This window comes from Peromyscus californicus, unplaced genomic scaffold (genome assembly GCF_007827085.1).
Source record: "Peromyscus californicus insignis strain IS unplaced genomic scaffold, ASM782708v3 Scaffold_12__1_contigs__length_115047231, whole genome shotgun sequence".
NCBI classification, from domain to species: Eukaryota; Metazoa; Chordata; class Mammalia; order Rodentia; family Cricetidae; genus Peromyscus; species Peromyscus californicus.
In genome coordinates this window covers 42,867,336-43,011,514 of record NW_026294413.1, presented here as the reverse complement: position 1 = coordinate 43,011,514, position 144,179 = coordinate 42,867,336, and positions in this window count along the sequence as shown.

Genomic DNA, 144,179 nt, shown 5'->3' with positions numbered 1-144,179 from the left:
TTTTGCATGCATGGATGTTAAAATATAGGTGTTTATCCACTATTATTTGCTAGGATTTTTATATCACCTACTATCTTTATTTCTTCCCATCTGTATAATAATTTTTCAAAGCTACTCAATATGAGATTAAGGGAAAAAGTTACAAAGTATGATTTTTGGCTCATGCCAAAAACTTTTAAGTTAGAGATAGAACACTGTTTAGATATTTCAGGTACATGAAGCCCAAGAGTTTTGAAATTTGGGCACATAAGCCCAAGCCAAAATTTCAGGATTGAAAGGAAGCAGGGTAAAAACCAGCTTGTAGGAATTATTTAAATCCACACTAGACAGTATGGTAAATTTTGTCTTAGATCTAAATACATCAGGATGCTTTTGTAAGACAGATCATTGTTCTACTAAGATAAACAAAAGTTCTGGACTTGACACATCTGGTCAGAAATGAGTAACATGTTCATCATGTATGAATATAAACAGCTGGAGAAATTGCTTTGTCTCACTGAAAGATGAATATGGGGCTCAGTGTTGTCCAAACACTATTGTATGAAAGTCATTGATGCTTAGCAGTGACAAGAAACAAAAAACATGAACTTGGGAACAGAAGAAATAATTCATCATTTTCCTATTTGTCATAAAATTCAAAAGGAAATGTAAGAGACTTTCAATTTGTTACATGCTTATTGCTATCTCTTTTTATGAAAACCTTTATCATTAACCTTAAAAAGATGTCTCTGCAATAATAAATATAATTATAAATTTATTTGGGTTTCTCTTTTCTTAGTATGACAATTTTCAGAAAAACTAGAAATTTCTGGCAAGGCTTAGCTATAGGACATGAAGGAAGAGGGATTTTATATTTTTGCTTTTTACTCTTCTGTTCTCTGAATTTTGTTAATACTCTTAATAGCTTCATAATGGAGCATCAGGAAACAGAGGATAAAAAGGAAAGGGGGTGAATTGAGTCTCATGGTTCACTGACTTGATTGAGAAAATGAGCAAGACTTGTAAAATACATTTTAAAATTGTAATTTGTGAAATATTTCTGTTTATCATCAAGCATTGAAGATTATAGCAGCATTGATAAGGACATCATCAAACATGTGCAAAGAGCTCGTTCAATATGTTCCCTTGTTATGTCACAGCTAAAGACTTTGTCAAAAGGAATCTTTTGGTTTTTATTGTGGGGGTGGCGTGTGCCTAGCATGTATTTGGAGACTGAGGTATAAATGTGTGCAGTCCATTCTCTCTTTACATCCTTAGGTAGGTTCTAGGGATCGAACTCAGGTCACCAGGCTTCTGTAACAAGCACTTCCACACATTCAGTCATCTTACCAGACCTGGAACTCTTTGGGGATATTTTGTGATGGGGTTACATACTGTGAGTTTTGTAGTTTTTTTTTTGTTTTTGTTTTTGTTTTTCTTATGTTATAATAACCTGGCATTACAGGCTATACCAATGAGAGTAACCAACTCTGTATGTGATAATTACAAGCAAATCCATGTTTGTTAAGAGTAAAATCCCAGATCTATTGCTTAAGATGCCTAACTCACAATATTCCAGTCTTCTTTTTTTCATAGGCTTCCGTACAAATTTACAATAGCTTTTAACTCAGGATGTAAAGATTGAAGGAGGAGCAGGGATGATTGTTGTTGTTTTGGTGAAGCTGAAAAGCAATCACAGTAATATTAAACAAAACATTAGAAGAATAAATTGAATTTTATGAATAGCCATGATCTCTTCACTGAATTTCAGGATTGTAATTAGGATTTCACTCTGTGGATCAACTCTCTTTCAGAGAATCTTCTCTGACTCACTTTCTCCTTATTTCCTATTGTTTTGCCATAATGTCACAAAATGAAAGTTGCTCTTTATGTTATTTTGTTCTAGCATGTGCATGAGTGTTTGCCTGCATGGGTGTCTTTTTGCCATATGTACACTTGGTGTCTGTGGAGACAGAAGATGGCACTGAATCTCCTGGAACAAATGGAGTTACAGACATTTGTGAGCTGCCATATAACTCCCTGACGTCATTGCTCTAGCCCGCCATATATCTTTTCATTATTAATGGTCGCTGGTTTATAGAAAATTTCCAAAGCCCATTTCCTAAGACCAGAGAGTCATTAATTCATTTGTCTTCTTTATCAAGTGAACGCTTTTCAAATAAACGCTTAGAACACAGCTGGATTTATCAGATTGCCATTAGACTTTAAATAAGTAATTCAAGACATCATACAACAACAGAATAAATAAACAGAGAGCTTGGAAGCTTGGAAATATTTCAGGGATTTGTAGAAACTGGTTTCTTTCTTTGATTTGTATGCAATGAAATGCTAACTTATATGGGGGCTGATCTGTAAAATTGAGAATAGTATGCATTTATGTGTAACTTTTCAATTTCAATAACCATTGTATTCCAAAGTATTATATTGTAGAAACTTTTAAAGGGTAAATATTTAGTTTACTAATTTTCTTACTATTTCAAAGTTATCTTTAATAAATTCATTACTTTTTACCTGACTCCTGAGTACTGATGATATGAGTATCATCAGCTAATTTACAGCTTTCTGAATGCACTGGTGTTGTGCTACACAGGAAGGAACTTCGTGTCTGGTACTGTAATTCCAGGCAAAAGCCCATGCTAAGGATACCAAAGGCCCTGGGTTAGAACCCTGATGGTTAATCTGCTAAAGGGTTATGATGTCACAGTATCTACTAAACATCTATCTTTACATATCCTAGGTCAGAGGGGATTCTTTTGCAGTGAACAGAAATCAATAGAGAGATGCACAATTGGTCAAGGTGCTAAGCATAAGAGACTGACTTCTCAGTCCTAAATAGAACACCTTTAGCAACCCCCCTCCACCAAGGTTCAGGGAACATTGTGGAAGACGACTTGCAGAGAATACAAAAGCAGGTGATGGAAAATGGTGTGTGACATGCTGTCTTCTTCACATGGCTACTGAAATCATGAACTCATAGCCACGGTGGGACCTTGTATAAGGCCGATACAAGATAGAGTCAGCTAAAGTTCTGGCATAAATGGGACAGAGAACCTTCAAGTCCCATCCCTCACTAGTGTCACTTAGTTGACAGTTGCCTAGGGATGGAGAATCATTCTCTTTTGTGGATGCGGCTACTGTTATATATCCCCTTGATCTAGGGGATGGCCCCTTATCCATTCATACGTGGGCAACACTAAGTGGTGTCAGTGGATTATCAAAAGAAATAAAATGGCATAAGTTGAGGGAGAGACATGTTTGGGGAAGCATAGGAAGAGTTGAAGAGGAGAAATTAGGGTAGATATGATCATATTTCATTATATATATATGTATGTATGGAACTTTTAAAAGTAATTAAAAATTAAAAAATAATTTCAATATTTCTTCAGTTTGGTTATGCACCTCTATCCCTGGAACCCAACCATGTGATTTCTCATATTACAAATTTAAGAATCAGAATGAAAACAGATTTCTCTTAAGGGGCCAGTGTTTGAACAGTTGTGTTTCATATAAAGAAAAAACTCACTGGAAATAAGTTTTACTTTTGATTTTCAGGATCTTGAAACATTCACCAACCAATGGCCTTTATTATGGTGAAATAGATCAGCAACTGTGTGCTTAAGAATAAATAAATTTAAATAATTCATAATATATAGCATACTACATATTAATTTTAACATTTTCTCATAGTCTGTGAATAAATTTGCTTTATTAGACTTCATTTCTTCTCTGACAATTACAACTTGTTAATTGACACACTTAGAATTAATTCAAGATTATGAGTAGCAGTTTTCTGGCATGAAATTATTCCATTGCTATCATATTTTAATTTGATACTTCATGAAGCACTTTGGGATATAAATTTTAGAAAACACTAGTCACAAAGCAGTATTTAATGAATAGATATACACCTGAATGACTTGTATAGTTTGTTTTAATATTGGCTTATTGTCATGTTCAAAACTGCTTAAAATGTGTTGCATGCATGCAACAAACTATTGCATCATAGTTTATATGCATTGTGTTTTATAAATTTTTATGGACTTATTAATCACCAAGTCACATTGTCTCTGGTAATGCTTTTATTTTAAAATATCTTTGGTTTCATGTCATTGTATAGATAGTATATGCGTTTTTTTTGTCCTTTAATGTTAAGCATAGGTTCATAAAAATAGCCCATTTCAGATTTTCCTCTTGATATATCTAACATGATTTTAATGTGTATATTAGGAAAGGAAAACACTACAATACCTCATATCCAGAATTTTCTAGTCACTTCGAATGACATGATTCTTAACATAGATTGACTTTCTGCACTCACCACATGTATGACACCAGTATGTATGTGCTCCAGTGCACCACATTGCAATTTATGTACATTGTGCTGTTAGTTGTATTCCAATCATGATCAGTAAAGAGAACTGTCATAACTTAACTATTAATGTGCTCTGGGGTAAAGAAGGCATGAAGGTGTTGTTAATGATTTGACTATAAGAGGAATATAATCTGATGCTCTTTTAGTTGCTCCCAGTGATAATGACTCTTCTTTTTTAAAGAAGTATATATAGTGATATGCTGAGTACCAAAGTTGGAATGTTTTATATTGGATAGACATAATTTTGGTATACTTTATGGGTCATTCTGAATTACTCATAGCCTTTCTGGAACTAGGGCAATGATTCAGAAAGTGATGTTTTGCTTTTAGCACCTGTAGTACAAGAAAAACACCCAGTGAGGAAAACTGAGCATTACATATTCTGACAAATATCTTGTTGAGGACATGTGTTTATGAGATATATCTACAAAGTAGCATTCTATGTTATTGATTGTAGCTGGTAGAAACCAAACACATAAGCTCATTGCCATATAAGGACAGATACATAAGGCTCACAGAACTAATTTCCATTATGCTATAAGACATTTATATATTTTCAAGTTTTATGTCAAATAAAAAAAAATATGTCAAGCTGGAGATTCTAACTCAGATCCATATGCTTGCCGGACAACAGCTCTTACCCCCTAAGTCACCTCTCCACCCTCCAGGAGACATCTAATTTCTTCTGATTTCTTCCTTATTCTCAACTGGCTTGTAATGGATGTGATTGTTTTATTTAGAAGAATTGAAGTTGCTTTTCTTGATTACCATCCAGTAGTATCAATTGAGTGATCCTGTTGTTGCTTGGTTATTAAGTGCCCATTTGAGAGATGGTGTTTATGGAGAACTTCTCACAGTCTGTACAGCATTTTCTTCTTGGGACCTGACTATTTTGGGTCATGTTTCATCATCAGATTTCTATGTAGTGTGTGGACCTGTATTATTTTGATCCCACTTATGCTTACTTTTACCCAACTCTGTTTTAGTGATAGGTCATAGACTCACATTGAAAGACTTTATTTGAAGCAGTGATGTGAATGTGTTATAGGCAATGCAAGGAGGTACAGGAAAACATTGAACTCTCTATCACCCAGAGCTCTTCTTATGAGAAACCAAGGAAGAAATTTCCCCCAGGTTTTCCAATCAAGAACAGCTCTGCTTCTACTGAAAAACTGATTTGATTTCCTATTATGGTCCCTGTGAATCTGGCCATGGATCATGCATTGGTCACTGGGAATCATATTTGAGGACTCTCATTCTCTACTCCCCTGTAATACAATGCAGCATGTGTTTTTATTGTGCTTATCACCCCCCAAGTTGATTATTTCCTCTTTGAAATGACTCCCTTAACTTCCCATTTTATCTCCTTTTATTGAAACAATTTTGTAAGTTTGCTTCAAAACTTTTGGAAGTGAGAATGTTGATTTTATAGAAAGCTAGCATTTCAACCTTATACACTTTTTGATATTCTGTTACATTTGGATTTGATAATCACTTATTTGTGGTGCATATATTGGATTTTTAAAATCCATCATACATCCATTAACACATATATCTTCATGTGGTTCCTAGTCAGGATTTATGCTAGAAAACTTATGTAAAAAACACATTGGCTTGAAAGGAACTTAATACTTTTTTAACATAAAACACTCTTATTTTTATTGTAGCAGTTATCATCAGCCAATTAATGAAAAGCATTCTACATATAACAATATATATGGAATTTATCATGTTACCTCACACAATATATTCAAGTATATTGTCCTCTGGTCTGAATATTCTAATATTTTGCAGGATAATACTTTCTTTTTTTTTCATCTTATTGAAAGTAGACTTTTTCTCATGTAACATATATTGATTAAGGTTTCTCCTACCTCTACTCCTTACAGTCCCTTCATGCCTCCCATCCAATACAGCGCCACTCCCCTCACGTCTCTCATTGGAAAATAAACGGGCTTCTAAGGGAGAATAGTAAAATATAATATAATAATATAAAGTATAATATGATAAAAAGAAACTAACACATTGGAATTGGACAAACAAACAGAAGGAAATGAGCCCAAGAGAAGGCACAAGAAACAGAGACCCCCTCAGTTGCACTCTCAGGAATTCCATAAGAACACTAAACTGGAGAGCATAATGTATATGCAGAGGACCTGCTACAGACCTGTCCAGGCTCTTGCATGCTGCTTCAGTCTCTGTGAGTTTATATTAGCTTTGCTCATGTTGATTTAGAGGAACTTGTTTTCTTGGTGTTCTCTATCCATTTTTACTGTTACACTCTTTCTAATTCATCTTCTGCTGGGTTCCCTGGGCCCTGAGGGGCGGGATTTGATGGAGACATCCCATTTAGGGATGAATGTTCCACGGTCTTTCTTTCTCTGCAAATGGACTGGCTGTGGGTCTGTGTATTTGTTCTCATTTGCTGTAGGAATAAGCTTCTCTGATGATGGCTGAACAAGGCAGTAATATATGAATAGAGCAGAATGTCATTAGGAGTCATTTCATCACTATGCTGATTTTATTTGTTTGTTTGTTTGTTTGTTTTTTTTAACACAGCTGTATTCGATTTCACCCTCAGTCCCTGGGATTTCTAAGGTTCTTGGTCACTAAGCAGTTTTGGATAAGGGTTCTATCTCCTGGAGGGGGCCTTAAATCAAATCAGTTATTGGATGATTACTCCTACAAGCTGTTTCTGCCACCATTACACTAGCATATCTTGCAGTCAGGACACCACTGTTGATCCAAGGCCTTGGGGCTAGGTTGGTGTTTACATATAGAAACTTTTTTTATAGTAGAAATAAAACTGTAAAGGACATGAGAGTGTGTTAGAAGGAGAGTATTTTAGACTTTCTTTTGTCAGACAAGATTTAAAATTCTATCTTTAAATTAAATTTTAAATTGTTCCTTTAATACAAGTCATGTATAGGGAGAAATTGTTCATAGGCAAGATTTGGTAACATATTTGGTAACATGTTGGGAATATACCAGGTCAGGAGAAGGAATCCGAACTTGGTTCTAAGAAGTTGAGAACACGAATAGTGTTAAAGCCAAGCAAGGTCAAACTAAATTTATCTGTCTGTCTATCTATCTATCTATCTATCTATCTATCTATCTATCTATCTATCTATTTATCTATTTCCTAGAAACATGGAAAGACAGTCAGAAGATTTCTCTAATAGGTGGGCAAGTTATCTTAGGGATATCAGACATTTGAAGAATATTGATTCATAAACTAGGTGTCCCTAAAAACATAATAACTATACATCTCATTCACAATATGTTCAATGTTGTTTTCTTCATAAGGTTTTCCACTCGTGGAATTTATCAAAAAAAGGAAGACTTCTCTGATCTCTGTTCTCTCATTCATTTGCTTCTTTACGTATTTTTATGGTGAACACTGTAGGGAGCCAGAGTTGACTGTTGGGTCTATCGAAGATGAGAGTAACAAGATGTGACAACCAGCCTACCTCTGAGTTTGCCACCAGACAGATGACTGGTGGAGGAGTAACTCAGAGAAGCTGGAGGAGAAGGCCTGTCTTACAATGAGCTTTTGAACAATTCACAGTGCTGTAGTATGGCTAACTCTAGATTTCTTATGAGTTTTTTACACATTGAGCTTAATTCTTCTTAATTTCTACTTTGACAAACGATAGCAGATTCTTCTCTACATAATTTCAAGGATCAACATGTCATTATTTCTCTCAAAAGTATGTAAAGAATATCAGAAATTGTCTTGAATATAGTTTTCATCTTAATATTTTTATATTCTATTGATTCTTTAATTTTTAACTTTCTGTTGTCATATTAGTACTAATGATCAAAATCATTGTAAATTATCCAACACGCTTTGTGTTTATTGAGTGTTTTTACCATACAAATTCACATAAAATAAGATTCATATGGAGGGAATTTTAAGCCTTAAATCCCAGACTCAAGACACTGTTGGTTTTATGAGTTACTTAACCATCATCTTCCTGCCTTAGTTTATATTTCATTGTATATAAATATATTTACATATATCTTGATATATAGATTGGATTTGTAAATACATAATTACTATGTATATATACTCTCATGCCTAATTTCTCATCTTGAAAGTTTTAAAGTATACCAATATCGTATAGCTTTTTTAAACATATATTATCTCACATCTGATCAATCCTCCAACAAAAAGGAGTTGACATTATTCACAATCTTACAAAATGATCATAATAAAATTTTCTTACAGTCATTAAGATCCCAGTAATGAAAAAGAAGAGGAGTGCTATAATCTATAGGAAAACACTCTAAACATTCAAAGAAGCCAGAGGGATCTGCGTGGTGCTCTTGGGAGTATCTTTCTATCACTGTCATCTTGATTTACATTATCCCTGAAAAAGGAGTTTGGAAATTAACTTTCCCAAGACTAGAGTATTATCCATTGTCTCAGTTCTACCCTGACTCTTTCACCACCATGTTCATTGTCCTCGAAGTTGGCTACTGTCCATTACTTACTGTCATGGTCAAGAGAACAAAGAAGGCTCTTTGGGAGCTTGCATCTATTTTCCTGGATGGACCATTTCATTACAACTGCTCCTTCATTGCATTATTACTATTATTTTTTTAAATAGGAGATTAGATTTGAGGGGAAAATTGGGAGGGGCTGTTTAGCAGTTTCTTCCATGTGGCTTTTTCAATATTATTCCTATTGAACTGTTTGTAGATATTAGTCTTTCCTCCTAGCTTCAAGTCAGGGCCAAATTGTGATTTAATAGAAAGAAAAAAGAAAGAAAAAAAGAAAAAAAAGCAAACATATGTCATATGTAAATGTTGGCAATGTATATAAATGGTTAGAAATGCTTCGCCATTGTCTCTAACATGGTAATAGGCACACAGAATGCTTCTTCAGAGCCCAGTGCCAAGACTGGACTTCATTTCCCTGCATGCAGTATATCACTGGTAATGACTTTGTCTGACCTGTAGTTTTCACACTGTTCACTGCTCACTGATCTTCTAGCACAAACAAACAACCTTCTGAAAATACCTCTCTCAGTTTGAAGGACAATTAATGAGACACTACCAGAACAGTTATTATGCCTATTTTCTGGCCAAAATCCCTTGAATCACCCAAAGCGAAGCTAAGTATTATTTTGACATTCATTACTCTCTGAGCCCTGACTATGTGTTTCTGAAGATAAGACTGGCACACTGCTTCCACAGCCGGATCTTCCCAGCATGACAAGAGTCTGTGAAAGGGACTCATCTGGTCGAACTTCTCTTGCCCTTACAACATGCAGAGTTCAGCTGGAATTTGAAGCCTGAGTAGTATTTCTTTCCAAAAGCAATTAACTGTCCATGAGATTCTAAAGTTATTAGGAGTTATAATATTCCATTTTGAGCCATTGGCTAATCATATGTCTAATGGTGTGGTAGCACAGTAGGACAAAACGTTGTTAATTCACTTGATAAATTGGAATTTACATTTGTTTAAGGTGATACACATCAAATCACCAGGTCATTGTGATACATTTTTAAAACAAAAACATAGCTTTGAGAGCAAGGTAAGGATGAAAAGTTTGCACTTTATTTTTTCATAGTACTTGGGTTCTTTTGTGTATACAGTGCTTATTTTTCTATGTTGGTATTTTTTGAAATGTGGGATCTTTGGATTGTAAACTTGTTCAGTGCATTTCCTATTTCCTTATTTTTTTCTGTTTTCGCTCCCCTGGTAAGTTCTGTGCTCCCTGGTGCTGCCTTTGAACTATTTAGACTTAGTTCTAGCAGTCAGCAGTTTGCCATGCTTCCTTACCTTGTGCGTCCGTTTTGTAGACCCTGATAGCTCACACCAAACAGTGCATAAACCAGGTGCCTCAATTGCAGCTCCTCTCCCATTCCACTGACTGTCTCCATCATTATCTCTCCATTTCCTCCTTAAGTCCAGCTCCATAATGCTGTTTTTACAGCTACTGTTCAAACTTTAATGAGGACAATCAGTGCTTGCTCTCCCTTTTCAAACAATGTATTAGGACTCAGAAATTACAATTTCCAACAATGCTGATAGAGTAAACACAATTATATTAAAACTGTGAATTAAAAACAGTTATCCTACAAAATTAACACCTGAATTTACAGACAACCAAATGTCTCTGTTTGACCATTATATATTCAAAACTGTTAGTCAGCTCTGAGGACTTTGCTTTAGCAAACAGAATTCAAACTCATTCATTTATTTTTCACCAAGAAGGGACCAAGGATAGTTTACCTTCTACAACATTGAACAAAATTAAGGTAACTTGCCATGGGTGTATAATTGTAAGCTCTTTGAAATGTTATTATCCATATTTGAAAAACATATAAATACAAACATTTATGGTACAGATCTCATTTTACATGCTATATTTGTTGAACAAAAGGCAAAAGATGAAAGTTTGATGCAGTGATTTTGAACACAACCAGGAACCCAAATTAGTTCATGAGTGTGCCTCAATGATAGTTTCTATTCCTTTATTTGATGATTTGGTAACAAAACCAGCTCAAATATGGAATTTAAAATTAATTTAAAATTGTGTACACAGATGTGCCTTTTCTGGAGTTTAATTCAGCGTAATTATGCAAAAAATCATTATATTGAAGGTAAGGATAGTCCCTTTTCTATACTTTGGCTTAGTGAGCTCTCATTCACATATAATGATCTCTACCTTTTTTTTGTAAATTGATGAAATTACTGGATCATGAATAAGCAACTTTGTTTTCAGTGTCAGTGATGCTACATTCTGATTCTAGTGTGGTCATCACTGGGCACCCATTTCTTGTACATTGTAAGGATTAATATAAAACAAGACCCAAAAGAGGTCAGAAAATCATTCCATCCTTTGACATAAATCTGACTATTGACATGGTACAGATATTTTCACAAAGCATGACTTTGCAGGCATTGCACTTTGCAGGCCAAAGTGCTACCAATTACTGCATCGTTGAAAGCTAGGGAGTGAGCCAGGCTGGAAGTGAGGAGAACATTCCTTGCATGGACATTCTTCTACTCCTTCTGCCTTAGACTGGCTTTTTTGCTGCCCCATGATTTTTCTTTCCGCTTAAACAAGGCTGTTGCTTCCCTGTAAACCTTCACATATGTTAGTAGGAATGGAAGGCCTTTAAGCCTGAGGAGCCTGTAAAGAGATTATGGAATATTCCTTCTTGGTCTCCAATTTGTGAAGTAAGGTAGCTTTCTTCTCCTTCCAAGGACAAGAGTCTTTTCCAGGTTTCAGTTTCCTTGTCTTTTACAAACAGTAGCCGACTTCTACTTTTGATGATTACTTTCCTCGTATCTGAAAGGCATGTGCTTTCTTCCAGACAGTTCCAATCCCTCATATGTAGTCCTATCTGTGCCTGCATCCCCAAGTCTTCACAGCTCTTGCCACTATCTCCTTCCTGTGCTCTGTTTGGCTCTCTGGCCTTCAGATATTCTAGGCAGATTTCTTAGAGTCGTGTCAGAGCCTCAGGTCCCTTCGGTAGCTCACCCTACAGGTGACAGAGATGTTGCAACTTTCTTCTATTCACTTCCTTCCACTCCCCATGTTTGCAGTCCAGAGACTCATACCTGGCTTCATTTTACTCCTGCTATAATTTCATTTTCAAAAATAGGAATACAACACAGTGTGTAACTTTGTTATCAATATTCCTGTATTTATAGCAACTGACAATGTTAAAATAGTCTTGGACTGTGTGGGATAGACTCATGGTGGGCAGATTACTGGGCTCACAAGTCTGCACAGGAAATGGTGATAGACTGACTATGTAGGTTACCACAGTTGTTTATTGTTTGTTTGTTTGTTTTTTCTTGTGGTTGTCACAGAAGAACTAAAATAAAGAATTTGAAAGGAGTCAAACATTTGTTTTGGATCCTAGAGTCAAGAATTTAGATCACAGTTGCTCAATCTTAGTTTTGTCTGTGGCAGCACAGTTCATTATGGCAGGGAGCAGGAGGCTATGATGTGAGGAGGAGACAAATGAGGAAGCAGGATCCAGGGACAGAATATTCTCTTCGAGGGCATACCCATAGTGACTTAGCTTCCTTCTACTCTCACTGTTGAAGGTTCCACTATCTCTCAATAGCACAATGGGCTGAGAACCAAGTTTTTAGCATATCCTAAATTACAGCTACAGACAGAGCAAAGGTCAAACTCAAAGAATATTCAACCCTAGATATGCATCTCATGCGCTCTCCCTCTTTGAGTCCATGACTAGTTTTCTTTGTACAAGTTTCCTATAAGTTCTATCCTGAATAGAGTTAGCAAAACAATATCTTAATTGTTTATTTTTCTTCTTTATTTTATTTGTATCCACAACATAATATCCCTATTAATTGTTTGGGAATTATCATGCCTTTCCCTTTGCATGATCATTCTGTTAGAAGTCCTAATATGACACTGGCTTAAACAATTCTTCCTCCATATGCATCATGCAATAATCACTTTTCTGCTTCCTTGTTCTCTGGCTGATATGCAGTACCCCTCTTAAGATATGCTCTAATAACCTACCCTATTCTGTTCTGAGCCATGACTGTGTGTTGCCCTGTCACATAGTCTTACAGTGAAATCTCCCATTCCACTGTACCTCCAAAACTGATCTGCCTGGTTCCAGTTTACAATGGAGAAAATTAAGACATATAGATGTAACTTGCGCATATGATGTTTACTGACAACAGGAAACAAGACCTAGTTCACTTGATAACTGCTTTTCCTCTCTATCATTAAATTATAAAAGCTAGCTAAAAAAAATCACATCTAACAAGCAATGCAAAAAAGAACCATTCCCTCAAAAAATTGTGATGTATTTTATGTGTTCCCCTCCTCCGTGGATTGTGGTAACAACATTTATTCTAATATCAATCTATCATATGATAAGATTTTGAAGGGAATCTTTTATCTTAGTATGTGGTGTTTTGAATGAGATATGTTCCCATTGTTTCTGGCATTTGAATGCTTGGTCAACAGTGAGTGGTTGTGTTTGGGGAAAGTTAGGAGGTATGACCTAATTGGAGGAAGTATGTCATGGGGAAACCTTTTGACATACTAAAAATTTTCACCATCTTGTACTGGTTCTCTTTGTTTCCTGCATGTCCTTCCAGCGATGGGAACTCAGCTGTTCTTGCCACTGGTGCCTGCTACTGCACTTTCCCGCTGGGTTTGGTAATGAACTTTTAGCATTCTGGAACTATAATCCTCAAATAAACCTTTCCTTCTATAAGTTGGCATGGGCATAGCCTTTTATCAGAGGAATAGAAAAGTAACTACCACATTTTCATGAACATAGTTCTGTTCTTCATTTTGTAATCTTACTTTTTATATATTTTTATAAAAATTCTTTGCCCAACAATTTCTTCTGTCACCATTAAGATGACCTGATTTTCATATTTGGCCTTTGGGCTGAAGTATATTTTTCTGGTCTTGTTTGACCCAGTACCATGAAAGACATAAGTTATGCTATGTGATGTTGAAATTGATGCAATGGTTGTCTAAAATCCATATTACAAACACTCACCATGATTTGAAGATTTTGTGTCATTAAAAATTTGCGTAGGTTTTTACTCATAAAATGAGCTAATATAATAAATTGCAATTTTTTTTCAGGACAGGGGTACTTTCTTATTCTTAAGAGACTAAAAACATTAAAGAGTGGAAATTGCAAATAGTAGTACCCAATACATGGTGATGTAATTAGGGAATAAATGCAGTACTTAAGTAATCATAAAATAGTTTGTTCATAAATGTGAAGGAATACCCAAACAACTTACTTTAAAAAAATAATTTAGCCGGGCGGTGGTGGCGCACGCCTTTAATCCCAGCACTCGGGAGGCAGAGCCAGGCGGATCTCTGTGAGTTCGAGGCCAGCCTGGGCTACAGAGTGAGATCCAGGACAGGCACAAAGCTACACAGAGAAACCCTGTTTCAAAAAACCAAAAAAGAAAAAAAAATAATAATTAAAAAAAGCCGGCTCATGTACTAGGTCCCGATCCCACTGTCTGGGGGCCCCCTAAACAGTTCAATCTAAACAATTGTATCGCCTGTCCAGAGGGCCTAGCCAAGGACCATGGGGGCTCCTCAGCTATTGGTCCACAGTTCATGGGTTTCTACTAGTTTGGCTAGCTGTCTCTGTAATATCATGGTCTTGATGTTCCTTGCTCATAGATTCCCTCCTCTCTCTCATTGATTGGACTCCTGGAGCTCGGCTGGCACCCGGCTGTGGATCTCTGCATCTGCTTCCATCAGTCACTGGATAAGGGCTCTCTGATGACAGTTAGGGTATTCAGCCATCTGATCACTAGAGTAGTCCAGTTCAGGCACTCTCTCCAGTATTGCCAGTAGTACATGAGCCAGCTTTTTGGAGCCTAGTGCCTATGGTGAAACACTTTGCCCATCCTTGGTGCAGGGAGGAGGGGCTTGGACCTGCCCTGCCTCAACTGAGTGTACCAGGCTCCGCTGACTCCCCATGGGAGACCTTGCCTTGGAGGAAGTGGCAATGAAGGGTGGGTTGGTGGGGCAGGCTGTGGGGTGGGAGGAGGGAGGACAGGGGAATCTGTGGCTGGTATGTAAAATGAATAGAAAATCTCTTAACAATAATAAAAAAAAAAGAATGAAACTAAGAAATGTAAAATTCCTCTCTGAAAAAAATTAAAATACTTATCTTTAAGCATCATATAAAAATATAAGAATATGAGTGAGGAGTTATTTACAGGGATGTGGACAAAATATAAGTGAATATACCACTGTGGGGAAAATCATTCCCCTTCTCCATTCCCTAACACCCATTAACTGTCCATAGTTCCTCAGTGAGAGATGGAGCCTCATGACTCCCTTCCCTATGCATGATGGAATGGTGACAGGGGTCAAAACTTATGGAGGTCTTACACGGGTAACCACAGCTACAATCAGTTCATAGGTGCAATGCCTATGTCCTTTCTGAAAGACAGTGTTTTTCAATACTCTTGTTCAGCTTCTTGCTCTTAAAGTCTTTCTACCCTTCTGTCTTAGTTAGGGTTTATTTTTATATTGCTCTGAAGAGACACTATGAACATGGTAACTCTTATACAGAAAACTTTTAATTGGGCTGCCTTACAGGTTTAAGAGGATTAGTCCATTATTTTCGTGGTGGGAAACATGGTGGCACATAGTCAGACATGGTGCTGGAGAAGGAGCTGAAAGTTCTCCATCTGGATCTGCAGGCAGCAGGAAGAGATGGTGAGCTACTGGGCCTGAATTGAGCGTCTAAAACTTCAAAGCCTACCCTCTGTGACACACTTCTTCCAACAAGGCCACACCTCCTAATAGTGCCACTCCCTATGAGCCTAAGAAGGGCATTTCCATTCAAGCCTCCACATTCTACTTCTGGGTCCTCAGAGGCTTGTAGTCATGTCATAATGCAGTAATGTATTCAGCCCAACTTCTTAAGTCCCCATAGTCTATCATAGTTTCAATTGTTGTGGGATAATCTTTTTGTACACAGTGAAGATATGTCTTTGCCAAGGCACCTTCTGATTGATTTAATAAAGAGATAAATAGCCAATATCTAGACAGGAAGGATAGACAAGATATCTGGGGAAAGAGAGGAAGAGGAGATGAATCTAGGCATGCAGAGACACCAGTGAGATATGGACCAAGTTGGACATACAGAATGGAGGAGTGGTAAAAAAAAATAGCCATGTATCAGAACATAGATTGATAAAAGCAGGTTAATTTAAGTTATAAGAGCTAGTAGGGGGACAAGCCTAAGCTAAAGGCTAAGCTTTCATAATTAATAAGTAGTCTCCATGTTGTTATTTGTGAGCTGACAGTCCTAAAAGAAAGTCAAGCAACACAGAACATGGTTTAAAAGTCATAGTTCAAAGTCTCTGATACACAGCAACCCTTTAACTATAATCACCTATAAAATCAAAATAAAAAAGCAGATGAGATAGTTCCAACATACAGTGGCACAGAATATATATTACCATTCCAAAAGGGAGGAAAAAGAGCATAGTGAGAAAATACTGGGCCAAAGAAGAGTCAAAAATCAGCTGTGTAAACTCTAAACTCTGTCATTCGATGTATGACGCCAAAGTGCTCTTCAGATCTTCAAATCCTATTACCTTTGTTGACTGCAACACATTTCTTTCTCCTGGGCTGGTTTTAGAAGTTTAGTCCATTACCATGGTGGTCGGCATGGTGCAGAAGAAAGAGTTAAGAGTTCTACAGCTAGATTGCAGGCAGCAGGAAGAGACAGTGAGTCACTGGGACTGGCTTGAGCTTTGAAACCTCAAAGTCCACTCCCAGTGGCACACTTCCTCTAACAAGGCCACACCTATTCTAACAAGGCCACACCTCCTAATAGCAGCACTCCCTATGAGGCCAAGGGGGCCATTTTCATTCAAACCACTATAATGGTTCTTCCATGATGTGTTCTGAGCCTTAGAACTTGTGGTATGAATGTTCCATTTGTGGATGAAAAACCCACAGTAACTTACTGTCTAAACTTCGATTAGTTGTATGTCTCAGCATTAGCCAGAGCTCACTGTCACAGGAAACTTTTTTGGTAGAGGCTGAGAGCAGCACTAATCAATGTGTATAGACGCGAGTATTACAAAAGCTATTTGACATGTTCCAGTAAATAACTCCCTGTTTATGTTCATGAAAGTGACTACAATTAAACTCAGTAGGTTAAAAAAACAAATGAAACATAAAAGGATATCAAAATAGGATTGAAACTTGATAGGGAGAAGAGTTTCAGCAGAACAGAAGCAGATAAGCCTGGATAAACAGGCTATGTGTCAAATGCCTAAAATTCAATATGCACCTTTATGAAATATCAAAGAATAGAACAAAGAAATGCAAAACAGACAGGTAAAACTCTAAAACACTACTGAATAAAGTAAAGCCTTAAAGTAATAGAAAAAAATAAGAATGTGATAATGAATTTATTCTTATTTCAACTTTTAATTTAACCTATAGATTTTATATATTTTGTGTGGATAACATTGGGATCATGGGTTTTTCAAATACTTTCTGGTGTTCTAATGTTTTGAAAAGTGTATGTTGATACTCTCATTTGAAAGTGACAAGGTATTATTACAATTTAATAAATAAGTTCCCTGTGAAGAGAAACCTCTGGCAGTAGAATTTACTTGACCACATTGCATCCACACATTATGCTTAATGATTAACCAGGTCTCTAAATCTATGCACTAATGAATTCAGTATGTGCGAAGGGGGAATAGGTAAACCCATAAAACCTCAAAGCTGCAGCTCCTTCAAGTCTCTGTGGTGCAAATAATCATAAGTTCTTGCTTCCCTGGAGGAAACAAGACATCTTATCTACTCGTCTTCAGCACTGCTAGCAAACGAACCTTTGACTTCCTAAAATTTAAATTATAGCAAAATAGTAAGTGAACAAATCAGTATAGGTGGTGTTTATGCAGAGTAGAATCCTGAAAGGAGTATTGAACCTCAGAGTAATTTTCTGCCACTTGAAAGGAAGAATGGCCTAGTATGCAAAGTTAAATCTTGGCAGGTCCAATGTTAGTTCTCAAAGAACCATATTATAAATTACGTTAATGTAATTCTGTCTAATGCTACCTTGGGCTGGGACTTAGAGGGTTTTTAATGTGGACATAGGAATCTTGGCCTTGCTATTGGTTGTTCAAATCAAGGTTTCTCAGTTCTGTACAAACTGAGAGGTGTGAAAGTTACTAACTAAACACTAAGCTTAAAATATTGGAACAAATAAATGACACTTGCATTTTTAATGCCAATACTGTGATCACACTGTAACTAATAGTTTGATGCAAATGATTGCTGAAAAGTTCCTAAAGTTCTGAGATTCTTACTTTTTTTTGAAAAGATGATATTGCTGAGACTATCACATGCAATAACTTGTATAAACCAAATTTAATTATTTATGTGCACCCTTTTCTACTACCCCTAGCCTGAAGTGACTATCAAATATATTGAGTACATTCCAACTGCATGAAAGGTCATAGCACACATCCTACCCTCTCCCACATGTCCCTCCTCTGTGTTCTAGACTAGATGAACCACTGTGAAACTCAATTATAGCCACTTTCCACTTTAATTCTACAATTGTTTTATGAGTGAAGAACCTGAAATTTCCTTGGGAAGGCAGACATTTGGTGTGCTTTGTATCTGAATTGCCACTCCTGGACTCATGCTTTGAGTGCTCATCTCTTGTCTGGTGGTATTGGTTGTTGGAAGGGGCGTTTGTTGGAGCAGCGGCTTGACTGGCTGAAAGGATAGATCAGTAGGGGCAAGGCTTGCAAGTTATGAGCCCAGTCCCTGGTTTTAGCTGCTCTCTGCTCCCTGGTCTATTGCCTGGTGAAAAGTTGTGGTCTCAAATCCCAGCCACCACCAACTGAGTTTGTCCACCAGCCATCTCTGCTATTTGCCCTTTGTTTCTTGCAGGTGCTTTGGTCATATTCAGTTAAAAGTACTTACCAGGCGGTGGTGGCGCACGCCTTTAATCCCAGCACTCGGGAGGCAGAGTCAGGCAGATCTCTGTGAGTTCGAGGCCAGCCTGGGCTACCAAGTGAGTTCCAGGAAAGGCGCAAAGCTACACAGAGAAACCCTGTCTCGAAAAACCAAAAAAAAAAAAAAAAAAGAGAGTACTCATTTTGTTGATATTTATGATTATTCTGAGCCTTTGATAATAGAAATACATTATTCACTATTCACTGTTATTCAGGATCCTCCTAGCCACAGGTAAACATGCTTGCACCAAGCCTGATAACCTGAGTATATTCCCCTGATTACATGGTGGAAAATGAGAACAGACTTCCTTCAGCAAGTTGTCCTTTGAGAGCCACTCATCCTAAGTTACACATGCACGTATGCATGAGTGGTCCATAAATAGATGAATGCAATTTAAAGAAAAATTAAGTGTATAATTTGTCGTTGTGAAACCTGATGTGGAAAACATCAAATCCAAGTGAAACAAACAAACAAACAAATAACAAAAATCCAAAATAGATTATTAAGAAACATCTAAGTACCCACTCTAATTTTCTTTAACTATATTTATTGAATCTGAAGGTCTTTGGTGGAAATGTGAACTTGAAAACTTGTAGAAATCATTAAAGACCAGGATATATTCAATGGAAATAAGGCAACCTCAATATTTCAGTGGCTTACATTATTGAGCAATAAAAAAGGACCCACATGCTAAACCCAGATCAACACCTATTAGGATAAATAAGATTTTATCAGATAATAGACACACATTTTGTGCATGGTTGCTTCTTACTTCAATGGCAGAGGTGATCAGTTGGAACACAGACCATATGGTTTGTAAATCTTCAAGTATTAATTGCAGTTTTATAGGAAACCTTGCTGGTTTAACAATTGAAGCATGAGTTAATTTCCTGTTCACAGGTACATTCTGTGTGGAAAACACCTCTACTACTAGCTTATTTCCAGGTATTGACCTAGATGTCGGTTCCACCTCAGGACCATGTTGTGTCAAAATAAAGCCCTGACTTTTCCAGTGTGTCAGATGGAGAGCCAATTGTCTCACCCCAATTCTTAAACTTTCTGCCTAGGAGAGCTAGATGACACCTGATAGTGGTGTAGAGGCCCATGGGCCCCTTTAAGTGCAAGGGACCTGCATTATGTGAGGAAAAATATGGATATTTTACAAGAGTAAATTCCTGGCTATGTTATATCTATGTATGTGATGTTTCAAGGAATGAGGCTGTATTCATTCACCAAGGTATAGAGTTGTTTTTCTTTTCTTTTCTTTCTTTCTTCCTTTCTTTTTAAGAAATCATTCAAATACTTTTAAGCAATTCCAAGAGAATTAAAATCTGAGAAGACAAAGAGATAGCCCAAAGAATGAAAAGGAACAACTAGAAAGGCAGGTGGAACACCACTTATTCTTGGATGTCTTGGATGCCAACTGAAGGAAATGTATTTAGAAAGAGTAATATAACAAATGCTGACGTTAACCCAATGAAGAGGACTACTGGGATTGTACAGTGGATGTGAGAACACCATTGGAAACCTTGACAATAGCCAAGTGACTTGAAAACCTGATTGAAGTGAATTTGGAAGTGATCAAGAGACACAAAGATGAACAAATGTCTCAAGAAATTTTGTTACATACATATATAGATATAAATATAGACATACATATAGATGTAAATACACACATACATACAAACACACATATATGCATATTTTTTTAAACTAGATGAAAAAAACTTCATTTACATATGTTAATAGAAATCATTGATGGGAGAAAAAATAATGTATAAGCAAAAGCCAATTCAAAATCACTAAATGGAGCCAATAGGGTAATTATGTAGACAAGCAAAGCCCTTCTCTTAGTATGTGCATGAATAATGATTTTTAAAGTGTTTTTTTAATTTAAAATATAATTACATCATTTCCCCCTTCCTTTTCCTTCTTCCTTTCAACTTTTCCCCCATACACCCTAGCTCTCTCTAAAACTAATGGACTTTATTCCTTTAATTTTTGCTACACACACACACACCCACACACCCACACACACACCTGCATTCACACTCACACACACCTATCTATCATCTATCTATCTATCTACCTATCCATATATATATATATATATATATATATATATATATATATATATATATAAATACAACCTGCTCATCCCATATGTTACTTGTACTTATATGATTTCAGGGCTAACCATTCATATTGGATAACCCATTTGGTGTCCCTCACCTGGGGAAGATTCTTTTCCCACTCTCACCATTCCCAGTTTGCTGTGGTTCTTTGTCTGTAATTGAAGCCCCATTTTCATCCTATTGCTGTTATCCTTGTTCGGGTCTTCTTTAGATATCCATGTTTTGGAGACTTCATAAATGTAGTTTTCTGACATTCCTGGGAGACAAAAATCTCAGCACACTTCTACTTCCTTTTCCTCTGTTTGTTATACTCCTGTGCCCCTCCACCCTTCACTATGATCCCTGAGCCCTAGGTGTCCGAGTTTTGTTGTAGATGTATTAGTTAGTCTGGACAGAACGTAGTCCACTGTTCTCTGCAGTTTAATCAGCTGTTTACTTTTATTTTTTTATTTTTATTTTTATCATGGTCTCCTTGTGCTGTAAGGAGACATTTCTTCAATGAGGAGTAAGAGTTATACATTCCTGTGGGTATAAAGATACATATTTAGAATGTAGTCAGGAATATACTGGTTTAGTAAAGGGCAGTTGTAAATTCTCCTCCAAGATCCATGACTTCATTACCTCCAGGTAGTTGGGTAAGTTTCCAAAGTCTGTACATATACACAATATAGTTTAAATGAGAAATTTCCATCTGTGTTGATAATGGTCTCCTAAAGATCCTATGTAACACAAAGCCTAACATCAGGCAAGAAAAGCTCCATTTTGAGTTATTGGTCATAGTTTTCCTAGAAGTTCCAAAAATATAGGCTATTGCTGTTGCTCTTGATTGCCTACCAGAAATTGAAGAGACCATGTAATTTGGATGCAGGATTCAGAGGATCCAAGCTTGTTCGGATCTGAAAACTTCCTTTCTGCAGACTGTCTTTCATGGAACCAGAAGGAACAATGCATTTTTTCAAAGGAGAGAAGAAACCAACAGTTCTAATTAGCTATGAATTCTATGAACCACAGCAATGACCATCATGGCACAATAAAACTAGGAGTGCTGTAATAGCACCCATACTTTGGCAGGAGTCAGTGGTTCTCTAATTTGACTTAGGTTTGCTCAACAGGAGAGAAATTATGCCTGATAATGAACAATACATTGTAAGAAAAAAAATTAACTCTCTGCATTACTAATCTTTTTCTTCAAAAAAAGAACAACTTCTCAACACATCACTTAGCGATATTCTTCCTTTTTTTAACTTTTGAGAAAAGGTAATTCAAGCATATTCTCTAATTCTGAAACATTTTGAGAATAAGCACCTCCAATTAGGTCAACAGCTTTTTGACTTTTAAACATTAACATTTTAACCCTAGTAACACTTTATAATTAGTAAAACACTGGATGAATTTCTTTTAATTACTATAATACTAATACAAGCCCCATGGTGCTTAGATGGCCAGATGTTCAACTTATATTTTTCAGTGACTGTGTAACTGAACCTCCACAGAAGCTTCATGTTATGTTTTTTTGGAAAGGCAATTTTTACATGGGGATCTATAAAAACCTTAAATGGAAACTACATATTCCTTCCTTGAATGTGGTCCACTTTTCTACAGTTATGTTTAGCTGTTGTATTCATTTCAAACCATATATATATATGATATATGTATATATATATATATATATATATATATATATATATATATATCAAAACTACACAGAGAAACCCTGTCTCAAACTCACCCCCAAAAAAATTAAAAGTCAAGGCAATATAGGTACCTAATGTTTATTACTTGCTAATGTGTATTTCTAATTGTGAATAAAATAAAAGAGAATTTAGCATCATTTTTCTCTTCGTATGTTTATTTCCCCTTTAAAGGATAAATTTTTCCCTGAGATACAATAGTTGACATGGATCCCCTCAGTGTCATTACTTTTTATCTGAGATACCATTTTACACCTGTCAGAATGGCTAAGATCAAAAACACTGAAGACAGCTTATGTTGGAGAGGATGTAGAGCAAGGGGAACACTCCTACACTGTTGGTGGGAATGCAAACTGGTACAGCCACTTTGGATATCAGTTTGGTGGTTCCTCAGAAAATTGAGAATCAATCTCCCTCAAGACCCAGCTATACCACTCTTGGACATATACTCAAGGAATGCTCAATCATACAAGGACACATGCTCAACTATGTTCATAGCAGCATTATTTGTAATAGCCAGAACCTGGAAACAACCTAGATGCCCTTCAACTGGAAGAATGGAAAAAGAAAATGTGGTACATATACACAATGGAGTACTACTCAGCAGAGAAAAACAATGACATCATGGGGCTTGCAGGCAAATGGATGGAAATAGAAAAATAACGCAGACTCAGAAATACAAACACGGTATGTAGTCATTCATAAGTGGATACTAGATCTAAAGCAAAGGATAACCAGACTGAAACTCACAACTCCAGGGAGGCTACCTAGTAAAGATGATCCTAGGAAAGACACAGGGATCACCCAGCAATGGAGAAATGGATGAGATCTACATGAGCAAACTGGGGGTGAGGGGGGGCAAGGGTCGGGGGAAGTTGAGCTTAGGGGAGTGGGAGGTCCCCGCTGGATCAGGAACAGAGTGGGAGAACAAGGAAAGAGATACCATGATAAATGAAGACACCATGAGAATAGGAAGAATCAGAGTGCTAGAGAGGTCCCCAGGAATCCACAAAGATGGCTCCACTGTAGACTACTGGCAATGGTCGAGAGGGAGCCTGAGTTGACCTACTCTGGTGACGGGATGGCTAAACATCCTAACTGTCATGATAGAGCCCTCATTTGGTAATTGAATGAAGCAGATGCAGAGATCCATGGCCAAGCCCCAGGTGGAGCTCCAGGAGCCCAAATGATGAGAGAGAGGAGGGATCATATGAGCAAGAGATATCAAGACCATGATTGGGAAAAGTACAGAGACAACTAGCCAAACTAGTGGAAACATATGAACTGTGAACCAATAGCTGAGGAACCCCCATGGAACTGGACCAGGCCCTCTGGATAAGTGAGACAGTTGTTTAGCTTGAACTGTTTAGGAGGTCCCCAGGCAGTGAAACTGGGACCTGTCATTAGTGCATGAATAGGTTTTTTGGAACCTAGTGCCTATGTTGAGACACTTTGCTCAGCCTTGATGCAGGGAGGAGGGGATTGGACCTGCCTCAAATGAATGTGTCAGGCTCTGCTGACTCCCCAGGGGAGACCTTGCCTTGGAGGAGGTGGGGATCAGGGGTGGGTTGGGGAAGAATGCTGGGGTGTGGGAGGAGGGAGGACTGGGGGAATCCGTGCTTGATATGTAAAATAAATAGAAAAACCTCTTAATAAAAAGAAAAGAAAAGAAATTAAAAGTCAAGGCAATATGGGTTCTGATTGTACCTAATGCTTATTATTTGCTAATGTGTATGTTCTAATTGTGAATAAAACAAAAGAGAATTTAGCATCATTTTGCTCTAGCGTGTTAATTTCCCCTTTAAAGGATAACTTTTTCCCTGAGATACAATAGTTGACATGGATCCCCTAAGTTTCATTACTTTTTTTCTTGTCCTTTTATAAAAACAGCTTGCACATCTCCAGCATTGCATAAAATACCCATTTGTAATTATGCTTAACCTTTCCAAAGCCTCTGGGTATGCTCTGCTCATTAATCTTTAACTTGACAAGCCTTGGGGGTTGTGAAACTGGTACCTTTATGTATTAGAGACACAGAGACCATAGACTAGAGGTACAAAAGGGGTAATTAAGAGGAGGTAAGAAGAGAAATAGAACAAAACTAGAGGGACATGATTATATTAGGGTAAGTGTCAGCTAACTGCAGGAACAATAGAATGCAAATCATTATAGACAGAGTTCAAGAAATAAATGAAGCTGTGCATTTCTAGAACAAGACAAATTTAATCATGCCTACCCCATACAAAGGAAAATAATTCACACCAAACTGTTCTAAAATAAAGATGAAAAATCATATAAAATATAGATTTTCTGTGTTCTCATAAAACATACCCATATGCAGTTTCCTATGCTGTTGAAAGTGTAACAAAGACAGTATTTTAAGTAAAATTATCTTTTCTACCTTAAAGTGACCCATTTGTGATGAAGGAAGCACCATGTGCAAATGTCTTTGTATTGGTTGTTGGTGAGAAACAACGTAAGTACATGGACTTTATATAAATTCCATTCTGTTACCTTGTACATGAGCTTAGTGATATTTCAGCTAAGAGTTCAACTGCTACAATAAAGAGACTATAAAATGAATTAAGATATTTATTTTCTTATATCACCCTCCAAAGGGCATGTGAGCTATGAAATATATCAAGGCCCTGTGGTATACTTCCATCGTTTCTCATCCAGTGGCACAAAGGAGGCAAGAAATCATGGGTGAGCTTTGTTAAAAGTGATCTAAACTCCTTACTGCTTCTGTTCATACTCCTTCATCACAAATGTAAGAACAGCATTGTTGAAACAATATGCCAGATCTAAGAAGATAGTTTGCAGATGTCCAATTAGAACCAGTAGAACCACCTTACTAAAAAGGAGATAATACCTATAGACTCTAAAGTCTAGATATCTTTAGAATATGACAAGGTTAAAGAAGAAAATACACAAATGACTGCCTGCTTGTAAGACTCAGTTAAGTAGATATACTTACTAGATATACAGATAAATACATTCTGGTTAATATAAATTATATTTGTATGCTTTTTCTCTCTATGCTTGCAAGTGTTATAATGTAGTATTTACACCGAGTTTTGAAGAAATGATAGGCATGAGTTTTATTTTTTTATTTATTTTAGAATAAGTTCATATATTGTGAATATACTCACCCATTACCCCACCTTATCTTATTTCTTCCATTCTTTCTTCTTTCCAAATAGTTCCTTTCTGACGTTCATGGTGTGTGTGTGTGTGTGTGTGTGTGTGTGTGTGTGTGTGTGTGTGTGCGCGCTAGCAGCGGTCTTCTGCAGAGAGCCATAGCTGCTGGCTTCTCTGTTGTGCGTTCATGATTACATCACGTTGGGATATCCAGACAACAGTGTTTCACAGAGCTCCTTTCTTCCATCAAGTCCTTATAATCTTTCTGTTCCCTTTCTATGCTAGCCCACGGGTCTTGAAGCAAGTGATACACATGTCACACTGAAGGCTGAGCACTCAACAGTCATTTACTCACAACAGTTTGGCCAGCTTTAAGTCTCTGTATTAGCCCTTGCCCGCTGCAGAAAGTATCTTCTGTGGCCAAGGGAGTCAGAAGTGCTCATCTAAGATATACATATAAATAGTTGGAAGGCAGTTTTCCTACATACTTGTTCAGTTTAATAGCACTAAGAACTTCTGCTCTAGGGCCTGGGACTCCCAGTCACAGATTCTTGCCCAAGTTTACGGTACCGGGGATATATTTCCTCCTGTGACATGGCCCTCAGTTCCAACCAGAAAGTGGTTTGCTACCACCACAATCGCCATCCCAAAACTGTTCAGTTATTGTGTCAGCAGAACTGGCTTTCATGCCAGATTGGTTACACTAGTCTGAATCCACAACTGGGTAAGCCTGGCAATACCTTTTGAACCCCACTAGCCTGAGTAGTGCTTCCCTACACCATGAATACTAGCCAGCTACAGCTTGATTTAGGTATGTGCTGTCTCCCAAGTGTGTGGAATAGTGATGTGAGAAGAACAAATTAAAGGAAATATATATTTGGCCATGATCATTTTTAAATAAAAATCAGACTTTAAGACAGAGTGAACAAGCTAGTGCAAATACCATAAGGCTAGTTTTGCCAATCCTATGTGAGGTCATTTAAGCAGTCTTTGTGGCCAGAGCAGATTAAGTGAGACAGTTGGAGATGAGGACAATGATGTAGTGAGGCAGCAGGCCATGGTAAAGACTTTGTCTTTGCGCCAAATAAAATGGGACATTATTGTGGAGTTTGCAGCAACAGTGTGAAGCTCACTTATCTTTAAAGGAAATTGTCTGCTGTTGTTTTGAGAATGCAATTAATTACAGGCCTGGGAAGGAAAAAGAGACATTTCAGCTGTCTGCTGAATGTTATTGTTTTCCAAAAGCTTCTTCTTTGTTTTTGAATTCCTAGCTTGAATACATTCTTCATGATTCCTTATTGTTAAGGTGGACATTCTATGGGACGGAGAATAACATATATCCTTAGTACTGATCTGTAAAATACTGCCAATTGACCATCTTCTTCCTGTCTATTGAAAGAAAGTGACTGTCAAGTTGAGACTCTCTGGGGATGAAGTACTTAGGTTTCTTCCTTTCCCTCTTAATATTTTTATCTGAATTAAAATAATTGCATCATCCATCTTTCCATTTTTCTCCCTCTAACATCTTTACCCTCAACCCCTCCCAGGTCCACATGTCCAACCCCTCATTCCCTCTGAAATTCAAGGCCTTTTCCCTTTATTATTGTTACATACAAACCCCTGTTCTTCTGTTCCCTAGTTCATTGCTCTCAGTGTGACTATAAAAACACCAACATTCTGAGATATATATGTTGTGATTATGTATCTCTCATAAATGTTATCTGAAAGATAAGGTTAGGAAGGAATGGAGTAGTTTCAGACAGACATCAGAGTAGGGGCTCCAGGTAATTTTGATGTGAAGGGTTTGACGTCTATGCTTAGCTGTTGCCCATGACTTGTTTTAGAAATCAGGTAGAGAAAGAGAAGGGAGTAATGGGGCTGGAGATTTGGGAACAGAGAATTGAAGTAGGTATGAGAACCATTTCTGAGACTGAAATTTGCATGGTTGACAACACAGAACTGAAAAGGAATTAAGCTGATGCCTCCTTTTGTTTTTATTTTTGTTAGTTTGTTCAGAGACCAAACAGCTAAAGAAACCAGGACTCTAGACTGGTGGAGGATGGGTCATCCAAACGTTCACAGTAAGAGAATGCTAAGCTATTCAAATCTTTCTGCCTCTAAAATCTGTGAAACAAATTAAGCTTGACTATGAATATATTGATAACCTCTGCCATCTCAAAGCTTCTTAGGTAAGATAGTCACCTGTCACATAGTAGCATAAGGATCCTGTGGGGAGTGGATTTTTTTGAAATGAAGAATGATTGACACCATTACACTTACTCATTCACTTTTATCTCATTGTATTGCTACCCATTACAATTCAGATATAATCATTTGAGTGGATTTACGGATTATACAGTTTTATTCAGTGAAGTCACCTAACAAAATAAGCAAGTGACTTCAGATAGAAATGATACTGAGGAACTGACAATGAAGTGGTAGTACTCTCAAATCCTGTATTCCTAGTATGAATTAATTGTTACATTCCAAAATATAACAAATTTTTATTTTCAGAGCTTTCTCTTGACCAAAAATTTCCAAATTCAAATTTATAAAGTGTGTTTTTGAAGAATATGAGTGTATGAGCCCTGCCATTGCATGTTAGCTCCTAAGATATTAGCTAAATTAATCAGAGTCAGTGTATGGATATAATGGTTAGTAAATCTGCATATCATTCCTTTATAAAATCAGTGGAAACAGACAAAACCACTTGGAGATTATGGCTCTAGATTTCATGTAGGGTGTTTATGTATATTTTCCATAGGTTTTTGCTCAGTTTGTGGAACTATCAGTTACATATTTATTAGTGACAATTTCATAAAAAAGAGGTAGCTAAAATCATTTACTTTGTGGCCATTAAATAGACATTTTTATGTAGTTTCAAAAGTTCCTACAAATGCTGCTTAAATGAATCTAATGAAAACAACCCCCAAAGTAAATATTGGCTCAAATAGTTCATAAAGACAACAATGAAATACATGAAATAGTTCATTTCTTGTTTATTTTAGTCATATATTCTTTGGGAACTGCAGACTGGTGGAAGCTGTGGCTTGTTGAACAATGCTTTCTATGCCTGTTTCTAAAATTCTTTCCATGGACACTGGGAAGGGGATATCATGGTTAGTGTTCACAGGAGAATTATGTGACCCAGACCTTCAGGCAGCAGTATATTCCACTGATGAGAACTCAATTCTGTGGCCATATAATTATTAGAATTCAACTCAAATCATCAGGACACACCCATTTGCAAAGGAACTGCAGAAGACAGTCTAAGTGGGAGCCAAGGAAAAATAGGAAATTGATTTTAGTTACTAGTTTATTTCCTTAGCCATAAAAACCTACCCAGATTTATGTGTAGATGATTATTATGGAATTATTCAGTCTTATAGTCTAGCATGCTGAGCTTTGTTTTAAAGAATCTAGTGTGCACATAAGCAACAGTCGGCATCCCTTCACCAAAAGAGAAGTGGTGTGAGGCTCAAATCACAAAGATGTAATTTTCTCATTACAAGTCCTTCGAGAGACTCCAGAAGAGGGGAGGTGTTGAGATAAATAATCCGTAGCTTTTTGCCTTTATTTATCTTTAGAGGTAAGTTTCCCCCACCCAGTGGGGTGTTAATGGAAAGCATTTGTCCTCCTTATTTATAGCTATATCACTCAGCCTGAATTACCATGTGTAGGTGTAGAGAAATTAGTGTGTCTTTCTATTTCGTATATAGGACCCAAGTTGTAAACAACCTCTGATAGCTAGCTATTGGGACCAACCAAGAGAGATATTTTATATACATTGCAAATGCCTTAAGCAATGTACTTAATTTTATTTAAAGTAATAGACAATCCAAATTACTTTTGTCAAGGCTGACCATTATAGGTATAATCAGACTAAAATGTTTTAAAATGGTTGCATTATTCACTCTCATAGTAATAAAGATTCATCTATGTCAGAAGAAATGGAAAGTGTCAAGTGGAATGTTAGTTAAAGCATTTATGTTGACGTCTGTTTTTCCTACCACTTGGAACATCTAGCTCCCACGATCTGAATAAGTTCACATGGATTGAAAACATCAAGGTTAAGCTTTTTGTCAACATTCTAGTATTACTTACAATAATAACAAATCCATGCATTTTGAGATAAAAGTAATTGCTAAAAGAAAAGGACTCAGAAAATAAATAAGACATGCATTTAGATAGCCTTGGTGTTTAATTGCTGCAATGATATCTGCAATCAGTATACATTATAATTTCATGGAGCTAGAGAGATGGCTCAGTGTGTAAGAGCACTTTCAGAGGGCATGGTTCAGCTCCCAGCAACCACATCAGTTCCAGGGGATCAAATACCCTCTTCACACAGACCTAGGCAGGCACTGCCTGTATGTGGTGCATAGTACATATAGATAAGCTGACAAACAACTACACACAATTTTTAAAATTAATGAATTAATAAAAATTTGATTTATTTGAGATTATAATTTAATTACATTTTCCCTTCCCTTTCCTCACTCCAAACCTGCCTATATACCCCTCCCTGCTCTCTTTAAATATATAGACTGAAAAGGTTATATTCATCAATATTTATGTATATATGCATGCAATAAAAATCTTTTAAAAAGAATGACAGTGTCTTCTTCATTCTCTTACAACAGTAAGAACAACCTCCTAATAGCTTATGTAAGTTTTGGTTTATAAAGAAGTGTACATGAACATATACAACCATATCTAGGTGAAGGGCCTCCTAAATCTTTACTGCTTCAGATTTTAAAAATCCCTTGAAAATATAACTTATGTATATTTATTATAGAGCTAAGAAATTTAAAAAGATATTAATAAACACAAGAAACAGATACAAGTCTATCCCTATAAAGTACTCTATAAAATAAGATACTATCTAGAAATCCTTGATTTTCTAGTCTTGTCTTTATTTATTTGTATTTCTCATCTTATTTTAAAGAACATCGTATAAAATTAGGCTTGTTTTACAAGAATTAGCATTCTTTAGTTATTGAATTATAAAATTATTTTTAACTTATGGATAAATTAGTTATAGGGTGCTTTGTGATAGAACTGATATGTTTTGTGTTTATTTGGTTCATTTCTGATTTGTTTTTGTTTTGTTTTGTTTGTTTGTTTTTGTTTCTTTTCTAGACAAGGTTTCTCTGTGTAGCCTTGGCTTTCCTTGAACTCACTTTGTAGACCAGGCTGGCCTGCAACTCACAGGGATCTGCTTGCCTCTGCCTCTTTGAGTGCTGGGATTAAAGGCATGCACCACCACTGCATGGCTTTGGTTCATTTCTTGAAAAGCAGACATGCTCACTGCCATACCTCCACATACACTATTTTCTTTATCGTTTTTTGTTTCTACCTGGATTTTGCTTTGTATCACAGGCAGGCTTTGAACTCATAATGTGGTCCAGACTATGTTGAAATTTGCAGCAACCATCTGCCACAGCTTCCTGGATGCTGGGATTCCAGATAAGCATCACATTTGATCCAAACTGCGATGAATACTACTGTAGGCATTAACTGACTCTGTGACTTGGAATATGTAGCTCACCGTCATTTTTTTTTTTCATGTGTCAATTGGAATAATGACACTAAACACAGCACATAGTAATGTTTATCATTTGGAGAGTTATTTCATTTATTAGGGGACTATAACTAAATACACAATCAGTCACTAGAACAGCAGAAATGTGCATTTTCACAGTTCTGGAGAACTAGAAATCCAAGGCCAAGGTGCTGACATGGTTTGTTTTTGCTTATCCCACTTGTCCTGCTTTGACAATAGACACCCTATGTTTTGTCCTGACCAGATTTTCCTCAGTGCACACACCTCTTGTGATCCTTAAACCTTCACCTTTGCGATGCTCATCTCAATTGCCTTTATAAATCATGGTCTCTATTTACACAACAGGGACTGAGGCATAAACATATGAATACTGTGTAAATAAAACTCAACCCAAAATAAAAGAATATGTGGGACATACATGGGCTGCAAAGAGGGCGCTGAAAGAAATTTAGATACATAGAGCTTACGCTTGTTTAAGCTGTTAGTGCAGAGAATAGATACAAAGGATGGCTAAAAGAAAGTTAGCTTGGGTTGTTTGTATGGAGATTAAAGACAAATCGTGAGAAAGGAAGTTAGCTCAAGTTATTTATGCTAAAAACAGGAGACGATGTCAGGGCATAAACAACTTGTAAATAGGGTGACCTTTAAAATGATTGGTTGGTTCCTTCATCCCCTCCTAGGGTTCGGAGGTTTTCTGATATAAAAGAGGCTTACTGCCTATCAATAAATGAGTTCTTGCTTGACTTGACTCCCTGCTGTGTCTGATCTCAGTGGTAAGAGGGAGGCTGGGGAACAGGAGAGTGCCTTTCCTAGGTTCCAGGCCACCTCTTCACAGGTGACCTAAGTTCCCCGTGGGGTAGGTTCCCACAAGAATACAATAGATTGTTATCACTTTTTTGCAAATTATAAGCTAAGTATTTGGGTAGTTTTGTTTTAATATAACTAAAGTTTTTTTTTTCATAATGTCAATCAAATTTAAGTATTTCTAAAACACTTTAATTTACATTACAAATGTCTGAAGCCTAGTATTGGTTAAAGTAGGTGGTAACACCAAAATCCACATTCATTGTTTGGTGATATCTGACTTTGGCAGCAGGCTTATATTGGAGAAATCCTTAATAGGTCTTTGTTAGCCATCAGTAAACAGACATTTACTTGAACACATCCCAGGAGCCAAAAGGTAATGTTCTAAACAAAATGGTTGCTTGTTGTTCAGCATTTACAAATGGAAATACCTTGAGCCCTGAAGCCAAACACATGTTTGCTTAGTAAGAAAAATTCTGATAAGTAAGTCCCAAGACCAGCTGTTATGTATAATGTAGTTTTAAGCTTTTGTTTCACATTATGGCCTCTTCAGAGACTTTTGGATGGCCTTACAGGAATGGTTAAAAGGGAGGTGCATGGTTATTAGTCCTGTGGATCAAAGATGTAATGTCTTAGGTCTTAAAGACAAATTCTACATGCCGATTCATAGGATATGGTGAACACACTAACAATAACTGCACATTATAGTACATGTTAGATGGAACAGGTGCAGCAATTTTAATTTTGCTTTACACTGCATTCAGCCAGGCATTTCATGCAGTTACACATTTGAGAAATGGCTGGAAGATGATCATGATGATTATCTGTTAAAAAATTGCCACTAATTTATGAGACCCCTGTAAAGCTCTTTGTGAATACCTACTTATTCCAGAAAGTCAGAAAATTGTGTCACCACTCAATTGATTATGTAATTTCCATTAAAAATCCAAAATGATTGTTCTCTTTTTATAGGTTTTTAACACCATCTTTAATTTCATTGCTATTAACACACACATACCCGCTTGATGAGCATGTCTTATTTCATTTAAGACAGCTGTTGACATTTAGGCCTACTGGGCTAACTTTATCAACTCCTACAACCAGAATTAGTGTGGATCATTTAAAACAAAGTATCCAAATGTTATCTTGTAAAATCTTAAAACTTCTAAAAGTCAAATTTCAGCTAACTATGGAATTTAAACATTAGCTGGATATTTACATGAAAGGAAATTTGTTATGTATGGACAGATATTATTTGTCCTATGTAGCACGAGTTATTAGAAGGTCTTATTAATAAAAAAAAAAACCACAGGAGCCAGATATTGGGGTGAATGCTGAAAAATCAGAGAAACAGAATAGGCCACAGCTAACCTCACCTTGCCAACTTCTCAGCTGATCATGTTTCCTCAAACTGGAAGCTTCTGTGTCCTCATCCAAATGGATCTCAGCTGAACTGCTGCTCAAAAGTCTAAAAGCTTAACAGGTTCTAGTTCCTGGTCCTCATGCCTTATATACCTTTCTGCTTCTTGCCATCACTTCCTGGAATTAAAGGCGTGAGTCACCATGCCTGGCTGTTTCCAATGTAGTTTTGAACTCACAGAGATCGAGACAGATCTCTGCCTCCTGAATGCTAGGATTAAAGATATGTGTGCCACCATTTTCTGGCCTCAATGTCTGTCTAGCAGCTGTTCTGTTCTCTGACCCCAGATAAGTTCATTAAGGTGTATAATATATTGGGGAACATAATATCACCACAGTCCTAATCTACCTTCTTTTCAACTGTAGCTATACAAATTAAAATACGTATCATCATCTCAGAGTATTTCTCATAGATGTAACCAGATAACTGTTTATCCTTAGTTTGAAGTCCTTCTTCTCTCCTAGATTACATGGTGCATGAAGGGAGAAATTTCACCTTTAGATTTTGAGCCATAACACATCTACTATTTCTCAAGTATAGCTTTCTCAGTAAGTATGTAACATAGAAGAACGGGTTGTTAAATGGAAGACACTCACTGCAGTGTATTCGCTGACTTGTATTGAGAATTCAACACCTCTTCGTCTCAGTCCAGTGCCCCTCTGGTAATCACTCAAATTTTCCAATTCTCTTTACTGTGACAACCAAAGCTTTTGTCTTAAATTCTCACATTTATCTTTTGTTTTATATTAAACACATGTGGATTTAGGTCATTTTGTTCTTATTAGACTTTATTAAGAAAGGTACTTTGCTTCATCCTAATGACAGCCAACTAATTTTATATATTTATTTTACCCCTCTATTTAGGTGTTATATTCAGCAAATATTTACCTAGATATTATTCCTGGGTATTATATAAATTTTGATATATGCATAGGTTTATATAAGAATCAGAAGCTGTAGTTTAATTTCTGATCCCTAGGAGAATTAGTTTGGTAATTCTTATGAAATACTATTTGTAAGCCTCCCCAGAAGGTGTGTATGTTTGTTTGTGATTGTGTGAATGTGTGCGTGTGCGTGTGTGTGTGATTAGAGTAGGTCAGATTTGCTGTTTTAATTCTATGGAGAGAAACAGAAAACAAACATGGTTGATACTGAAAACAGATTAGATTCAGATAGTGTTGGTTCCAACATCTCTACTCTAGAGTATCACCTCAGCATATTTATATTATACTCTCTAGTGTGGCTCTTGCCAAGGGCTGATTTGTTTCTTTGAAATTCATGTAGAATCCCTGCAGCCAATCTTCCCTCTATCCCCTCTCCAGGTGTTTTTGTGCTTCGATGTGACATTTCCCTATCCAAATAGATCAGTTGTTTATAGAGGGGAAATTACCTGTGTCTGAGATTTCTGGTTCAGTTAATAAGCATTTCAATGCCACCTATTCCTCTGTATCTTTAAAATCCAGACATCACATTAATTTCTGAGCAGAAAGGGAGGTTGTTTTGGTCTCTTTTTATCTTACTAGCATATGTGTATCTGACTGATTTCTATAAGGAAATATGTTTGCAATCTCCTAAAAGTCACTGCATCACAATTTTGAAGTAAAACTCTATAACATTTCCCTAAATAGAATTTACAAATGTGTCATAAATATTTATACTTATCAGTTAGCATTGTGAATGTATATGTGTAAAAGACCGTCCTAGGCACATATTCATAAGCAAGCCCATATATATATATATCACATATAGACAGGTCATTGATCAGCAGTAATATGTTGTTTAAAACTAAATTATGTAGGTCTCAACAAGTCATGCAAGAAAGATTGGCTCTAAATCAATTTTTTTCTTTGAGTATTGTTATCTGAGGGTTTCATGGCAAAACTCCTGGGTTTACACTGCTCTGCTTTGCCTTCTACTTCCTTTTCCTTCTCTTTTTGTTAATTAATAGGGAAAGTTACCAAGTCTGCAGGGCTTGGAGCTAATCAGGGAATTTCATTTATTGGTTTAGGTAAAAGCTTTCAGCATGTCAATGCCTCTCCCGAGGTGAGCCTGGGAGCATATTTTTTGGCAGAAAATACTTCCAAAGAGAATAGTCTGGAAAGAACACTTAGCTGAAGCTTGGAATTTACCTCTCCAGGCAGCTTCTATCCTCTCTTGTCTCTCTCTATTAAATTATTCATTCATGTTATATATTTATATTTCGTAAAGTGGGTACTATGGAGTAAGCCCAGATTTTTAAATTTTTACTTACATTAGGATGCTAGGGCATGCATTTTCTTCTCTCTTAGTCCTTCCTGCATCCTCTGAGAAGTAATCGTAAACCTTTTGCTATGTTTTACAGAACCCTTCCCTTTGGATACTGTCATTTGGCAAGGCACTGCATTCTGGACAGAAATTTTGGTGCCCTTTTCAGTGCAAGACCTTTACCTTGGCAGATCTCTCCCCAGCCTAAATATTTGCTCATCATCTCTCTAAATGTTCCAACAATTTTCTGGGCAAATTAAAATACTTTTCTCAGCAGCGATATTAGTATTGCTTTCTTTGAACCATTTTGTAAAGAATTATCACAGCACTCATTAGCTAAGGCACCAAAGATATGGTAGATTATAATCTCAGTCTGTGGCACATTTCATTCCAAGTTTATGTCATGTGGTTTCTACAAAGAAAGAGAGGGCTTAGTTTGATTCATAAATGCTGCAACTCATTAAGTTGAACGGCAGATATTTGGTTTGGGGTGTGTGTGTGTGTGTGTGTGTGTGTGTGTGTGTGTGTGTGTGTGCAAGTTATGCTACAGGCAGGAAAGCTTGTGGGCTGCTCTGGTTAACTTTTTGTTTTTGCATTTATGTAATGAAAACACTGAGCCTTATGGTTTACTTCATGTCATGTCTTTTGGGATGTCCCTCACTACCTACAACCCATCTAGTTTCCTTATTCCTGGGATTACTGTTCAGAATTGCAGCTGAAATACTTTAATTTGAAGTCCTTTGCAAATAACTGAAAGCACAAAGCACGACTCACCCACTCCTACCTTAGCCTTTGAAATAGAGCTATCTTGGAAACTTCAGTAAATTAAATGTTTTTAAAGACTTCTCTACTCCACAACTGATAATCATTTTGTCACCAAAGTATGTGACTAAGCTTGCACACCAAGGTCATACAGACAACATAGTATTTGTAGATTTTGGTAGCAGCTGATATTTTAGTCGGGACAATGTGCTATGGATGATGGATTGCTAAATAAAACACTGATTGGCCAGTAGCCAGGCAGGAAGTGTAGGTGGGACTAGCAGGGAGGAAAAAGGAAAGAACAGGAAGGAGGAGAGGGGGAGACACCACCTGCTGTCCAGGGAGCATCATGTAGAGGCAACAGGTAAAGCCACGGAAGATGTGGCAACATATAGATTAACAGAAATGGGCTTAGTATAAGAGTAAGAGCTAGATAATGGTAAGCATGAACTAATGGCCAAGCAGTTTAATTAATATAAGCATCTGTATATTTATTTTATAAGTAGGCTAAGGGACGGCCAGGGCTTGTCGGGACCCAGAGAGAAAAACTCAAGCTACAACAATGCTTTTAGAATTTTGAGGAAAAGAAAGATTCAGTTCTTGAATTTACAGAAGACATCAGTTTTAGTAAGATATTATGAATGAGAAATAGCAAAGACCTAGGATTTTTAGAATTGTTTCCTGAGCAGAGCTAGACAAAGCTAACAGAAAAGGCATAGGAGCTTGAGGCTATGTGGGAAGACTGCAGGGAAATGTTTTAGTTGTCTCTAAGGCCTCCCTGGTGTAATAGCATAGGCATTGCCTTAAGGGCATTGGTCCACTGTGTACTCCAACATGGCATATCTTACATGGAAGAAAACAAATTCAAATTATAAGACAGTAATATTCATTGTTTTCAATGTCTGTGAGACCCACCAAGGAAATTATAGGCAGATACCACAGTTCAGTATGGGTGTGGTGGGCACTTGATCCAAAGTCTTTCAACCCATCTTCTACTGTTTTTGTTAGTAAATGTAAGACCAACTAAGCTGTGTTACAGATTTGTCCAAATTAAGTTGCTTCATTCAGTGCTCAGGAAAATGCCAGTCATGACACTATTTAGAATATTAATATTTGACTAATAGTACAGTCATCCTAGTTTTTACACCTCAAACTTCAAGAGTATTCCATGTATCCTTATTTGTGGAGTCGTCTGAGAATTGCAGTTTTACCAGACATCTTTATTGCTGTGAGGTGACTGACAACCCAAGGTTGACTGCATAGTCATGTATTTTTTTATAATGTACTGTATATCTGTTTTGTATAGCAAGGGGATTATTTAAATATTCAGCTACAGACCAACTGTAAATATTTACCACTATGTGTGGTTCTGACTGCTAGTTTGTGTGTACATGGAATGTTCACCTCACCACAGAAGTATCTTTCAGACAGCAGAGGTTCAGTTAACTGGTCTGACACATAATTCAAGCAAGTTCATCAATAAAATACATATGCCAATCTCTCTCTCTCTCTCTCTCTCTCTCTCTCTCTCTCTCTCTCTCTCTCTCTCTCTCTCTCTCTGTGTGTGTGTGTGTGTGTGTGTGTGTGTGTGTGTGTGTGAGAGAGAGAGAGAGAGAGAGAGAGTAGTAGTAGTAGTAGTAGTAGTAGTAGTAGTAGTAGTAGTAGTAGTGGTCAAACTAAGCTAGATGGCCTCAGAATTGGTTTAATTTACCACATGATCAAAAATTTGCTTGCCTTTCAATTTTGACTCATTTCAGCTTTAGACAAAGATCTGTCTCTTAAAATGGCCACACATATTTGGGACAAAATAATAAAATAATTGTCTATTCTAAGAAGATAAAGTATCCCTTCTCTAAATGTACACATAAGCTTTTCCTAAAATTAATCAGCCTTCATCTCCTCACTTTGTACATTTTCAAAATAGAAGACAAAGGAAAAAAAAAACAAACAAGGAAATGATTCTTACTGTGTGACTGACTTTAGATACCACAGCAGTATATGCATCAATGAACATCAGGATCATTGACATGGTTGGTAGAAGGATGTCCACGTTAGTGGGCCTCCGAGGGTGCTACTTGACATGGGTTCGTCTGTTCTACACATAACTCTTGGCAATGTTTTGAAATTCTTTAAAATTTTTTGACAGTTTCATAAATGCATATAACAAAGTTTGTGTTGTTTTAAATTCCCCTTCCAACCTCTCTCAATGCTCCCATGTACCCCTTTGAAGTTTTTTTATCTTCCCAATGTGAATCCCTTTGTGTGTGTGTGTGTGTGTGTGTGTGTGTGTGTGTGTGTGTGTGTGTGTGTGTGTTTGTGTGCTCAATTATTGAATTTAATTAGGCTTTCATTCATGAACATGGGAGATAGTTAATTACTGACCTTGGCTTTTTATCAGGGCCTACACCAATGAAGAAAGTCACACCCCCTCCCTAGCCAACATTAATAGTTAATTGTCCCTTAGGGAGTGTAAGGTCTCATGAGGCCCTTTGTTTTCTATGATGAACTGTTTACAGGCTTAAATATGTGTGGATCTTTTAAGGATAACCACAGTTTCAGTGAGTTCATGAGTACCAGGCCCAGTTCCAAAGACATTTTCCTGCAGCATTTGATAGTTAATTTTACTTATCAAGTTGGCTGTGTCTGCTATCAACTGAAAAGCAAGCCATTGAGTACTTTTGTAAGTTGTTTTCTTGGTCAAAATATGGGAAATGGGAGGACCTGCCCTTAATGTGGGTAGCACCTTGTGGTGGTAGCCCAAATTAAAGGGAGATGGAGGGAGGAAACTATTTGTTTGCTTGCCTTCACTCTGCCTGGCAAGTTCATTTGCCCTGTTACTGCTACTGCCACATTCCTTTATTGACATTAGATCCAACTGCTTCAGCCTCCCAGTGTTGACTAAGGACCAGTGGCACTCCAGGAAACCTCCAGGTCTTCAGCATCAGGTTGGGACTGTGAGGTATTCAGCTTCACAGACTGCATAATTAGAGGGTTCCCAGCTTTTCCTGTCAAACAGAAATAATACTGGACCAGTCACTTTTGGAGAAAGGGAGCATCTTTATAAGGACTTACCAGAAAATAGGTTATTCTAATTACTTAGATTCTTACCATACGTATATCCCTCATCCAGTCTATAACTAAAGAACCGCTTTTCATCTAACTACTACAGAGCCAAGAACAGTAGTTGTGTAATTTTACAAAGAGATACACGAACACGCTGATTAGAGACAGTGGTTTGGTTCTAAGTAGACAAGTGACAGATGTCATCTTCAGTGTTGGTGAATTGCATTAAAAGTAACTGTAGCCAGTATGGAACGGTCTACAATTCTGTCTGACTTCAGTCATTCTGAGGAGTATACCTGTAGAACTAAGAAAGTGTTCAGCTAAGATCAAATGGGAACATACACTTGAGTAGAAAGCTGATTCTCTACATAATATGCCATGTCATCAAACAGAGAAAAATGTATGGGATGTTTTCACTTATCAACTTGAAAATTTCATATTCGTTTGTATCTAGATTGTCCACTAGCTATACAACTTTGGACATTTCAATATGTGTTTGAGCAATGTAGTTTGTTCCTTTAGGAAATAAGATAACAACAGTGCCCAGTTTCTAGACTAACTCTCAAAATTGAGTAATTATGAAATAAGTCTTGATTTTAGAAATCAGTTCTCCATTTGTAAGAGTTTTGTAAAAATTATAATCAATTATATATCTAATATTTCAATTTCTAATGGCATATTCATTTGTTTATAATCATAACAATTCATGAGAAATGCTTGTTTTTACTTCTGTTTTAATTCCGCCTATTGATCTCTATAAAGCCACATTCACATTGGATATTCTATCTCAAAATCTTGTTTCTCATTCCTCTTATTTAATTAAGTCCCCCTTTCCTAAAATGAACGTTTGATTTATTTCCCCATAGATAGAAAGATAGGATTATGCAGGATGTTTTCTATTGTTTTCCAAAGTCATACATATTTCTTAAAGAAGGAAAACATCACTCATACTCTTATTAAATCTGAAGATAAAAATGCATACCAGATAGAAGCTATTGTTTTTAGTTTCCTTTTACACATGAACAAGCAGAAAAAAACTGTTAGAATGTGATTTGAAAAGTTAGATACATTTTTCTATTTAATTTCTTCAGGATTAAAAACTGTTTACATTGCCATTAGAGTAATTCATGTTTGGAGGTGGTTTCTGCTCCTTAAAAGAAAGGAAAGGGAATTAACGTTCTATTAGGCATCTATCCATCTCAGGTACATATTAATTCTAAATTAATTTAATAAGTAAGAATTAATATAATTAAAGTCTAATAAAATTAATAATACTAATTTAAAAAGTATTGACTTTATTTGGAGGTAGTAATTAATATTGAGTTGCATGAAGGTTTTAAAGTTTGATCAGAGTCTTGCATATGATAATTAGACAAACTAAGTTTGAATGTATATCACTTTGACTTCATTTTTATAATTTTTCTTTTCATTATCTACTCTCTGACTATCTGAGATTCTCATCCATGTGCAGAACTATAACTTTACTCTGTCATGCACTCAGAATGATTGTTTGTATTTTTGTGCCTAGGTTCAGCTCGTTTTTTTTAACATGGAAAAACAGGTTGTCCCTGCTTTATTTAGAATTCATACCTCTTCTTTTAGAGAGCTATTTTTCCATAGTTATAGCATGAGTGGCGTTATTTTCTTTGCTTATGTTATCTATCTATCTATCTATCTATCTATCTATCTATCTATCTATCTATCTATCCATCTATCCATCTATCCATCTATCTATCTATCTATTGTATTTTCTCAGTTCCTTTGATTCTAGTTTGGCTTCACTTAAACATCTCAATTTTCTTTTTACTATGGTGTGTTAAAAAATTCTCCTTCTGTCTAAGAACACCTTAATCCTCTAAGTCATTGAGTTAGCAAATGCATATGCAAAATTGTGTGTTCCGCATTGCTCCAGTAACAAAGGCACTTCCACATCTACCATCATCTAAAATTCACAAGTTTTACATTTTGTTCTTGTTTGATTTTCATTTTATATTTTCAAACAATTGTCTACCTTGATTTTTATTGTAAACTATAACATACTTTGATATTTTATAAGCATGTGTTATCACAAAGGACAGAGCTCATCAGTATACTATAATGTTTACTACTGCAAATCTCTAATTAAACAAAATTAAACCTTAAAAACATAAGTGCAACCAGCACCACCTGGATCAGGCCCTCTGAATGCGTGAGACAGTTGATTGGCTTGATCTGTTTGGGAGGCATCCAGGCAGTGAGACCGGGTCCTGTGCTCATTGCATGAGTTGGCTGTTTGAAACCTGGGGCCTATGCAGGATCGCTTGGCTCGGCCTGGGAGGAGGGAATTGGACCTACCTGGACTGAGTCTACCAGGTTGATCTCAGTCCTCAGGGGAGGCTTTGCCCTGGAGGAGGTGGGAATGGGGGTGGGCTGGGGGGAAGGTAAGGGGAGTCGGAGGGGGAGAACAAGGGAATCGTGGCTGATATGTAGAACTGAATTGTATTGCAAAATAAAAATTAAAAAAAAATAAGTGCATTTTTTGTATTTTTTTATTTTCCCCATTTTATTGAAAATATATTCTTTCATACACCACATCCTAATTCGAGTTTCCTCTCCCTGTACTCATCTCAATTCCTCCCAAATTCCATTCCCTGCTGAGTCAACTCCTTTTGCCTCTCGTTAGAAAAGAACAGGCTTCTGTGAGATAAAAACAAAATATAACAAAATAAAATATAATAATATAAAACAAAGATCATTATATCAGAGTTGGTCAAGGCAAACCAAAAGACAAAAAGATCCCTAAGAGAAAGCACAAGAATCAAGAGACCCGTTCATAAAGAGTTCTGTAAAAGCATACTACTGAAAGTGGCAAGACATATGCAGAAGACCTGGTGTAGACCTGTGTTGGCCCTGTGCCTGCTGCTTCAGCCTCCTGAGTTCACATGAGCCTTGCTCAGTGGATTCAGAGGGCCTTGTTCTCCTAGTGTCCTCCATCCCCTCTGGTTTTCTTGAGCTCAGGGTTTCTTGAGCTCTGAGGGGAGGAATTTGATGGAAACATCTCATTTAGAACTATGTTTTCTAAAGTCTCTCTCTGTGTCTTTTATATGACATTGCAAGATGTATTAGGAGATCTTTATGTGTTTTCTAAACCCTTTCATTTGTGTAGTAAAAGAAGGTTTCTAACTTTTTCTGGTTATGACTTTAGAGTGCAGGAGAAAAGAAATTAAACAAACTGTTAATCAGTAGTACAGGCTGGAAAGGAAGTGCAGTGCACATCTATTAAATCTATAAAGCTTAATAGCAAAGGACAACAGGTGAAGTTAGTTTGTCAAGAGACATAGGTGGAAGGCACAATATTATTTATGTTCAAGTTTCATAAATTTTACAGCTTCACATATGTTCTATCTGCCATTCTTTAAGCAAGTCACAAATTCAAGCCCAGTTCCAAGGAGAGAGGAACTGAATTTCACTTCTCCCAATGGGTGTAACTATCCATCTGCAGGCAACTATTAGTCATCACATATTTTTGTACTGTATACAAGGCACTGAAAACTATAGAAGGAATTGTTTCAGTAACATTTTTTTCTACTCTTGAAAACAATCATTATATTTGTTGAAACAGGTATAATAACAAAGGTAAATATGTAAAATGCCTTAGTGCTTATAGTTCACACCTCTGAAAATTACCTGTGTTGTGGCCATGAACCAATGACTAATATTCATTTATTAAATCAGCTGGAAGTATGTTGTCCTGAAGTGTATGGAGTGAAATTATTGGAGTTTACACTTCAGAGAAGGAAGTTGCTTCTAGAATCTATTTTTCCAATAGTTTGCAATCTCAGCTCTGTTAGTGATCTAATTTGCACATCCAATACTTCTGTGCCAAGTAACAAGTCAGTGGGCAGAATAGCCATTTTCAGGAATATGAGTTGTTTTGAGAAGAGAGGCATAACAGTATATAATGAAGCGTTCTTACCAGCTGATAAACTTTGACCTTAAGGCAAATTTTCCCAGGTTGCCCAAATTGAATTATTTTATTCTCGTCACTTTAATGAGTTTACTGAAGGGTGAACATCTTGAGTTCTTCCTCCAGATGCCATGGTTCCTGCTCATAAATTCTTTGCATTTCTACTATCTACTGTTTTCACTAAAATGGTACCTACTGCAAAAATTAAACCCAACTGACAGGAACCAAAATGAGATGAGTTCTCTCAGCTCTTTTCTAGTAAAACATTTGTTGGATTTTTCCAGAAGGTTAAAAAGCATTTGAAAATGAAATGGAGATAGCCCAACCTGTTTTGATAATGACTGTCGAATGCATATGATTGTATTTAAATTTACATAGCATACATTCAAATCCATTAAGGTAGCAGACACAAATTTTACAGCTGAAGAAAATTGAAATAAAGCTAGAATACATTTAATTATCTAAATTACCATCCATATCTGTCATTTCAATGTACCTACAGCAGTAGTGATATGAAAAGCCTCTAAATAGCCAGATACTGCAGCTTCATACATTACTACAACTCTCAATGGAGGTATTGAATTTATACATGCTTTTCTCAATTTAAAGAGGAATTTTCAGACTGGGATGTAGCAAATTGAGAACATTTAAATAAAAAGCAAATTTCTTTGCCTGTAATTGAATTTCCCTTGCTATTATTGCTAATTATTGACAATATTTGTGATTGACTAAGCAGCTTTTGCATTCGGAGACAAATTATTTTTCTTCTTGTCTTAGAAGACAGTGACTGTCTCTTAGCTATCACAGTCTGTTACCATGGAAATGATTGTGGTTTGAGAAATGTATCAGCAGTAGGAAAAAAAATGCTCTGCATGGAGAATTCCCTTCTCTTCAGGGCTCTGGGCATTGTACAGTCTTGCATAGTAAGTACATGGTAATGACTTCTCACATTTTTTTATAATATTCCTTTGTTTTACAAATGCTCACATAATAGATAGAGAATACGATATGTAAGCATAAAGAAAAAATCAGGCAAGTAAACTGAAGGCAATAAAATAACACTACTCTACATTTTGGGAAACATTTACAATTAAATTGGAGTGTAAATCACGCTCTCTAACTTAAAAATAACTGAGAATGTATTTGTAAACAGTAGTGATCTCAATGAGAAAATACCTAACCAATGTTTTAAGACACAGTTTTTATCTCTAAATCTGTTATCCAATTAGCAGATACTTGCTCACTTGTATGCTATAGTTTTCGTTAAAAGCAGACAGACAGTTAGTTCATTTCTGTGGTCAGACACAGGGCTTCTGCCTGCAGAGCATTAGAATAAACTTCTATACCTCCTATGTGATTAATTTCAAGGATAATTCCAAAATATATGCCACATAGGATATGGCCTAAGATGTTCTCATTAGCATCTTAATGATTATGTATCTGAGCAGTAAAGAAGGAAATGGAGGAAATTCACAAAATGTCATAGAACATCTGAGAGAGGCAGAGATTGAACAGGCACAAGGGCTTTGGTTCCTGAGTTCAGCTGCACCCATTCATAAATTTCCCTTTCCTCAAATCAAAGTCTATGTGGCTTGAGATGACCTGGTACTGGAAGTACTTGTGCTTCAGCCTTCTGCATGCTGAGATTAGGATTGTGGTCACCTGATCTGGTTGCCCACTGCTACCTTCCCACTGAGTACTGTCAGTGAGTTTTTCTTTACTCCTTTCCCTTTTTACTGTAAACATAAAATCTTTAACTTAAATGACTAAATGTTAGTAAAGGAATAACCAACAGATGAGGAAAACATAGGAGTAACTGTGAAATGGTAGTGGAGACTGATAAGAATTGTCTTTGATCTGGAAAGTAAGTGATGATATTTGTGATGTGCCAAAGCACATACACCTCCTGAAATTCATACTGCCTTACCTGGGTGGGCCATTCCATATTCTTCATCATCATGATACCAGGCTAGGAACAAATATAGATAATAACACTCATAGGTACATTCTTTTGGGATGTCCTTGGTCAACTTCTGGCTCTGAATTTTTGATACATCCCAAGTCTTAATTGTAAAATGTTTACTTTTTTGTTGGAAAAATTAAGTATTCTTACGGGGATGTCAGTATTTGAAAAAAAGACAATATCAAAAGCTTCTCATGAAATCTCAGATATGCTTTCTATCCCAAAGAGCAGTCCTCATTCTAAAAAAAAATAGTAAAAGATCACTTCAGTGGAAGGGTAGGCCAGGCTAAGTTGGTTTTTCAGTTCAGGTCCATTTTCCAAAGTGACGTTGGGAGTAAAGTGCTTTCTTATGTATCTACGTTATTTCCAAATTATAAGAGTAGCATTAAACACTGTATGATACTTTACAGATTCAAGACACCAAGGCTTTGGCTGCTGTAGCATTATGGAAAACATATAATGGACAAAGATCTAACTAGGGAGGGGTTTACCTTAGCAGGACAGGGTAATCATTACTAGAAATCAGTGAGGGCAGATTAAAAGTTGGATTGAGAATACAGGTATTTGAAAATTGGAAACTGTCCCAAAACATACAAAGACAAAGGAGAGTTTAACTTCAAACATCTTCAATGGAAGGGTAAGACCATGAACACAGTGTGGAAATAATGACTCAAGTTCCAGGGCTCAACCTAATGAAAGCAGGTTTCATAAAAGCTGCAGACTGTAGTGACATTGTTGTCCCCAATATATTATGTATCTTTTTTTTTTTTTTTTTTTCGAGACAGGGTTTCTCTGTGTAGCTTTGCGCCTTTCCTGGAACTCACTTGGTAGTCCAGGCTGGCCTCGAACTCACAGAGATCCGCCTGGCTCTGCCTCCCGAGTGCTGGGATTAAAGGCGTGCGCCACCACCGCCCGGCATATTATGTATCTTAATAAACTTATCTGGGGTCAGAGAACAGAAGAGCCACTAGATAAACATAGAGGTCAGAAAATGGTGGCACACACGCCTTTAATCCTAGCATTCTGGAGGTAAGGATCCATCCGGATCTTTGTGAGTTCAAAGCCACACTGCAAACAGCCAGGCATGGTGACACATGCCTTTAATTCCAGGAAGTGATGGCAGGAAGCAGAAAGGTATATAAGGTGTGGAAACCAGGAACTAGAGCCTGGTTAAGATTTTAGGCTTTTGAGCAGCAGTTCAGCTGAGATCCATTTGGATGAGGACTCAGAGGCTTCCAGTCTGAGGAAACAGGATCGGCTGAGGAATTGGTGAGGCGAGGTGGTTGTGGCTTGTTCTGCTTCTCTGATTTTCCAGCTTTAACCCCAATATCTGGCTCCAGGTTTGATTTGTTAATAAGACCTTTTAAGATTCATGCTAGAGTAGACTTACCATTATCATCATAGAAAATAACTCTTACCTTCAGGGGAATAAGGGATGGATCATTGTGGAGCCCAATATGAGTTCCACAGCCTGTGAACATAGTCTTAGATTATCCCAAGTTCCATATTACAGGCTGGTGACTATTTGATGAAATTTTCATAGTAGCATAACAAGGAAAATCATAACTTAAGTCACTTTTCAAATATTTTGGTGGAAACATTAGATAGGAGCTACATTTTAAAAAAGGAAAGCAGGGAGGAAAGAGAAACACTTGATTTTTCAAAGGTCAAGTTGCCCAGAAACACATATGGTTTCTTGCTTTTCTTATATTTGCTATAGCATACAACTAAGGAGGATGAAGAAGGAGTCTGATAGCTGAAAATGTCAAAGTAGAAATTTGGAGATGGGGAAGTAATTGTTAGATATTATCAGGTTGGAATAGGGGTCATATTTCTGCCCCTTTCTATAGTTGATTGCCAAATACTTTAAGCATATGAGAACCAAACTGGAGCTTATATTAAGACAGATGAAATGGAACTCAAAGGATGTTAGATGTTAGATGTTTCCACAGTTATACACAGAGGCAGAGTGAACAATTTTTGTTTTAATAACTATTGACTTTATTTTTTATTTTAAACGGTGTGCATATGTATATGTGACTGTGTGCTGCTATTTGTAAGGGAGTGCAGGCATATGCAGAGGCCAAAAGAAGGAATTCAATGTCCAGAGCTGTAGTTACAGACAGCTGTGGAGCACCCAAGAGAGTCCTAGAAATCTTAAGCAGGGACTCTTATGGCCTGAACCATCTCTACAGTACTGCAATTTTTTTTTTATATTCTCAAGATACAATGGAATTTAATTAATATATCATGCTATTTTACATTGTCAATTGCCAATCAATCAAAAGGTATAAGGCAGGGGAGGAGAAAAGGTTAAGCAATAAAAAAACACTTGCTGCTCTTGTCAAAGATCCAAATTAAGTTCCCTGCACTCACATCTGGCAAATCACAAGTGCATAGAATGTCAACTCCATGAGATTTGCCAGTCTTCAGGCTCAGTGGGCTTCAGAGCAGACATGTGCATTCCAACACACAGATACATGCTAGTAAATATTTTTTTTTAAGTTAGAAAGCACAAAAATTTGTATCTAGGAAATGTTTAAATATAAACTCACAGAAATGTATTTTTGTCAAGATTTCAAGTAACTTTTATGCAGCCATCAATAAACTCTATATTTCTAATAAATGAATATGTAGACTCAACAAAAATAGAAAATAACTGTATATTCTTTAAAATGGTGATTAAAAGTAGCAAATGGTAGGTATAAAAATAACCATAACAATAAATACATAATTTGCAGCATGGACATTTTAATAAAAATAGATGTTTTCCAAAATTTTATAAAAATCAAGATGGGACAGTAATGAGGGGATTGGAAGTACATGCATGAAATTAAATAAATAGGCTGCTGCAAAGATAGAAAAACAGTAGTGAAGACAGAGGTATCAAAACTGATATGTTTTACATATCCTCATTTCTAAGAGTACTTCAAACAGATGAGGCAAAACTGATGAGTCTCAGAGAAAGAGACAAACGGAAAATCATCTTTTGAGATTTCACTGTATCTCGCTCAGTATTTGACAGACCAATTTAAAAACATCTTAGCAGACATTTAGAAAGAATGACATCCAGCCACTGTACTCAGTGCTCCAATGGCTTTGTCCTGCACAGTAGCTTCAAATCATACGAAACACTCGACAAGATATGCAATAACGTTGTTCTGTCAGGCAAATCTCAGTGAGTACAAAAACCAGGAAATTCTTGTTTACTTTTCTCATTGCTGACAAAAATCTCACAAAGAAAGAACATAAGGCACAATCATTTATTTATTAAGGAGACATGCAGTCTGTACTGGCAAGGAAGGCATGAAGTAGAAGGGTTTGGTACTTGTTTAATGACCAGGAAGCAAGGAAAGGCCTGTGCTCACCTGGCTGTCTCATTTTCTTTTTTTCTTCAGTCTGGCACCCCAGCATAAAGGATAGGCCCCATCACAATCAGGATGGGTCTTTTCTCCCCAGGTAAACATCTCTGAAGAGACAAACTCAATCCATTTAAGCTGAATACTGAAAATGACCACCACACTTACACAACATGTTCTCTGCCCACAGAGCAATAACCATGTACAAGTATGCATCAACACACGCATGCTCTCTCTCTCTCTCTCTCTCTCTCTCTCAGCTGAAAACACATGTCGTAAATAGTGTATCGAATAAGAACGTAAAAAAAATGAGATTTTTTAAAAATTGATAGCTAATGAAACAGTATAACAAAATTTCTAGGCGAATTGAAAGCTTAAAGGGGAAGTTGTGGGATGATATATATATATATTATATATATGAGGAAACAGCAAATATTTAATCTTGTATCTAAAACTAGAAATTAAAGAACCAAATAAACATCATATTAAGCATCAGAAAATAATTAAATGGAAAAAGAAATTGTTTAGTTCATTAAAAAGATGAAGAGATTTATAAGACCTGTATATTTACTGAGTGAGTAAAATTTTACAGATGAATGTCATGAGTGATAGTATGAGAATGAATGCCCAAATAACAACATCAGACAGGAAAGAGGTAAAGCAACTTAGAATCTATATAAAATTAAGATGTAATATTAGAAAGCTTAGAATCTACATGAAATTAGGATGTAATATTAGAAAGATGTTATCAGTGATTCAAACAGTTTGAATAAATTAGGCAGTTCTTTGAGACTCCAAAGTGAACTTTGCTCACTGAAGACTACCTGCCTGGGTATTATTACCTACTGGGAAGGGAAGTGACAATTCTCAAACAGAAGGTCACAAATCCAAGAATATTTGGGTGGCATAAATTGGCCTTGATGAGGGAAACACACAGGCATGTACACACATATGTACACACATAGCATTGGTAGCAAAAGAAAGAGGAAGTGGGTCTGAGAAGATGGAAAGAGTTGAGGGAGGAACCATGTGGTGCTTTGAATGTAATTGGCACTCAAGCTCCTAGGGAGTGGTACTATTAGGAAGAAGGACTTTGTCAGAATGGGTATGGCCATGTTAAAGAAAGTGTGGTACTGCTGGGGTAGGCTCTGAGGTTTCCTATGTTCACTATACTTCCTCAGTGTCTCAGTCAACTTCCTGTTGCCTGTAAGCTACCATACTCCTCGCCATGATGATAATGGACCGAACCTCTGAACTATAAACCGCCATCCCAATTAATGTTTTCCTTATAAGACTTACCGTAATCATGGTGTCTCTTCACAGCAATAGAAATCCCAACTCTGACAGAACTTGGTACAAGAAGTAAGGTATTGCTGTGATAGGCCTGACCAAGTTTTTGTTTGGAGAAAAATGTACTTTCAGACTTTGGGTTAGGAAAGCAGTGGGATGCTTTAAGCACTGCTTAATTGGTCATACTAGTAGGTATATGGATGATAGTGATGCTAAGAGTTATTTGAACTTTGGGAGGCTCAATCAAGAGTTTTCTGAGGAGAAGGATTTTAATATGTTGCCTAGAGATTGTTCTTGTTATATTTTGGTGAAGAAAGTGGATTACTTTTGCCCTTGTACAAAGAGTCTTTCTGAGACTAAAGTGATGGGTTTTGAATTAATTCCATTGGCAGAGGATATCTCAAGACAGCCTAGTATAGACTCTGTCATGTGGTTATTAGTGGTAACTCTAATGATTATTTATGAAAAGGAGCAAGCTGAGCAGGCTAAATTGCAAAATGTAAATTTTGAGGAGAAAAAGAATACCAGGAAGTGGAATGGAGCTAAATCTTGTATTCAAGGAGATAAATTATTTAGAAATCTAGTAAAGTGGGGAGTGACCTCAGGACAAGATGCCACCAAGCTGTTTCCAACCTGTAAAAAGGAAATAAAGAAAAACTTAGAGCCAGATATGGTCGTGCATGCTTTGAATCCAAGCACTTGGAAGGCAGAGGCTGGTGGATCTCTGAGTTTGAGACCAGCCTGGTCTACAGAGAAAATTCCAGGATGGCCAAACTTAGGGAGTAAAGGTAACAAACAAAGTCAGAAAGCTGGTGAAGACATAATTGATGACCATGTTCCAGTCCCAGCAAGCAGCAGAACTTGGCAGCTTCAGCAGTGTGGTTATGGCTTTAGAGTTTAGGATAGAAGACATGGATTATGGCATTTGCCTCTGTGCCTAAGAAAAGCCACTGAGGCCAGGCATGTGTCAGGGATATCCCATAATGGAGGCCTAGAGAAGCCATTTCATGAATCTGTGAAGTTGAAGCCTGGATTGGCTTGGACATCCCAAGATGTTAGAGATGCCAGAATCATGGGATACCTGCCAAGGAGAGCTGCTTATCAGGAGTGGAACCAGTTCAAGAAAAAGAAGTGTGGTGTAGTCAACAATCAGTATGGAGTTGGAGATGTGAAGAGTGTTTTGGTATCAGAGATGGAGATGCAGACTTTGGAATTTGCCCAGCTGGTTTGGTCATGCTTTGGTTCAGTATTTCCTCACCGTGCTTCCTCCCCTATGTTTTGAAATGGTAATGTTTTGTGGGATATTTGTTCACACTGCATGAAGATATGTTTATGTTTTGCCTCACCTGTCTAAGGTACTTGATTGGTGTAATAAAAAGCTGAAGGGCCAATAGCTTGGCCAGAGAGAATAAGCAGGACTTCTGGGAAGAGGGAGGGACTTGCATTGAATCTACACATACAAGAGACACCAGGGAGAAACAGCAATTCAGAAATACAAAATGAATGAGAGGTAAAAAGCCATGTGGCAGAACATAGATTAATAGAAGCAGGTTAATATAAGTTAACAGAACTAGTTGGGAACAAGCCTAAGCTAAAGGCTAAGATTTCATAATTAATAAGTCACTGTGTCATTATTTGGGGACCAAAGGCCCAAAAGGAGCATCCAACAACATTTGGCACTTAATGTGTAGTATGACCACAATGTTGGAAAAATCACACCATCTGGTGCCACAGTAGTCATCTCCTGGGCCTCTCTGCAAGCACTCACATCAGTCAGCTGTCACTTGTGGGGACTCTGGGAAGCTGGCTCAGCAACTTCCCAGATTTGGGGCAGGTAGGCTTGCCGAGCATGAAGCTTGGCTTTCATGTAAAGGCCCAGTGACTGCAGCCCAGAATCAGTAGTGTAGCCTGTTGAAGCTTCCTGAGGAGGGTGGAGCTAGCCATGAGTGCCATGTGCTAAGCATAGTTACTGGTGGCTGTAGGCCTGCAAAAAGTCAGGTCTAGACTTAAAATACTTGAAAATGTGCTTAGATAGTGAAGTCAGGAAAGAAAATGGGTGTAGACAGTCATAGAAAAAAAAGCAGTTCAACAATACTGAAGACTTTAAAGAAAGTCAAAATAATATAAAGAGAATAAGCCACATAAGGATGGGGAATGTACAGGGCATCTATATCCTTTATGTTGCTTTGTTGACTTAATTTTCTGGATGCTGATGAGCAAAGGGCAAATGCTGCTGAGAGTCATTGGATTGTAGAAAAAAATGATAAATTAAACTAGCCTACATATTTTAAGGATGTCTTAACTTCAAATTGGAAGTCAGGAAATGTGTTGCATTGTGGGAGAGGTTATGCTTATATTTCCACTGGAAGCAAAAAGCTATGCATTACTTCAAAATTGATAAACATCAAACTTGACCAGGAGAAAACTCTTGAAAATCTTGGCTACAGACATAAAGGATAAAAACAAGAAAAATTACATGACATGCGATGTATATGCTGATCCTTTGATATGAGATCAGCTCTGAGACCGGACGAGACATGATAAATCTTGTTGGCTACAGAATCCTCATGACTTATTATTACATGCCATCCTTTCATATGGCATGGATGGAGATTTATATTACAGTTTGGTTATGTAGTCCAAATGGACTTATAAGTTTAAAGATCCCTTTTACCTCCTTAAACATAGAACTGAAAATCATCTTTAGCTGACTTGTGTACATTGCACATTCCATATTTGTGTTAATGCAGATATGTATGCTTCCTTTAAAAGTCTGTAGTCTGGTTATCCTTTGCTTTACCTCTAGTATCCACTTATGAGTGAGTACATACCATGTTTGTCTTTCTGAGCCTGGGTTACCTCACTTATGATGATATTATCTATTTCTAACAATTTGCCTGTAAATTTCATAATGTCATTATTTTTTACTGCTAAGTAGTACTCCATTGTGTATATATGCCACATTTTCTTTATCTGTTCTTTGGTTGAGGGGCATCTAGGTAGTTTCCAAATTCTAGCTATTATGAATAATGCCTGGGGAAGGGGAAATAGATGAGATCTTCTGAGTAAACAGGGGTGAGGGGGAGCGATAGGGGATGAGATCCTAAGGGAATGGGATGATTGAGCTGGAACAAGATGGAGTGGGAGAGCAATGAAAGAGATATCTTGATAGAGGGAGGCATCATGGAGATAGGGAGAAACCTGGTGCTAGGGAAGTCCCCAGGAACCCACAAGGATGACCCCAACTGAAACTACTAGCAATAGTAGAGAGGTGGCCTATGCCAGTAATCAGACTGGTGAATACCCTGTCATCATAGAGTCTTCATGCAGTAACTGATGGAAGCAGATGCAGAGATCCACAGCCAAGCACCAGGCTGAGCTCCAGGAGCCCAGTCAAAGAGAGGGAAGAGGGATTCTATGACCTAGGGGCATGAAGGTCACGATGGGGAAATATACAGATAACTGAACTGAGCTAGTGGGAACCCATGAACTTTAGACCAACAGCTGTGGAATCTCCATGAGACAGGACTAGGTCCTCTGCATAAGTGAGACAGTTGTATAACTTGGTCTGTTTAAGGGACCCCTGGCAGTGGGATCAGGATCTATCCCTGGTGCATGAGTGGGCTTTTTGGAGCCCATTACCTATTATGGGGCACCTTACACAGCCTTGATGCAGCGGGGAGAGGAGCTTGGATTTGCCTCGACTGAATATATCACATGGGAAGTCTTACCTTTTTGGAGAAGGGGATGGGGCATGGATTGGGGTGAGGCTGAGGAGGCCATAGGAGAAAGGATGAGAGGGGTATCTGTGGTTGGTATGTAAAATGAATAAAAAATTTCTTAATAAAGAAAAAAATGGTTTGTGTGTTTTCAGACAAAAAGGACCAGACTCCAATGAAGGCAAGTAGCCCAGATGATCCAGTCTCTGAAAATGCCTCTGTTGCAGTTTCTTAGAAAATCTGCCTCCAGAACAACTTCAAAGTGGATAGCTAAGGTGATCTAGCCTCACAGACTACTCCAGCCAGGACTTCAGATATGCTCTACACTTTCCTATCATACAGAGACTGCTCTACCAGGATTTGACCATTATCCTAATTTTCTCAAGGTCCCCTAGAGAAATCATCATCCCCAGACAACAAGAAGCAGTCTAGAGAACATGATGCCCAGATTCTCAAAAGGTGAGATGGGCGGTTTGGGTCATTCAGTGGATTATGGATGTTTGTTATCATTTAGGTGGGTTGTTTCCAAGTTGTTACTGATCATGGTCAGGGGAGAAACTAAGCAAGGGAGAGTGGATTAAGGGATTTCTTTCTGAAAAGATTAAAAGGAAAAGAAAAAGAGGGGACATATGAACAATAAGATAAAGGGTAGATTATTAAATCAACTTTAATCTGAAAAGCAAATACTAGACTCATTTTACATTGGTATGGATTTTTGTATAATTATTCAAACTTAAGATTATTTTTGTTATACTGTATACATATTTCTACTCTTGTTTAAAGTATTTTTGTATATTAATACAAATTAAGGTTATTTGTTATATTGTATATATGTTTCTACTTTTGTTTAAGGTATTGTACATATGCAGCTCATTTAAAAATGTAATATAAAGCTCTAGTCCTTGAAAAATATTATTACAACTATTTAGAATAATAAAGAAATGCAGGTTGGTAGTTAGTTATCTAGAACAATCAAGCTTAGTCATGTTAGGTATGTTTTTAAGGTCAAACAGAGGTATATTAGATAGATTTCAAAATCTTCACAGATCTACAGAATATGACATTTATGATGTTTTAATAACACAAGGTTTTTCATAAGCGTGAGACACAACTCCTCCTGGCAGCATCTACTTCAGAGAAGATGATGGGCATCGAAGTACCTCCAGATGGAGTTGGCTTTCATTGTGGCAAATTTAGCCACTGGGCAAGAAACTGCCCTTTCCTCAACTGCTGATAGTATGCTGTCCAAATTGAACAAGCAGGAAATAAAAGAAGGTGACTGCCAAACCTTGCCAAGACAAGGTTGAACAGTCTTTCAGAATTCCTGCCTCACAGAAAAGTCTGTGAGATATTCTAGGCCTGTAGATCAAAGATGGGTGCCCCAATGTTAGAGAATAATGTTGGGTGATTGTCTAGGTAGCCAGATGTCTCTGTTGTCTCTATAGTTTTGGAAGTTGTTTGCTCTCCACTTCCTGTTTACCTTGGTAATAGTATACCCTTTTCAAGTCTCTGATGGGTTTGAAGACCAGGTAGCTATAATTACAGCTTTTCTTGTAACCAAACTCAGAAAAGAAACTCACAAAAAAGATGTAATGTGTATAAGGTTGAAAAACTATAAAGCTTAAGTTGTTTAATCTAAGAAAATATTTTAAGGTCTAAAAAAATATTTCTAGGTTGAACATACCAGTTATGATAGAAAGCAAATTAGGTACAAAACTTTGGACCTACTGAGATGGGACAGATAATAAAGTGTGTTTTCTGAATTTGTCAAATACAAATGGACTGAACACCGTGAATGTAATTTTTGCCTGATAATTTTTCTTGTTATATATACTTTTACTGCGTTAGAGTTAAGACCTTTCCTTTTTTTTTTTTTTTTTTTTTTTTTTTTTTGGTTTTTCGAGACAGGGTTTCTCTGTGTAGCTTTGCGCCTCTCCTGGAACTCACTTGGTAAGACCTTTCCTTTTTAATTATACAAAAGGGAGAAAAGTTGGAGGATATTTGTTTGTATTACATGAAGTTGTGTCTATGATTTGCCTCACCTGCCTAAGGCACCTGCTTTTTTTTTTTTTTCTTAATAAAGAACTGAATTGCCATTAGTTAGGAAGGAGAGAATAGGCAGGACTTCCAGGTAGGGGAACTTGGGATGTATCTAGGTGCATAGGAGATACCATTGAGAAATGGTGCAAGTAAGACATACAAAATGGAGGAGAGGGAAAAGTCAAGTGGCAGAACATATATTAATAGAGGCGAGTTGATTTAAGTTATAAGAGCTAGTTTGGAACAAGTCTAAGCTCAATGCCAAGATTTCATAGTTAATAATAAGTCTCTGTGTTGTTATTTGAGGGTTGGAGGCCCACAAGGAAAGTCTAATAACAGTAATGTATATCCTGTGCCATTATATGTTGGAAGTATATAACCTTTTTTTTTTTTTTTTTATTTCAGTGTTACTGGGATTACAGTGAAAACATTCCATAAACCTCAGAAGAGACTTTGAACTTTGGACTTTCAAATATTGTTGAGACTGTAATAGACTATGAGGACTTTAGAAGTAGGACTAAATGTATTTTGCATTATAACATTGTTAAAAGATTATGGGGGCCAGGGAGTGGACTGAGGTAGTTTGAGTGTAATTGGCCACTGTAATCTCATAGAGAGTGGCACTGTTAGGAGGTGTGGCTTTGCTGGATTGGATATGGCCTTGTTAGAGGAAGTGTGTCACTATGGGAGTGGGTTTTGAGGTTTCCTATGCTCAGTATACTGTCCAGTGTTTCAGTCAACTTCCTGTTACCTGCAAGATCTAGGACTCTCAGCTACTTCTCCAGCACTGTATTTGCCTCCAAGCTCCCGTGTTCCCCACGATGATGATAATGTACTGAATCTCTGAACTATAAGCTTCTACCCCAATTAAATGTTCTCATTATAGGAGTTGCTGAGGTCATAATGTCTCTTCACAGCAATGCAAACCCTGAAACAAATGGTGAACAGGATCAAATAGGATCAAAACACTGCACAAAATTCTTAAAGAACCAATAAAAAATGAAATTTTAAAGAATGAGTGTCATGAATATTCTCATACTCATAAAAAATTAAAATTTCTTAATTTACTAGCACCCTATCAGGATTTCTTCATAACTTCTTCTGTATATTAAGACATGAGAAGTCTTTTCCAGGCATATAGCAAACTAATGGATTCAACATTGAAGTAGGCACCATTGAAGTTCACCATATAATTAGAATGAAAAATTTACTGAGTGTAGTGGTTGACATTTATGATCCCAGGCACTTGGAAAGTGGAGGCAGGAGGACCTTAAGCTTGAGTCTTTTCTGGGCATCTGTAGTAATTTTAAAGCCAGTCTAGGTAATTTAAACCCTGTTTCAAAATAAAACATTTTTGTGTGTGTGCTAGAGATACAGTTCAGTTGTAGACACTTACCTAGCATATGCAAGACTTTGAGTTCCACTCCTATTGCCAGCAGCATCATCAGAAACAAAGATTAGTGTAGCTGTACTTAGCTGCATACGTGTGCTTAACACAACTTGCCAGAAATTTATCATAAGAATATTCTAGCAGCACCTACTTTTGATAAGGAAATCTTGGACTTAAAAAAGACATCTAGAGCTCCACCTGGGGCCTGGTCGTGGATCTCTGCATCCGGTTCCCTCAGTCATTGGATGAGGTTCCTAGCATGACAATTAGGATGTTTGGCCATCCTATCACCAGAGTAGGTCAGTCCGGGCTTTCTCTTACCCACTGCCAGTAGTCTATTGTGGAGATACCTTTGTGGATTTCTGTGGACCTCTCTAGCACTTTGCTTCTTCCTATTCTCATGTGGTCTTCATTTATCATGGTCTCTTATTTCTTGTTCTCCCTCTCTGTTCTTGATCCAGCTGGGATCTCCTGCTCCCCTAAGCTCTCTTTCCCTCGAACCTTGCCCTGCATTACCCCCACTCACGTCCAGTTTGCTCATGTAGATCCCATCCATTTCTCTGTCATTGGGTGATCCTTGTGTCTTTCTTAGGGTCCTGTTTTCTAGGTAGACTCCCTGGTGATGTGAGTAGCAGTCTAGTCATTTTGTTTTACATCTAGTATACTCCTATGATTGAGTACATTCTGAGTCTGGGTTACCTCACTCAGGATGATTTTTTCTAGATCCATCCATTTGCCTGCAAACCTCATGATGTCATTGTTTTTCTCTGGTGAGAAAAGAAGAGGGTTTGTATGGGGGAGAATTGTTGAGACCAAGATTGGAAAAAGCACCGGGACAAATAGCCAAACGGATTGAAACGCATGAACTATGCAACAATAGCTGAGGAGCCCCCAACTGGATCAGGCCCTCTGGATAAGTGAGACAGCTGATTAGCTTAAACTGTTTGGGAGGCATCCAGGCAGTAGGAATGGGACCTGTCCTCAGTGCATGAGCTGGCTGTTTGGAACCTGGGGCTTATGCAGGGACACTTAGCTCAGCCTGGGAGGAGGGGACTGGACCTGCCTGAACTGAATCTACCAGGTTGAACTCAATCCCCAGGGGAGTCTTTGCCCTGGAGGAGATGGGAATGTGGGATGGGCTGGGGGGAAGGCAGTGGGGGGGGGGGCGGGAAGGGGGAGGACAAGAGAATCCGTGGCTGATATGTAAAATTAAATTAAATTATAAAATAAAATTTAAAAAAAGACATCTAAGAAAAAAAGAGGAAATATGGTGCTTGACTGCACAATAATGTTCCCTTAATTCATAAACAAGGTGAAGAAGAGCCTACTTCTACTTCTATATCTCTTTTACCATAATTGTGAAAGACATACTTTGTGTAATTAAAAAAACAAAATATTGAATGACATATATCCAGTATCTTTATTGACCAAGGCATGGTCATTTATTCATGATATTCTACTGAATATAGTAATTAGGATACTGGATAATTTTGTGTGTGTATATATATATATATATATATATATATATGATTACAGAACTGAGATTACTATTAAAAATTAATTTAATTAGTATATATAACAAAAATAAAAATAGAAATAATGACATTTCACCATCAAAATAATATATAATGATATGAAAGAGTCACAATTTTTTCCTTTGAATTCTTAGAAAATTGCAATAATGAACAAATAAATACAATAAAATGCAATGACTCTCCAATCTGACTGCTATAGTCAATACAGTCACACACATGCACACACACATACACACACACACACACACACACACACACACACACACACCACAGAGAGAGAGAGAGAGAGAGAGAGAGAGAGAGAGAGACAGACAGACAGACAGACAGACAGACAGATATATACACACTCACATATATCAAACATTGGTTAAAATTGACAAATTATTAAAATTTTAAAAGAAATTCAAATGACCTATTATGCCAAGACAAGCTAAAACACAAAAATGCATTAAATACCAAGTATTTCTTGACTTCGGGAGTTTTGTGAACCTATAGTAATGAGGTCAGAATAATTAACACCCAGTCTAAAGTCATAGAAGTGTGAATCAAGAAATAAATCCACAAAGTAACGTTGGAAAATGATGGTAAATCACTCAAATATAAGCAATATTGTCTTTCCCATATATACTGGAAGTTTTGGCTTGGGTATGTACAGAAATGGAACTTTTTCTTCCATTATGAATGATCAAAACAGTATTTAGAAAGATCACTGACCACAGGCTGACACACAGAAGCACATAACTTTCAAACAAAAATTCCATTAACATAGCAAACAAGCATGATATAATACACAACAAATTCATTATATTTTACTTAAATATATTGTACCATTAAATGATACACAATTCAAAAATTAAAAACAAAGTCAGAAGCTAGGAATATTTTTTAAATATTTAAATGTGTGTTGTGTTTGTATGTGTGTGTGTGTGTGTGTGTGAGAGAGAGAGAGAGAGAGAGAAACAGAGAGAGAGACAGAGAGAGAGAAGAGAGAATATATATGAATTATATTTCTGTTTGTCAAGAAAACAAACCAACCTGCTTTGTAAATGTGTAGCAGATTTAGACAGTTCATTAACTAAGAACAACATCCAATGCAAATGTTATATCCTAATGTACTCAGCATTATTAATCATCATATTATGTGAGTTGGAAGTATAAGGTGTTATTCTATACAAGGCAAACTTTGTTAGTCAATTATGAACGTCATGCATAACTATACAAAGATGACAACAGAGTAAGCTTATTTCATCACGAATGTACTCATAAAATGTACTAAATATAATGTTGGCTAATTAAATCCATTTAGTTAATTAATGCCTTCTTCAAGGAGATATTATGATGCATGTAAGATTGGCTTAATATTAGAAAAAAATGTAATTCATTATACTAATGGTCTGAAGGGAAAACATCACATCCTTGTCTCTATGAAAGCAAAAGAAATTCACTTTCAAATTTACTTCATACTTTAGAAACGTAGGGGAGGTTTCTGAGCTTATTAAAGACTACATAACCAAATCCTACAGCTAAAATAATTAACGGAGAGACTGTAACTCACTTCCAATTTAAGTTGAGAAATAAGACTTTAGTGTCTGCCACATACTGGTTAACATGGAACTGGAATTAAGGCCAGAAGAAAACATGATTTTGATGCTTAGAGGCAAATAAGTCTAGCATTTTTCAGGTGATACAATCTACACAGAAAAGTCAAAGAGATCCAGCAATTATTACAATGAACAATATATTTCAGTAGGTTTACTGAATAAAAAAGATATATTTCAACTAGAAAATACAATGGTTACAATATTTCTAATTTGAATAAACAGCCATTGGTGATGGCAAATACAACCAAAGGCTTTCTAACAACAGGGGTAAATAGAACACAAAAAAACAAACAAAACACCACTTTTATATCTGCTGCTGACTTTAAAATAAACTCATAACCGGAGTTTGGACAGAAGTTTACCACCTGGTTTTGAAGAGGAATACCACAAAAATAATTCTAAAATCTTGGGCTTTCTAAAGTCCCATAGTGATCCTGTATGTACTTTTTTTCTCTACAAGTAACATTAAATTTTGAAAATTATTTCCTTTATTTTAAAATTATAAAATATTCGCAGCATTTTTTTCTTTCCTTTCCTCCCTATTAACCTTCCTATATATTGCTCCTTACTCTCTTTCAAATTCATGATCACTCTTCCTTAATTATTATTAGACATATTTTAAAAAGAACAAAGAGAGAAAGACATATCTAACTAGACCTGAAGGCAAGCTTTAAGGCTGTTACAAGGAAAGTGAGTGTTTTGTGCTGATAGAGTAACAGATGAACCAGCAGTATTGAAGAGCACAGACCTGAACGTAAAGCTATAATTATGCAAGGAGACATTGAAAAACTGAAAGGAAGAGAGAGAGTTTGTTTGGTCCTCGGTGTGTCATGCCAGTGCATGAAGGATGGAGAAAGCTTCATTTTCATTTTTCTGTTCCAGGTGGATTAAATGAACTAATGTAAAAATAAAGTTCACATAAAAAATGCAGAATATCTTTATAAACTCAGATTGAAACATTCATCTTTACAAGTCTTGGAACACACAGGCTAGATTTTTAAATAATATACTTTACTACATCCTAATTAAAAAGGTTTGCTTGACTAACTTTTCATATAAATGATATGTTGTTTGCAGTATATAAATCAGACTAATATCCAACATTTATAAGGAGCTCTGAGTAAAATATATATATATATATATATGATTAGAATTCCAGTAAGTTTTAGAAATAACATAAAAAAGACCAAATTCACTGGATGGATGCACAGAACCTGGTAAATGTGAAGATATGCACAAGTAATTAATTATCATAGAAATGCAAATGAAAGGATGAAAGGATTATACTCAGCAGAATCACGCAAGTTAAAATTCAGAGACTTCGGGATTGATGTTCAATAATATAGAGAAAAAACTCAACAGTTTTCTTCATTTTTATACATATCTCCATGCTTCTTGGTGTTCTGGCTCCTAGCTAATAAAATGAAGGATATATTCTATTCCTTGTGACTAAGCATTTTCTCTCCTGGATACCTGGATATATGCCTATTATGGTTATGTGCATGCGTATGTAGACATTTGTAATTTTATATTTGAATATACAATGTATCATATAAATATAAGCCAAAATATATCAGGTACTTTGGAGCTTAGAAATACAATGTTTAATACAAAAAGATTGAATTAAGACAGACAACAATGCATATTATATAAAGATAGTGCCCCATTGGAGGTAATTACTCAGATACATTTGGGTCATTGTTTTTAATCAAGAATGCGAAAGTGGAGTAACATTAGGAAAAAATAAATAGAAAATGGACAAGATAGGCACAGCTGCCAGGTACCAGGAGGTGGTGTTAATGAGAACAATTACTTCTGTATATGGGATCCAAAACTAGAATAGAAAATGGAAATCCTAATTCATGCAAATGTTGGTGATGGATCAAAATTTCATGATACATGGTGGGCATATAAATATCAACTCTCTTAGAAAATTACTGTATAATGCATGTTTCATGTAAATCTGAGCATTTACAAAAACGACCTTCTTAATTCCCAGCATTGTCTTAGGCAGAAGGAAGATTTTCAATTTGATCACTGTGTGTACCTTCTTTGAATTGTCTTTTCTCATCACCACCTGTGTGCTTTGAGTAATACAAGGACAGAAATTTTCCAGACTGGAGCCTGGTGAAGATTTAGTATTTTATTTTGTTGTTATTTCTTTTATGCAGTAAGTGTTAATATGGTTTATGAAGATGAAATGTAAAGGTATAAAGAATTCTAAGGTTAGGAAGGTTTTATTAGATTGGTGTTTGGAGAAGGGAAAGCGATATTTCTGTTTTATCAAGAGTATAAGAAACAATTGGCTTTAAAAGTACAGACCGCACATTAAGAGGCAGGAGACAATTAGGTGTTCCATCTTATATTTATGAAAAGCAATTTCTAAGGTTCCTTTTAAACTGTTTTGCGTGTGCTATTGCATATTTCAAATTTGCCTTTATTCAATTTCCTTCACTTTTAGTGGCTAAGTATAACATTAATGTAAAAGAAAGGAAATGAGACCAGAACCTATAAACCTCTAAATAAAATCTTAATGTGTGCTCTTTTTGAAGCAATTGTCACCAGAAGAGAAAGAAGACCATGTAATATGGAGAATTTAGCCAAGCACCTTCTTACTTCACGAAATAACAGCGTTCACTTTGTACCTTCACTTAAGTTTTATTGTTAAAATAAGCCATGCTGTAAATGTATTTATAGAGGAGTAGAACATTGAAAATAATCTTAAATTATCTGTAGTCCAACTACTCAAATAAAACTATACAAATACATACACTTATGTAAAAGTAAGAGCAATCTATGTCATGCTTTAATCTCCTTTTGAAGTATTTGTAACAACCTGACATCTCAGTTCTAGGCTAAAAATAATGCCCTTTCATGTAGAAATGGCTTTCCTTACTTCACATGGTTCTATAGATTTATGAAGATTGAGTAGAGGAGTTTACCATTGCCAATTTCACTATGATAAGCACTCAAGCACCTCGTATGTTTTGCAAATGAAGCTTGTTTGTCAATTTATTTGAGGTATGCATTTTGTAGAGCACAGGGTTTTAGGATTGGATCTTTATTTATTTATTTTTTAACCACACTCTGAGAATCTGTGTTTCTAGTGTGGCTTTTCAAGCTAATTCAGAGTTCTTAGGAAAATGGATATGCTTTGTATGAGTTTGCTTTGTGGCTTTATGCTTTCTGTTAATTCCTTTTCTTTTCCTTCAATTCATCTATTGATTTGAAGCATGAATATTCATTGTTTTTCTATAAGTGGTCGTCTTCAAGTATTTGAGGGTGGTAGTTATTCTTTCATGTCAACTGATTTCAAATTTTCCACATCTCAATTTTTTATTTCTTCTAATTTATATTTATACCTTGAGTGTTATTATAGAATTGTATTATTGTTGCAATTATATTAATAAGTTAGAGTTTCTAGATAGTTTTCAATATTTTTAAACCAAAATTGTACTTTTAAAAACACAAATCTTATTTAAAGAATTAGTCTGTTGTTCATCGTCACGATCTTATATCCCCTGTTAAATAAATTAATAATTAAGTCTCTGTTAAAGTCCTCATTTAATTGCTCAGGACTGAAATATGCTTTTTACCCTTACTTTACATTGTTTTCTTAAATTTCAAATTGTTAAATTATGGTTAAATTATTTGCATGAGCTACAAAATAATGACATGGCCTGAAGTGACTCTGTCCTGCCAATCGTTTCTGTGGAGCAATGTTCTGTCACCTCCCCCATCTTGTATTTAAGTGTGTGCTTCCACCTCATGGAAGATTCAGGGGACATGAGCATGAATCTTCTGAGGACTCTAAGTTTCTTTTCAGTTGTGAACTAATAGCCAACAAAGATGGTCACTTTAAGGCTGGCATGAATGAAAGGGAGCAAGTTATCATTAAGAATGGCCAGGTAGGGGATGGGGCAAAAGATGAATTTCCTATCATTTAGGCAGAACCAATGAATTACCAAGGCAGTCAAATTAAAGTAACACTAAGAACTTAAAAAAAATTTTTTTTACAACTAACAGTTTTCCTTAGGGGCTTTGAAATTAGTCTTTAAAACCTTACTGTTAGCCGGGCGGTGGTGGCGCACGCCTTTAATCCCAGCACTCGGGAGGCAGAGCCAGGCGGATCTCTGTGAGTTCGAGGCCAGCCTGGGCTACCAAGTGAGTTCCAGGAAAGGCGCAAAGCTACACAGAGAAACCCTGTCTCGAAAAACAAAAAAAAAAAAAAAAAAAAAAAAAAAAAAAAACCTTACTGTTTTCCTTAGTGTGTTTTGGGGCTTGTGCATCTTAGTGGATAGCACCTAGTACCTGTGGAAGAAAATACTGAGAAGATGAAGAGAGGAATGTAAAGCTCCTAGGTATGTCTGGAAAGTGATCAGGGTCTACTTGTGAATTTTGTACCAGTTTGATTAGGCTCGTCATTACCTTCCTATACAGACTTATGGTTATTCCTCAATAACATTGTCTATTATCTTTAACAAATATGTGGATTGCAACACTTACTTTCAGTCCTGTAGTCTTTCTTTCCTTTCTGCTGTACTCTATGGGGGTGCAGAAGCTTATCATTTTGATTTAATCCAGTTTGCCTACTTTCATTATTATTTCTGTGCTCTTAAGATTAAACCTAGAACAGAAAAGTCATGGCTACAAAGTCCTTGAGCAAAGAAAAATGTCAGTTTTCATTCCCCTTTGTTACAGGTATTACTGCAATGCCCTTATGTATGTAGAAACATAGGAAATAAACACATCATATTTGAAACTTTGATTTGTTTTGAAATTTATCTTCCCTTGAAGAAGGGGAGGAGTAGGAAAAATGGGGATGGAGGGATTGTTTGGGTGATACATGGGGGAGTTGGAGGAGGAAAATGGGGATTGATGTGATCACGTTTCATTTTATAGGCATATGAAAGTTTCAACAAAAAGTATAATACATTTTAAAACGAATAGGCCCTGCCACTTGATCTCTTGCTTAAGTTTGTGCCACCTCCATGACAGAAAGTGTTAAAACACGAATGCCCATGCTTCTCTCTCTCCTTCAATATAAGTAGCCACCATGGTGGCTTTATTGAGTTCCTTCTTAGTCTGCAAGTTCTTTCATGAAATAAGTTAGCTGTTTTACTTTGTTGTAAGTTCACTCTCTGCTTAATCTGAAAGTCCCGAAGTTGGATGAAAAGTGGATAATCACGCAAGTGTAAATTACTGATATATATTCTCACTCATTTCTGGATCTCATTGGTTACAACCCTACTGGGCTTTGGGACAAGGTATAGTGAGTGAAAGAAAAGTCCTTGGTCCTCAGACAGACAGCCTTATCATCAAGTCCACCATTATCTGAAAAGCCCAAGTCATTATTTCATATCAAAACTAAAAGTAACAGGTCACAGCATTTCTAGTTTGCTAATATTCAGGCATGTAGTTAGTAATGGAAGGTCTTGCTTGATTTAATTTCTTAAATGTCAAAGGTTTTGATCAATTTAGAAAGAGCCTTCCCATTTATTGATAACATGGTAAAGCCTTTGTAAGTCAAGTCAAAAGGAAACCTATGGAATATGCCCAGACAAATCCACTGCAGGCCCTTTCTCTCACTGCGATTTATTTTCTGTCTCCTGTGTAACAGCATTGGAAGACAAGCCCTGCAATCACAGACTAGTGATTAGCTCTTTGCATTGGGAGGCTGAGGAAAGTGCCCCTCATTCAGCCTTGCTTTTCCTAATTAAAAGTAGTTAATAACTCTTTTATTGAAACTAGATTAAATTCTTATTTGGGAAACTTAATTTAAAGTATGACCTGTCAGCTATGTGGCACTTTTATCCCGGTCTCATCTTTGCACAAATCGAAGGAGAGTGAATTGCGTTTTAATATAGTTGGAAAGGACAGCGGTAACAGGAGAACTGCAAAGCACGGGATCAAACAAAGGGGTAGGTCGCTTTCCCGTGGTTCGCAGAGAAGCCACACAGGAAGAACTTAGTGTAGATCAGTGTTACTTTACTGTGGCTCTGCTGTTCTAAAAATGTTGCTGTGGCGCCCCTAGGCCAATAACTTTTTTATTCTAAAGTGCTGAACAGGCACCTCCTCTTGCACACCTGCTTTTAGCAGCACCCATCTGGCTTTAATCCTTCCCTCCAGACTCAATAAAGGGATGCTTGGTGCTCATAGGATCTGGCCCTGATTCAAAACACTTGTTCTTCCAAAATACTTTTAGCTCTGCTTCTGAAGAGATCTTACAAACTGCAGCAATGATGTCTCATAAACTCTCTGACATCCCGAGTCTCCCTTGTAAAAAACTTCATAGGGAGCAGCATTTCTGTGTTAAGAAGGCAGGCATCGACATCAGCCTGTCAAGAGGGGGTGACAGTGATCTTAGAGACCCTGAGAGCAACCAGAAAAACGTCGCCCATAATTTTGTCTACACAGAATTCCTGTGAAGAGCGTGAACACACTGTATTTTTGTGTGATAATATAAATATAAAGAGATAAAATAATGGGGTGAAAAAATCCATCCAAATCATTCTTTCAGCTCATGCTTGAGTGAAGGAGAAAAATGCTGAAAACTCTTGCCTTCATTGTTTTGAAAATTTCGTTTTCTGTGGATTAGATGCTAACCCACATTTAGAGTTCACCTTTACAGATTGTTCACAGAATTAATTTTTATTGTTAATTTAAAAAAATATTCATTTAATGTATATGTGGTGCATGGGTGTGTGCACATTTCTGCTAGTGTATGAGCAGGTGCATGTGCACATATGCACAAGTGGAGGGGGAGGCCAGAGAGAGAGCCTAAATCTTCCTTTATCACTCTCTTTTATTTTCAAAACAAGGTCTCTTACTGGATTCAAAGCACACTGATTGGCTGATCAGGGACCCTACTGGATCCGCCTGCCTCCACTCTGTACTTCTCAAACCCTCCTCTAACCAAGGGTTACAGATACATACTAGTACCTACCATGTTGTGATTTATTTAGGTACTGGGGATCTGAACTCAACCTCATGTTTGCAAGGCAAGAATTTCACTAACTGAGACATCTCCCCAGCCCCTGTTCACAGAAAACATAATGAACTGGTCTTCCATTTTTATGAACATATATTCTAAAAATGAGTAAAAGTTTCCATTAAAGATGTAAGTAGATAAAGTGACATTCTACCCTTACATATTATCCTTCCCTGAGTCATTCAGTTTTTATTTTTTATTGTCATATGCTTAATGTCAAACATACTTTCTGGGAATTCCCCATTTTTAAAAATTAGTTATTCTAATTACCTTCCTCTATCGCCCACCCCATGTCTGCTTCTATTGTTCTTTTGTTGAGCATTCGTTTTCCTATTCCAATACTGAGTATTCTGAATGTTCTTAATTTTGTTGGACATTTTCTCTGACACTTGTTCATATAAATTATCAATCAATTGAGATTAATTACCTGGGTAGTTATACTGTCCAACTTACTGGATTATTTCTTATCTTCTCATTGCACAAACTTTTGTCTACATTTAATGATTGAAAAATCTGGATTTCTGTTGGGCCTACACATTATTCCCTAAAAGAGTTTGTCATATGCAAACAAATGCCTGGATATTATAATTTACTTAATGATAACACTTTTCTTACTTATGTGCTTCTTTGTCAAGAATTTGCTACTGTAATAATCAAGCAAGTTGGGATGACCAACTAACCGTGAAACAAATCCTACACATAAAACTTTAATGTGTTTATCTTTTGTATATTCTCACACTGTAATTCTTTTAATATCAAAACATGTCCATCAATGTTTTATTAAAACATTTTAACTCACTGAATAATTAGTTGCTGATCATAACTTTCTCCATCCTTCATTATTGTTTTTGTTGATCCTAGGTCATCCTATAATTTATAGTCATTTTCTATTTATGCTCATGATTTAACATTTGTTAGTTTCAAACTCATCATAATTACAAGACCCAACAATGGTAATTTTCATCAACTACATTCCTGTCCTTGCTGCACGTTTTCCTTGGAGGAATTTGGTGTCAGTGCTCGGATTGTGGCTGACCACTCCCAGGCGTCAGTAAAGGGAGGCTTCATTTAGGTTATTGTCAGCTGAAATCCACTACTTTGAAGAAATAGACACTTCAAAAGGAGATACAAAAATGATAACAAATAGATGAAAGTTATCCATCATTACTACTCAGACAAATGACAATTAAAATCACAAAGAAGCATCACTTCATTTTCATAAGAGAAAGACAGCTAGCTTTGATGACATGTTCAGTAAAGTGAATCCTGTTCCTACTGAAGGAATGGACATTAACCTAACTGCTGAAAACACTGTGGTTGATATTCATTTCTGGGTATGTATCTCAAATAATTTATATCAGTATGACAAATACATATCTACATTCATGTTGATATTGACTGAGACATTGACTGAATCATCATTTACAACTCACAAAATATTAGAAACAAATTAGTTCATCGAATGCATAAAGGAAATGTGGCATGTACAACAAAATGCAATATGTTTTTAATTGGGGCATTTATTGTCGTTTAAAAATATGCAGGTGAATTTGGGAACATATATTGAGTAAATAAACTAGGTACAGAAAATCCAAGAATACACAATCTGTCTAAATTAAATCTAGAACAATGAACTAATAGTAGTAAAGAATAGGACCATGGCTACGGGGGCAGGATGGAGGAGACTGGGAGAAAGAAATATGGGTAAAAGAAAAGTTTCAGTTAGATATGAGAAATGTTTCATGATTTTTTATAGTTTTAAATATAATGTGATGATTATAACAAACAATAATGCTTTGTATATTTTAAATTATTAATGAATAGATTTAAGATTTTTTATTGAAAGTAAATAAATCTTTTACCACACAAAAAATGACTATCAGATTATAGATTTGTTCCATACACTGGGTTAATCATTTTACATTATAAACATAAATTATATCTCATAAATCTGTACAATTATTGTTTGTTAAACTTTAAAAATGAAGAATAAATTAATTGCAACTCAACAGCTGTGTTTTGAAGTCTGCCACATGGAATGTACATGACCTGAGGAAAAATGGTCATTAAGGTCAGAGAAGCTTCAAAGAAACATCAATAGTAACAATACTACTACTACTACTACTACTACTACTACTAATAATAATAATAATAATAATAATAATAATGGAAGCACAACTTTTTGTAAGAAGAATAAAAAATTGATTTCTATGTAGTGTACCTATATTCAACTGATATTATAGTTGCACTTATGGCAGAATCATAGCATTGTAAAATTTATTTGCAAAAAATGTGCAATGGTTGGTAATGAAAGGTTGGTTACATATTAGGAAGGTTTTCTTTCTATGGGTCTGTCAGACCCCAGGCCTCCTCTGAACTGGGTTAAGCAGGTCAAGTTACCCGGAACTACAATTGACCTTCTGCCCATGTTTAGTTGTTGGATTATTAAAGAAAATGTTATTAGCTCAGAAGAGTGAGGAAAACATGGCAGTTGATAAATCTTAAGCTGTGTAACACTGTTTCTATCCTGAGATGAGTCTCTCAACCACTCATATGCCATCAGAAGCACCTGGACCTTGACCTGACTTTTTAGTGAACGGTGATGAATTCACACTCCCGCGTCAAACGCTCACGCACCTTCCTCTGTAACTGACAGCACATGCTTCACAGCTACTGATTTGGGTTAGGGGTGAAGCCCGTGGCCTTGGAGCACGGCCAAAGTAAATGGTCCACTCAGGACTCGGCAGCAGGACTCATTAGCGCTCGGTTTTGATAAACTGAGCTGCCAAATCACCGAAGCACTGATGTCTCCTGAAATGCTGCTGAGGCCCTTTGCTTTACTTTTTCACGGTATTGGAGAGTTTTGAGTAACTGCAGCAGGCTCCTTTCTTGCTGTGACCTTATTTTTTTTCCCCAATCGGGCTGTCTTTTTCTTTATGTTGCACCTTTGAATCAGACAGAACTTTTCCACTTTAATACAGACTGATTCAAATTGAATCAGTGGAGAGTTCTTTCTATTTAGCGGTAGTTCTAGCAGCAGAGTGTACCTCTAGCTTGCCTCTTGATCACCATGGTTTCCATTTGGGATTTATGTGGGGTTGTCAGAGGTAAACAGTTCTGTTTAAGTAAGTGAGCCTTACTGTAGGACAGTAATGGGATCTAGCCTGTTGCTTTTCCTAGAAACCCGATTTGGTGGTGGTGGTGATGTGGGGTGTCTGCTGGGCATATAAGAAGAAATCGATAAGTTCAATATCAAGTACAAACTCTCTGTAGAGACAAGTCATAGTTCAAAGGAGTCTTTGAATCAGAATCCTATTATTTGTGAAGAATTAGTGTGCATGAATTTGCAGTTTGTCAGGACAAAACCAACCAAATAAGAAACCTCAGTGGGCTGCCTAGTCTGTTCTCTTCAAGTAATTATGGAAACAAAGCCTGCCATTCTTCTGTTACTAAGCTCTTTGCTTGAGAAGTGTCTGCTAAATTTTCGAAGGTGAGTATCATGACACAGGCCAGTATCAAAGGCTGTCATTAGAATTTGTTTCATACCATTATTCTGGAACTTTGGATATTCATTTTTTTTTCCTGTGACGTTCTTTAATGCAACACTATTTAACAAATCCAAACCAGTTATATTTTAATATAATTTTAATTAAATCAGTTAATACACTATTTGTTTTACATTTTGGGCAATAGATTTTTAGACATACTTTTACTACATCTGAGTAGATTACATTGTGATGACCTTGGAGCTAAATAAGATGCTCTGGCTCCAGGGCTCACGTTTTAGAGTAAATGTAGGAAAGTGAATTAGGGCTCTCCTTTGTGGGTTTTGGTTTATTTATTTTTTATGTTTTATTTATCTTGAGACAAAACCTATGTAATTCTGTCTGGCTTCCAACTTACTCCCTGTTATTCAGGCTGGTCTCAAATTCACGGTCTCCTAGCCTCTGCCTGCCAAAGGCTACAGTTACAAGCATGTGTCACCAAAACCAACACTGACAATTTTTTTTCTTTTTTTATTAAAACATTTGACATAATATTTTTGAATCCTACTTTTTCCTCCACTAAATTCTTCCAGATCTTCCCCACCTCCCCACACACCCAACTCCATGACATTTATTTCTTTCTGTCTTTAGGAAACAAACAGGAAAATATACTCACAGAGGGGAGAGAGAGACAGAGAGAGAGAGAGAGAGAGAGAGAGAGAGAGAGAGAGAGACAGAGAGAGACAGAGAGAGACAGAGAGAGACAGAGACAGAGACAGAGAGAGACAGAGACAGAGAGAGACAGAGACAGAGACAGAGAGAGAGCATAAAAGTACAAAAACAGAAGCCATATATATATATATAAGCAACTGCCAGTAAGACAAAAAAAATGGCCCAAGCAATGGGAAGCAGTGACATACACTCAGTAGACAAAGACCAGTGGTAGTTTCTGAGAGTTTGGTCATGGGACATACCCTTAAGTGTACTTAATATACCCAGTGAGATACCATTGGAAAGAACTAATCTTAAAGAGCAAGACAGTATAAAAAGTCAGGTGGAGTGGTCTCTGTACTTTGTGAAGCAGATGATAATAGTAAATCTAAAAAAGATGAGAAATGTCTCTCTGTAAGGACCATGTTGAATGGGGTACTGTATCCTGTGGCAGGAAAATGGTTGAACAGATTCATAGAAGGGAAAGAAAGTGAGAGAACAAGGCTGCAGATTATTTAAAACAGTAAAACACTCAAGGTGTTGTGTATTTAATATAACAACATTAGGAGCCTTGGTTATAGAAGTTAATTCATCTTTCATGCTCTACAGTGCTGTTTAATTCCCAAAAGAGAAGCTATTAGTAGAACATGGAATCTGATTTGTATTATAGGAGCACTATTCTGTATACCATGGAGATTGCAGCCATTTGAGAAACATCACCTTGTAGATAATAGTCACTATTTACGTATCTGGTTAATGTAAAGATAGGACAGTAAGGGAAGGGAAGAAGAAATGCACGATGTCTGTGAGTAAAGTCTCACTTCACTAAATTTCTTGATCCAAGCAGTACCTAGCATGCAGTAATTGTTCAGTAAGATTTTGTTTTGTGGATTTTGTAGAATTTGAAGTTATCAGTGCCCATTTAGATATAATTGTCCCAATATCATTCACAGACATGTCAATTCTGTTCTCTATGTCTCTCTTTAATTCTTTTATGGAAGAAGAAAAGAAAAATATGCTTTTTATATTATCTTTCTCAGTTCAACTCAGTATCACTTCTAAAACTCTGTCTTGGTTTTGGCCTGCTCTAGTTTAACCTTTGGTGGGTTTTGTATTTAACCCTTTGTGTTTACTGTATTTTGAAATATTTACTAGTCAGTATTTATCACAACAATTTGCTACAATTCAAATTTTGTACATACTTATTAGAGATATTGGCTATTCACTGAATTTTAAAGTTGTATGCATTTAGTTTTAGTGAGCTGTATTATAGTGGGATGTGTTGTGTGTGTGTGTGTGTGTGTGTGTGTGTGTGTGTGTGTGTGTGTGCTTTGCCTATCTGTCTTGGGAATTCTCCCAAAGCTTGTTTGTTCTGAATTCTCATGCTTTAATTTTTGAATATTTATATGCATAAATTGTACATTTTCCCTTATAATGTGAGTGTATTAAGTTATTGAGAACTTCAATCACCTCATTCATGGTGTTTGGCATCCTGATATATTTTGTTGATATATCCTGATATATATCCTGATATATTTTTATTGATTCACTAAAGCTAATATTCCAGACATCTTTTGCATTGAAAAGAAGTCTTTAGTTGTGTTCATGATCTTTAGGTAACTGCTCAATACTTCTGTGACAAGAGTTGGAATCACATTTAGGTTACTTGTAAAAAAAAAAAAAATCTTTTGATATGACCTTTTACAGGGGATTCCTGAGTGCCCTTAAAATACAGCCACAGTTTCTTCTGGAATGCAAAGCGAAGGGGGAAACTCAGGTGAGTTTTATGATCTTCTGCCTAAAGCGGCATATGATCATTTTTTTGAAGTACAGAACTGGTAAAATATGGAAGGAGATTGCAGAGGGTACTGACATCAGGAGGTAGCAATTCTTAGGTGACTTTTTCAAAGCTAAAACAGGTTCGAATATAGCAGTGTATTTGTAAATTTAATTTTTTTTTTGTTGCCACAGACTTAGAAAGCATGAACAAACCTGTGGTGTTCTTACTGAACCCTTTGTATCATGTGAAGGCTACTATCATTTACTTCTCTTTGATATTCCAACTTGTATCAACCCATTCATCATCTCTTGAGTCTCTTAGGTCAGAAATCTATAAATGTATTTATTATCTTTCATTGAACTCTATGTCTAGATTCTCTAAATATTTTATGAATTCATTTAACCTATTTATCAACTTTAAATCTTTAGTTTTCCTTACTTGGAATACCATTGTCTCCCTTCCAATATGACGTATCTCTCCTCTTTTTTCCTCATCCTTTTGTATCTCTTTTCCATTTATCTTCTTTCTTCTTTGGTCTGCTCCCCACCTCTTCTCTTCCTCCTTCTCCACCTTCTCTCTTCTACATTCCACAGCTTAGTAATTACTAGGTAATGGAGAAAGAAGCATGTTATTTCATTTCACAAATTAAGGATCACATTTATGTATCTATACCAGATGGAAAATAGTAGTTCAAATAATTGAATAGGGAATAAAACAAAATCGGCACGAGTTGGACGTCTTATGAATATCCAATGGTTCTGACAGACTTCCATCATATTGACTGAACTTAACAAGTCCAGTCAGTCCCTCCCATCACCAATAATATTCTTAGCATAATTATCAATAAACTTTGAGTAGCAGCATCATTTTAAAGTAGTGAATAATAGTGTTTCAATTAGTCAAGCTGATCAAGAAGGGTACATAAAGCACAAATTTAAAATGCAGTCACTATGCTAAGCATCCACCATTCTGTCTATAACATGACTTACTCCACAGGGTAAGAGTTACCCCTAAAAATTATGTGGTATTATTTTCAACTAGTAATAGATATAAATTCAAAGAAAAACTATAATTATTGTATGCTTATCACATTTTTTAATGAACATCATTATTAGGTCAAAGCAATGCCCTATCTTTACTGCTTTCTAATTTTCTGTTTCTCTCATTAATTTCCTGAAATATGTTCCAAAAATCAGACTGTTTTTATAAGAAATAGGATATGTAATAAATGATAAGTTTTGCATGCATAATAGGTTATAAGATTGTGTGATTTCATTGGGCTACTTCAATATTAACACTGAAAATATGACGAATGAATCAGGAAAGAATAAATATTCAGCATCTTGCAATCAGACAAAACGTGCTGTGCCTGTACAAAGAATATTCTTGTCAAAGAACAGAAAGTAGACTTGCTTTTATTTAAGAGGATTTTGAGAACATCAGGCAACAGTCACATTTCAGAAATGGCTTAAAGATGACTGACCGACTCAGTTAAAATGTATTATATAATCACAACCATATAAAGTGCACAACCATATTGTATCTTATTTAAAATAAGTAAAATGTATAACACGTGAATCCAACCATCAACCAGATTAAGCCATTCCTTGGTGTGTTTGGAATGAGAAAAAACACAGTAGAATGAATTTTATCATAATTATAGAAACATTACTAATAAATTCCACATATATTTTAGTAAAATTTTAGTGAATCTAAAATCAAGTCTAGCATTAATTTCAGGAAATATCCGTTAGTGATTGATGATGATAATAAATTAAGCTGCAAAACTTAATGATTAGTAGTGTTATCTACATTAGGAAGCTGCATTTAATTTATTGTAATGTAGTAATCCATCAGGAAGATGTAAAGATATATCCTGGATATAATATTGATAGGAATCATTTAACTTATTCTAATGTATTTGCTTGTAAGTATACAGCAAATTATGTGAAAAGCAAACTATACATTTTAGCATAGCAGTAAATAAAAACCACTTTATATACCATTAGTAGTAACATTTTTGTGTGTAGTATTTAATACTAAAAATCATAAAGACTACTGTATTTGACTAACATCTTTCCTTCATGATCAATATTCCTTACGAGTCTTGACCCTCATCTTCTGAAAAACATAATTACATACAAATCCCCCATTGTTATTCCACAGTGTTATTAAATGTTTGGTATCATCTCAGAATATTGGTCTTAATTGATTAGGGTTATCTTTGGTTTTGCTCTTGTATTTATATCCTGAAAGTATTGGAGAGTTTGTGTCCAAAATTATTCTCCTGCATTTTCGGAATGTTTTGATTTCCATGTTAGTTCTGGTCCTCAAGATTTCTTGTCTCTTACTTAGTATCCATTCCTCCTTTTTGTCCTTTCTCAAACTTATATTTATGAAATACAAACATTCTGGTGGCCATATAATTTCTTTCAAAACAAATATATCACACTCTGGTGCAATTCCTACCAAATAACTGGCTTTGTGCGACACTAAGGGACATGTAGTCAGTTGTAGCAGCTACTTTATCTGACTTAAATGAATTGCTATAACAAGTCTCAACTATTGTTTCACAGCCTGAATCTTGCTGCTGCTTATGATATTACTCATCACTCTTCACATGAAAAGTTCTGCTTCTTGTGAGGATATCTATTTGGCTGAGTCAATATTATTATTCCTTTCTCCGTGCCTTTTGCCAGCCCTCCTCATAGGCAACTGTGCAGATTAGAGACCACCTCATCTTAGGTCAAACGATTCCAAGTTTCACCACCTCTCAGAGAAGAGAAGTTTCAATGTACAGATGAGTTCTTATGGTTAATAAATGGGAACAAATATAAACTGATTTCTGTCATTGTGCAGAGAGGATGCTTAATAAATACGTAGTGTTTCTACTGTTGTGATGAAACACCATGACCAAAAGTAACTTGTGGAAGAAAGGGTTTGTTTTAACTTATAACTCTTAGGTAACACTCTATCAGTAATGGAAGTCAGGGCAGAAACTCAAAGCAGGAACCTGTATGCAGAAATTAAAGCAGAGGCTATAGGGTAGTATTGCCTACTGGTCAGCTGTCCATAGCTTGCTCAGACTACTTTACCTTTCCTTTTGTTCTTTTTATCTTTGATAACTCTTTCTTTCCTTTTGAGATTTAATATAATTTTATTATTCTCCCCTACCCCTCCCTCTCTCCAAACCATCATATATACCACTCCTTGCTCTCTTTCAAGTACATTAGTGGCTGTTACATACCTATACATGCATATGTATATACATAGACTGCTTTCTTATAGAACTCAGGACCAACTGCCCAGAGATGTCATATATTCCTATGGACTGGGACAGACGACATTAATTACTAATTGATGAATGTACCTCCCTCAGTTTTGCCTATGGACAATCTGATGGATACATTTTCTTAATAAATGTTCCTCTTCCCAAATATTTATTTTGTTACTAATCAGAGGTTTATTTCTAGTCAACAAAGAATAACCAGGAAATTGATAGCATCATTTATTAGAACTAGAAAGGAAAAAAGTAACAAGATATTGGCTTGCAGGCACTTACAAGGATATTTGAGAACTATCAGCTTTTAGATATCTGGTAATTTGGGCAGGGTTTCTGACACTTGAAGTGAATTTGGAAGTCATTAGGCTTCAATCAATTTGTATGAAGGATGAAGTAAATTATGTAATTATAGATTAGTCTTGAGTATTGGACTTGTGAAATAACTTCATGGATATCAGAATACAATCCAGTACAGAACAAGTAAGAAGTCAGGGAAGTATGAAGAAAGCAAAGGTTATTTTTGTCATGGGATCTTTCAGTATGATCAAGTTTACTGTAAGAGTTTCCAATCTATATTCCATCTGCCTTATCCTTATATGTTACAATGGGTTTTTTTGCCATGTGAACTTTTGATAATTTATCATGCATTCTACAGTCTATATTTCTCTTGAGCTTATCCTTTCCTTGTAATAATCTCTACTTGTTAAGATCAATTTTGTCTTTTTATATACATTCTATATCTACAATAGTGGGCTGGCTACGTTTTATCTTTTATCTTTCTTCCTCTCTTACATAATGATTCATGGTCTTAATTCTTTACCCAGTTTGAGGTTCTTGACAACCCCAATAATATCTTTATTGTTATACATCTGTTGGTGGTAGTACCTGGTCAGTAAAAATGAAAAACTGTAATGCTTTATTCACAGCAGTATCAGCTATTCTTCCTAAACCAATATTTACGTGTTCACTTTTCTATTTTACCAGCTTGACTCCTAGTAGGACAAATCTTTGAAATGTTATTGTATTACCCTCTTCCAAGGAAAATTTAGAGTTAGAAAAGAGAATAAAAAGCTTCCTTTGGCTGTTGTTTGACAGTAATATGAGAGAGGTGATATTTTGTTTTCTTATATACATTAAGTTGCCAAAAGGTTTGACAAGAGATGTAAAAATGTGCCATGCTCCCTTCAAACCTAAGGCTACCTCTTACTAAAGTTTACCAGTGAGTCTTTTCTTTCAGACACAAAGCACATGTTAAAATAATGATACTAAAATAACATTTGTGAACAAACTGAAATTTTACTCTGTGCATAACCAAGATTTGGAATTATTATGCTAATTTAAAATGAAGTTTCTCACATCTAAGAAACTATTTAGAGAACTGTGTATGATCTGTGCATTCGAATACTTTTTACAACCTTATTGCTTTCTTTTCATTTTAGTTGCTAGGGGTAAAACATGTTCTGCTTCTCCCAGCTGTAACTTGAAACATAAGATGGTAATTAATTCTTTCTTGTTTGTTGTTGTTTTTGTTGTGTGTATGTTTGAGAGAGAGAGGTGGGCTCTAAGAGGCATGGGAGTTGGATGAGTTAATTAGACTTTATCGGTAAACTGATCTATAAGGAAATACAGAAGAGCATGCTGTATATATTCCTTCTCCCTTGTCCTGAGTTATTTCCTAGTATTTGGCTGTGCTGTATTATTTTCAATAGTCTGGCTTGTTGTAACCTATCTTTAACTGATTCTTCTCATTGTTTCTTTCTGCTGTCAGCATTCTGGTCAGGTGAGATAATCTGAGCTGTGTCTTCCTATTGCTTCATCCATCTTTGCTCCAAAAATATGAAGACCCCCCCCTTGAGGTGAAACAGTCAATGTTTATACTTTAGTCTGTTTTATACTCATTTAAACAGTCTTTCCTTTCTTTTTTATAAGCGCTCTTCTCTACAGTTGAAATTTCTCCAATATTACACAATTAGTGGTCTTTCTTTTCATTTCAATTTTAATTTCAGAAGCCTCAAAGTAATTTTCAGAGTATTTATAATCATATGTAAAATATCTCTAGTGCTTACCAGATTATTTTGTAAAATTATTTAGTTGAAATGTCTCTAATGACTCTTTGTGATCACCAATGCCATCATTAGGCACCAAGTGCATAACTAACAAACACCCTTCAAGCCACAAAAAGATATTGGCATGAATATGATTTCTGCTCCAGAAATTGAAAGTTATCTGGATGCCTCAGCTCAGAGGCTCAGTCCCCATCATTCCTTTCTTACACATATTCTCACATGCATCTTGGCACCATCTCTGTGTGCTCGCAACTGTGAAAATCCAGTTGTCACTCTCTTCATGAGTAGATTAGATTTGGTACTTGGCAGTCAGTGCTTGAGTGTTTTAAAGTTCACTGCCACATATCTTGATGCATTTTAATTATACCCTGTGTATATAAGGAAGAATTGTTCCATTTTTATGAGAAACAGTATATTGTCTGACCTTAGGTCAGATAAGAAAGATGAAAATCAGCATATGGAGTCCAAGTAAACAATGTTTCATAGATATAGGGAAAATATTTTATTTTCTGAGGAAGAGGCCAGCTAGTAAAATGTGGTAAAGAAGTTCACTAACTCAATTGCGTAAGAGTTAGTTTAATGTCCCAGGCTGTGTCTGTGGTCTTAACTAACAAAAATAGTTTGAGATGCCATATGTTTATATCATTCAGTTGAAGCATACAGAACATCACAGGCAGAGGTGACCCTGAGCTGGATGGAAAATGGAGAATCTGGGCTTCTTTTTTCCTTCCGCTGTAATGAAATCTGCAGGATAGCATTCCTCATGCCAATAACGTAACCTTGCTTCCTTCCTAAGACCTTGGAAAGCATTGAAGACTCAGCCCAAGGGAATTTGGTTAAAAGCAGAAAGAAAATCTTTCTTTTGTTTTCTTTTCCTCTTCTATTTTTGAGATCCCTTTGGTCATGTTTTGTTTCACCCTATTCATTTTCTGCCTCTGCCATCTCTTTGATGCTGCTGTGGAACTGCAGGGATTCAGTACAATGGACTAAGTGGCCTGAAAATCCCTGTGGTCAATTGTGCCATTTTATTAATTCAAGTCTGGAGAAGGAGAAAATAGTTCTAATCTTATTTCTTGGTGGTGCTAGTCTGTTTCAAACATTTAATGGTTAGAAAAAGAGCACATTTTATAACTGTCCAGGTGTCAAAGAGCTCAAATAAGAGACATTGGTTCAGAGACATTTGGAGAAAATAACGGTTTTTGTCCTAGCCTTTTACAAGCACTCCTGCTTTAGCAAAAGTATTAGTGGGAATGGAATTACAAGAAATAGAATAATAATGACACAGTGTGAGGGCTTTCATAAAAGTTTTTTGAATTAGTACAGTTTAACATATAATATAAACATAAACACAAACGCGATTGATTCTACACTATTTAGTGTTTCTGAGGGGAGTGATAAAAGGCAAGTATGAGGTGAAATACATGGTCATTTCTTCTTATTGCATCACTTAAAGCATTCATATTTTCAGAAAATTGAGATTATTAGAAAAAAAAAGTTTCCCTTTTCTCATCTTCCAAGTACTGAAATATAACACACACACACACACACACACACACACAAATATACACACACATTTGTATAAAGGTAGGCAGAATTTAGTTAGAAATTTTATTCAAGTGTGGGCATACATATTATTTGCACATTATCTCTTTGGTATGTATGTTCTTAAGTGTGGTACATGCATGTATGTGCATGTGTGTATGGATGAGTGTACTCTGTCCAGTGCAACTGGTAGAGGCCAGAGGTTGACTTCTGCATTTTTTATTTTCTTTTTTAGGATGGCCTCTCACTGCACCTGGAGCACACCATTTTGCTAGACGACGCTCTGATAAGTGAGATCCAAAGATCTGCCTGTCTGCTCTCCTCTCCTCCAGTTCTGGGGTGACAGGGAGTTGTTTCCTTGACCACCTTTCATGTGGATGGTGGGGAGGTGAACCCAATCCTCATGTTTGCTCAGTAAAAGTACTTCACCCACTGAACCACCTCTCTGGCTCCATGATACTTTATTTTAAGAATTTATGTTATCCACTGTTCATTGTTCTTTGCAAATCTTCCCCCACAAAGAGGTCTAGTGCCCTCACTGCCCTGGCACCACCTTCCCTTCCTTGGACGCCATGGCTGATTCCACATCCATGGAAGTTTCTTCCTAGATAGTCTGTGATTGTAACCAGACTTCACGGATGCCAGCGTGCAGCAGCACTGTGATTTTCTGTGTGTTGAAAGGACAGCTCCAGCTTTCAAGCCTAGTTCCCATGAGGTCGGGACTCCAGGTTTTCTAGTACCGGCTCTATTTCCCACATGGGAGAAGGTCCTCAGCCTGACACTCTGAGTTCTGTCTCTGCAATTAGTAATGTTGGTGAAATAGGAGCAGGAGAAGGTATTTCAGAAGGTTTTGTCTGGGCAAAGTGGGCTGTGGGCTATGGGTCCAAAACTTTCTGGCTTTCTCTGCACAGCTGTTACCCAAAGAAATTCCTGAATTACTAGGAATTATTCCAAGAATACTAACTTTTCAGAGTGAGTATTCTAAAGAAGATATTTTAGCAATTTCATAAAACTGAAGTGTGACATAATTAGACATTGTACCAGATTCTTGGACATAGTTATTTTTAATTGAAATTTTCATTGGTTTCTTTTCCCCTCCATTAAATGAAACTGGAAGAAAAGGAAGTTTCACATTGTCAGGAATTAATGATAGTCAGTACTGCAACCGTATTGGCAGATGATGAGGCCCATTTATTTATTCACTCAGTGAATATTTATTGAGCCCTTCTCAGGTGCCAGGCTCCTTACCAGACTCCAAGGAATCAAAGACACTCCTTATTGCCTCCTGAATTGTCTTGAAGCTTCAAACAGCAGGTGTGCCTTGTTATATATTGAAGTCAGTTGCTAGTGAAGGCAAGGATGTTAAATATAAAGGAAAGTTTAGGTGATATCCAGAAATAGCATTGCTGTAGTCTGCAAAAAAAACTACTGACGTGGAATTCTCATTTAAGTACATGAATATTGGGAATCTGGGGCATACATAAATAAAGAACTCACCTGATATATTTCAGAATCTGCCTTCTGAACTATTTAATTAACAACCTATGAAAAATATACTCTTGAGACCTAAGTGGATAATAGATGTCACCTTTGTTCTATAAAAGTGCTCTGCTACCAGGAAAACTTAATTTTAAAACGAGAAGTCAGCACTTGTGCAAGCTGTCTCTTGAAAAGTCCCTCCTACCCAGGTTTGACACGAATAACGAAGAAGGACAACATTTACCCTCAGCGCTATGGTGGCAAACTTTATTTATCATTTTATTTTTAAGGTGTAGTGCTGTCTCCTGAGATGAAGATTGACAGGGCAGATGGTCTTTAATGTTCCTAAAGGTCTCTTTAGGAAATGACACACTAATTCTTTAGTACTTTCATCTATCTACCCTCCCCATGCAATTATATTTGGTGACACATTTTTATGGTCACTGGATGGGCATAAATTAGCATTAATTAGGGGTATTGTAAGGTAATTCCCTAATCAAGGAGGTAAATGCAGATAGGGGAGCAGCAACACTCCTAACGAAGTTCTCAGAATCACCTCTACCTCTTCTTGCAGAAAAGAGCTTCGATTTTTGTCTCTATAAGTGAGGTTTGCAAGGGAGTAAAATGGATGAATTTTATTACTAACCTGTTTTTAAATACTTAGCCCTTAAACCTGAATGCATACATCTTTAGTAAAGAACACAAGCTCTTTGGATTAATTAATTCATCAGTGAATCAATAGGAGACATGCCTTCTAGGCTTATGTTCCAGAGGCCAGTATCTCAGGATTCTTATCCTGAGTATAATGGCTTCAATAAGCCATTAGGTGAAAACCACAATGAGACATTCAGAAAGGCTTTTGCAATTAGATGAGAGGCTAGCTGTCATCCTTAGCAGACTCCTTCCTCCCAATATCACTGGGATCAATTTAAATTACTGCTCTCACAAGGGCCTCTAAATTCTCTCTGTCTTTGTGCATTTGTGTGGTCTTATGAAATGAAAATGAACTGACCTTGCAGATGCTCCTCCATGCATTGGTACCTGCAAATGGGAAATGATATTTAGTCAGAACTTTATATTCTACACACACAAGCCCTGAGGTGGGACTGGGAACCCATTTAGGTGGAGAAGATGTAGAAGGCAAAATCTGTGTTGTAGTACCCAGCCTGTCTCCCTATGCTTCTGTGTCCTGAAAAACGAAGTACCAATGAGTGACGCTGGAGTAGCCAGTCACACCAGTTCTGAGCAAAGCACTGCATTCCATCATGCATTCAATAGCTTTCTAAGGGAACCTTCCCAGTGCCTAGTGCTGTTTGGGCCACCCTCCTCAGAGCAGCAGTGTGTGTTAGCAGTAAAGCCCCTCCCCCTGTCTTCTGTTATTATACCTATGCTCACACATCTGCCTTCTGCAGGAAGAATAGTACTCAGTAACTCTTGAAAAGCTTTTCTTCAAAATCTTCTCTTCCAAAATCACAGAAATTGTCAGTATAGAGTGAGTGGGCTTTAGAAATGAGTGAAGTAATAATGTGCTGACCAGAGAGGATGCCTAAATTGTTTGCCCCAATTTCACTCTGTGGTCTCTTCCTTTCCAGCATAGTGTATTTATTTATTTTTTCACTTCAGTGAGTAAGGGAGGGATTCAGTACCTTTTCCTTGCTACATCCTTCCTGTGTTTGAGTACTAAGTAAATACTTCTTATAAAACAGTGGATTGAAATATTTAAGTGTGTTCTTTAGATATCTAATCCTTTGTTTAAAAAAAAACAAGCAGTGTTTTCATTCTCAAGTAATCTTATGTAAAAGATAAATATGTGTGTCCCTCACATAGATGTTCTTGTACATTGAAAAGAACCCATGTGCTTTTAAATGTTTCATTCTGTCCAGTTTTCATATGATTTGGTTTGTGACTCTTTGATATGTTTTTAATCACTTGTAGCCTTTATGAGTTTTAAAACGTGTGTTGATGCTGAGTTCTTACCTCGTCAACAAGGGACAGCAGCACAGCTTTCTGCTGCCGAATAGTTCATATTAAAATTCACAACATTTAGTGTTTCTTTAGGAAAGAAATTGGCACAACATTTCTATGGTGCATCTGCTGGGTATGACTGTCAGTTATTATAATAGGGTTTCTAACAAACGGCACGTGAAAGCCTTGACTTTCAAAGCCCTCATGCAGAATGTCACTCACTTGTTCCCTGCCTGTTCAAATGAGACTCCATCCCAAAGCACCTTTAAGGTACTATGCCTGACTTTTCATCAAAACTTCTCCCTGTCTTCACTTTATCTGGCAGAAAGTGCCCAAGTCATGAAAATGTGAAAGGACAAAAAAGACCAGTTTTAAATAATGATGAATCATTTTAACAGTAAATTCAGAATGCATGGATGTCTATTCAGAGAAGGACTGTGTTTGGCATCCGCTCTTCTTCCCTTCTTTTTTTCTAAATAGTCTATAAATGTCTGTCAGCCATTGGTTCTTGTGCTAATCCTTTTGGTCTATTACTACCATTTACATTGAAATCTATTATGGAAGCAACCATGGGCCAGAGGCATGTCTTGCCAGGCCAGGCATTATTATAGCTGGCAAGGTTTTTATAATTCCTTTGCATTAACTGAGTAACATTGAGCATTTCTGTTTTCAAATAATTAAAAAATTTACTTATTGTCCTGAATTAATACCATATTTTCCTAAAAAAATATCTTTGGTCACATCAGACATTAAAACATATAAAACATTTTTTAATTGTTTATAAAAATATTATTATATGGGCTCTGTGAGCTCTAGATAAATAAACCATTTCAAAATCCAGGATATGTTTCCTGTCTTTTTTTTTCTTTAAAAAAAAAACTCAGTGTCTATTATTCTCCATGTGCTAGAAAGGCACAGTCTTGCTCCTCTGTTTCACCAGAAATATGTATTTCAAAAGCTTTTATGTTAAATCTCCAACATTCTTAATAGTTTTGCTTTGTCTTTGTCTTTTCTATAGGCGAGTTAAAGGTGGTTAGTCCAATTCTGACATAAAAATAAAATGTTCTACCTAGTAATGCAGAGATAACAGCCATTCCCTGTAAGTGTACCATCTCATCCAATTGTCTCTAAGAGGTGCACATCTGAGACCCCAAGTAGTCTGTTTTAAACATATAATCTATTTAATTTTGTTTGTTCTCTAGGCAGCAAAGGTTTCAGTCTCATTATCTGTTATATTGCCTGTTCTCCATAAATGCTGGATGATAAGCAAAAAATAATAATAAAATAAAATAAAACTGGAACAATCTATTCTTTAATTACTAAAATGAATGTGTTTAACCTTTTAAAATTCATTTATATTTTTGCATTATCAGAGTTTAGGTAAGGTCCAAATGCCAAATTCCCAAAACAAACTGTCCATTACCTGCAGATACTAACAAAGCATTGAAAAAGAAGTTTTTGTCCAAGCTTTGGGGACCCAAGAGATTTCAATACAATCTAGAAAATAGTTTCTGCTTTTGTCTAAATGAACCATGTAAGCTTCATGTGGTTTGACTTTTACTAATGTTTATTCCTTTTCCTTGGTGGCAGACAGATAAGCACTCTCTCAGGAAGCACCAAGCATGCTTTCAGAGTATATTAAGACAGAATGAAGCTGTTGATTGGCAGGTATTCTAGAGCACACAGGAGAACAAGTGAAGAAAGAGAGAAGCAGAAGGAATTTGGCTGTTTTTGCTAAGATTTGATAGCTTAAAGCTTATGAAAGCAAAAAAGACAGAAAGAGAGACAGAGACAGAGAAACAGAGAGATAGAGACAAAGAGACAGAGAGACAGAGAGAGAAAGAAAAGAAAATGTAGATGGCAAATAATAGTCAGGCAGACAGATATTATGGTTTACGTAAGGCCAAAAGTCTTTTACTGTCTCAAAGATATTCCCTAGAAATGAACATAAAATTCTCTTTAATCAAATGAGAGAAGGTAACTTAATTATATAAATCAACAGAAAATTGACCCTGTCTTGTATTTTAAATAATATAGTAATTTTCATGTAAGGAAATAAGACTTTAATGGTAAGATTTTTTTTGGAGTGTGCTGGAAATTAAAGAATCAACTTTGTTTTACACTGACAGTTCTGGGGTTCATATTTAGCTTGTCAGATGAAAATATTGGCCTCATTTTGACAAGTGCTCTGATGATTAAGTATGGACTTTTAAAGTTTCTCTAAGTCCATCTTTTTAAATGATGTCTAAAATAAACCTCGGAGGTCCATCTGCTTGTTCACAAGAATGTAGAATGTGACAATTGCTTATGTGTGAGAGCTGAGTGGGGATGACTTTTCTCTTCAGCATCAGTAAGGAACAATCTTACACTATGCAGTCAGATCAGCATTCAGGAAAGGGGGTCACTGGACAGGTGGGCTTTTGTTATAGAAGAGATCCTTGGAACTTTGAGGCAGTGTTACGGAGTACAGAGTTCTCCTCAGTCTCATTTCTGCAAAAATATTTTTTTCTACTTATTCTTCTTTACCTCAAAAATCTTAAAGAATGGATCAAAATACTCTAAGCCAGAAGAACATCTTGACTTGTCTAATCACAAGACGTTTTCTTTTGATTCCTGTAATCAAGACAGAAAGTGAAGGGGGTGTGTGTGGATACAAACCTGTATTACGACAGGACAATTTCCCAGGAGACTGTGCCGAATAGACTGAAAAAGTTGGGGAGGATTTTGTTCTACTAAGTTATTCCCAGTTCACCATACTGATTGTCTTTAAATATGAGTATTCTGTTTTGAGTCTAAACAGGGCCAATCCTTGAACTAGGCAGTTTCAGTAAGTAATCAGCCATTTACCTGCAAATATCCACTGAGATGTGTTCAGTGGTGGGACACAGCATTAAACAATGTGCTCCTGAGTAGATTTACAAAGGAGAAAACTGTCAGGTGGTTACTTTAGTCAATTCATTATAATTATAGGTTGGCAAAAAAGGCAGATCGTTAATTAAACTATTATGGACATAGAGTTCAGATAAATATAAGGGTGCTGTTTACTGGCTTGTTCCACTTGGCTTGCTCAGCCTGTTTTCTTATAGCACCCAGGACCATACCTCATGTACTGCCCACAGTGAACTGGTCCCTCCCACATCAATCATTAATCAAAGAACTGCACTAGTCTTGCCAATAGGTCATTCTAGTGGGGATATTTTCTCTGTTGTGGTTCTGTCACTCAAATGACTTTAGCTTGTATCAAGCTGACACAAAACTAGGTAGTATAGTAGAAGAGATATTCCAGCTTGAGTGAACAGCCTATGTAAAATTTTGTTAAAGGTAACATAACAACAGACTTCAGAAACAGGAAAGTCCTACATGGCAAAATATGCATTTTCAAAGATAAACAACAAAAAAAAAAACAATGAATTTGTGGAGATGATAGGAGTAGATCATATGGACTCAAAGCAATGTGATATATGTTTAGGAACTTCTAGGTACAATAAAATAGTATTTCAATTATAGAAACCATTAAGTATTTATCTTGATATTAATTATACTGTACTTTTGTAAGAACACTTAACATGATGAGTTTTATTCTCCACAAATCTTAGCATATAACACAGTCCTACCATATAGTTACAATATTGTACAGCATCACTAGAACATGTTCACTTGTTTAAGTGAAACTTCATACTCTTGGATGAGTACTTCCTGTTGTTGGTCCCTTTCTTTTCTTTTTTTATTTCACTTACTCTTTACTCTTTTGGTTCTTTGCTTTTTGAGGGGCTTGCCACCCAGCTCCCAAATTAATACCTGCATGGAGACTTATTCTTAATTATAAATGCCTGGCCTTAGCTTAGAATATCTATATCCAGCTTTTCTTAGCTTATGTTATTCTGTCTACTTTTGCCTCTGGTCTTTTACCTTTTTCTATTTCTATATGTCTTTTCTTTCCCTCTTCTGTGCTTGGCTGTGTGGTTAGGTGACTGGCCCCTTCTTTTCTCACTCCTTGATCTCCTCCTCCCAGATTTCTCCTTCTATATATACTCTCTGCCTGGCAGCCCTCCCTATCCTTTCTCCTGCCTCATTATTGGCTGCTCAGCTCTTTGTTAGATCAATCATGAGTTTTAAACAGGAACAGTAGCACAGCTTCACAGAGTTAAACAAATGCAACATAAAAGAATGCAATGCATCTTTGCACCACTAAAACAAATGTTCTGCAGCATAAACAAATGTAACACTGTAGCTAAATGTTTTCCTATGTCCCACCCAGTCCATAACTGCTCAGACCCAAGTAAATATACAAAGGCTTATATTAATTAAAACTGCTCTGCCATTAGCTCAGTCTTACTACTGACTAGCTCTTACTCTTAAACTCAGCCATTTCTGTTAATCTATATGTTGCCATGTGTTCCATGGCTTTACCTGTGTGTTATTACATGCTGCTCCCTGGACAGCGGGCTGACCTCTCCTGACTCAGCCTTCCTCTTCCCAGAATTTTCCTTCTCTGCTTATCCCACCTATACTTCTTGCCTGGCTACTGGCCAATCAGCATTTTATTTATTAACCAATCAGATCAACACATTCATAGCATACAGAGCACCATCACCCATCATAACACATCTTAAAACAATATTCCACATTTCCCTCTTTTTGTCTAAATAAAAATGAAGGGTTTTAACTTTAACAAAGTAAAACAAAAAACAATAGAGAATAAGATCAATTATCAAGTAAGGATTACATTCACAATATTCAGTCCATTTATATTTAGTAAGTTCAGAGAAAATACTCTACTATCTATCTTATTTTAATGATTCCAAAGTTTTATACTTAATTTACTTTCTATGATAACTAAAAAAAATATAACTCTTAACTGTTTAGTCTTTAATTCCATCAAAGACCAGACCACATAAGGATGTAATATTACCTAACAACAGAGAAATTTGGATGCCTGGACAGCCACCAAAAGTTTCTCTGCAACATTGGGGCATTCATCTTCAACCTATAGGCCTAGACTACATGGTAGACTTTTCAGTGAAGCAGGAAATTTTAAGGACTGTCCTGCCTTGTATTGGTAAAGTTCAGCAGTCACTTTCCTGTCTGTCCTGCAGAATGTCTGGCAGACTCTTCTGTGAAGCAGGAATTTTGTCCTTCTTTGCTTGGTCAAACGTTTAACAGTCACTGTCCTATGTGTTCTGCATGTCTACTTTATACAACATACTGTCAGCAGTCATGGCAAAGCAGTTTCTTGCCCAAATAACGAGGCTTACCACAATGAAAGCAAACTCCATGTGGAGTTTCTTTGATGCCTATCATCCTTTTATGAAGTAAATTGATGCTGCCAGGAGCAGATGATTCTCATTGTCATGAAAAATCTTAGGTTATTAAACATTTTAAATACCATATTATGTAGGTCTTTGAAGTGTTTGAAAAATTGTCTGTTTAAACTATACCCATTTAAACTTGAAAACATATCTTTTTTTTTTTTTTTTTTTTTTTTTTTTTTTTTTTTTTTTTAATCAACAAACATTAATACTTTAATGGAGCTCTTATAGCACGAGAAGAAGAAAATGCTTAATTAACACATGAAAATACTAAACTAGACTTTAAAGTCATAAAATGCAAATTAAAGCAAAGTTTGTAGTAAGACCACCCTGGAGGAGTCACTTCCCCTCCTTCCCTGCTTCTGTCTTTTCTTTCCACAGAGAAGAGATGCTGTAGCTTTTCCCTTCTTTTTTTTTTTTTTTTTTTTTTTTTTTTCAATCTTAAAATTTATTTATTTTTTTTTCCCCTTTTCTATTTTAATAAAAAGGAAAAAAAAGAAAAAGGTTATAACTAACAAAAGAAAAATTATATACAAAAGTACAATGACTATATACAATATATACAAGTAATAAATGTCTAAACAATGTCTAGTCCATTTGTATTTGACAAATTCAGAGAAAATAATTTCATTATCTATCCTATTTTGTTAAGTCCAAAATGTATCTAATTCACTTTCTATCCTAATTAATCTTCAACTATAACTAACTAACCTTCAACTATAACTAACTAATCTTCAACTCCCTCAGAGACCCAAGAAGGAAATAATATTAGCTAACAAAAATAAAAACAGAAAGTGCATGCAAGCAACTTCCAAAAAATTTGTGAGTTGACAGAAACAGCCAGCTGCCTGGACAGTCACCTGAGGTTTCTCCACAGTGTTGGGGCATCATCTTCAGCCTATAGGCTTAGCATATCTGACAGACTCATTTGTGAGGTAGGATGTACACAAGGTCGACAGTTCAACCTCACATTGGGTGAGAGCAGTCCATGTACCAGAAACACCTGAATTCCACTAGTGTCATGTCATGACTCAGGATTTTAAATTCTGGAAATTGTTGTTGATTTTTTAATTCAGCTGTCCATTCTTGGCTGTGTATATATGGCTTCATCTTAACATCCCGTTCTTCTCCACATCCCTCTGTCAAATGCCAGTTTACTATTGCGAGGCGTGAGCTTAGTTACTCTTCAAGAATAACTGTTTCAGCTGCTGTTCCATTGCACATCAGAAGCCATCGGCCCACTGCCTATTCAGCTGCCTTCGAAGAAAAGGGCACTGTACCTTTTCCAAATTGCGAAGGCCACTTCAGGGATGGTGCCATATTGTCCTGGCCTCAGAAGATGCCTTTTGATAAAGCCATAACCACACTCGTTTTGGCAAGAATCAGTAGTCCTTTGTTTCATGTCCTGTCTGTCCATTTTGTCAGCAGTTGATTCAAGGATACTTTGTTGTCCAGTGGCTAACTTTTGCCACAATGAAAGTTAACTCCATATGCAGTTTCTTCAATGCCCATATTTTCTCTGAAGTAGATTGGTACTGCCAGGAGCCGACATGTCTCATAATCATAACAAAAAAGAAAAATTTTCTAAGTTATTAAAACATTTTAAATGCCATATTCTGTAGATCTCTGAAGGGTTTGAAGATGACCTGTCTAAAATATATCTGCTCAATTTTTAAAACATATCTAATATGACTACAACTTCTATTGTAATGTCTAACTACTAACTTTCATTTCTTTTTTTTTTTTTTTTTTTAATTTATTTTGCAATACAATTCAGTTCTACATATCAGCCACGGATTCCCTTGTTCTCCCCCCTCCCGTCCCCCTCACCTTCCCCTCAACACCCCCCCCCCCCCATTCCCATCTCCTCCAGGGCAAAGCCTTCCCCACAGACTGAGGTCAACCTGGTAGACTCAGTCCAGGTAGGTCTAGTCCCCTCCTCCCAGGCCGAGCCAAACAATCCTGCATAGGCCCCAGGTTTCAAACAGCCAACTCATGCAATGAGCACAAGATCTGGTCCCACTGCCTGGGTGCCTCCCAAACAGATCAAGCCAATCAACTGTCTCATCCATTCAGAGGGCCTGATCCAGTGGGGACCCCTCAGCCATTGGTTCATAGTTCATGTGTTTCCATTCATTTGGCCATTTGTCCCTGTGCTTTATCCAACCTTGGTCTCAACAACTCTCGCTCATATAAACCCTCCTCATTCTCGTTAATTGGACTCCCAGAGATCCACCCGGGGCCTAGTCATGGATCTCTGCATCCAGATCCCTCAGTAGTTGGATGGGGTTTCTAGCACAACAATTAGGGTGTTTGGCCATCCCATCACCAGAGTAGGTCAGTTCAGGCTGTCTCTCGACCTCTGCCAGCAGTCTGTTGTGTGGGTATCTTTGTGGATTTCTGTGGGCCTCTCTAGCACTTTGCTTCTTCCTGTTCTCATGTGGTCTTCATTTACCATGGTCTCCTATTCCTTGTTCTCCCTCTCTGTTGTTGATCCAGCTGGGATCTCCCGCTCCCCCAAGCTCTCTTTCCCTCAACCCTCGCCTTTCATTACCCCCACTCATGTCCAGGCTGTTCATGTAGATCTCATTCCATTTCTCTGTCATTGGGTGATCCCTGTGTCTTTCTTGGGGTCCTGTTTTCCAGGTAGCCTCCCTGGTGATGTGAGTAGCAGACAAGTCATCCTTGTTTCATGTCTAGTATCCTGCTATGAGTGAGTACATACCATGTTTGTCTTTCTGAGTCTGGGTTACCTCACTCAGGATGATTTTTTCTAGATCCATCCATTTGTCTGCAAACCTCATGATGCCATTGTTTTTCTCTGCTGAGTAGTATTCCATTGTGTATATGTACCACATTTTGTTTATCCATTCTTCAGTTGAAGGGCATCTGGGTTGTTTCCATGTTCTGGCTATTACAAACAATGCTGATATGAACATAACTGAACAAGTGCTCTTATGGTGTGGTTGAGCATTTCTTGGGTATATGCCCAAGAGTGGTATAGCTGGATCTTGGGGGAGATTGATTCCCAATTTTCTAAGAAAGCGCCATATTGATTTCCAAAGTGGTTGTACAAGCTTGCATTCCCACCAGCAGTGGAGGAGAGTTCCCCTAGCTCCACATCCTCTCCAGCATAAGGTGTCTTCAGTGTTTTTGATCTTAGCCATTCTGACAGGCGTAAGGTGGTATCTCAGAGTTGTTTTGATTTGCATTTCCCTGATGATTAGGGATGTTGAGCAGTTCCTTAAATGTCTTTCAGCCATTTGAGTTTCCTCTGTTGAGAATTCTCTGTTTAGTTCTATAGCCCATTTCTTAATTGGACTGTTGGGCATTTTGATGTCTAATTTCTTGAGTTCCCTATATATTCTGGATATCAGTCCTCTGTCAGATGTGGGGTTGGTGAAGATCTTTTCCCATTCTGTAGGCTGTCGCTTTGCCTTGTTGACCGTATCCTTTGCTCTACAAAAGCTTCTCAGTTTCAAGAGGTCCCATTGATTGATTGTTTGTCTCAGAGTCTGTGCTACTGGTGTTCTATTTAGGAAGTAGTCTCCTATGCCAATGCGTTCAAGACTACTTCCTACTTTCTCTTCTAGCAGGTTCAGAGTAGCTGGATTTATGTTGAGGTCCTTGATCCACTTGGACTTAAGTTTTGTGCACGGTGATAGATATGGATCTATTTGCAGCCTTCTACATGTTGATATCCAGTTTTGCCAGCACCATTTGTTGAAGATGCTTTCTTTTTTCCATTGTGCGCTTTTGGCTTCTTTGTCAAAAATTATATGTTCATAGGTGTGCGGATTAATGTCAGGGTCTTCAATTCGATTCCATTGGTCCACATGTCGGTTTTTATGCCAGTACCAAGCTGTTTTTATTACTGTAGCTCTATAGTAGAGCTTGAAGTCAGGGATCGTGATGCCTCCAGAAGTTGTGTTATTGTACAGGATTCCTTTGGCTATCCTGGGTTTTTTGTTTTTCCATATGAAGTTGAGTATTATTTTTTCCAGGTCTGTGAAGAATTGTGTTGGTATTTTGATGGGGATTGCATTGAATCTGTAGATTGCTTTTGGTAAGATTGCCATTTTTACTATGTTAGTCCTGCCTATCCATGAGCATGGGAGATCTTTCCATTTTCTGACATCTTCTTCAATTTCTTTTTTCAGGGACTTAAAGTTCTTGTCATATAGGTCCTTCACTTGCTTGGTTAGTGTTACCCCAAGGTATTTTATGTCGTTTGTGGCTATAGTAAAGGGTGATGTATCTCTGATTTCCTTCTCCGCTTCTTTGTCCATTGTATATAGGAGGGCTACTGGTTTTTTTGAGTTGATCTTGTATCCTGCTATGTTGCTGAAGGTGTTTATAAGCTGTATCAGTTCCTTGGTGGAATCTTTGGGGTCGCTCAAGTATACTATCATGTCATCTGCAAATAGGGAAAGCTTGACTTCTTCCTTTCCAATTTGTATCCCCTTAATCTCCTTATGTTGTCTTATTGCTCTGGCTAGAACTTCAAGTACTATATTGAATAAGTATGGCGAGAGTGGACAGCCTTGCCTCGTTCCTGATTTTAGTGGAATTGCTTTGAGTTTCTCTCCATTTAATTTGATGTTGGCTGTTGGCTTGCTGTAAATTGCCTTTATTATGTTTAGGTATGTTCCCTGTATTCCTGATCGCTCCAATACCTTTATCATGAAGGGGTGTTGGATTTTGTCAAATGCCTTTTCTGCATCCAGTGAGATGATCATATGGTTTTTTTCTTTGAGTTTGTTTATATGGTGTATTACATTGACGGACTTTCGTATGTTGAACCACCCTTGCATCCCTGGAATGAATCCTACTTGATCATGGTGGATAATTGCTTTGATGTGTTCTTGGAGTCTGTTTGCCAGTATTTTATTGAGTATTTTTGCATCAATGTTCATGAGGGAGATCGGTCTGTAGTTCTCTTTCTTTGTTGTATCCTTGTTTGGTTTAGGAATTAGGGTAATTGTAGCCTCGTAGAAGGAGTTTGGTAATGTTCCTTCTGTTTCTATTGTGTGGAACAATTTAGAGAGTATTGGTATTAACTCTTCTTTGAAGATCTGGTAGAATTCTGCGCTGAAACCATCTGGTCCTGGGCTTTTTTTGGTTGGGAGACTTTTAATGACTGTTTCTATTTCGTTAGGGGTTATTGGACTATTTAAATAGTTTATCTGGTCTTGATTTAACTTAGGTATGTGGTACCTATCCAGAAAGTTATCCATTTCTTTTAGGTTTTCCAGTTTTGTCGAATAGAGGTTTTTGAAGTATGACCTGATGATTCTCTGGATTTCCTCAATGTCTGTTGTTATGTCCCCCTTTTCATTTCTGATTTTGTTGATTTGGATGCTCTCTCTCTGTCTTTTGGTTAGTTTGGATAAGGGCTTGTCTATCTTGTTGATTTTCTCAAAGAACCAACTCTTTGTTTCATTAATTTTTTGTATTGTTCTCTTTGTTTCTATTTTATTGATTTCAGCTCTCACTTTGATAATTTCCTGGCGTCTATTTTTCCTGGGAGACTGTGCTTCTTCTTGTTCTAGAGCTTTCAGGTATGCTGTTAAGTCTCTAGTGTGAGATTTCTCCAACTTATTTATGTGGGCATTTAGTGCTATGAATTTCCCTCTTAGTACTGCTTTCATAGTGTCCCATAAATTTGGATATGTGGTGTCTTCATTTTCATTGATCTCTAGGAAGTCTTTAATTTCTTTCTTTATTTCTTCCTTAACCCATTGGTGATTCAGTAGGGTATTATTCAGTTTCCATGAGATTGCAGGTTTTCTGTAGTTTTTGTTGTTGTTGAAATCCAACTTTAGACCATGGTGGTCTGATAGAACACAGGAGGTTATTCCAATTGTTTTGTATCTGTTTAGATTTGTTTTGTGGCCAAGTATGTGGTCAATTTTAGAGAAGGTTCCATGGGGTGCTGAGAAGAAGGTATATTCTTTTTTGTTAGGATGGAATGTTCTGTATATATCGATTAAGTCCATTTGAGTCATGACATCAGTTAAGTCCTTTATTTCTCTGTTAAGTTTCAATTTGGGAGATCTGTCCAGTGGTGAAAGTGGGGTGTTGAGGTCTCCCACTATTAACGTGTGGGGTTTTATATGTGATTTAAGCTTTAGTAATGTTTCTTTTACATATGTGGGTGCCCTTGTGTTTGGGGCATAAATATTCAGAATTGAGACTTCATCTTGGTGGATCTTTCCTGTGATGAGTATGTAATGCCCTTCTTGATCTCTTTTGATTGATTTTAGTTTGAAGTCTATTTTGCTGGATATCAGGATGGCTACACCCGCTTGTTTCTTAAGACCGTTTGATTGGAAAGTCTTTTCCCAGCCTTTTATTTTTAGGTAGTGTCTATCTTCGAATTTGAGATGTGTTTCTTGTATGCAGCAGAAAGATGGGTCCTGCTTTCGTATCCATTCTGTAAGCCTATGTCTTTTTATAGGTGAATTAAGTCCATTGATATTGAGGGAAATTAATGACCAGTGATTGTTCATTCCTGTTATTTTTTGGTGGTGATGTGTGGGTACTTCTATACGTTGGGGTTTACTGCTGTGGCTTTATCTGTTGCCTGTGTTTTCGAGGGTGTATCTGACTTCCTTAGGTTGGAATTTTCCTTCTAGTGCTTTCTGTAGGGCTGGGTTTGTGGATAAGTATTGTTTAAATCTGGCTTTGTCATGGAATGTCTTGTTTACTCCATCTATGGTGATTGAAAGTTTTGCTGGGTATATTAGTCTAGGTTGACATCCATGGTCTCTTAGTGTCTGCATTACATCTGTCCAGGTTCTTCTGGCTTTCAAAGTCTCCATTGAGAAATCGGGTGTTATTCTGATGGGTTTGCCTTTATATGTCACTTGGCCTTTTTCCTTTGCTGCTCTTAATATTCTTTCTTTATTCTGTACGTTTAGTTGTTTAACTATTATGTGGCGAGGGGACTTTTTTTGGGGGTCTAGTCTGTTTGGTGTTCTATAAGCTTCTTGTATCTTCATAGGCATTTCCTTCTTTAAGTTGGGAAAGTTTTCTTCTATGATCTTGTTGAATATATTTTCTGTGCCCTTGAGTTGGTATTCTTCTCCTTCTTCGACCCCTATTATTCTTAGGTTTGGTCTTTTCATGGTGTCCCAAATTTCTTGGACATTTTGGTTCATGACTTTGTTGGTTTTAGTGTTTTCTTTGACTGATGAATGTATTTCTTCTACTGTATCTTCAACGCTAGAGATCCTCTCTTCCATCTCTTGCATTCTGTTGATTATACTTGCATCTGAAGTTCCCAATCGTTTTCTCAGATTTTCTATTTCCAGCATTCCCTCTGTTTGTGTCTTCTTCATTTTTTCTATTTCCCTTTTCAGGTCTTGGACTGTTTCCTTCATTTGTTTCATTGATTTTTCTTGATTTTCTCTCAGTATTTTATTGTTTTCTTCCAGGACTTTATTGATTTCTTCTAATTTGTTTGCCCTTTCCTCTAGTTGTTTACAGCGTTCTTCACATTTTTTTGTCTTTTCCTCTACGCAAGCCTCTAGCTTCTTCATGATGTCATTCATAAGGCTGTTTTCTTCTGCTTCTTCCAATTTCTGATGTTCAGGTCTAGGTGTTGGAGGAGGGCTAGGGCCTGGTGATGCTGTATTGCTATTCATTTTGTTGTATATGTTTCTGCCTTGACGTCTGCCCATCTCCTTGTGGTTCGTTCTTGGCCTTATCCGCACACTTGGTTCAGACAGACCAGTGTTCCAAAAGGGAAGTCAGTGTTCCAAAAGGGAAGTCTGGAGCAAGATGGGAGCTGGGGGCCGGCCTCTAAGTCTCAGGAAGAGGCTTGGGGCTCAGGCGGATGGGCGTGGGGGCAGGGCGTGGAGACTGCAGGGTCTGCCAGGGGTCTTGGAGAAGGGGATCCTTCCCGGTGGGGCTAGCAGGGAACCTGCCCGGTGGCCAGAACCTGGGGCCGAGTTGGGCAGGTCTTCCCTGGAGTGGCTGGTGCCCAGGGATGGGGTCTGGGGCAAGGAAGGGTACTCACGATTGTTCCAAAAGGGACGTCCGGAGCAAGATGGGAGCTGGGGGCCGGCCTCTAAGTCTCAGGAAGAGGCTTGGGGCTCAGGCGGATGGGCATGGGGGCAGGGCGTGGAGACTGCAGGGTCTGCCAGGGGTCTTGGAGAAGGGGATCCTTCCCGGTGCGGCTAGCAGGGAACCTGCCCGGTGGCCAGAACCTGGGGCCGAGTTGGGCAGGTCTTCCCTGGAGTGGCTGGTGCCCAGGGATGGGGTCTGGGGCAAGGAAGGGTACTCACCAGTATTCCAAAAGGGACGTCCGGAGCAAGATGGGAGCTGGGGGCCGGCCTCTGAGTCTCAGGAAGAGGCTTGGGGCTCAGGCGGATGGGCGTGGGGGCAGGGCGTGGAGACTGCAGGGTCTGCCAGGGGTCTTGGAGAAGGGGATCCTTCCCGGTGGGGCTAGCAGGGAACCTGCCCGGTGGCCAGAACCTGGGGCCGAGTTGGGCAGGTCTTCCCTGGAGTGGCTGGTGCCCAGGGATGGGGTCTGGGGCCTAAACTTGAAAACATATCTAATGTGACTACAAATTTGATTATTATAGATTAACTACTAACATTATTTATTTATAAATTGCATTTTTAAAAGAGCTGCATAAGCTCAGTACCCCAAACAAGAATAGAAACATACATATAGTATAATAAAATTAACTTCAAGTTTGTATCAATATACCAAAACCCATGCCAATGTAAAATACCTGAGATTAATAATTGCCTTTTTATCCTATATTCCCCTAAACTATAATACACATCCATGACCCACCAAATAGCCAAAAGCCTCCCACACCTCAATACTTGGGAATGTGGTCATCATATTCTCTAGACTGCTTCCTGTTTTCTGTGAGTGAGGGCATCTTTAAAAGTCCCTAAGAAAATTTGGGATAATGGGCAAGTCCTGGGAAGACTATCTATAACCTTTGTTAATATATATCACCTGTCAAGTTTCAGGAGGTCTCCCTTGATCAAACCTGAACCATATTAACCTGGAATAAATCCACAGCCTCTTGTTTCCTGTGGAAACAAAACAAAACCTCTTCTCCAAAGCATTTTCGACTTCCATTTGATGAATACATTTTTACTTCCTTTTTAAAGTTAAGTTAGCCATAACATATCTAGGATGGTACAATTTTGCAATCCTGTTCACAATTCCATGTCTGCTAGCAGCTGTCATTTGTTTAGGAACATTCAAATAATCAAAATCAACAAAATACTATACAGGATCCAGACTCACTGTGATTTTCCATCATTATGTGACTTTTGTCTTTTATATAACTTTTACTCACTTATTTAAGGCTTCATCTTATTATCTTTAAACTCTTTTTTTTCTACAATTACCCATATCCCTTTTCTTTCTTAAGCCTATGCACATTATAAAACATGCTGGATACTGTATAGAGGTTTCTTCCATCTAGACCTCTTTTACTGTGTATCTTTTAGTATTTTTTGACTTTGTGAGCAAATGTTAAACTGCTAAGCCACACTGGTTCCTCCACAAGGCTTTCTTGGCTGGCTCTGCCAGCTTCTTAGTTTCGGAGAGCTAAGCCTAAAGCTCTCTGCCCGGTCAGATGGGCCTTTGACCAGGAATTACATTCAATCCCCAGCTAGGGAATGCCAGCGCCTCCACTGTGGCAGGTGGTTTGTGCTTACCTTCTTTGTTTCTCTCTCTCTCTCTCTCTCTCTCTCTCTCTATCTCTCTCTCTCTCTCTCTCTCTCTCTCTCTCTCTCTCTCTCTCTCTCTCTCCTCTCTCTCTCTCTCTCAACTGAACATACTGACTGCTCAAGGGCTTGCTATAAGGTAAAAACTCTTAAAGACGCCATGCCTTTTTTTAAAGCTTTCTCAGGCCCCAGGGATACTTGAGAGCCTCACATTGGAACACCAAAACATTGTTTTGTTTTGTTTTTTCAGTCTTTGTTTCTTTTGGGCTTTTAGGGGCCCTGCTATCTAGCTCCCAAATAAGTATGCACATGGAGGCTCATTACTTATGAATGACCAGCCCTAGTGGTCATATTTTTAGCCAGTATTTCTTAACTTATATTATCCTGTCTATCTTTTGTCTCTGGACTTTTATCCTTATCTTATATACCTTTCTTTACTTCTTACTCCATGGTTTTCATATGTAGCCGGGTGGCTGGCCAATGGAGTACTCCTCCTTCTTTCACACCTAGATCTCTCTTACCAGATTTTTCCTCTTATTGTCTTTGCCTGCCAGCCCCACCTATCCTTTCTCCTGCCTTGCTATTGGCTGTTCAGCTCTTTATTAGACTGATCAGGTGTTTTAGACAGGAAAAGAGACACAGCTTCTCAGAGTTAAACAAATGCAACATAAAAGAACGCAACACATCCTTGCATCATTAAACAAATGTTCCACAGCATAAACAAATGTAACACATCTTAAAATAATATTCCATAACAACTTCATGTTTACCTTTCCTTCCAGCTCTGAAAAACTTTGTATTACTATGTGAATGTGTATGATCCTGTGTATTTGACTATTTCATAGTCCTTATCAAAATGGAGTCATGTGATAATGTCTTCCTCTACTGGCTTGTTTTATTTATCTTAATTTCCTTAAGCTTCATCCATATTTTCACATATTGACAGATTTTTTTTCTTTTCTATAGTCAAATAATATCCCCTTATATGTCTGTACTGTCTTAATTTATCCACTTGTCTATATATGGTAATTTTTGTGTTTCCATATCTCAGGTCTTGTAAAAAAGGGGCTTCCAGATAATATTTGAATAATATGCTCTATGGATATGTATCGGTCATAATATCTTTTGAAATAGGCTTGGAGTCTCTCAAACCTTAAATCCCATCCTCCCCACCGTCCTCATTTTTTGAGGATGATCAGGAGCAAGTGATTCTCTCTCAAAGACATTTCTTTTTCTACTTTTCTGATGCTTTTAGAACATTTCTGTCATCTTTCTCTGGGAATAGTGAGAGTCAGGATGGTGTGCACTCTGTGAATTCCAGCTCTTCCATAAGTACAAAGCAACACCTCCCTTTCAGAACTCCTAGTTGTTTGCCAGGAGTTCAGGAGACAGCTGTGCTTTCTACATGTCTGGTAAATGCTGCTCATGGAAGATTAACTCCTTACACCTGAGAGCACTGGAGAGAGAGGGTACCAGCCCCAGTTTATGAAGTGAGATGGTCAGCTGCATAATACGCTTCAGATTGTGCAGCTAATAGTTTTACAACCACTTCAACTACTCTGCCTCTTAAGTATAATAAAATAACAAGACAAAACTGACAATGCAGTTCTTACATAAGTTATTTAATATAAAACATTAATATGTGCACTGTTAATAGTGATATTAAATATAATCATTGGCTGAACAAATATTTTGATATATCAGTCATCAAACTCAGGTCCTTGTGCTTGCTTGCAAGTCAAATATTTTGCCTACTAAATTAGTCACTCTTCTCTTGCTGTGAAGAGAGGTCATGACCAAGGCAACTCTTATTAAAGAAAGCATTTAATAGGGATTTTACTTTCAGTTTAAAGGTGAGTCCATTTTCAGCATGGTGAGCAGCACAACACTATGCAGGCAGAAAGGCTTGGTGCTATAGAAGTAACTGAGAGCTTTCCATTTCTGATTCACAGGAAGCTGGCAAAGAGAGAGAGAGAGAGAGAGAGAGAGAGAGAGAGAGAGAGAGAGAGAGAGAGAGAGAGAGGGAGGGAGGGAGAGAAATGAAGAGAGACAGAGAGACAGAAAGGCAGAGACAGAGAGATAACCAGAGAGACAGAGACAACAGTGAGACTGGATCTAGAATTGGCTTTTGAAATCTCAAAGACCCCGCTAATGACAACATGTATACTCTAACAATACCACACTTCCTAATCCTTCCTGTCAGATCAATGCAGGACCAAGCATGCAAATGCATGAGCCTAAGTGACCCAATCTCATTCCAAGCACCACACCTTTTAAACTACTTTCTCATGACCTATTTGTAATTTTTTTCCCTTTTATTAAAATTTTCCCTCATATATGTCCTGATTGCAGCTGCCTCTCCATCTATTCTTCCTGACTTCCCCTCCCATCCGTACCCACCTCTTTTCTGTCTCTCATTAGAAAACAGTCTTCTATGGGATGATAATAAGATATAATAAGGTAAAATACAATATAAGATGAAACAAAAACTAATGCATGAGAGTGGGACAAAACAAAAACAGAAGGAAAAGATCTCAAGAGAAAGTGCAAGAAGCAGAGACCCACTCATTCGCACAGTCAAGAATCCCATAAAAATTCTTCTGGAAGCTTAATATATAAGCAAAGGACCTGTAGAATAAAAAGAGAGAAGAAATACACACATATATATATTATATATTATGTAAATATATAATATATAAATATATGTTATATATGTAAATGTATATAATATATAATATATGTAATGTATTGTATAAAATAAAAGAGCCCTGGCATGACACAATGAGACAAGGAAGCTCCAGTCATGTCTTTGAGTTCATTTTCTGTTGACCATCTACTGCTGGATATTCAGCTATTATTTTTTTTCAATCCCTTTTCTTAATTTCTTCCATTATTTGTTAGGATGAATGGGAAAATATAGCCACTGCCATGGTTATTTGAGTAGATGAAGTTTTTAGTTCCTGCTGATCTCTTCATTAGTAACTTCTTTTCACACAGTTTAATCATTTTTTAAACTTCCTTTTTATTTATTCTTTCTACCTTTCAAAGCATGTCTCCAGATCCTACCCATCCCCTTTTTCCCCAGGTTAAAACAAAATAAAATTTAAAAAAAAAAGGGAAAAAAAGGGGGGAGGGGGAGAAGGGGAAAAATCTCATCATGGAAGCTGCAGTGTGACACAATCAATCATGCAATAAACCCTTTATCCGAACATTTTTTACATGCAGGCATTCATTCATCGTGAAGAATTATTGGTCTGGTTCAAGGCCACTGATCTCTGCTACACCATTGCCCTTGGGCCCTCACTGGGATTCTCCCTGGACATCCTGCTTCTGCCCTGTGTCATGGAGATCCTGTAGCCCTGGGTCCACAAGACTGACCCCACCCCCACTCCTCCTGCTCCAGCACATCACAGAAGAAGTGGATGCTGGGGTGGGTCTACACATAACTCTGGTTCTGGGCCTGGGTAGTGGCAGGGTTGTCCAGTCTGCCAGTTCTCTCCTGTTTTCACCACCAGGGTGAGTTCTCCAGCATTTCCATGGCTAGTTCATCCCTTGCAGTGATAAGCAAGGGGCAGAACAAGTTCTCCCACTTTCACAGCTTCAGGGTGAGTCCTCTCACACCTCCAACAACAGGTTTGACTGTACGGTGCTGCCCAGGTGAGCGATGTACACTCTTTTGGGTGTGGCAGCTGGTGGGGGGCAGGAGCAGTTCTCCCACTCTTATGACTTCAGAGTGAGCCCTCCCACCTGCCTCAGGCATTGATGAGCAGGAGGGGAAGGTACCTATCTCTGCTCATGCCACCACAAGACACATGAGTAATGGGGATAGCTCTCCCATGCTCACAACTTCAGAGCTGGCTCACTCACACCTTCACCAACAGGGTTAGCTCTACTGTGTTTCCCAGATGAGGTGCAGGGCCTGCTCTCCTAAGGGTTACGGCTTATTCAGCCACTCTTAAGAGTAGTTTGTTCCCCAGTGAGTGTCCATTAGAGGGAACTAATTTTTTATTTGCAAGTGGTTCCCTATTAGAGATTGCTTCAGGATTAGGAATGGGAACATGTTTCCACTTCTTTTAGTACTAGACTTCAACGGGTACAGACTCATGCAGGCCCTGTGCATACTGCCTCAGTCTCTGTGGGTTCATAAGCACATCAATCCTGTTGATTTCAAAGGATATGATTTCTTTGTGTCCTACATCCCCTGTGGCTCTTGTACTCATTCTGCCTCTTCTTCCCCAGGGCTCCTAAGCATGAGAGGAGACATTTGATGGAGACCTCCCATTTAAGCTGAGTGTTCCAAGGTTTCTCACTCTCTGTATGTTGTCTGGGTCGAGGTATCTGTATTTGTTCTTATCTGCTACAGGGGACGGAAGCTTCTCTGATTATAGCTGAGCAAGTTACTGATCGATGAGTACAGCAGAATGTCATTTTGTTTTTTGCAATAGTAGTAACAGTAGTATTTGAGTTTACCCTAGGTCCCTGGGCTATTGTCATCAAACAGTATTAGGAATGGATTCCGGGTTGTGGAGGGGCCTTAATGTATATCTGATATTGGTCAGTTATTTTCACAAAAGTTGTGCTGCCATTGCACTAGTATATCTTGCAGACAGGAAACCATTATAGATCAAAGAGTTTGTGGCTGTATTTGTGTTTATGTTTCTCTTTGGGTAGCATTCTGAGTACCTTCCTCTATCAAAAACGCTAGTACTTAGGAGTGTAAGCACCAGCTTGACGTCTCCATCTTCAATGTGTTATGAAGGTGTTGTCTTCAAGAACAAGGCTTTGTTTTGTCAGCTCATGGAGAACACCTATATTCTCGACAATAGCCTGAGTTATTTGGGGGTTTCCTGGGTTACCTCACCCAGGATGATTAACAACGCAGTAATATTTCACAGTGTAAATATACCACATTTTTATTCATCCATTCTTCTGTTAAAGGACATCTTGAACAAGTGTCTCTGTGGAAGGAAGAAGTGATGTTTGGGTATATGCCCATGAGTGGTATAACTGGATCTCAAGTTAGGTAGATTTCCATCTTCCTGAAGAACTCTCAGAGTGTTTCCATAATGACTGTACTAGTTTGCACTCCCATCAACAATGGATGAGTGCCTCCCCATCTTGCTCCATATTATTGACAACATAAGCTCTTAGTTGTTTTATTGATCTTAGCCATTCTGATGGGTGTAATGGAAATCTCAAAATAGTTTTGATTTGCATCTCTCTGATGACTAAAGATGTTGAACTTTTCTTTAAATATTTCACGTATATCTGAGTTTCATCTTTTGAGAATTTTCTGTTTATATCTGTACCCCGTTTTTAAATAGAATTATTTGTTTTTATGTCATCTAGTGTTTTTTTTTTCTGAGTTCTTTGTACTTTGGACATTATCCCTCTATCGGATGTGTAGTTGGTAAAAATTTCTCCCATTCTGTAGGCTGCCATTTTGATTGAATAACAAGTGTCCTTTAGCATACAGAAGCTTTTCAGTTTTGTGAGATTACATTTATTAATTGTTTATCTTAGTGCCTGTACTAACATTGTTTTGTTCAGAAGGTCATTTGCTGTGCCGATGAATTCAAGACTATTTCCACTGTCTCTTCTATAAGGTTCAATATATCTGGTTTTGTATTGAAGTCTTTGATCCATTTTGAGTTGAGTTTTGTGCAGGGTGATTCTTTGTGCAGTTCAGATTCTTCTACATGCAGCCATCAGGTTTAACCTGCACAATTTGTTAAAGATGTTCTTTCTTCCAGTGTGCATTTCTTGCTATTTTTTTAATAAAAAAAAAAATCAGGAGTCCATAGGTATGTGGATTTATGTATGTATTTTCAAATTGACTCTATTGATCAACTTGTCTGTTTTTGTTCCAATACCATGCTGTTTCTATTGCTATAACTTTGTAGTATAACTTGAAATTTTAGTGATATCTCTGGCAAATAATTTGTTATCTAAAATTCTATTACCTAATTGTAACACAAATCTTAAAAGGTCTTATAATAAAAAACCCAGAGCCAGACATTGGGGTGAAAGCTGAAAGATCAAAGAAGAATTGCCAGCCACTAGCTTACCTCTACGAAATTCTCAGTCTCGTGAGAGTGAGTTCTTGTTTCCTCATGCCTTATATACCTTTCTGGGTCCTACCACATTACGTCCTGGGATTAAAGGCACGTGTCACCACTGTCTGGTTCTATTCCTCTCATGTAGCCCAGTGTGGCCTTGAACTCACAGAGATCCAGACAGATCTGTTTCCTGAGTGATAGGATTAAAGGTGTGTGTCACCACTGCCTGACCTCTATATCTAATTTAGTGCCTGGCTCTGTTCTCTGATCCTCAGGTAAGCTTTATTGGGTTGCACAATATATCACCATATCTAATTCACGTTGTGTATGTGTATGTGTGCATGTGTGTATGGGTGTGTGTGTGTAAATGTGTTTTCATACAAAGCTAAAGATTGTCCTTGCAAAACCTGTGAAAAATTTTGTTCAAATTTTGATGGGGATTTCATTGAGTCTGTAGATTGCTTTTGGTAAGATGGCCATTTTTACTATATTTATCCTACAGATCCATGAGCATGGGAGAGCTTTCCATCATCTTATATCTTCTTCAAATTATTTCTTCAATGTCTTAGAGATTTTTTTTAATTATACAAGTCTTCCTCTTGCTTGGATAGAGTTACCTCAAGGTATTTTAAATTATTTGAGGCTTTTGTGAAAGGTACTGTTTCCCTGATTTCTTTCTTGGTCCTTTAGTCATTTGTATATAGGAGGGCTACTGATTTTTGTGAGTTAATTTTGTATCACACTACTTTAATGAAATTGTTTATCAGATGTAGACATTCCCTGGTGGATTTTTTTTGGTTCCACTTGTGTATATTATCATATCAACTGCAAACAAAGATACTTTGACTTCTTCCTTTCCAATTTGTATCCCCTTGATCTCCTTCAGTTGTCTTATTGCTCTAGCTAAGAGTTCAAGTACAATATTGAATAGCTATGGAGAGAGTGGAGAACATTGTCTCACTCCTGATTTTATCGGAATTGCTTTGAATTTCTCTCCATTTAATTTGATGTTGGCTATAGGCTTGCTGTAAACTCTCTTTATTAAAATTATTTTTTGCATTGCACATTTCTTTTAATTTTTGTTGAAAATAGTTTTTTTAAATAGAATATATTCTGTTGAGTCAGGTGGTGGTGATGCGTGCCTTTAATCCCAGCACTCAGGAGTCAGAGGCAGGTGGATCTCTGTGTGTTTGAGGCCAGCCTGGTCTACAGAGCGAGTTCCAGGATAGGATCCAAACCAAGAAACCCTGTCTTGAAGAAAACAAACAAACAAAAAATCCAGAATATATTATGCTTATTATTTCTTCACCCTAAACTCCTTCCAGATCCTCCCTACCTCCTCACATCACCCAAATTCATGCTCTTTCTGTCTCTCTTTAGCAAAAATTATGCATCTAAAATAATAAAAATAAAATAAGATAAAATCAAAACAAACAATTGTTTCATTGTATGATTTTTTCCATTTATTTTTCTAAGTTGGACCCTTAATTATTATGGAAACTAAAGCAAATTGTTTTACCTTGCTTGCATAAGTAACACATTCTTGCAAAATGAAGAAATAATAAGCTGAACTTTGCTGTAGTTATTTTGGTATTGTTGAAAGATGCCCAATCCAAGTCTCAGCATAGATATGACCATATTATGTGAGATAGGGGAGCTCTGTACTGGTTGAATTTGATTAATTAAAATTAAATGCATAAAAAGACCTTGAGATTTCTACTTTACAGGAATTATTGCTCGCTCTCTCTGTATATACACTGATATATATGAGATATTGGTATAAATACAGATAACCAAAGAGAGAGAATTTGACAGCAATAAAATTTTGGATGCTAGAAGTAAAGCTAATTTATTGGTAGGTTGGAGGTAAGCGGGGCTTCCGGAAGCAAGCTTGTTTACACTGTAGAATGTGGGAAAGGAGAAGTTTCTGAAGCATCAGAGTTGTATAAAATATCTCGGAGTACAGATCACTGAAATGGGAGTTTTAGATATCAGTCTCTATAAAGCACATGGTGCCATTAATGTATATATTGACACAATATATACACATATTTCTTGTAGTCTATGGTAGAGAAAAATCATTCTGTGTAATAAAGAGAAAATTCATACACCAAGAAAAGCAAGATATTATAAGAACAGAGCAACCATATGTATTCATACTGATGTTCCAAACACAAACATAACTCCATTAGTAACTAAGACAAAGGGATCTGTATCTGAGGAAGAAGAGTTAGAAAAAGGGTATAACCCATGATTTCTAGTCAACAGATACTTCTTAAAAAAGAGACAAGAAATATTCCAATAATTGTGTTATTTAGAAACATAAAGTCCTTATCAGTAGAATCTTTAGCTCAAGGATACTACGAGTGGGAATACCTGTAATTTATTACAAGACATATTCATAATATGTGGTGTTTCTGAACAAATAAAATGGGAAAATAAAACCATTCAGTTACATGAGAAAAGAATAGCCTTCCAAACAGGAATGCATTTTTTTTACAGTCAAGTTAAAAGAAGGGTTATGGTGTAATCAAATTAATGTAAAATGAGTAAAGCTTTTATGATAAGGTACACTGGAGTATACAGGCAGACCGTGAAGAAATAGGGAAACTGGGTTAAATAAAGATTTTACTGTATTTCTTTTTCTTCCTGCTTTTATGCTTAAAGTAGCTTTAACACAGTGTCAGCTCTTGACAACCAGCCATACTGGTACCGGGGAATGCAATAAAGCAGTCCAGTCCAATGAGTCTGGTCATATATCACATTAAATCCCTTGGCATGTTGAGTTGGTCACAGCTTGTGCAGTTGCTACTCCCTGTAAAATTATGGCAGTGATATATGTAGATGTATTTCCAAGTGTGCCCAAGGGTAAAATTTTTATTGTTCTACAAGACAGATAGCTTATCATATAAGCAGTAAATTGAAAGGGACATCAGAGGTTATGTGTTCCTAGTTTTTGTTTGATCATGGAATTTCATATATAATGACCACATTTAATGAAGAATGTCTCCATATACCAAAAATATTTCTTCTTAGAGACTTTGTAGGGGTATCCTAGACCAAATTACTTAGTGTTAAAGATGATGTGAATGTAGTGATTGGTTGCTCATAAGCACCACTGGGATGCTTTTTGGAGGGTTATTTGGTGTTGAGCATGAATAGAAAGAAATCAAAGCATGCCCAGGTGTTCAGAAAATAGAACTGTAGTCATTATGAAATTCTGATATTCTAACACTTAACCAAAGAAAGTGTTGGTTCCACTGGGTTGCAGGGCTATCTGAGAGTTTCAGGATTTTAAGTTTGAGAATGGTAACAAGTATGAGTGTTAGTTAGATTGCCTGTGGTCTTTCAGATAGTTCTCCAAGCCTGTTTAAGTAAACACATGGACTGCATCCTTAAATTGCCAGAAGGTAAGAGGATATTCTACAGTAGGACAGTGGAGTGGCATGTAGCATTACTGGAAGGGCAGGAGGAAGAACTTAAAGTCTCTTATTGGCTTATTGTTTTGGGAGGTAGTTAGGGAAGCTTGTCTTTCTGCTGTTCCTGTTCATTGTGGCAATACTGGTACTCTCAGCCTTTCAGACACTAGGCAGAGCAGAGATTCATGATTTTTGTAATCACTACATTTGTTTTATTACTAGTACAAAGTGTGCCTGTATCAACTTTGCCAAGACTTTATCTAGTTTCTTTTAAATGGTGTTTTTATTAATTCCTTGAGAATTTTATACAGTGCATTTTGCCCATATTTACCACTCTCCACCAACTTGACCAGGTCCACTCCTACCACCATACCATCCAACACTGTACCATTTTACCTAGGCTCTTTGACATTACTTTCCCTTGAATTCCTCTTCTTATTGAATCAAAAAACTCAGTCTACACATTGCTGTGAGCTGTAAACTGATTCTAGCATGGAAGATATACGCATATTGCTTTAAACTTTCATTTACATTTGTGAAGAGAGTCTAAATTACACTGAGCAGGGCCATCCCCACTTTGTTTGTGTACTGCCATGTGGCATTCAAAACTTGTGCATCTTTCACATCCCTATCTTCATGTGTTCTTATCAGGCTTATTGTAAATTACCTTTATTCTGCCTGCGATGAGAACTTCAATTACCTGGGATCTCATTATTGGATAAAATTGGCTTTTATAGAAATATTTTCTTTGTAATATTTTAATTTTAGCTCCATTTATTATCTTCATGGATGGTATGAACTTGTGATACAATAATTTATTAATCTCATGGTGCTGACACCATTTTAAACCATTATTTGTTGAGTGGATGGGTGTTTTTTAATTAAGTGAGAGTTTCATGTTGTGAAACAAGTGTTTTAATAAATAAAATGAGTTTACATTGTGTACTGTATTTTTAACATTAAAGATTTATTTGTAATCCTTTGGTCCTCTTACAATATCAACTTCAGCCTTGTACATGTAACCCTTTTGTTATTATGTTCTGGATGCAGCAGTTCTTGCTTCTGGCTGTAGAGTTTGGAGACATTCTCAAGAATTTATGTAGTATTTGCACTTTACATATTTATGACTTTCTGTTGATTTCCCACATAAGTGTTAGTACTCTGGGTGGATGTGACCTTTTAGGTTATAATATTTTACTCAAATGTTCTGTTGTCATGAAACATGTAACTGTTAAATGAATGATATACTTTGTACAGTTTAATGCAGTGAAATAAATGGATAACATATTTATAAATTTATTTTATAAGGTGCTCTATAGTATATACAGAATAACATAAATAGAGATCATTTTGCAGTGTTTACAACAGTGTTTTTGCCTAGTAAATGCTACATGAGCTTATGGCTAAGTTCCATTTATATCTAGCCCTTTTTTTATTCATCTATCCATTGATCCATCCATCTGTCCATCCATCCATCCATCCACCCACCCATCCATTCACACTCATGCATATACACATGTGTGTGTGCGTGCATGCACAGACACAGACACACAGACACACACACACACACACACACACACACACACACACACACACACACACAAAGTTTTAAATTACATTTACTTATTTTCCTTCTCTGTGTGTGCCCATGGGTGCACACATACAGTGGCATACACATGGCGGTCAGAGGACATCTTGCAGTGTTGGGCTCCTTTTTCCTCCACCTGAATCTCCCAGATCTAATGTGGGTCCTCAGATTCAAAGGTAGGACCATTCCTCACTGAGCCATCTTGCTAGACCATTCATGAAATGTTTCTAAAATTCAGTATAAATTTTATATTCTGTTCAACACATATTTACAGATCTATCATCTGTCTACATACTTAACTACCTATCTATCATCTATCTATCTTTTATCTATCTATCTATCTATCTATCTATCTATCTATCTATCTATCTATCTATCTTCTATAATTTATCTATATCATACATGTATGTATGTATGTATGCATGTATCTATCTATCTGTGTCTATCTATCTCTCATCAATATGTTATATACATGTAAGTCTTTCCCAGTGCTATAATTAAACCCAAGACTTGCTTGGCATGTGCTTGGCATGTACTTCCCTACTGAACCATCATCCCAGAAACACATCAATATTTTAAGTTGCATCTTTCTCTCTCTCTCAACTCTTTCTCTTTAGTCTTAAAGATTATTTTTCCTAAGAATTAATATATTTTCTTAGTAGTTAGCCCCTTGGACTTCCCATACATTTACTTAATCCCATTTTTCCTGCAGTGATCAGTGGTAGCTTAAGCAGACTTTATCCCTTTTGTGTTCACAGTACAGAACATGAAAGACTGTAACTCTCAGGACTCAATGTACATAGTGTTCTTTGTACTTCTTTCATTTCCTAAGTAGCTTTTTGCTAAAGCTATTCTCAAACAAAGGCAAAAGTGCCTCATTATTCTGTACTGTGAGCTGACCATTACATAGACTCTTAGCACTCATTATGACATTTATAATGTGCAAGTTGTTATCTAGATTCTGTTTGGCCTTAGTTTTGCAAGAATGTGTGATCAATGGAACAAATATATTTTAACTCACATACAATGAATAGATAATTCAGCTCCTTGCACTGTATGTACCCTATAGAAATATCATGCAATCATTACATCTTCTCCTTGTGTTTTGCTGTTTTTCCTGAAATATATTTGTCAGAATGAAAAATAAACACTATTTGCTAGCAAAATATAATAGAGAAATTACAAATGAAGAAAATAACCATGAACCTTTTTTCTAGTTTTTATTTGTGTACATTCTTTGCAGTTCTTATGGCTAAAGAAAAGTCCATTGTGTATACAACACTTTTTTGTTTGTTGATTAACATTTTCCTAGTTCTATCATTGCTGTGATTAAACACCCTTAAAAAAACAACCTGAGGGAGAAAAGATTTATTTTGGAAAACAACTTGAGGTTACAGTCCATCATGGTAGTAGGTAAGACCCAACAGCAGGAGTGTGGGATACCTGATCACATTGCATCTACAGCCAAAAAGAAGACACTGAAGTCTTTGGATTAATTCAGTCTCTCTTTCCTCCCATTCTTCCATCTGTAATGTAGGTGCTTAAGCTATGCCATTTTAACTTAAGAGTAACTTTTGTTTTCTTTTTATAAGGTTTCACAGCTAAGATTTTGCCTGAGTCTCAAAATACTTTTGGACATAGACATCTGAGCAATATTAAAGAGCTAGAGATTGTGGGTTTTTAGAAATGGATTGAATGCATTTTAAATTATGAGCCATTAGGATCTGAGCTGGAAGGTTATGGTTTGTATATAAAATGTTCCCATCAAAAGCTCAGTGTTGAAAACATCCTGCCCAATGGAGGAAATCTTCACCTATGGAAGTCTTAGGAACTGATTGAATTATGCGAGTTCTACCTTCATCCACACATGAAGAGCAGTACATTTTCTTACTCTATGTCTGTTGTATGGAGCATGTGGTAGAATGATGTGAATTCTAAATGACTTGCTCTGTCCTATTGAGCTTGGGTATGGCCTTGCAGCCCATGTGGCCTCTCTCCTGGGTTGACTCAGCTCACTGCCTGCAGCTTTTCTTGGCAGATGTTCTATTTTTCTGGCACCTCAAATTTCCTTGGGATTTTATTGCATCTTTGGCTTCAATCTTATAGCAACTTTTAGGGGCTGTCTATAGGCATTTTGACCCTACCACATATTGCTTGACCTCTGAGACTTTCCTTTGAAATCTCTGTAGAAGCTTTTATGATTTGTAATATCTGCATTATATAATACCTGAAAATACACCAATGTGTGGACTATGCTAAGGCTTAGCAACAGTTTGAGTCATACCCTAATCCCCTGAGACCTCAGCAACAGTGGCTGGAGTGTTCAGGTCATTTACATGGTCCTGTGAAATAAAGAAAGCTTGAAGCTGTCTTCTTGGAAAAAAAAAAAAAAAAAAAAAAAAAAAAAGAAGACACTGAAGAACTCTTGTGCTTCACTTACATTTTCTATTTCATTTATTCCACGTTGAGACCCAATGGAACAGGCTGCCCACTTTTACAATGGGTTTTCCCATCTCTACTAATCTAATCAACATAATCTCCCATAAGCATGCTAGCTGTCACCTGTCTTCCAGGTTATTTTAGATACCATTAAATTGACAATTGCTTTTCTATCTTTTTTCTTTTAAATTGATTGACTGACTGACTGATTGATTGATTGATTGATTTTACATCCTAGCCACTGTTTCATTTCCCCTTCCAATCTCTTTGCCACCACCTGGCCCTCTGTTCCCATCCACCCCCAATCCACTCCTCCTCCATTTTTGCTTAGGAAACACTGGGTATCCCATGAGTGTCAACAAAACATGGCATATCAAGTTGACAGTTTCTTTAACTGTGCAGATACCTAGGTGGATTATACAATTGGGCTTTCCTTTTTTTTTTTTGAAAATGCGTTATTTTACAAAGCAAATTCTCATTGTGTTTTCCCCTCCCAGATATTCTCTGACTCCCCACTCACCCAAATACCTACCCTTTTTTGTCCTATTTGTCATTAGAAATAAAATAATATAAAACAAAAACAAGCATAAAAGAATAGGATGAAGCAAACAAATGGTTTTTTTTTTTTTTTGTTTTTCGAGACAGGGTTTCTCTGTGTAGCTTTGCGCCTCTCCTGGAACTCACTTGGTAGCCCAGACTGGCCTCGAACTCACAGAGATCCGCCTGGCTCTGCCTCCCGAGTGCTGGGATTAAAGGCGTGCGCCACCACTGCCCGGTTGCAAACAAATGGTTTTGAATGGTGCTTTAGTAAGAATGGATGAGCAAGTATCTCTGTGGTGTGCTGACATAGATTCCCTAGTCATATATCCAGAAGTAGTTTAGCTGGTTCAGAGGGCAGTTCTATTTTTAATTTAATTTATACTGTAAGCAAGCAGCTTGGCATATAACTGAAGCAACTTTGACTCTGTGGATATTTCTTCAAGCAGGGTGAAAGTATATTTTTATTGACTATAATTTTCTGTATGATTAAAAGTTACCTTAAACAGTTTGAAGTAAATTAAGAAATATGATTTTCAAATTACTGAGAAAACAGCACTTATATTTAAATGGAAACACCTTGTTTCTCTTTTAGTGACAGATGGTTGTTCTTTTAAAGAATAGCACATATCACAAACACTATATTACCTTTTACAAATATATTTTATATTTGCTTTCTAGGAACAAAACTCCCTGGGTTATTTAGTTCCTAGAATAAAGAAAATGCTTAGTATCTCTAATTTCAGAAAAAACAATACAGAAGAATTTACTGGGGATGCAATGATAGGGGAATTGGATGAAGTCAGGGTCATGGGAATGATGTACTGGGATCATATCTGTATCCTGGGAGATGGCCAGCTCATGCATCTTGATAGATGTGGTTCTAAACATACTACATGTGCTAGTCCATTCTATCCTTGAAAGTTTGCAATGATGGATGCTTGTGATGTTTTCACTGCATTTATATGCAATGATACTGAGAGACAATATGGGTCAATTATAAGTAGATCCTGGGTTTAGGGAACCACCATATTTTAGCACTTAGTTTGTGAGTCTCATAAAGCCTTGCCTCTCAGATTACAACACTAGTGTGATGACAACTGGGCTATTTCTTGACTATGACTCGATATATTTTCTAGGCTTCAGAGTCAGGGGCAAAATTGGAGAGGAACTGATATTTTTATATCCACTCCCTTTTATATTTTTTCTTTTAGCAGGTAAGGATATGTCTTTCTAAAATGCAAAATTTTAAGAGATGTTTTTGAAAACTATTACAAACAACAATTTTTACCAAATTTTGAATAGAAACAATCCAGTACAGCTGCTTTCCAATGGTTGACTTTGTCTTCTCTGTGAAATATTCAAAATTGCAATCTATGAGCTCTTTTAGACTATTCTGCCCCATACCTCTCACACATACACTTGCAACAGGACACATTTTGATACCTGCCCATTTCTTCTATTGATTGTAGGTATATGGCCTTTCCAGAAGGGTTACTGAGTTTCTGCATTTGAGAATTAAGAGAAACAACAGGCAAAGATTATTGTAGGATGGCAATTTTCCATGGGTCTTACGTATTTGAATTTCTTGTGAATTATGCATTAATATTTTTGCCCTGAAATCATCTTTGAAAGACTATTTAGATAATAATTAGCCTTGATAGATATGAAGTATTCTTCAGAATCAAGGGTTGGGATGGTTCTTCAGGTCAAGTGCGATAAAGAGAACATCTCTAGCCACCGCAAAAAACATGATCACATTGTAAAATTTTTGTTCCTTAGGTTTATACTTTTGTTCTCTTAGTGATTTCATCCACTGGCTTTGTGTCTGGACTTCTCTGCTTTGTGTTTTTCAAATTAGGAAATCTGCTCAGTGATGTTGACATTCTGGCTATTGTTGCTTCTCTAATGAAACATTCTTTATCTCAGATCCAGACACTCACATCTTTCACAAACATCTCTGAATCCAGTGAGTAGATACTCAGCTAATAATTAGAGTAAATCATTACATGTTATAGTTATTGATAGTTTATTTCTTCAAATAGAACAGTTAGGGTATATGAAGACAAAGGGGGAAAGGAATAAGAAATGTTATTGTCTGTTGACTGAATAGACCAGTTGATGCGTGCAAGGGGTGTTATTTGAGATTATTGAAGTACATATGTCCATTTTTATATGTGTTTTTTAACTATAGCATCATTCTCATATCAGTTTGGCTTATGGCTTCACAAGCTTTACATGGGTAGCTTCATTGACTTTTTAATGGAAAGCTGAAAAAAATTAAGGTCTTGTTAGTCTGCTGCCTTGTTAAAGTGAAGATTCCATGGTTCTATTTAACAAATTCAATTATATTTTCAGGAACTCACATTCAGTCTTTTGAGTCATTACATACTGTAGATTTTTAAAAAATAAATTAAAAGCAAAGAAAATGGAATATAAAGCTCTCTCTTGCTTCTTTGTTCTGTCTCTCTCTCTTCCCCCACTTTCTTTCTCTCTCTCTTAACTACATGCAAATATGCATGAGACAGAGGGAGAACTAGCCTCTTAACCAGTGTTCATGAAGGATCACTAATATATAGAACTAAATCAGTCACTTGTAAACATACAGTATATTATTGCCCACAAGGTTTCTACAATTACTCTTTAAAATGGTTGGGATGAAATTAACACTTTAAGAATACACAAGCATGTTAAATACCAGAGGATTCTGTAATCACACTAATGACTTTGAGGCGTTAAACAAGAGAAAGTCTATGACTAAGTAAGCAACTACCAGTTCTACTATGTTTAAGGAGAAAAGAGTTTCATAGTTAGAAGATAAAACATTCAATATTTCCTGAGACATTGAACCAGGTCAGATTTTTAAACTATGTGAACAGAGTTTAATGAGCTTTCTTTTAATCTTCTTCATCTAAAATTCTTTTCCATTGACTGGTGCAGCTTCTCTGACTTTAGTCACTTGTCTCCTAGCTTTAACTGTCCACTCTGAAGACTCCAGGCAACTGTTAGCTCCTTAGGCAGGTTCTGTGAATTTGCTCTCACAGTACAATCTGTCTGCTCCCACAATAACATTGATCATACATTATACAATGATTACCTTTTGCTGTTTATTTAATTTTAAAATGATTTGTTTTATTTTTAACTGTGTGTGGGGGATATATGTGAGTGTGGGAGTCCTGGAGCTAGAGTTATAAGCTGCCTGACATGGGTAATGGGAACCAAACTCAGAGCCTCTTGCAAGAGCAGTACCCACTCTCAATAGTCAAAACATCCCTCCAAACTTGCTAACTTTTGTCTATTATATCACAATGTCTTTGAAGTTAGAGAATATGTTTTCCCATTCTTTAGCTATAGAATATGATTTTAAATTAATAAGTGATTCTGTAATTCAAAAATAAAATGTTTATCACTATGTGCTATTAAAGATTGAATGTGGAATGACAAAAGGTTATTCAATGAATACTAATGATATCTGAATGGTCTGCAGTTGCTTGATATTAATGTATCACCATTAGTGTCTTTATTTTGACAAACATAACATGTAAATTGTTTCCATTCGAAAATGCACGTTAGGCTCAAGGTGTACAGGAACTCTGTACTGCCACTGAGCAATTCTGTGTATGTAGAATTACTAAGAAATCTTGATTTAAAATCATTTTTATTGTTATTATACTGGCAGATAACATGGGCAAGCATGATCTTAGAGTGCTCACATGTGCCAGTGCTGCTCACAGCTCACAGGATGTGCAGCACGGAAGGGAAAGCTCTCCTTGCCCACTGCCCCCTATTCTTCCCTCCCTCTTCCTGATTTCCCATGTTCCCTCTCATCTCCTGTTGCTGCCATGCCACCATAAAATTGTCCTATGAACTTGAACTTCTGCCCTTTATTCTCCATGGGATGTGGGACCTTGCCCTCTAGTCTAACAAGTGACCTCATACTATTCTTTTCCCTTATTTCAATTCTAGATACTCAACCTTTCCACACACACAAAGAAAAAACAGTCTTTAGCATGTCTGGGAATGGTCATGGTTTTTACTTTGTCCACTCAGCTGGAATACTCTGGTGTGGGTTAACTTACAGACCAGAAGATAATAGGAAAGTCATAAGGAACACTAAATTTAGACCTTATGGTGACCTGGCCTTCAGAATGGGCCAGCCACTTGGTCATCCTAGCTGGGAAAATTAATGGCCAGTGGCAACCATGTAATGCAGTAGCTATCTTCCTGTCCATAATGTCAGAGGGGAAAAGACTTCCTGGTCCATTTTAGGAACTCTATTCAAAAAGAGATTTGTTGAGAAGATGTTGTTTACAGTTACTTCAGACATTTTAAAGAGATCCTAAAAACCAGTTTCTTCTGTTTTTGAAACGGGGATCAATAGATGTAGTTTTGTATGTATACTCAGAAAACTTGAAATAGCTCTGAGGTGAGTATAGGTCATTTTCCATTTTCGTGCATTTAACTTGTCATGTCACAATACTGCCAGAGTTTCTTCTGAACACTGGGAGCCTTTCAGGTTCTCTCTCCATCAACTCCTGTGCATTAGCTGCTGGCACTGCTGATAATGCCTGGGATTGTAGTTGAAATTTTCCTGTATCCTGCCTGGCCTGCAGTCAGGACAAATCTCTCTCACCCACCAGTCCCACAGCCACTCAGACCCAAGTAAACACACAGAGGCTTATATTAATTAAAACTGTATGGTCTAATGGCTCAGGCTTCTTGCTAGCTAGATCTTACATCTTAAATTAACCCATTTCTATAAATCTATACCTTATCACGTGGCTTGTGGATTAATGGTATCTTTACAACTTGCTTTTCATGGTGGCGGCTGGCAGCATCTCCTGACTCAGCCTTCTTGATTCCAGAATTCTCTTCTCTCTTTGTCCCACCTATACTTCCTGCCTGGCTACTGGCCAACCAGCACTTTATTTATTAACCAATAAGAGTAACGCGCTCACAGCATGTATGCTCTGAAGAGCGATATCCACAGCATGGGAGAATGCAGTTCATTTGCAGAGCATATGATCTTGGTGAAGTTGGATACCTCAGCAGACACGCTACTGGATCACACAAGTAACTATCCATCTTAAGCCTATTTATGCATGTCTTCATGCTTTATAAGTTAACTTTTCCTTTGAACTCATCTTGTTTCTCTTCATTCTTGGATAACTATTATATTGATTTATCCCAACAAGTAACAGCATTGGGAATAACTCCAGAGTGATTAATGAATACAGTTTAGTCCTCAAGCCTCTTCCAATTGCTCTTTGCTTCTCTCATGCACCCAGAAATGAAAAAGTTGTTTTACTCTACTTTCATACATTTTAATTGGAAACTTTTTGTGACAAATATAATATAAAGCCTGAAGTCATAAACAGAAACAGAAAGACTAGGGCGATTGCCACTTAAGGGATGAGGACCTGGAGATTGGAGCACACACAAGAAAGGAAAGAAGAATACAATGCCTGCAGAGAAATTAACATAGTTTGTCAACACCTAATTCATGGTTTGTGCTTAATAAATGTCAAGTAATAGTTCATAACAAAGTGACAGTTTAATAAACTGGTACCTTTATAGAGCAGGAAGGAAAAAAAAAAGACAGAAAAGGCAGATAACCTCCAGCAATTTTACAGAATCTTGAATAAAATATCTGAGCCCATTTACTGAGCAAGTATTTAAGACAAAAGAAATAGATGGAATAATAGATTTTCTTCCGAATTAAAAATTTAAAATGTAATTTAAGCTAAAATTGAATTAGAACTCTGTGTTAAGAAAATCTATTTATTTTCACTCATAATTATGTTCTTATCTTGAAACTTTACTTATACCCACAGCTTTGTGGTTATTTTCGTCACACAGTATGTTTATGCAATAAGAGTTCCTCTAAAATTTTGTGATGTTTTGCCAAAGGCAGAGGCATTTTCATTGTGTTTTGCATACCTGGCTGAATAACAGAATCATCAGGAGATTTTGCTATTTTGTTTTGTTTTAATGCAAATTTCTGTAGCTGCACAAACTCTCTAAATTATATCTGATAATGGAGACACGGGAATCTCTGTTTTTCACAATATTTTGAGACATCTATGATTCATCAATAGTTTCTTTGAAAAATCATTATCCTTTGTGGTTGTGTAAAAAAAAAATGTATTCCCGAATGATGTCCCTATAGATACTAGCAATTTTAAGACCTACTAGGAAAATTAAACCTAATGATGTATATTTTTTAAAAAGCAAGTCTATACTTTCTCATTTTATCTAGAAAAGTCACTGCTCCCTTTACACATGGAGACCAGGCTTCTCTCTATTGATTCCACTATTTTTCTAATGTCTTCCAAATTAATAATTTCCTTTTAGCTTTGCCCTACTACTGCCCTAACTCAGGTGATCATTATGGTCTTGCTTGCTTTAAATCCTTAGTTGATTTCCTATTTCAGATGAGAAAATCCATACACCTTATCTTGCTAAAATATCCTTAGTAATTTGGCTCCAGTGTTTCTCATTAGCTGTGCTAACCAGTAATCATGTAACTCAACTTGCTTCCTGGATCTCCTTGTGTTTTTATCATTGGTTTTGCTTGTTAATTTACTTTTTGTAGAGTTTGTGCATGAAGGTTACTACCAAATATATTCCTGAAAATCATTCTGAAGCATGTAATTAAAGAATTATTTCAGCTGAATTTTATGGAAAAGTGGGATTTTCCTCTAGCAAAGGAAGAGATGCGGAGTGAAGTGTTTTCTGTGAGTAGATTCTGAAATCCTTCATCTCTCCCTTTTCATGACAGCCCCTCCCAAAATGAATGTAGTGTTTGACAATAATATTTTCTATTATGCATTCTACCTAATGATATTGGCTGTATGAAATTCCTGAGATAATGCCAACAAAAAATAAGTGATATTTGACATCTGCATTTCCAGAAATCTGTGGAGGTTCATCATGAGCTGTGTCATTGAATATGGAAGCCTCTCCTACACAGGGGAATTTCTACCTACTGTATTAGTTCTCAGGTCATGGAATGCTTGGTGTATTTCCTAATTCACACTGCCTCATATTTATAAATACTGTTCTGATCTCTTCTTTGTGTCAGAAATCTAATTTTCTTCTTAGCAAAACTGAAACTATGTCAAGCCATGTATTCAATACACAGTAGCTACTGAACAAAAATTCCGGTCATCTTAAAACCCTTCACTGTTGACAAGGAGTGCAGGGATGTGGCTGAGCTGTGACTGGTAATGTATTTCTTTACTTACGCTTTAGATGTTCTTTTTTTTCTTTAGGTAATTCATATCTTTTGTCCCCTCAGGTTTGGTCTGTAGCCAGCCAAACATTTTCCTATTAGACTTCTGGCCCTTTTTTGTGCATACAGCATCCTTTCAGGTTCCCAATTGTGGTGCTTTCAAACTGATATTAATACTGTTCTTATATTTCATCATGGAAGTAAAGCATGAATATTTGTCTGGCTGTTGCCTGCAAAGTACTAATCTGAGACTCTCATCCCATTAGTTTCACCATGTAGAAATTCTGGCCATTCCATTTGCCCAGGAATGAAGGATTTCCAAGGATCATCCTTAGAAAACCAGAACTGCCTTGCTCTTCCTTCACTCTTCATAAGACTGGTGGTATCTCATGAATTTTTGAGAAAGGAGGTGGTTTTCTTCACTGCCCTTGGCCTTTCCTTCCCATGTTTTTACACAACTCATCTTGTATCAAAGCCTCTAAGAATTTGTTTCCTGGCTCCCAAATCACTTGGTAAAACATGTCTTGTCCACACACTCTCACAACATGGGGGTAAGCTTCAGTTTTCTGTCAGATTGCAGTGACAGTTTACCCCAAACAGTTCAGGATTTCAAGAAATGCAGTTTGGTGGAATAAAGGAAAAGTTTCTACGTGGAGGAAAAGTAGTATTTCTAGTTCCATAGTTTCTTGCATCCAGGAAATGGTGATTATCATATGACAGATATACACAGAGTTGCAGGCACTGTTCGATTTGAACTTAAGCACACCCCTGACATCGAATAACACCATCATACTGTGATGGAGACACTGGGAACAGAAGACTGAATATCCAAGATAATAGTGGCCCCAATAACAAGCACACAGAGAAAAGACAGCCTCAAAAGTTTTTGCCACAGACGTTGTCTATCAATGTGTTCAGCAGATAGGAATGGCTCAGCTTTCAGAGAGTCAACAGTGTTCACTTTATGATGTAAAATACCTCCAATATATTCTGGTTACACCTGCAATTAAACACAGCAGTAAAGGAGTATTCACATTAAACAGATTACAGATAGCTATAAACAATTTAAGATAAGGCTTTGTCACCAAATATATTTTGAGATAAAATACATGAAATTATGTATGTGTATACATACATACATATTTTAGATATATTTATGTCATTTACATAATTATTATCTGTAAGTATACATTAAAAATATCAGGCCATATGGTTCAGTATCAGTGCCCAAGGCTCCTGTCAGGTATTTCCTGCTGGTTCACTCTGCCCAACTGTGATCTTCATTAGACCTTTTATGTCCCAGTATTTTAGTACTCTGAGTGCCTGTGTTTCCTGAATTTTAAAAAAGAGCTGTTTGATATTAAAATACATCACAAACATAGTAAAAATTATTTTTAAATAGACAATACACTTTTTCTATAAATATTAAATGAAATGGAATATAGCATTTTTGATTTGAGATAGATGTACCCAAGAGGTTTTACACATTTCAGTATTATCTTCATTAATAATTATTTAGGCTGACAGCTGTGACATATCCAGCTCTGTGCCAAGTAGTAAAATGTGTACTCTACCACTAATGGTTTCTTTGTTTTATGATTTCATATTATTTCGACATATGTATTTATTAATATTAGCTTTATATTAAGAATAACTTGAGAGTTGCATTGCATTCCTTGGGAAAACTTAGTGCTCCCTGGAGTCATGGTTAGCAGCCTCATAAACACAGTGGTGACTATTATACAGTTCAGCATGTGTGCATGGTTTCTTCTTTGAAAGCCCTAAGTGCATATTTTGTTTAAATTGTTCTCATACCCGGCTCTACCTCAACCACTGCAGAGTCTGTCATTCCATCAATCATATTTATTAAGATTTCCTACCCTTAAAATATTCTCCAGTTGCTCTAAAATTGCTTTAATTTCAATCTTGACTTTTTGTACCATTTCAGGGATAAATTAATACATCTTGATTAAGTAGTCATTAAAGTAAAATGAGAAAACAATCCTTGAGAGAACAAGGCGGGATTACTTTCTGATGGCTGGTTATTTCCCTTGTTTATTTCTCTCTGTCCTTGTGCCCCAGTTCTTAAAAAGGGGTCTTCATTTGTTGCTGTTACAAATTATATTATAGACAAAGGATGTCAGAGTTAGAATTTGCAGTTTGTCACTAATTATAATTTTCCTTAACAGGTACATGTGAGTTTTTACATAGTAAATATTCTGGCTGATATTATTAGGTCTTAGTTACATGATCTGTTTCATTGCTCTCATCTAGAATATTATTCTCATGACTCTGTTCATTTTGGCTGTATATTTCTAGTTATAATTTTATGTATATTATTATATATAAATATATATATTTGTCACTGTAAACTCCCTTTTCATATTTTAAGAAAATATAAAAAAGGATTTAGTCATCCAGCTGGTTTAAAATGTCCTGATGTTTGGCCTCTTGCAGGAAAGCAGCCTAATTAAATTTCTTCTTCACTGGGATGTTTGTCATTGTTTTGACAAAATGTGGTAGAAAGAAACTGTTGGCAATGTCATGAGATTTGCAAATCCTTGTTAACTACTAAACAAACTGCCTGACTCTGGGCCCATGGAATAGAATCTGGAGTTACTGAGAGGACTGCAGAACAGACATGGACCTGTGAGAGAAACAGTAAGAGATCTGAAGGATTTCTTTAAGATGTGTTGCATCTATAAAGTAGGTATAATAATTCCTGATTGAAAAAATATTTTGGAAATTGAAACTTACCATATATATATAATGTGTAGTGACTTCCTGATAGCTGTGTGTTGAATGGAAGCTTTAGTTTCATTTAATCAGCTGTAAAGTTAGGGTAATCACTCACTACTAGTACTAACACACTCTCTTATTAGAATATCTGTTCTCCTTTTCCTTTCCCAGCCCTTGTTTGGAAACACATTAACTAGACATCATTTGCAAATGTATCAGTGGAAATGTTAGATTCTATCTAACTTAAAAAAAATAGTATTTTATTGTTTAAAAGCACTGTTAATCAATTCCTTTCATTCTCTTTGTTTTCCAAATTTAAGATGCTTTATGTGTAGACAGTTGAATGTTAGCATGTATAATTTGAAAGATGCCAGGTACCTCATATTTAGCAAAAAATAATTTCATAATTCTTATTTCAATAAAGCAATAAAATGTGATGATACAAATATTTATGCTGTGAATAAGAAAATATTAAACTTTTGAATTTATACTCATGTTCCCATTGATAAAACTTTAAGAATTGGTTGTTTTCTAGACTTTAGATTCTTCTAAGAACATGCCTCTTTGAAAAAAATTCATACAGTAAGTTTTGATCATGTATTTCCCCCCCTTGAATTCCTCCCAAATCTTTCCTAGTTTATAGCTGATGTCTGTACTTACCTGTTTTGTTATTTTTCTTGTAATGGAGTACAAAGTGAACTATCATAACTTCTTTCACTTTTTATGGAAATGGCTAAATTGTCCAGCCTCAGCTACAGTTAGGGCTGAGAAGACATTAATTTGAATTAAATATGTACATTGAATAGAACGGGCAAGAGAGTGATTGATGGAAACAGACTGCTAAGGTGAGCTTCCCATGCTTTTTGTCTTTTCTGTTGACCTTGCAAGGTGACCTTGAACACCTCTTATTAAAATTGATCAAATGATCATTAAACGTTTTCCCTAGATGGTTCTTGATGGAGGCCTATTCTCCTTAATTTGATTAAACTTTAGACAGATCTCTTCTTGTCTTTAAGCCCCTGACCTGCCTTTTCATATGGTGTTTACTTTGGTGAACTATAATTATGAATTATTTTATTGCCCCTTTGGGATGTTAATCTTTTTGAAATCTTATCAGTTTTACATTAAAAGAATAGCTCAGATAGAGGCCAGAACCACAGGGCTGGCTGAACCCAGTTTCTTTGGGATGGTCTACAGTCTACCCTTCCCAACGAATTTCTGGGTACCTTGATCCAAGTTGCAAACCTACTTCTTTTCATAAATATAAGGGAAACTTCACTTGTCCTTTGAGGTCAAAATAGTTGGGCATTGAGCTGCTTATGACCAAGGTCTCAGACTATTGCTCATTTCAGAAGAGTTCATTGTCTCTAACTGCAAAAAGAGATGTGTTGCCCTTGGTGCTTCCCTTGACTGGTGAATGAGAAAGAAATTTTCAATGCGCAAGACACTGATGTTTTGGAATCCATAGAAACTTGAAATTGGTAAGCCTTAACTATTGGAATTTCACTGAGAACTTAAATTATGATTCAGTACTTTTAAAAATGTGAAAACATTAGTTGCTTTGAATTAGTGGTCCTATAGTGGGCAGTAAAGAAATTGTGTGTGTGTATATGTGTGTGTGTGTGTGTGTGTGTGTGCATGTGTGTATGTATGTATAAGTGAAGATAAAGATGTGTTTCATGCCCAAATCTCAGCCAATCTCAGGTTAGCTGTTATGAGAACAATTGAAAGAGGATGAGGAAGAAAAATCTAATGTGAAATAAAGTAAGACCTAGTCAAGGAATCTTTCTGGTTGCCAGTATGGGGCCATTACCTTGAATGCCTTGGGACTCTAAGGATCCTACTGCCAATAATCAAGTGTTCCTACTTCCTTTTGTAATGGTAATGTTAAAAATTCTATGGTGCACACTTTGTGTTATATATGTTGAGCGTTGTAGGAACTCAATAACTGTACTTTTTAGTGGTTGGACTATGAGGGACCATGAGCAGATCCACCTGGGGAAGATTTGGAGTCATCCAGAGTCTTTCAGCTTTTACATGCATTGAACTGAGGTTTGTCTCTTTGGGAAAGGACAAGCTAATTATTTTCTACAGGAGAAGAGTTGTACATGGGATGTGGAGGCTGAAAGGACTGCCATTGCAAGAACCATAAAAAATCCACAGAAATGTAACTTTCCTTAGCGTGTGCAGATGTATGTGTGGAAGGTGTTGAATTCCACAGTGGAAAAGAACTGCCTTCACCCCCAAAATTACCCTTACAATGATCATCAATGTGCTTTTTGTCTTCTCTGATTGTATTTCATATCAATGCCTAAGTTTGCTGATAAAACAGGAAGTGGATATTGCAGGGCTGTCATGAGTATATTTCTACAACACTAATCTCAGCCCTTACTATTACATGCTACAGAACTAAGGAAAGAAGTGCTAGGTGAAGCTACAATATTTAGACTGCACACTCCTCAGCAGTTCTCATTAACTACCATACCAATAATGACTTTTATTTCTATTCACTGAATGGTTTTCATAGACATTGTTACTTTTTTCTTTATACTGAAAACATTTTATTCACATTTTTCCTAATCCTCATAGCAGTCTAAGAGATAAAGATATCTATTTATACCACGAATACACTGAGACTAAAAGAGGTTTCACTGCAGAAGCAGAATATGGAAGGCACAGAAGTGAATTCAGAGCTCAGAACCCATGGTGTTATATCTGAATGCTTGTGGGTTGGTTGGGGGTGGAGGGAGTCAAACTGAATGTGTTAAAACTTCTTGTTACTGTTCTTGCAAAAGTCTCTACATCAACTACCACAGTATTCCTTTGTAATGTGTCTCTTGCTTTTATTAATGACATTTTTCTGTATTTTTCACTTTCATAGTATCTATTAAGATGACATGCAAATTTTAACTCATTAAGCAAATTGGTATTTGCTAGTTCTATGACCTACAGGGAAAGGTTATTGAGGGTGATTCTTATCTGTAACCAGAGTTGTTTTAAATTTAACAGTGATCCTATCTGTAAGCAGTGCTACTTTTTACATAGAAGTCTATGGTGGCCAAACGGCCAGCCAGTTCATCAAAGGAGAAACGGTTAACAAAAGCAAAATCAGTTCATGCATTTTTCCACTGTGACTATTTAAGAGACGCCTGGATTAAAGAGCACATGATGTGACGTTCTTTGTGTGTGAAAGGCATCTGTTGGCCGGAGGCCATGTCTACTCCAGCCTTCGCCTAGTGTGCTCTTCAGTCAAAGGTTGTGATTAGACCTCATTGAAATCTCACCCTATGGATGTGGCTTTTCAGGAATAGCTACATTTTAGCTCCCAAGGCTCCATTTTAATTAAAGCTAACCTTCCTTTCTCCCAGTACCCCTCTGCTCTTCATCTTGAATTCCCCATTTTATGGAAGCCATTTAATTGTGTTAGGTGCTTTGCTTACCCAGTTTGAGTTCTTTTTGAATGATTTCAGAGGCAAAGTTCATAAGCAGACATTTTCAAACCTTTCACATTCAGGCAGAAGATTTCCTAAGTGCCAAAAACAGCTAAAATAGGCTAAATATAGTAAGATTTAGCTTGATTTGTAATATGCCAGTATTTTATCTGTAAAATATAAAATTTAAAAATACTGTTCAAGTGAGTCACTCCTCTGTTCACAGCCTTCTAGAAGTCATCCAACATAATTATTGACTTTTAGAAAACAAAGATACTAATTTTAAAAGGAGACATAGAACAGGTTAATTATATATAAAAACATGAAAATCCTTTGAACAGTATTCTAAAAGTTTTTTAGGACATGTAAATGACACTACTCCTACTCTTCTGTTACGGAATACAAGTCAATGTATTTCCCACACTATTCCATTTACACAAAAATGTAATATGATAGCAAAGGCCCTTGTGATTTCAACTTGTAATAATGAGGACCAGATCAAAATAGTTAATAGTTTAAAGGTGGTTTATGTAAGACTGAAAATTCTATGGGTTTCCACCTGGTCCTTGGATTTATAAGAGCCCTCACCTTGAATTTTCTAGACTTTGGTTGTTTTTTTTTTTCAGTGAATTTCATCTTTGCACAGGCTCTTTGTGGTCTCTTCAAGCAACAACTATAGCCACTCACTTCCTTTGCCACTTGGAGAGAAATAGACAGCGGTATCAGGTACGTACAGATACAGTAACAGGCTTCATGAAGATACCACTCTCCCTAAGTAAATATTTGCAACGGCCAGAGATGTCATGTGTTTACTGACTTCTGTTACAGTACTAGTCACTGTGGCTAAGGTGTAGTGATCATCAGGTTTGGTTTAGAGCAGTGTTTGGCACCACTTGGCCCCAGAAAAGGTGTGGCTGTTGCACTTTGGGTGAAGAACTGATAGCTTCTTACTGGTAAAGATCTCAAACTCACAAAATTCTAATAGCTTTCCAGGCATTGAATTTTGGGACATAAACACAAAGCCAACTCTAAAGACTACACAATTAATCAACTCATTTTTTTAATTTGCTTTTCTCTAACTTTCTTCATTCGTTAGAAAAATAAATAGAACACATTAAATATAATGTAGTTTTTTTAATTATCTCACTTTATTTTTCCTTGTATTTTTGTGCTACTTTGAAAAATAAAATATATCTGGGTCAATATTATGTGAGTACAGTGTTAAGTACTTAATCATGGGTGTTAGAATTCTTTTTTTAATGATAAATTATTCTAAGTTTTTTTGCCTAGTGTGATTTTTCTGGTTGCATGGAGTTTTGAAAATTGATAATAAGAGTTGTAGAAGTTATGTCCAACTCTTTCATATGATTCATAACTTGTCAATCATTGCTTGTGATGCTTTACACCCAGTAGGACATTTACTCTCATCATAATGAAGTAGTATTTTTCAGGGTACAAACATATACTAAAGGACTAAAAGAAAGAGAGAGAAATTATGATGCCTTAGAAAACACACATAATTATTTTCCTACTCTACGTTAACCATCCAGGTCCCAGACATACATAGGCTCTATTACCCTCAGCTGCCAGTTTCTACCTCTGCATCCAAGGAAGCTGCTCCAGTGTTTGCTGAAGGTGAGCAATGACTTTTAAATGAAGAACAGGCAAGCCGCCTGCATTTCACAGGAGACGTAGAAACAATACTCACATACTTCTTACATGCTGAGGATCTGAATTTCCCCACATAGCACCTGGCTATTAAGAATTAGGAATTTAGCCGGGCGGTGGTGGCGCACGCCTTTAACCCCAGCACTCGGGAGGCAGAGCCAGGCGGATCTCGGTGAGTTCAAGGCCAGCCTGGACTACCAAGTGAGTTCCAGGAAAGGCGCAAAGCTACACAGAGAAACCCTGTCTCGAAAAACAAAAAAAACAAACAAAAAAAAAAAAAAAAACCAAAAAAAAAAAAAACCAAAAAAAAAAAGAATTAGGAATTTAATTTTAAAGGACAATCCATGTGTCCTGTTACAGCTCACAGGTCTCAATTTGAAAAGGAAAAAAGAAAAAATAGCTCCTACCAAAGGAAAGTTTATGACATTTTACAATTAAAGAAATCATCCCAGTACCATTTCTAACAGTGCCAGGGTCACTCCAGGTGGTCTCAGCATCAGTGATCATAATTGCCATACAGTGTTGACTATCCTGAAAGTGTAGTACATTCTATAACAGGGGGAAAATCCATCCAAATCTCTTTTCCTAAAAGTTCTGGTTGCTTCAGTTTGTGGACAGGAAGGTTTTCCTGAAATCTTGAAAAGCTTGTTGGACATGTTTATTATTTTGAAAGTCTAAGTTTTAAAAGAAGTGTATGGCAACTTCATTATATTTTTAAATACTCAGTGAACATTCTTTCATGTATTACAGAATTCCAGATATTATCCTGGAACTGATAAATATGACTACTCAAAATGTAATACAAAAACTAGTGATGATTGAGTTTAAACTATGCAAATTACATTGCACAAACTCGCCTTCATAAAATATAGTTAATTAATTTTGACTTCAATTAGCTATAATAAAACAGGATATTTCTGATTTCAAATAACAATAAAGTCTCAGTCAGCCATATCAAACCTTAAAGGTCATTTACATGGCCTTTATTTAAGTTGAAATGCTGTCTATATATCTATTAATATAGGGTATGTATAAATATTGCTAGATATTGATACTAATAACTCAATAAATATAGTGATATCAGTATCTGCCTGTATTTTATTTTCTCTGTAACATCTGCATATTTAATATTCTTTATAGATATAGTATCTCACATATATGTATATGCTCATGTATATATATACATATATATATATATGAGTAACCTAGATTTCCTTTTTTCTATAGTTTTTTCATGCAATATATTCTGACCACAGTTTCCCCTTCCTCATTGTCTCTGAGACACTCCTAACTTCCCACCATCCAACTCCAGACCTTCTTTCTCTCTTTTTTGTGAAAACAAATGAGGAACTAAAAAAAAAAAAGAAAGAGCACAAGAAACACACACACACACAGGCACACACAAAGCAACCCACAAAATCAGAAACCATAATTTATAGTCAAAACTCCAATAAACTTTAAAAAAGGCCCTCACAAAGCAATACAAGACAAAAAAAATCTATAAAATTACCATTGAATTCATTTTGTGTTGACCATGTACTGCTGGGCATAGGGCATACCTTAAGTGTGGTTAATGTAGTAAACAAGACTCCGCTGGAGAAAAATAAAATTTCTTTTGCAAGCAGTTGTCAATTGGAGAGACCTTCTGGGTTGGGGATGGGTGCTTGTGTCCACATCCTTTTCTAGTGCGAGGAGCCTATCTGGGTTGGAATTGTGCTGGGCCAGTGCATACTGCCAAGGTCTCTGGGAGTTCATATGTACATCAGTTCTGTTGTGTTGCAAAGAGCATTCTTTTATTCTATTAAGTTACTCAACACAAAAAAAAATACCTTAAATTTCTTTATCCTTTCAGATGCATTAGTTTTCAAATTGCATTGGTAGAAAATGATGTTTAGCAAATGTGCAGTAGACATTGAGAATTAAAAGAATGGAATGATTCTACATAATATTCTCTTCATGGTTAAACAGCTGTCTCATAAATTGCTTAGTCTATAAATAGCAAAATCATCTCATGTAACAAAAATTCTCCACCTTATTTATCACCCCCAAACTAAGTTACTAATGACCAAGGAAACATTGTGATTAAAAACTACAACCATATGATTGCTTTCATGGAGCTTGATGATGAGGTCACCACATATTTGTGTGAGAAAACAATCAGAGAGGTGTTGAACTAATCACAGCTAATTCTGTGACATTAAACTCTGGATTATGATGCATGTTTAAGATAAATGTCTGAGCATGAAGACCAAAGCAGTTCCTAAATATAATTATCATGAAAGTCAGCTTCTTGAATAGATTATAAGAGTCCTGAAATCTCACTTTGTATGGCTTCTGGTGAAGTTGTGTGCCAGAGAAGAAAATTTAGGGAGGAGGTTTGTGGTCATTAAATGAAGAGCCTCAACCTGAGCAGTATAAAAGTAGGAAAGAGAAACAGTTGTTGGAGACTGAGTGAATGAAGAAGGTAGAATGGGCCTTTGCTATGAAGCGGGAAACCACCTACTTAGTAAAGGATTTTTGCAGGAGGGATGTATAGTTGAGAAAGAGAGGGGTAACATATATTTGCTCCCACTCTAATAAAATAACATTTATGAACATTTGTTGAAAGTAAAGCTGATAGTAAATTCAGCTCTGGTGAATTTCTTTTTATCATGCTATATTATTGCTGTTTATATAGTAAGTGAAATTCAGTAGAAGATTTAATGAACATTTGTTCATGGCTTTTAGTTTCTTATTATAGAATAGTCCATATTGATTCCTTCATTATTGAAATATATGCATTGTTTCAATGAGTGAGCAAGCATTTTGTTCAGCATTGCTATTGTATTTTTTCTTGATGTATTCATTCATTTAAATTCTTTCTAGAGGTGTAATTCGTTCATCATGAGATTTGTTCTCCCAAACCACGATCATCCATTTATTTCTATACTTATTACTACAGACTTGTCAGTTCTGGACTTTTTGTATAGAAAGGATCACCAGGCCTCTGTTCTTTGTTCCGCTGACTTTTCAAGATGGCTCGGCATTTTAAAGTTTACTGATGTGTCATCTGCCAAGTTGCTTTAGTTGGGGCATGTTGTGAATGATGTCAATGAAAAAGCTGTGTGCAGTTCAGCAACACAATCAAGTCGGCTGCACAAAGCCCTGAGTTCAATCTCTGGCATTAAGAAAACATAACTATTTCATGTATGTCATCAGTGTGTAGTTTTGATTTGGGGATACACATGCATTTTCTTTGGTATGTATCACTATTGTTTTTCTATTGCTGTGAAGAGACACCCTGATTAAGACAATATATAGAAGACAGTCTTTATTTGGGGCCTTTCTTACAGTTCCAGAGGGTGTGTACATGAACATAATTACAGGGATCATGGCATAAAGTTGGCAGGCACGGTTCTGGAGCAGTATCTCAGAGCTTACATCTGATCCACAAGAATGACAAACGTGCGCGCGCGCACTCACACGCGCGCACACACACACACACACACACACACACACGCGCACACACACACACACACACACACACACACACACTCAGAGAGACACAGAGAGTGAGACAGAGAAAGAGACAGAGGCAGAGCTACAGAGGCGAGAGAGACAGAGACAGAGACAGAGGAGAGAGAGACTGGGCCCTTTGAGACCTGAAAGCTCACAACCTATACATACTTCCTGCCACAAAGCCATGACTCCTAATCCTCCTCAAACAGTTCCACCAACTAGGAACCAAGCATTCAAATACATCAACCTATTGGGGGTGGCAGGTTCTCCTTCAAACCAACACAATATGTATCTTAGTGTGGAGTTTTGCCATATATATGTTTCTATGTTTAATGTTTAGTTTTCCAGCATGGATACTTTGTCTCAAAATCTTACCATGCATGCAATAGAGTTCCCCAAACTGGTCAATTATATTGTTCCCATTTGAATTATTCTCAAAGCTTTTCTCAAAACCATATCCTCCTTAAAGCTTTCACTCTGGATATATATATATCGTCCTGGATAACAATGCCTATGAACATCTCTATGTTTTTTTTCACCTCCATAGTTTTATGGTTCTTACATTTTACCCGTTAAGTAAAGACAAGAGCAAAATTCTATGTTATTCCATGTAAGAAACAAAAGAAAATAGACAAAACCCTACATTTCAATCTTTGAGGTGACTTGTGTCTTCCTAATTGCGATTTTAAAACTGAAGCAAATGATTACAAATAAAATAGCTTTAAATATCTTGATTTAAAAACCCTACTTCTGCTTATTGCAATATGATCTATGTTGGTATAGACTATATTTCTGGAATTTGAAAGTTCAGTACACAAAGAAGTGCAACATATATTTTTAAAAGGAGAGATTATTAAATTAGAAAATAAAAACTGATAAATATTTGGAAAACTAGAATGATACAAAATTCATATATGAACTCATAATATCCACCAAACTTACTAAGTTATTTAATCATAATGCTTAAAAATAATTCAGAATTTCTCATTAGTGACAAAGTTTTATCTTTTCCAGTAATATTTCGAGCTATAATAATAAGTCCCAGCTTATATTTTGGAATTTAGAACCAGATGTTATAAGCTATTTGTTAAAATATTTACCCAGCAAACAATTATAGGAAACTCCCAGATCTAATGTACCAATATTGAAAACCTTGTTGAATGAATAATGACTTGTATTCACACGTATGAAATGTGTGACTGTGGACAGATTTTACACATTTTTTTTCCTGTGTAATTCAATTAGAAAGCCAAATCAACCACTTGGATACATACTTGATGTGTGAATTTCTCCCACAGCCAACACACTGATATGTGAAAACAGGAGGAGTTGAGTCAACAACTATAATTTGGAATAAAAGACCAGCCACACCCCATTAAGTGGTGGTCAGAGAGGCCAGAGATGCCCTTGACCACAAAAGCAACTGGGAGAGTGAGTGCCTGGGCAGCAGCCCGCATTGTCTGGACCTTGGAAATGTGGATATGGAAACAAAAGCAGGCATTGGATAGAGCTGAAGCCATCACCACTGTGGTTGCTAAGCTTCCCATCTGTGTTCTGTAGATTTCCAATCTGAACAAATAGGAGGCAGAAACATAGCTCTAACCCCTTGGAAGGACATCTATTGCTGTCATCAAAGGTTGTAATTCATTGTCAAGTGATGGTTTATATTAGCTTTCAGTCAAGTTGCAGGAGTTTTATTTTTAAACTTTGATGTCCATTCTTTCATGACCTATACTAGAAGCTTTAAAAACAACAATTATATATCTTGTGGTAAGAAGACTTAGCCTGGAACACGACAAAATTAAGCAGACAGTCCAGTATTACAGAGTGTAAGTATACTATTGTGTAGCAAATCTTTAACTTATGTTTCTTCACTGAAAACATATAGCTACTGATCAGTAACTGCTAATTTCTGCAACACACACACACACACACACACACACACACACACACACACAAACACACTTACATGCTCACACTAACCAGTGACAGGCAAGATCCATCTTGCTTTGTGAATTTGGCGCTTGTCAATACCTCCCATAAGCAGACTCACATAGCATTGTATTTGTGGGCAAGCATATTATCTAAGCACTATATCTTCATGTTTTATCCATATTCTTCCATAATTTCTTCTTTAATGTTGGATAATATTCTACTATATGTATATAACACAGGTGGCAGAATATCCATTCATCTGCTTTTTTCTACCACCTGAGTGGCAAATAAATGAATGGAAAGTTTTAGAGGGTTTAAGTTTAAAATATCGTTTATTATTCCTGTATGTGTGTGTGTGTGTGTGTGTGTGTGTGTGTGTGTGTGTGTGTGTGTGTGTGGTTGTGCTGTGTATGTGTGTGTGTGTGTGGTTGTGCTGTGTGTGTGTGTGTGTGTGTGTGTGTGTGTGTGTGTATGTGTGTGCATGATATGTATGTGTGCATGAATTCCAAACAAGTATGTGGTAAGAATATAACTTTGTAAGGAGTTGGTTCTCTCTTTCCACCTTTATATGAGCCCAAGAATCAAACTCAGGTCTTCAGGCTTGTGCAATAAGCAGCTTTACTCACTGAACCGTCTCACCAAATCACATTAATAAAGTAAATATAAAATGCAAAAACAAAAAGAAACTGGCAAGACAAATCAGTAGAGATGCAACACTGTCAAAAGTATTTGGTATGCCCCTCAACAATTAAACTTGCACTTACTGTGTAATCTAGTACTTCAACATCTCAGCATCTGCTTGCACAGAACTGAAAGACCAATCCCCAGTCTCTTTTCATGTTTCTTCCTTGCTAGTTTTCAGCATTGCAGAACTCTTGGGGCATTTCCATCTTATCTTGATTTCTGCCCATGGATTCTCCTTATGTTTGGGTGAAATACTAGCACCATGAATTAACTTTGTAAATAAATGAACTACAATTAAAAGATTTGCAATTTATTAAAATAAATGGAAATCATACATGTTTGCCTTTCTATGCAATGCAAAATTATGCTTTGAGGTTATTTGTAAATAATAAAAGACATTGATAGTTTTGATGAGTTCTAATAATCTGTCTTTTCTGAACCTCTATGCAAAAATGACCAGGAATCTGAGGTCCCATACATCAAAGTTAAAGACCATGGTGGGTTTGTAACATTTGTTATATACTTTTTCTTTGCTTGGCACCTGCTATTCCACAAAAATAAGATTGTAAAGCATGTGAGAAAATTGTTTGTTCCCTATAAAAATGAAATTACCTAGATTAAGCTTAGACCCTTGAAACAACCTTGCCAAAACAAGAGAAAAATTCAAGGAGCTGACAAAATTTCAGTAGCACATTTCACACTTTTTCAGTGATAAATCCAATAGAATGACTTATCAATTCTAGGTTTTATTTTCAATTTCTAAAGTAAATATGTGTCATGGTGCTCTTATTTAATAATTGTATTTATTTCAGAACAAATGGCCATGGGTCCATGTTAATTATTTTTAATATTATCATTTAGATTATATTGATAAGCCCTGGGATTTTGAAGAAAGAGTGTAGTGCCTTATTTGGATAAAATGTGCATAGATCAGGGTAGGTTGCACAAATGTTTGCATTTAAAGCTAGCAAATAACAACAATATACAAGAATCCAACTGTAAGCCAATGTGTGAAAAAAATTATACTGATTTTTATACTTTCAGGGGAAAAAAACAGAGAAAATTTCTTATTTCTTCAACATTTGTAAAAGCAAGGTACTAGTACCAATTTCCATTTTGGCCAATAATTGAGAGATGTTGATGACAATAATTATAGTATTGTTGTGTGCTGTTTCTAATTTGGTGACTTTTCTAAAACCAAGAAATGAATATACCATCATGTCGTTACAGTTCTCAGTGTATCTCCTTGATTGTATTTTATGCTACTGACATGATGATTCTAGATGCATATGAAAATTTATTTCTATTTTATTGAAGAATTTTTTATGCACACAGAGATAAAGGACGAGATGGGTCTTAAAAGAAAAGAAAATGGAGCATAATTCATATCTTAACATACAGGATGATGTAAAAGTGAAACATTCACCTCTCTAATGACAGATTCAACCATTAATAGGTTGGAACAAGTATTAGCTGATCGTGTAGTACTTTCCTTTGGTGTCTTGATGAAGGTTGACATCTTTGACATTAAGGGTTAATTAGTTGCCACTCAGAATGAGGTCACAAATGGCTAATTGCACCTTCAGCTAGGTAATTACTGTCATGTATCAAATTCTCATTCCATGTAATTATACAGGAATCAGGTGCTCTGACTGCTCACCTAGGGATACATTTGCCTTCCAAGCCCTCTCTGTGGGAATTCCAAAGTTTAACATGGGAGGGAAATTCACTGGCAATTTGGCTTGATGACTGTGATTGGATATGCAGAAGATTCCATGCCATCCTTTCAGATCTTGATCCTAAGGATGTCACCCAGTGCCACTTTAATGTTTCTGGCTTCTCTGATTCTGTAATTTTGCTGCTGTCAGCTCCCATATCCCTACTAGAAGTTTAGATATTCATTAAATTCTTCTGGCCTGTTCCAAACCTTCATCTTCTTTACCCAAAATAACTGCCGAAGCTTAGCTTATCATCAACATTTACACAGAATGTCTGGTGCCTCTGATGTGAAGAATCCGAAGCCAGTTCCAGGTATATGAAATAAAGATTTCCTCTGCAGTGGTTCCATAAGCATTGGGGCTGACCAATGCCTTAGTTTTGCATCATTGCCCAGATAAAAATTAAGTAGCTCAGGCATTTTACCAGGAGGAAGATATAATACTTCTGAATTTATGCTCCTGCTCACAACCCTAGAATATACTCCTGGGATAGTCTGGTAAGCATGTTTTCTTGCTTCTCAGTGGAAATGGTATAGATGATTAATTTAGCTGTTTTTATATTCTCTAATCTGAAGTAGCAGTCAATATTATTAGTTAGAAGCATGAGGCTCTGTGCTAATAGGTGTTATTCCTTCATTAGCCAGGGAGTTTAAATATCACACAGGGAATTGAAATCTAAAATTTGTAGTTATGCCAATAAGCACTCTATCTATGGCTTGAAGTAAAAATATATTGCTCGATTGCTTTCAGATAGATCCAACTGTTTAAAAACTGAGTAGTATAGTCAGGTATGCATGCGTGCGTATATTTTAGTGTGTTATATAAAAGTTTCATTTACATTTTGAAATTAACACATTTAACTTTGTATTAGTGGAGATGTACAAAATGGAATGTCAAGCATTCTTTTTGTATGCACATGAGGCTTTGAAAAATAAATTATTTCTCCTAAGTCTAATTATGTATATTTTTAATTTTTTTCATTCTATATATTATGAATCATTTGAAATTCATCTATGATCCTTATTTTAACAGAACTTCATAGAAGATATTGAGAGTTGAATATATGTGTTCCAAATCTAAGTATATTGTTGACCTAGATTAGAATCAATTTCTTTGTCTCTCTTATTCACATATTTAATGATGAACATGCATTTACTAATCTAGATTTTAAAGAAAACATAAATGCACTATTCCATTTATTTCCTAATTATTAAACCATAATAACCCATACATGGTATGATACAGTTGGAAGATGGCATTAAGCTGTCAAATATCCTGTCCTAACAACAACAAATAATAATGATGATAAAAAAATTTTATCTGCAATCAGTGTGGAATATTTTGAAAAATTTTGAGTCAATTTCAACTGTATTTTCAGTTTTTTTCATTTATTTTTCTTAATTAATTAATTATTTAATTTTTGTCAGCCTGATCACAATTTCTCCTCCCTCCTCTCCTCCCAGTCCCTGCCCGCAACCTTCCCCCAAGCTTTCTCTTCTCCCCCCATCCATTCCTCCTCCTTCCTCTTCAACAAAGACAGGCATTCCTTGTATATCAGTCAGCTGTGGTATTTCAAGTTGCAGTAAGACTAGGCACCTCCTCTCTTATTGAGGCAACCCAGTAGGTGGAAAGTGTCCAAATGCATGTAACAGATTCAGAGACAGCGCCTGCTCCCACTGTTAGGATTCCCATAAGAAGACCAAGCTATATAACTGTAACATATGTGTGAAGGGCCTAAGTCAGTCCCATACAGGCTCTCTGGTTGGCAATTCAGGCTCTGTGAGCCCCTAGGAGCCCAGGTCAGTTTAGTTGATTCCATAAGTTTTTTCTAATATATATATATATATATATATATATATATATATATATATATATATATATATATATATATATATATATATATAAATCAGTCTTGATGTATGTTTACTATATAGAACATAGGCTCTATCTTCAATATTAATTGAATTCTGTGTATATCTGTGTATATCTTCTGTTATGTTTTTTGTCTCATTAAATCCATAAGAAACCTATTCATAGCCCAGGTACCATGCCCCTGGATTTAAACAAAAACTCCACACAAGAAAGATGCCCCTGAATTCAAGCTCTTGAGGACAAATGCTTTCTAACTTATCTCCACTTTGAAGTTAAACCTCTCATCAACTTCTCTCCAGCCAACAGCACCTCTAAATTACACAGGAAGGGAAACGTGGAAGTTGTTCTTAAGATCCCTGAAGCGCACATTTTAGTAGGAGAAACAGACATTACACAATAAATTATTCAATTAATTATTTAAGCACACTTGAAAAAGCACTCCAGAGGAAAGACAAGTGGTAATAAGAGATCACAGAGCAGCGACAGGAGATTAGCCTGGGAAAATGTCACTGAGAAAGTAACACCTCACCTGAGAGCTGAAGGACAGCTGGAGGAAGGGGCTGTGATCAAAGAGGGGATGGAACTTCCTCCTGCAGAAGGGGCTGAAAGGGCAAGGATGGAGTCACAGAGTCAAGTGGTGAATGGTTACAGATGAAGGTGAATCCACACAATCTCATCAGATTAGCCTTAAATCATTTCTAGAATTTTGGATTTAATTGAAAATTTAGTTGAAACAACTTGGATCATGTTAACCGAACCAATCTTCATGTTTTTTAAATGATGACAATAAGGTTGGCAAGGTGTCTCAGTGAGTAAGAGCTGTTGCTGGGCAGGTATGGGGATCTGGTTTTAAATACTCCAGAAGCCCTGTAACAATCTGTGCATAACCATGCACACCTGTAACTCCAGTTCCAAGGGGAAAGGGGATCATTGGGGATTTCTGTGTGCTAGCCTAGCTCCAGTTAGAGAGGCCTCTAAAGAGGAGAGTTATAGATGGGTCTCCGTATGCAGGTATACACACCTGAACAAGCATACACACACACACACACACACACACACACACACACACACGTTACATATACACACATATGCATATAGCACACATGAAATAATAAATAAGTATTAAATGAATCTGGTTAAATTGTGGAAAACAGATTGGGTGAGACTTTCCTTTTGAGGCTGCCAGTTTAATCCAGATGCAAATGATGGGGGACTGAACAAAGGAAGTGAACCATGGTGGAATGTAGAGGTGCTATATAGAAAGTCCATTTTCCTGGACATAGTGATTGGTTGGACACAGAGCAATGAATGCATGATATCATCCTATGAGCTTGCACAAGGTCTGCACTGTGCAACTGCATTGATCATGGTGCTTATTCATGAACAAGGAAGGGTTGGGGAGGACCCATTCCGTAGTGATAGGCTCAGAAAGGAGGAGGCTCAAGTTATGGAGTATGCAAGTCAAGGTGACTAAATAGATGGTATTCAATTTTATCACTATTTTAATCATGCTGCTATTGTCTGGTAATGATTGAATTCTTAAGATAATAGCAAATTATGTGAACACTTGTGGAGAACAAGATGCTTAAAATCCTATATTAGACCTAAAAAAGGAATTCAGTTGACCATTATGGTAAGTGTGAGAATAAATTAATCTGTTTTGTAAGATCTTTAATAAAATTTCAGTGCTTTCAAATACAACTGATCAAAGAAATGCAAAATGCAAAGAAAATGATAAAGCCAGGGTTAAAAGATACTGTTTGATTGGCAATTGAGCTCATCAGATGTATTTTTACTTCCATCAGTTTTGTTTTCAGTTCTTTAGATTACATTAGATTTCCTATTATAATTTCTATTTCTTTATTAAAATTCCACAATTGTTGAAGTAATCACATTTTAGTGCTTCTTTAAAACATTGTTTCTTTTTATTCTTTAATTGTATTTATTGCAAACCCTTTGAAATTGTTAACAGATAAATGAAATATTATGTTCAAGACAGAGTCTTTCTCCATTGATGGTTTTTATTTTTTAGAGGACATATTACAATTTTCTTATATTGGTCTTCCTATACATTTCTTTCAAACTGAAAATCAGGACTTCGTGTTATGGAATCTCTGGATTCTGTTTTTATTCCTCTATTTTTAAATGTTAAGTGTACTTGGTTTGTTATTTGGACAAAGTAGCTGTTTACAGAATAGGAAAAGTTTTTACAAACTGTGTGTCTGATGGAAGGCTGATATCCAAAAAGAAAATAAAATTAGCAATAAATAAAATAAAATAAAAATAAAATGAAATAAATAAAAATTTAAAAAAGAAAATAAAAATAGCAATAAAACCAACAACTCAATTAAAAATTGTGGCATAATTCTAAACAGAGAATTCTCAAAGGAGGAAATTCAAATGGCTGAGCAACACTTGACATCCCTATGTCAATATCTGACATCCATAGCTATCATGGGAATGCAGATCAAAACTACTTTGAGAGTTCATATTATACCTGTCAAAATGGCTAAGATCAATAAAGAAATAACAGCTCATGCTGCTGAAGATTTGGAGTAAAGGGAGCACTCATCCACTGCTGGTGAGAAGGCAAATTTGTACAACCATGATGGGAATCAATGTGGAAGTCCTCAGGAATGTGACAATCAATCTACCTTAAGACCCAGCTATACCACTCTTGGGTATAGACCCAAAGAACAGTTCATCCTACCACAGAGACTCTTTCTCATCCATGTTCATTGCTGCTCTTTTTTTAATATTCTGAAACTATAAACTACCTAGATTCATATATGTATATCTCCATTCATATACCGATATAATATATATATACATATATATGTATATATATATATATATATTAGTATATTTACTCAATTGAGTATTACTCAGTCATTAAACAATTATTAAATCATGATATTGTAGGTAAATGGATTGAACTAGAAGAAAAAAAATTCATTCTCAGTGAACTAACTCAAATCCAGAAAGATAGGAGGTCTAATTAGTCCATAATAGTTTTGTAACATGTCCTGATCTGGTCTTGAAGTTTTGATCCTATCTATTATCAGGAAGTCTGATGGTGGATGACAAAAAACTTACAAAGCCTTAGTTTAAATTTCTACGCTTCTGTCTCAAGTCAGGAGAGTAAGGAAGAGGCCCTCCATCTTGTAAAATCTCTAACTTTAGCTAGTCATGGCTCCTCTGCCTATCTGTCTGCCTACCAGGGAGTCTTGTTGTAGAATATTATTTTAAGATGTGTTACTTTTGTTTATGTTGCATTTGTTTAACTGTGTGAAGCTGTGTTATTGTGTCTGTGTAAAATACCTGATGGTCTAATAAAGAACTGAATGGCCAATAGCAAGTCAAGAGAAAGGATGGGGGGGCTGGCAGGCAGAGAGAATATATAGAAGGAGAAATCTGGGAGAAAAGAGAAGTAGGCAGAGAAATAGGACTCCAGGGTCCAGCCACACATCTACACAGTAAGCAATGGAGTGAAAATAAGATGTACAGAAATGAGAGAATGGGAAAAGCTCAGAGGCAGAAGGGAGATGGGGATAATTTAGGTTAAAAGAAGCTGGCTAGCAACAAGCTAAGCTAAGGCCGAGCATTTATAAGTAAGTATAAGCCTCTGTGTGTGGTTTATTTGGGAGCTGGGTGGCGACCCTCTCAAAAAAGCCAAATGAGACAAACCCAACAACAGGGTGTGTCTAACAACTAGTCTCTCAAAAAACTCTTGTTTTATAAAATATTATATATATAAATACCAAAAATTTATTGAAAACTTACAGTTGAAAGTAATCTAAAGTTTCAAATCTACTTACAAAATTTGAAAGCTTAAAAGTTTGGATATATTTCCTATAATCTATTTTTCATTTAATTGAAATCTGGAAATTAATTTTTGCACATACATTTTACATTATTTACCATGTGTCTATTTATCCAAAATTAGATCTCTGATTTTTATGTTTCAGAATTTTATAATAATAAATATATCTATTACTAGTATTATTTTTGTTCTATGTATTACGAATTATTTGCTTTTTGTCTTTGTTTCACAAACTAAATATCCTTGTTAGACATTGGTCTCACTTTCCATCTGGGAAATAAGTACAAATCCATCTCAACATTGTAGAATGTTTCATTTCACCCCTTGAAGAAAAATAGGGCTTAAGGGAAATTTTCACTCAAGTGTTCTAGCAGCTAAAGAGCAATGACTGAATATAAATTACGTTATAAATTTCCTTCAGATATTTTCTACTTTCTACTCCCTGATATCATAAAAACAATCATTGTTCTTTGCGACTCAACTTCTTCTTTCATTGAATGAGAATAATGCTCATATTCCTGTTAGTGAGTTTTAGAATAGAAAGGAAAATCAGTGACAGCCACAATGTATGATTTTCTGTGTTAAAATAGTCCAATGCATATCTATGTAAACACATGTGTGTGTTTATTAAAAACATCACTCTATACTACATGTAATGCTCATAATAGTAAAAACAAAAAGAAGGAGACATGAAAACTAACAACTGCATCTTCAAATTTGTTTCATCAGTTTCAGATTGATAGGAGGATGAGACAATGTTAATAGATATTTAATAATTAACACACTTCTTTCACATGAAAATGAAGTAGAACTAACAAGTTTTATTTGTACATTTTATAGATACCTTGAAGATTGATGGTTTTGATATCATAGTTCACAAAGATGGAAAACATGCTCAAACCTAAAACAGTATCACAAATAGTATGAACTTAAGCTGCATTCTAAACACAGTGTTGAACTAGTAAGTTAGAATCAACATGTGCTGTAACCTCTCCAAACCATTCCTCCATTTATTTCTGTATTATCAGATTGTGGAATTTTGAGTGATTTGGTCTCATTGATACCTAAAATATTCTCCAAACAGTGGCTAGACACACTGTTGTGATCTGTGTATGTATGTCCTCCAACATTCTTATCCTGGTAAAGTATTGTGTGTGTAACAACAGTATTGAGAAATGCATTGTTTGAAGGTGACTAGGTTCCATGAATGGACTCCAGTAATAGTACTATTATCAGGACTGTGGGAATTTTACAGAGGACAGTTTGAGTCCCTCATTCACCCTCTTGCATGTGAAGCTTTCTATCATGTGATGTAGCAAGAAAGTTGTCAAAAATGTGGCCCTTTGACGTTGACCTAGCCAGCCTCCAGACCAAAAAGCCCTATAGACTTCTATTATTTGTTAATTACTCCTTATGTGATATTGTAACAGCAAAAAAAAAAGAATGAATCAAATCAGCTACCCTTTTACTATCAGCTTTTTGTATAACATCTGCAAAAAAACAGATAAATTTCAAGTTCTCTCTAGTTAGTGATGGCTCTGAGCAAATTCAGCACAAATGAAGTAGTTGCTATATATGGAGGGAAGCACGTGATAGAAGGCAATGGAGGTAGACTCAGTACAAAGTGGGCAGTTTTTTTTAAATTAAGAAATTGTTATTCACATATCAATCACAGATCCCCCTCTTCCCTTCTCCCACCCCTTCAGCCTCCCCCACACCTCCCCATTCCCTCCTATAAGAAGGTAAGGCCTCCCATGTGGAGTCAGCAGAGCCTGGAATATCCAATAGAGGCAGGTCCAAGCCCTTTCCCCTGCATCAAGGCTGTGCAAGGTGTCCCACTACAGGTAGTGGGCTCCAAAAAGCCAGCTCATGCAGTAGGGATGGATCCTCATTCTATTGCCAGGGGGCCCCTTAAGCAAGTCAAGCTACACAACTGTCTTGCTTATGCAGAGGGCATAGTCCAGTCCCAGGGAGGCTCCTCTGGTATTGGTCTAAATTTCATGAGTTTCCACTAGTTTCTTTTGGTTGTCTCTGTAGGTTTCCCCGTCATGATCTTGATGCCCCTTGCTCATAGAATCTCTCTTCTCTGTCTTCAACTATACTTCTGGAGCTCGGCCTGGTGTTTGGCTGCGGATCTCCGCATTTGCTTCCATCAGTTAAAATGGGCAGCTCTAATCATTGTACATAAGTGAGGTTCAGGTGGCTGCAATATTAGAGTAGCTGATTAGAGTCATGAAAGAGAGGGCAATACAGTACGCAGGACAAAAGTGACTTTTGACCCTGCTAAGATGGTCCCATCAAGGATGTAAATTCTATTATATAATTCTGGGGTCTGGTAATAAATCTCCAAATAAGCATTTCCTGGTCTCATTTATTTCAAGGGTATTGTAAACCTGCATGGGGAACAGAGACTTTGGTTGTTCAGTGAGGCAGCCAGGGTGGTTACCATTCAAGATGGATGCAACAATGTCATTCTTAATGGCAATAGTGATCATGATAGTGTTCTTCCCAGACTTGACAGTCATTGCTTAGTTAAGATTAGATTGGCCACTATTCAGACATTCTTGACAAACTTTTAAACTTTTGTTGGCTGGCAGAGATTGCCATATGGCTCCAGGAGATCATCTCCAAACATGAATTCAGCTGTGGTAAAAATTAACTAAGCCTGATTTTCTCTCACTCT